This window comes from Vicugna pacos, chromosome 13, assembly GCF_048564905.1.
Source record: "Vicugna pacos chromosome 13, VicPac4, whole genome shotgun sequence".
Classification (NCBI taxonomy): Eukaryota; Metazoa; Chordata; class Mammalia; order Artiodactyla; family Camelidae; genus Vicugna; species Vicugna pacos.
This window is the reverse complement of record NC_132999.1, coordinates 24,544,618-24,688,796: the sequence shown is the minus strand read 5'-3', so window position 1 is coordinate 24,688,796 and position 144,179 is coordinate 24,544,618. Positions and strand designations below refer to the sequence as shown.

The following is a 144,179-nucleotide window of genomic DNA, read 5'->3' as shown; positions in this document are numbered from 1 at the left end:
CGCCCACCCATGGTCCATGCCCCAAACTCGATGCTCTCCAGCCCTCATCCCCACATTTTGCAGACTTTACCTCTCAAATCTGTCCCATCCTCTCCAACCCCACTGCCTCCTTCCTATTTCAGAAACTGTCATCTCTCCCCTACCCTACATTTACAACTTCCAACTGGTCTTTTTGCTTCCTGAGATGCTCCATGGGTCATCCCTGACACTGTAGGCAAGGGAATCATCCCAGGGTGCAAATCTGACCATGTCACTTCCTTACTTAAAACTTCTCAGTGGTTGCCCATTGCTGGGTCCAAACACCGTTGCTCGGCACTCTGGGCCTTAGTGATCTGGCCCCTGATCCCCGCCCTGACCTCACCTCCTCATACCTGACTCACACCCCTGCGCTCCAGCCATTCTCAACTATCCATGCAGATTCCGGAACCTCTCATTTCTCCCAGTTGTCAGTGATAGTCTCTGCCTGAAATGCTTTCTTTTCACATTGCCTCTAACTCATACTCATCCTTCAGGAGCAGCTCACATGTTGTCATAATCTAAAAGAAGTCCCTGACCCCAGGCTGGGTTGGATACCACTGATGCATGCTTCTACGGCTTCTTTCAGCAGAAAGCTCATGCCACTGCATTGTCTGCTTTCTTCTCAGTCTCCCCATCGAGACTAGGGACAACCCGAGGGCAAAGACTGGGCTTTGTCTTGTTTTTATTTTGTTTTTGTTTCTATATCCTCCATACCTAGAATGATGCCAGGCCATGTTTCTTGAATGAATGAGTGAATGAATGACATATGCAAAGAATCACATGCAAGCAGTCATGTATTATTTCTATGACTATCTATAAGGAAATACATAGAATTACAGAGGGCCACAAATTGAGAAGCCTTTCAGATTTTCATTTTATTTCAAAGGTGAGAGAAAAAGAGCACCAAAGAAGAGAAAAACCTTACTGAAGATCACACAGCTAGTATACAGCAAGTCTAGGGAAGAAAAGAGGCTTTTCAATGCCAAGTTTAGCACTGTTCCATAGTATGGTAAAATATTTACCTATATATATATATATATATAGGTATTACCTATATATATATATATATATATATATATATATATATATATATATATATCCAAAGATCTAGGCTATGGGGAAAGGGTGTCTGAAAAACTTCAAAATGTTAATAAGAGAAAATATTCAAGTAAAAAATTTACCACAAGTTTGTGTGTGTTGTAATACCCGGCATCACAACCTTTATGATTTTCTTTATCTAGGTTTCAAAAAAGAAAAGAAATCCACTTTCCACTTAGACGTGGGCTCCACTGGGCTTTCTCAGTCATGGGCTGCCTTTGGGGCACGTGTGTGTGCTAAAGAGAAGACGAAAACAAAGGAAGCAGATGCAGAAATCATATCTCCACTTCATCTGAAAATATGAATGCATTCAGGAATCTATTTAGAACACAAGATACTTATTTACGCTTGTGAAACACCCTGGAGACCACAAAATTCAAGAACTAAATTTGCACAACATTGGGCTCTCCCTTCCTCCCCATCTATTCGTTTATTCATTCAATAGTTATTGAGTACCGACTGTATGCCCGGCACCAGGATCACAGCAATGAACAGAGCAGGATCCCTGCCCTCACTGAGCCTCCAGTTCAGAGGCTGTGTTGTCTGCGGATTAAGAACCCGCCACAGCAGCCGGCCGGCCAGGAGACTCAGCTCTGCCACCAACTGGCTGTTGACTTTGGGCAAGTTGCTAGGCTTCAGTTTCTCACCTATTACATGGGGATATAATTAGACCCTGGCTCATAGTGTTATTGTAAGGACCAAATGAGGCATTTAAGTGAAGTGCTTATCACTATGTACGGCATGGGGTCAGCCTCAGTGAACAGTGGTTTCTATTACATTCTGTTTTTCACCCATATGCCCTCAGAGAAAGGTAGGATTTTAAGGCAGCAAGGAGTCTTGGGGAGGATGTAATCCCACCCTCTTATTTTACAGACAGGGAAATGGCATCTCAGAAGGCAAGCAGCGTGTTGCAGGTCATCCAGCATATTGGTGGTGTCAGAGCTTGAGCTGTACTCTGATCCAAGGCCAGCCCTGTGTGGATGACCCAAAAGACTCTGGCCCGGCACTGCTAGTCACACTGACCGGGGTTCAGGCTCTGAACTTAACCCTTCCCAGCTCTGTTGCCCTCAGAAATTTATTTAATTTCTTTGAACCTCCATTTTCCCATCTGGAGAATGGATATGACAACGCTGCTGATGATGTTAGTATTAATAATAGTAATAATTCTTCCCTCACAGAAGGGAGGTTTTCATGAGACATGTTGTGATAAAGGAGCAGTAACTATAAAGGATTACACTGTCCAGTACAGTAGCCACTAACTACAGGTAGCTATAAGCACTAAAAATGTGGCTAGTGTGCGTGCCATGGGAGCAACCTAAATGTCCATCAACAGTAATTGGATGAAGAAGATATGGTATATATACAGAATGAATACTATTCACTATAAAAAAGAATTGAAAATGTCATTTGCAGCAACGTGGATGGACTTAGAGATTATCATACTAAGTGAAGTAAGTCAGAAAGAGACAAATACCATATCATATCACTTATATGTGAAATCTGAAAATAATGACACAAATGAATTTATTTACAGAACAGAAACAGACTCACAGACATAGAAAACAAACTTCTGGTTACTGGGGGGAAAAGGTGGGTGGAGGAATAAATTGGGAGTTTGGGATTTGCAGATACTAACAACCATATATAAAATAGATAAACAACAAGGTCTTACTGTACATCACAGGAAATTATATTCAATGCCTTGTAATGCCTAAAGTGAAAAAGAGTATGAAAAGGAATATACATATATATATATATGTCTGAATCACTATGCTATACATCAGAAATTAACACAACATTGTAAACCAACTATACTTCAATTAAAAAAATGTGGCTAGTGTGACAGAGGAACTGAATCTTTAACTTTAATTACATTTAAATATAAAAACTAATATTCAATTCAGTTATCAGAAAACTTCAAAGTATTCACAATTTGGGTATGTGAATCTACTTTTTCAACTATTTTATGAAATCTTAATACAGAGCAAGTGGTTCAGATGAAAACTGAGCATCCAAATTGAAATGTAAAAGTATAAAATACATACAGGATTTTAAATATTTAGTATAAAAAATAAAGTATCTCAATAATTTTTATACTGGTTGCATATTTAAATGATAATCTTTTGAGTATATTGAGTTAACAGTTATTTTTAAAATAAATTTCATCTGTTTCTTTGTACTTTTTTGATGTGGCTATTAAGAAATTTTTAATATTGCAATTGTCTCACACGATGTGTCTATTGAACAGCATTAGTAAAGGGCCACACACGTGGGAAGAGTTATTTTCCTTCTTCTCCTTACCTTCTGGCTGTTCTTAAGAGTACTGGATGGGAAAGTGGACCATTTAAGATCCTTTGGTCACAGCCAGTAAAAATCAGCTCTGGTTATCTTAACCAAATAGAGAAAGAGATGAGAATACTCATAGGCTGTAAGGAAATGCTGAAGCAGCAAGCGGGAAAAGATGCAGGGCGGGACCAGGGGAGCAGGATGCAAAGGTTGTTCCCACCTCCTGGACACAGGTCTCTATTTTCAATCTGCAGGTCATAACACTCCAAATTCCAGGGAAAGAGAATCTAATTGCCTAAGTCTGACTCATTTGCCAGCCCCCTGGCTGTGGAGGGTAGGGAGACAGGAAGGCACTTTGATTGACAGACCCACTAAGATAGTGTCTAGTGGAGAAGAAGAAGGAGAATCAGGGTACCAGAGGAAAAAGACAATGGATCTTGTGCAAGCAATCGTCACAGATGTTACTTAGCACAGTGGCCTGGGTGCAAGTAAACCCTTAAGTGCTGTAATAAGGAGCGGGTGAGTCTCGGCTCCGACACTGAATCACTGTGGCTTTGGATGAGTAACTCTGTCTCTTTAAGCCTGCATTTCCTCAACTAGAAAACAGGAGAAGAGTGAAGATGCTGAATTCCCTCCTGCTGTGAAACTGTCACAATTGTTTCAACTCTTGATCTTGCTTTTCTTAGGGCCGGACCCCACCTGAAACTAGGTGGGCTCTGGACCATGTTGGAAAGGAAAGGCTCAATTCTGGCTGTGGCCCTTCCTCCCTCCTACTCCCACCCCCGACCACGGCACTGCAATTCTACTGCTCACCCTCTGCTACATCCTTGCTCTCTTACCCTTTCTCATAGCTTTGCTGCAAAATTAAAAAAAAAAAAAATCAAGAGCTGGCATGTTTAGAGAAAACCCTTTAGTCTAACTGATCAGGAATTACTAATTCAGCAAAACTAAAGTCTTGAGAATAGAACTTAATTCCCTGCATGATCTCTCCTATTAAAAGAAAAAGAAAAAATGATTTAGAGCTTTAGAAAAAGCCATCCTACTGTTACTGGAGAATAAGCTCTTGTCTTGCACAGGAAAGAATTCAAGAGTGAGACACAGTAAAGTGAAAGTCAGTTTAGTCAGAGAAATACACATTCCACAGACAGAATGTGGTCCTTCTTACTCAGAAGGGAGAGCCGGCCACAAGGTGTGGTGGTGGTTAGTTTTTATGGGTCAGGTAATTTCATATGCTAATGAGTGGGAGGATTATTCCAACTATGTTGGGGAAGGGGTGAGGATTTCCAGGAATTGGGTCCCCTTGTCCATTTTTTGCCCTTTTAAGGTCAGCCTGGGAACTGTCACGGTGCCTGTGGGTGTGCCTTGAGGCTCAAGGTCCAGAGGAAGTCAAATCTTCCACTATCTTGGTGTTAGTTGCTGCGTCATCCTTTTAATGGTTGTGCCCTGCCCCCTTCCCTCCTGTCTCACTCCCATCCCCAATTTCACTGTTACCAATAGCTTCTTCATCCCCTCGCCAAACTGCTGCTTTGAAAGAGAGCAGTGGTAAGAAGGACCCAGAAGAACCGGGTTTGAGTCTCAGTTATGTATGCATGCATTCATTCAGCGCAAAGTAGGGAGATGATTTAGACCTAGTCCTTGTCATCAGGTAGCTCACAGTCTCCTAGAGTCTACTACAGATCTACAAGTGAGCAAATAACCACACAGCAACACAACAGAGGCAAGCGCAAATCATTACAGGAGCCAGAGGAGGAACCAACTAACTCAACCTGGGAAAGTTCTTTGAGGGAGACGCTCATCCCAGGCAGAGGAAATGGCCAGTGCAAAGTGTGCGCATGTCAATAGTCTGGAGAGTGGAGATAAGTTTAGCGGAAGCAGGAGTTGCAAGAAGGGATGCTAAGTGATGAACTCCAAGTTAAGCCACTTCATCTTTCTATGATTCTGTTTCACCGCTCGTCCCCCAACCTCCCCACCTCTGGGGATTGTTGGGAAAATGAAATGTAATTCTCTATGAACATCTTTTGAAAACTGCAATGGACTCGAGTGAGTTCTCAAGAGCACCCTCATGGCCCTATGTAAATGACAAGGGCACGTCAGCCTTGCACAGAACATCCTTTGGCTGTATGGCAGCGTTCATTTGTCTTTGCTAGCTCTGCTTCCAGCCTTCTGCTGCAAATTCAGGGACCCCTGGATTTTGGCATCTCTTCCTTCCTTCCCATGAGCTCTTTGGGTTTGCAGTAAAATATATCTGGGGTCAAATTCTGGTCTGAAATCTACCAAGTATGAAACTGTGAGACTCTTCTAGCCCCACCTTAGTTTATTTCCTCATTTATAAAATAGAACTAGTATTGTCTATCACCAGAGTTGTAAGGATTCGATGAAATATTTCATAAGAAAGTTCTTGGTAAACCTTCTCATAAAATATGAGAAATGCCCAACTATTTCTAAGATCATCATTTTCACCACCATTATTTCCCTCTTCTCAATGAGAATCACTCATGATGAATAAGTCACACTTTCATCTCAATGCACAACACACTGTATTGGAAGTCAGGAAACCTGAATTCTATTCCCAGTTCTGCCCCTTTCCTTTAGATCTCTCCCCTAGCCCTTTCTGTGCTCCTTTCTATATGTCAGGAACTGTATTTTCTGGGCTCCTACTGGCTTTGAGGTGCTTTGTAGAAGACGGGAGGGTGGGGGAATGGGAAAAGCCAGAGCATTTCTTCTCTTGCTCTGTCTCAGGTGTACAGCTGCTGTGTATCCACCATAGCTCCAGATCTTGCTGCGTTCCAAGAGTTCCAAGTTTCCCAGAGCCCTAAGGTTCTAGCTCCTACCAGATGGGCTTGACTTCTGACCTCTGATAACTTTGCCTCCTCCTGCTGGCCCATTAGCCCTCAGGAAAGTAACAGCTGCCTGCTTTTAACAGTCTCTAGGTTGTCTCTCCATCCCAGTCATTTCTCCTATTCCTAGAGTGGTTTTACTGTTGGAACCCTGACTGATGACCTCGGTGAGTTGTTTCACTAGAAAAATGAGGCCAGTGGACAATTTTATCTCTAAGACATCTTCTGCTTTTAACATTCAAGGAATTTTTTGTTCAAGGCATTTCACAGTAACATCTCCCTCTCCTGCTAAGTTCTTTCTCCCTCAAGGCACAACCATCTCTCTGGCTCCATCAATTTGCTCCAAATCAGAATTAACATGCAACCTTACCACCAATACTTAAAGCCTGACTATATAAAACTGACATGCTCCCTACCCACGCCTGAATCATTAAGTAGAAGATTTAACCGTATCATTCTCTTTGATCTGTGTTGGCCCAGCTGATCTTTCTCTCATCCTTCCAGAAAAATATAGTAAGCACCTTGGGTAGGTGTGTTTGTAGAGTCTGTTGAAATCACATAGCCCAGAGCAAGGGCTCACAGAAAGTACTTGCTAAGAGTTTGGAGAATAATACTTGAATAAGTACACAGCACATCACAGGTCTGTTTGGGTCTAAACTTTTAGAGTGCCCTAACTTGAACTTTTTATGAAGCATTGTCAGACAAACTGAATTCAAATCCTGGTTCAATCATTTATTACGGTGTGAACTTGGGCGACTCTAATGTCTGTAAGATGTTGCCTACTCTATGTATTTGGGGGACAGGCACCTACCTCCCAGGGTTGTTGTAAGGACAGAAGGAGCTGAGGGTTGTTTTCATCCTCCTTCCCTGAACCCTGACCTCCTTGCAGATTATATCTGGCTTTACCATCGGCCTCTCTCCTGTTTCATGTCCAGATTTGGCCCCTCTCCTCTGCTGTGATTTGGAATGATAAACTCACTGCCCTAGCATACCAAACACCTTCCTAATGGTTCCCCAGTCCACACCCCATTTCTACTGATTTACCCTAATCCATGAAAGAAAACCAGAAGCCTCTCTTTCAAGGGCTACAAACTAAGACAGCAAGATGTTAATGCTGATTTTCAGACCACACAATACCCAGGCCATGTCTAACATACCCAGTCAAGCCAGCCACTCAGATTCCAAAGACGCTGACATTTCTCTCCACAATTTGCAAGCAAAGCAATAATGCTCTAATTATGTGTCTATTATCGTCATCATCATAATGCACCCACATGGACGGTGGCAGCAAGGCTGGGTTAATATATTCATTAGGAACAGGCACGAACAACATGACATTAATACCGCTAATAATACCTAATTGAGCTTAATTACAATGTGATGCCTAATATATTGTGATGAATTTATTCTCAAAGTATTTACATATTTGTAGTTAAGTAATTAGCATTCTGCCCATAAATAACTCCTCAAAAGTCCACTCCAGCTCTGAAGCCGAAGGGAGACTGAACACAACTGCCTACTTGGAACGGCCTGGCAAAGAAAGCTCTTAATGTGTGTGGAAATGTATATGTCACGTCTTCCTCAAAGGCAAAGGGAACTGGTCCCACTGGGAAGGCTTCTGTGGGAAGATGGCGGCAGAAGAGAGGTTTGCTCCTCTCAACTTCAAGAGTCTGACCGAGATTAAGAGCTTTCATGGTGGGGCTTTGCTGTGCTTGTCAGACCACACAGAGAGCTCTGTGATCTGTCCTGGGTGACAGACTTGAAGAGGGACATTCACAAACTGGGGGAGGGGAATCCAGGTGGAGAGAAAGCCCACAGGGGTACCGCTGGAAGTATTCTCAGTGTGTTTAACTTGCAGAGAAGAGTAACTGAGATATGAGGGCTGTCTTCTCGGACTTGAAGGGCTGTCATGGATGGCAGGAACAGACTCTGAAGTGGACAATAGCATAGATTTTCAAGTCAAGGAGCCATGTTTGAACCCCAGCCTGGCCACTTATTAGCCACATGACCTTGGGCCAAATACACACTGTCCCTCGGCCTCTGTTTCCTCTTTGGATTGTCTTAATTCTGTCTTCAAACCAGGAGATGATGCCTGAGCTCTACAATCCCAGAATCCTCAGCGTACCTGCCTCCTGGAACAAAGGTTCAACAGCCCAGGCACTGGAAGTCATTGCATGCCTGTTCACACTGCTTAAAATCTGGTGATGGGGGGAATATTATCGGATCTCTGTAGAACTCAGATTTCTCACCTATAAGGTGAAGATCAATATCACACCTAACAACGGATTGTCGTAAGAACTGAATGAATAAAATCATTCACGTAAGTTGATTAGGGCACTCGGCACACAGTGCACAATTCATGTTCGCTAGTGTTCTTATTATTACTATGGCTGCTGCTTTTGCTTGAGGTTTAGCTTCAGAGGAAAATAGCCACCCTAACTAGCTGGGGCAGAAATGGAAATTTATTACTGTGATTAAATATCAAAGAGGGTTACTGAGTGCTGAAGACAAGCTCAAGGTTGAATTTTTCAGGAATAAACTCCCAAAGCCGTGCCACAGCTTCCCCAAGAGCTGCTGCCTCTACCGTCTGGAAGCCATCAGCAACAAATCCGTCTTCACGGCCAGAGGGAGGAAGCCACTGTGATCGGGAAACTGCTGCGACTAAGGGGCCACGACGACTGCTGCCAGCCGCAGGGTCGCGCAGTGCCTACCGCGCTCTCCACCAGCTGCAACGCCACAGTCACCCTGCGTCTCGACACCCGTGAGGCTGGTCTATGGACAATGGAGCCTCTGCTAATGCAGCTGCAGAAGAAAAAAAAAAAATCCAGACTCTGCCATCAGAGTTTCCAACAGAAGCAGTAGAAGCAAGACCTCCCTCACGTCTAAATCTCACACAAGTCAGTCTGCTTGGTCTAGAGCCCCAGCTGCAGGGCAGTCTGGGAAAAGGGTCTTGAAAATGCTGCAGTGCAGAAAAGCACGCTAGAAGGCGGATGCTGAATCCTAATGCACCTTGTCTGTCACGCCACTCTGCACTGTTCCAAGGTGAATAGGCAACCTTTCAGGAAAACACACTGTCTACTATTAGCCAGGACCTCAGCTCCCAAGCGCTCCTCTCTGGTTGTCCATACAAAGCCTGAAAAAACCTCTTTTGCTCCTTCGGCTTAAGAACCAGTCAGGAATTGGGGAAATAAATTCCTGGGCCTTTTCCTTGACCATACGCCAATCTTAGACCTCTAGATGTTATCGCTTCCACAGCAGGAAGAACCTCTCCAAATCCAACCACAAAAGAGAGGGCGCTTCCCCCTAAAGCAGGGAGCTGGTCCCCTGAGCCAAACGTCAGATTGGCTCCTCTGCCACAAGGCTGACCCGCAAGGACAGCATCGCCAGAGCTCCTTATCTTTCAGTTTTCAGTTGAATTTTCCCAATGGGAAGTCTTGGCAGAAAACCCAAGGCAAGAGGAGAGAGAGGAGGCACTGGTTCCCCACTTCCTCCAGATATCGACACTGACGTTCTGGCAGTGTCTGCGTCGCTCTGCGGCTATAGCTCCTGCCAGGTAACTCCTGGGCTCCAGACACACCTTCTTCCCTTTCGCCTTAAGTCCTAAGGGAAGTAATGGCTCTCCGCTGCTGCTAGCCCCTGGGTACATTCACATCACCTGCTGCATCATTTATCCCTGCCCATAATTCTATTCAGTTCTATCATTAAATTCTCTTCAGTTAAACACGATTTTCTGCAGGCTCCTGACTAATACAGGCCACAAGGAAAGGCTTTCTAAGGCAGAGCATTTCCCCTTTTCTCAAAACTTAGTTTATTCATATTCCTTTTACTCCTCCCACTAAATCCCCCAACCCTTCCTAAAGAAGCTCTAACATGCTCTTGGGCCACATCAGAGGTCTTTTCCCCCTAGCAGAGAAGTGAAAGGTCAGGAGGGTGCCTTAGCTTCCCTTAGACGTTAGAGTGTGCAGGCACCATGTGGTTAGAGGAATAAGGTTGAGGCGGCACACATGGCAGCCGGTGCAGAGGGCTGGCACCCAGCCGGTGCCCAGCTGTGTGGTCAGGCCATTCAGGATGGCTGTTCTCTGGCTCTCTGTGCATCCCCTACTCAACCAGTCCCTGCTTCACTCACATAACTATCCAGTCCTCTTAACTAAAGGCTTAACTAGTCCCTAGTAACTGATGAGCCCACCTGACGTAAGTTCTCCCTATAAATAATAGCCTCATTCTCCCCCATGTAGGGAAGGTGGCCGCCACGTCCTGCCCACTGTCCGCCATAAGTGGTGGAGGGTCACCCCAGGACCTTCTGCTTAAGGTCGCCTGTCCAGTAAACCACTGATGCCTCTGTTGCTGCTCCGGGCTCTTTCCTCGGTCTCGAGGCTGAGCAGTGACAGGGCTTGCAGGTGTGCGGGGTGCAGCCCAGCACCAGCATGGGATGGTTCCCGGCCCTCTCTCATTCCTTCCCTTGTCCCCCAGTTCAGACACCAAACAGGCACAGGCAGGATGACATAACACTTAAACACTGAACTCTGTAACCAAGTGATCTGAGTCCAGATCCAAGCTCTGGAGTCTGTGATGTTGGGCAAACAATTTAGCCATTCTGTGCCTCAATTTCCCCATCTGAAAATAGTGGTGATAACAGTAATAACTATCTCTTAAGGTTGTTATGAGAATTGAGTGAATAAATGTTTATAAAGAATTTTGAATGGTGTTTGGCCATAATAAGTAAGCTCAATAAGTTGTTGTTTAATTTGAACACAGTATATGATAAGACAAAAGGCATTCTAAAGCCCACATTTTGGGGAAGGATGCTTATCAGGTTTTGATGCTCCATGCATAATTTTGTCTTTAATAGAAAAGTAGGATCTACTTAGTCCAGGAATTGATTAGAGAGCAATTCCTTAAAAAGGGGTTTTTTTAATCCAAAACTTTCAAAAGATGAGAAAAGGATGAGTTGAGAAAAAAGCAAACCCCCAGCTGGAGAAAGCACTGCACACCTGTGTATATAAGGAGACACAGTGGGCACCAGCATCAGTCTCCATGCCCATCTTAATAAGGAAGGGGTCAAGGATGGCCCGGACTTAAACCTCATTCTGCCATTTGGTAGCCATTGACCCTAGGCAAGTTACAGAACTACTTGGAGCACTCAGTTTCCCCATCTTTCAAAAATGTGGACAGTCCTCGTGGAAGGGCCCTATGTGTCTCCCCTTTGAGGAAAATAGATTCTTCTTACTTGGCACCAGCAGAATCCATAGACAGCAGCCCAACGACACGCTCCTTGGGCATCATTATTGAACAAATCCCTGGAAGCATTAATGAGCATGGCTGCTAACCCATCACAGTCCAACATCACGTAGGTCTCACCAGGCCCGTAGAAGGAAGTTAAAAGGAGGCTGCCTGTCCAAAGTGTAACAACCACCTATTATTAGCTTTCTTTGTGGAATAACCACCTATTATTAGGGTTCTTTGAGTTCTGTTGTGCCTGCACTCTGCCCAGCCTCCTCCCCACAGAGTGAGTTCCTCTAGAAGAACTGGGGAAAGGATGCTCTAAGGCAAACATGCAATCTCTACCACTGGATTTATTCCCTGAGTCACACTGCCTTTGTTTAAATAATCTAGAGAAAAATCTTGAGTGGTTGCTATTTTCTAGCTGGACCCTGATTGTTACAGGGAGCAAGACTGGAGACAAGGATGCTGGTTAGGAGCTGGGGCAACTGTCTTGAGATGAAAGGATGGGGGTTTCAAAACTAAGACAGTAGCAGTGGGGATGAGGAGAGAGACAGGGAATCAAGAAACATTTTAGAACTAGAACAACAGGACTCGGTGACCAGTCTAATATTCAACGTGGGGGAGAAAGGGGCAGTTATGGTAAATCCTAAACCTCTTGGCTTGAGGAGCACCGTGAAGACGATGGCGTCATTCAGGGAGGCAGAGTGTGAGTGGTGGACACAGGTTTGGCGGTGTCATTAGTAGGATGTCTAGTAGACAACGAAGCATATGGCTCTGTTATGACCACTTATTATTTCGTATCCCAGAGCCCCTTCCCGACGGGAACAGCAGCTCCTTCTGGATTCAGATATTGTTCTAAATAATCAACCCAAATGGAAGCTGGTATCTTTGTCTGAGATTCTGCTGACTAGAATAAGTTAGTTCCTGAAGAGGTATGTCTTTGAATCTGGGATAACCAATCTGGATTCTTTACCAGGATTTTCTAACCAGGGCAAAGGAGCCTCTTTCCTCCCTTTTTATAAAGATTGTGAGTTAGAGATAGCGGTGAGAGTTAGAGATAGCAGTGATCGAAGAGAGTGAAGCCAATCAAAGAGCATGGAGCCAACCTGAAAGGCAAAACACAACCAAGTTGGTCACGACCATCCTGTATGTGGTGGTGAGAGCAAAACCACGTGAAAAGCCTAGCCCCTGGCATGGCACCTCGTCATTATTCAGTAAGCTGTCTTTACTGAGGGTACCACCAGTGATCTTTGAATGGGCAGAGAAAGGACCACATGATTTCAACCCAGAGTGGGGAGGGCATTTGAAGGATGGGTTGGATTCCCCAACTGGGAGGGCTGGATTTTAGGAACTCTCTGGTTACAGGAGTGCCCTGGGACCACGGAGAGCCAGGAACAAGAGCTGCCTGGAGAGAGCCTGACAGGCACTGGCCCGACGGGGAAGCCTTCTTCTCCAGAGGAGGGTTTGCGGGAGAAGCCTGCCCACCACACAGCCGTGACCTTGCTGGGCCCTGTGACAAGCGCAGAGCCCACAATTATTAACCTTGCCACTTGTTCCTGTAGTTTATTGTGACAAGACAATGCAATAAGGAGGGAGGTAATCAAAAAGCAATTTTGTAGCAGTAAGCTTAAAGTGACAAACCTTGCTCTTCCTAAATAAATCACCATTATTCCCATATGGCTCAGGACTGACAACTTGGGTTTCCTTAGTAACTGAGAACTTAGCTGAACTTGTGGCCCAGTGTGAGTGAGAGCAGGCAGCACCCGGAGAGAACTAGGTGCCCCGACTTTCCCAGAGGCCCCCTCTTCCCTGCAGGTGAGTGTCCTAGCCATTAGCATTCCAGCCGTCTCATCCTCCGCATGCACTGTTCTCTGGGGATCTCTGAGGCCTATGACACGTAGTAATTTGTCATTTTTGCAGCATCATTAATTTGGTTTTTGAGAGCCATTTGTTTGGCTAGTGAGTGGGTCTGAGGACCCCACCATTCATGTTTCAGCATGGCTTTTGAGGTTTATAAGGTAATGCTTAGGAATTGAATTCTAAAAAATGACAAACAACGGTTTTTCCGTGAATCATAGTTCTAAAAAGGAAATCCAGGAGTTAATGCTGGGCATGGAAGGGAAGAAAAAGTCATGAAGACTGGGAAAGCAATGGCTCTTAGAAAGGGAAAGTTTTGTGGCAAAAATAATATATTCTACATTCTGCAAGTAGTATCTGGATTTACCAGGGGGTTGAAATATATCATTTGTGAGGGTTAAATATCTACACTGCCTTTTAAAACTAGCTCCTTTCTACCTTCTTCCTGTTCTGTTTTCCTCCCTTCTGTGTACACATTAATGAGCACCTACCTGGTCTAAACCATGGGCTCTATACACAGAGGCTGCACACTAGGGTGAAGGTTAGGGTTAGGGTTAGACCTGACAGCCTGGCTGGGGACACAGGGTGACAGTGACCATCCTGGGCCTGCAGGCTCTCGGGAAGAGCCACAGAGGGAGTGATATATGAGCCTGGCCCTGAAGGACAAGTGGGATTTGACGTGCAGGAGCATGAGCCAGTGGCCTGAGGCGTGATCTGGAGCTTAGTGGGGCTTGAGCATCAAGTCCTTAGAGGATCTGGTTGGGCGGGCTTGGGGCAGATGTGGAAGGGCCTGCAGTCACACTCAGAGTCCTGTGGTGCCCAGATGCCTCCGCTAGGCTGCCCCCTGCCTACCCTCCGGTTCCCCGGCTCTTCCTGCCTCAGGGCCTCTGCTAGAATGGGCTCTCCCACCCCACTCCTTGCTCCGTCAGCATCCTACTGCTCTTGCTTGAAACTTCTCTTCCTTGGGAATGACAGAGTCTCCCATGAACACTCCATCTAAAGTTTCTGCTAGTTTTCTTCGTGGCCTTTAACAACAACAAAAACCAACTTTACGCTTGTTTGTTCAGTTACTTGTATATCTGTCTTTTCTCCTAGATTCTTAAGTTCCTGGAAATCATAGGACACTTTTTTTCTTTTGGTTCATGACCGCACCCTCATTCCTAGCACAGCGCCTTTTCGCACATGGCCGATCCTTAGCTAGTGAGGGCTGGCTGAAGGAAGGAATGAGCGCGCGGATAAACGAATGAACGAGTTAAGACTCAGTTTGGAGGTCACTTCCTCCATCAGCCGTCCCTCCAAGTCTGGCCCATGTGTCCCTGTCCCATGTACACATCCTAGTGCCTGTGCTTACCTGATCGGAGCTCCCCCTGAGAACACAAAACTGAAAGCTTGTACTTGCCTGCTCTCACTGCCCCGACCGAGAGCTCCGTAAAGGCAGATCAGTCTCCTTCACTCAGTGCCCGGAAGAGAAGCTTGTTAAACTGACACTTTACCCCCTCTCCAATAACAGGAGCATTTTCCTGGGTGGCAGGAGGAGGTTGGACACTTTCTGGGAGCCCTAAATTGCCACCACTCTCCCCACCCCGTGGGAGGAGAGACTGGATGAAATGGGCTTCTCCTGGGGTTCCGTAGCTGGGGTTCCTCCTCTGTGGTTCCAGCCTCCTCCCTGCTGATGACATCAGGAAAACAGGGCTGGCCCCTCCCGCTGGCTGCCTGGCAGCATCCTGTCTGCCTCACAGATGCCTCTCTTTGCAAGCTGACTTACCCTGAGGCGATTGCCTGTGCGCCTGCGTGTGGATAATGAGGTTGTAGGCTTTGTGAGAACGCAGAGTTTGAGCAGCCAAGAGGGGCGTCTCACCCCTTACTCTCCATCCTCGCCTTCTTCATTCGCACCCAAGTGGCCAGCCAGACTGGAGGGCTTCTCTCAGGAATGTGCCTGATTGCACATTTGGCAGGCCCTTCACATGGGTGGTCTCAACTACTCCTCTTAACAAATAGCCTTATGAGTAAAAAGGGCAGAGCATAACGTGGGTCCATAGTGCGGGAAAGGGGCAGCTTGGATAGGTTGTGGTTTTAAAGAGGGTGGACGGGTACTCACTGAGAAGGTGACATTTGATAAGGGATTTCAAGGAAGGGAGGGTATTACCACATGAATACCTGGTGGAAGAATATTCCAGGTAGAAGCCAGGGTGCAAAAGCCCAAGGTGGGGGCTTCCTAGAGTGTTTGGACAGCCAGGAGGTGAGTGAGACTGGAGTGGAGTAAGTGTGGTCAGGAGCAGGAGGAGGTCAGAGGAAAAGCTGGGTGGACAGATCATGTCAGCCACCGAAGGACCTTGGCTTTGATTGAGTGAAAGGGGGTCCCTGGTGGGGTTCTGAGCAGAAGAGAGACATAATCTGACTTGCATTTTAAAGACCGCTCTTGTTGCTGGGTGAGAACAGACTGCAGGGGGGCAAGGAAAGGCAGAACTAGTGGGGAAGATGTTTGAATGACTCAAGCAAGGGCAGCAGGGATGATGGCTTGGACGAGGGTGACAGAAGTGGAGAAGGTGACAAGGAGCAGCATCCTGGATATGGAAGGAAGGTAGAGCCAACAAGCATTTCCTGAGGTATTGGAAGTGGGATATGAGAGAAAGATAAAAAAAAAAAGAAAAACACCAAACATGGATGATTCCATGATTTTGCAAGAGAACAAGAGAAAAAATGAAGATGCTGCGCACTGAGATGGAAGAAGCTGTGAATGGAACAGATTGAGAAGGAGGGAGAATTAAGCTCCATTTTCACCCTCCTACACTGTTGGTGGAAATGTAAATTGGTGCAGCCACTATGGGGAACAGTGTGGAGGTTCCCTGAAAAACTAAAAATAGAGTTACCATATGATCCAGCAGTCCCACTCCTGAGTATATATATGGAAAAGATGAAAACTCTAATCTGAAAAGATACATGCACCCAATGTTCACAGCAGCACTAATTTACAATAGGCAAGATATGGACACAACCTAAATGTCCATCGACAGATGACTGGATAAAGAAGATGTGGTATATATCTACAATGGAATATTACTCAGCCATTAAAATGAAGGAAATAAAGCCATTCACAGCAACATGAATGGACTTTGAGATTTTCATACAAAATGAAGTAAGCCAGACAGAGAAAGACAAGTGTCATATTACTTATATGTGGAATCTAAAAAAAAATGATACAAATAAACTTATTTACAAAACAGAAATAGACTCAAAGATATAGAAAACAAACTTATGGTTATAAAAGGGGAAAAGAAGGAGGGATAAATTAGGAGTTTGGGATTAGCAGATACACACTACTATATATAAAATAGATAAACAACAAGGCCCTACTGTATAGCACAGGGAGCTATATTCAGTATCTTGTAATAATATACAATGGAAAGATTCTAAAAAAGAATACATATGTATATCCAAGTCATTTTGTTATATCAACTGTTCTTTGATTTTAAAAGAGTATATGTATTATACACAAAAATAGATAAACAACAAGTTACAGCACAAGGAAGTATATTCAATATCTTGTAGTAACCTATAATGAAAAAGAATATGAAAATGAATATATGTATATGTGTGACTGAACTATTGTGCTGTACACCAGAAACTGACACAACATTGTAAACTGACTATACTTCAATAAAGAAAGAGTACATAGCACATAAACATCATTGGCTATATACCGTGAATTTTCAGTTTAGGAAAATGCTTATTGATTTTATGAGAAAACGCAAACAGCATGTTTTCATCTGTCTATGAAGAGAAAAACTAACTACAGTAAGAATGACACAAAATGAAAAAAAAAAAGATGACAATGTTGTGTCCCCAGCCCCTCCCCCACACTTCCTTTGAGGAGGAACATCGTCCCTTCAAGTCATGTGACTCTCAGGGACCTGTCAGTGCAGTGCCCGCATTCTGCTGAGCTGGCTGAGCACATGACCAAAACCCGGCCGATCACGGCGGTCCAGCTCCATGTCTTCTGTGGCAATAGTTCTAAGGGTGGGCACATGGTTCACGCAGGTTGGCTGGTGTCTTTCCCGACAGTTATGAGGACGTGGATGTGACGACATCAATGACCACCTTCCCTCCACATCTGCAGTAGCAGAAAAGGAAGCCAAGCAGAAACAAGCAGAATTTAGCGAGGAGGAGAGAGGAGCCTGGCTACGTGGAGGCTTCAGGCCCAAGTCTTGAGGCCTTCGTGGCCGGAGTCAGTCCGTCCTTTCACTCTTCACACCCTTTCCAGCTGCAAAAGCCATTCCCCAATTTTTGTTTCAACCAGTTTGAGTTGTTTTCCCACCATCTGCAAATGACAGACTTCCGCCTAATACATGGGAACCAATTACATATCTAGTAAAGTACAATTTGTTATGAAGCACCTGGAAGGAAAATGTAGGCTGTGTTGAGAACAAACAATTGGTGGGTCCAACACAATCTTTTTAAAATTTTTTATACAATTTTAACGGTTGCTTTCCATTTACAGTTATTACAAAATATTGGCTCTACTCCCTGTGTTACACAATACATCCTTGAACCTGTCTTACACCCAGTAGTTTATACCTCCTGCCCCCTCCGACCCTTAATACTGTCCCTTCCCCTCCTCTCCACTGGTAACCACTACTTTGTTCTATCTGTGAGTCTGTTTCTTTTCTGCTATACTCACTAGTTTGTCATAATTTTTAGATCCTGCCAACCCAGCCTCGAGGGTCAGACTGCTTCTCTAAGGAGTAGCATTTAGCTGTGGTCTAAAGGGTGAGAGGAATTAGCCAGATGAAGTAGGAGAGAAGGGGTTCTGGGCAGTGGAGCATCGGGCACAAAGGACCTTAGACAGCAGGAGACAGCTGGGGGCAATCAGGATACCAAAAGCAGGCTGGTGTAATGGCCCATTGGTCCCCACCCCTGTCTTCATGCCCCGGCATCTCTTCGGTTTCTCTGTGAGTTGCTGCTAAGAGCTCACCTTCAGAGGCCAGAGATACCTCACCTGTGAGGAGAGCCAGTATCTCAGGAAGTCTACATCTTCCTCAGTGGGCAGCGCTGATGTCTGACTGGTGTGGAAGAATCAAAACTACACAAACGCTAGTGAATGTAACAAAAAAGAAGCCAACCCACAGATGCAGAGGACTAGGCTAGAGAGACAGAAAACTGGAGGTATGGAGAACAAGCTAGTACGGGGAGGGGGAGTAAGAGGTACAAACTATTAGGTACAAAATAAGCTACAAGGATATATTGTAGAACACAGGGAATAGAGCCAATATTTTATAATAACTATAAATGGAGTATGACCTTTACAAATTGTGAATCACTATATGGTACACCTGAAACTTATATAATATTGTACAGCAACTACACTTAAATTGGAAAAAAAACTTTAAAAAATTTAAATTGAAGTATAAATTACACCTCACTCCAGAGATATAACCTACACTCAGCGCTTCCTGTGGGGTCAGGAACCGTCTGGAACTACACCTGAAACTGCACTTCCTTAGCTCCTTCCTGTTCCCTGTCTTGCTTCTCCTGCTTCCTCATGGATTCCTCCTGGGAACACTCGGAGAAGAAACCGCCTACATCTGACTCTTTGGCTCAGCACCCGCTGTGGGGAGAACCAGACTGAGACAGCCAAGTGTGGCTAAAGCAGGGTGAGGCGGAGTGGGCTGAGGGGTGGGGGGGCAGGAGGCGGGATTTAAAAGGGGAGGGGCCAGGGCATGAGACTTTCGGGTTCTGTACAGAATCCTGTTCTATATCCCCGGAGCAGAGGGTACCACTGAGGGATTTTGAACAGCAGAGTAACCCTTCCCCACTCCCCCACTCAGTGCTGTAGACCTCAAACTTTTCAACATTTCTCAGACGGCCCTTTCGTAGCCCATTTGTCAGCTTTGGCCCAGGTCTTCCCTCTGCCTGGAAAGCCCTCTGCTACCTTCTCTACTCGGTTAACTCTGCTGTGTCCCTCACTTCAAGTATTGCCTCCTCCAGGAAGCCTTCCCTGACCTCCATCAGTCACAGTCACTGCCCTGACCCAGGGCTGGACTGGATGCCTCTTTTCTGTGCTTCCCTCATCATCTTCTTACTTTTATCATTCAGCTCCCTTCAACATATGCACATGTACCGAGGGAACCTGATCAAACATTCCATTTCAGATGGGGCAAGTGATCAAAAAAGTTTAGTGACCTCAACCCTAGATCATCTTGAGCTGTCTGAGAGCTCAAACTGTCTGCCCTTTATTCCTTAAAATCTTACTCAGCACCTAGTAAAAACTAAACAAGTTGCCTACTTGCTTACTATGTGTCAGGCTACTGTCCCAAGCATTTCATATGCTTTTTTATTTATGACAATCCTGTGAGGAAGGTATGTGTTACCCCTGTTTTATAAATAAAACAAGTGAGGCACAGGGAGACTAAATAATTCACCCAAGATCGCACAGCTAGTAAAAGGGATTCACACTCAGGTGATATCGACTCCAGAACCTGGACTCTGAAACAATGTGCTGAGGCCAACACACAGCTCAGGCACTCAGAGAGCGGGTGTGATGGTCATTACTACTATCGTTACAAGATCCCTGCATTTCTAGACTCATTTTTGTCTCCTCCTTCCCTGCTGGACATCATTCTGGTCATGCCAATCCATTTTTCATCTCCTGTCTGTTTTTTCTCATTCTTCTTACCAGTCCTTGTTTTTGTTTTGTTTGGTTTGGTTATTTATATTTTTAATTGACCTACAGTAGGTTTGCAATGTTGTGTTAATTTCTGGTGTACAGTATAGTGAGTCAGATATAGATATAGATATAGATATATAGATATATAGATATATCCCTTTTCATATTCTTTTCCATTATAGGCTATTACAAGATACTGAATCCAGTTTCCTGTGCTGCACAGTCCTTGGAAGCTTCTGTGGCTCCGGCAAGATCTCACAATGGGACGATTCCTCGGATTAGATTCTCACTTATCTCTGTGTGGTACCATATGAGATCTTTGTCACCCAACAAGATTTTAGGGAGGACCAGATGCCTTGATGAAATTTCAGAACCACCCCCTAGAGGCCTGTCAACCACATTTAACAAATCCTCTCTGCAGCAGGAATGGGAGGAGAAGAGAATTTCCTGGGAAGAGTTCCAAGATGCTTTCATTTGAAATCTGAAGACCGTGAGACCCACACACAGACTGCTGCCCTGAAGTTTATGCGGGGGCGGGGGGGCTGTTCCCCGCCTTGTTTCCTGCTGCCTCATTCAGCATTCACTAGAAGCCTGCTGCGTGCAGGGCACCAGGCTGGATGCTGAGTTTACAGAGATGCCTGAGGCAAGGTCACAGGCCTCAAGGAGCTGAAAGCCTAGGTGGCAAGTCTGACCAGCCAGAAAACCATTTTAACACGCTGGGGCAAGCGCCTTGCTGAGAAGCAGTAGGAGCACAAGAGGAAGGACCCTTGACCTGCCATAGACTGGGAGTATCAGGGAAAACCTCCTGGAAGAGGCAAAAGATAGAAGGAACTTCAAAGATGGACTTGTGTTAGGATCTTGACATTATTCCTTATTAAGCTGCATGACTTTGGGAAAATTACTTAACCTCTGTGAGCCTGGATTCTCTTATTTGTATAATGGGGGTAAGTGTGTGTCCAGCATGGAATTAATGAGAGAATTAATGAGATAAGGATTTATCAGCCACATAGCTATCTGTTGAATTTTCACAAAAGGTCATGCACTGTACTTTGCATTTTTAGCCCATTTAACCCTCACATTAACTCGAAATTATCATTAACACCATTTTATAGATGAGAAAGTTGAGGTGCTGTCTTAGCTTGAACGAACAAACCAGATGCACATTGTGAGACAGGGATCTGACTGCAAATAGTTTATAGAGTGATGCAAAGAACACAGGGACCAGTGGGGAAAAGGAAGGCAACAAAGGTGCATTATGAAGCCAGCTGCTATAGTGGGTGAACAGAGCTTAATTCTGCAGGGAACTCTGGAAAATAGGACAAAAGACATGCATGAAAATTAACCCAGACAAAAGGCAAGGGAGCTGGGGCATTTATACCCCCATATCTGTCAGTCATCAGTCAAAGGCTGCCCCTGGAAGACTCTGGGCCTGTGATGCACATTGACAGATCGGGTTCTGGAGACCCAAGGATAGCTCTCCAACAAAGACGCAGACGCTGGCGATGGAAAGTTGGGCAGGAGTGAATGGGAATATGAAGGGGATGTGAAGGGATGGGCACCAAGAACTAACAATGTCTGCTGTAGGCCCCAGAGGTAAAGTCACTTGCCAAGGCCACATAGCTATTAAGTAACAGCACTGGGATTTGAACCCAGGCAACCTGGCTCCAGAGCCCTTTCTATTAACTCCAAACTAAACCACCCCTCCTACACTGTAGCTCTTATAGTGGTTGTCATTGCCATCATGATTATCATTCTCTGGTTCTGCCTTTAGAAATTAAACCCAAGGGCAAGTAGTCAAGTCATTCATTTTACCATGTGTTGTCTTGAAAAGATCAAGTTTGGGAATTGGGGTGCCTTAGTGCAAGCCCTAACTCTGCGCTGCAGATCATGTCCCCTCTCCAGCCTGAATCTGCTCATTTATAAAAGGAGGTGTCACGTTGGATGCTCTCTAAGGAAGTTTCCTCTCTGACAGTCTTTGCTTCTTTTGTGTGGCTCTTCCACCAAAGTGCGGGGTGCTCTCCTGGGCAGCCCAGGTCAGTGGGTGTCTCTGGCTTGACTGTCTCCGCCCCGTCAGACAGCAAGCTCCTGATTAACCAGGACTGACAGTAATTTATGTACTTACAAAATCCTCCTCATTGGGAACAAGAGAAAATTAAATTGCTCACTGGAGTCGGTAACAGATGGTTGGCTCCATCTTCTTCTGACTGGGACCCCCCCAGAGAGAGTAATTGAGGGCATCCTGTCATATGAAAGGGACTGAGGGGGTGAGGGAGGCTGAAGGATGGCCAGGACTCCTCTCTTTGGCACATAAGTCACTCTGATGTCTCCCCATTTCTCAGTGAAGGAGAAAATCAAATACAACCCAGAAGGAACTAAAGCAGTTTGTAAATAGGGCACGCTAGGGTGCCTCCAGCTTTTTCATTCCACGTTGTTTATTTTGTTTTGATGTGTGTGTGTGTGTGTGTGCGCGCATGTGTGTAAACCCCCAAAGCCAAGTTGGAGGTTTCCCAAGCATCTGGCCCGGGAAAGTCAATGTGGCCAGTCCCAAGGGAACCGCTGGATGGATCTGGAGGCTGACTGGGCCCTGCTCATTCATGCCAATGCTGGCCCCCTTCCCAAGACTCCAAAATGCAAGATTTAACCAAGAGCTGACACAAGATTCCTTATTATTACTCAACTGAGGACAAGAAGAGGGAGAGGGTGACATCTACGGCAGGTGATGGTTTACATCCGGCAACCTGCTGACCACATTCACACACACATACAGCCCCACTGTACCCCCTGAAGCTTCCGTCGCCCTTCCTTCGGCATCCCTTCAGGCCCCTGAGCAAGTGCTCATCAGAACAGAAGGGTCCTGCTTTGATGCCAAACTCTAAAGAGGCTTTTTTGAGAGGATGTCAAAGAAGCACAATAGTGTCACATAGACCTAAGTTCTCATCCTTACTCTGCCACGGACAAGCTTTGTGTCCTTGGGTAAGTCACTTAGCATCTCTAACCTCACTCTTTTGATCTCTAAAATGGGAATGAGGACATCTTATTTTGAGGATTACAGGAAACAGCACAGGTAAAGCAGACAACAGAGGGCCTGGCACACTATAGTTAATACATCTTTGTTCAAAGAATCACAGAAGCTCAAGCTAAAAACAAAAACAAAAAACCTTGGAAGTCACTCTACTAGATTTATCAGCCACTGGTTATGGAACCACAAGGTAGAATTTAAATGCACCAGCCCCTTCCTCTTCCTGCCCCTCCTTGTAACAATGGTGTCTCAGTTCTCCATCACCTGTCCTCGCCGCCGACACACACACACGTGCTTCTCCATTACCCCATGTGGGAGAAGATCATTTAAGGACTTACTTTTCCAATCCATAACCTAGTTTGTGTTCAGTGATGCCAACTGCCCATAGTACAGGCGCCTTCCTGTAATAACTTTTCTCAGACAGTAAATGTAACAAGAGTGTTAAAGGTTTTAACACACACACAAAAATCAACTTTAATTCTACTGTCCGAATATCAAATCCTTATTCTATTAGCAAACAAGCTTTCCTATCATGTCCAAGGCTTTTCTTCACTTAAAAATTCAGTAAGCCCTGGATTGGACCATAGAATAGACAAGTAACATTAGTGGAAAAACTGATAAAATCTGAAAAAAAAAAGTGTAGAGTTTAGTTAATAGTAATGCACCCATAGTTTTGACAAATGTGCCACATGTTGAAATCAGGGAAAACTGGGTGAAGGGTATGTGGGAATTCCCTGTACTGTCTTTGCAAGCTTTCTCTGAGCTAAAGTTATTCCAAAACAGAGTTCATTTTTTTTAAGGCAAAGGTTTAGAATAGGAGATGTTGTGTGTAATGCTGTGTAAATAATTGAGCAAACATGTTTGCTCTTCTGAAAAAAAACGTAATAACGAACACATTTCATCGTTTAAACACAGTAAGCATAGTTATCAGCTTGTGTTGCTAAATAACAGTTCATCTCAAAATATCTCATTTCTATTTTCTTCTGACTCGGCCACCACTTACTAGTTGTGAAACGTGATTTCACCTCTCCTGCCTCTGTTTCCACACCTGTAAAATCGGGGTTATAATCATTTCCAGATGTTATTGTGCAGATGGAATGGGATCATGCAGCGCCTGGCAGATATGAAGAGCTGATTAATGTTACTATCACTCCCCCATATTGGTCCTTCATCCACCTCCAGCATCGAAGACCCGTGTGATGCGGAAAAAACCATTAAGTATCGCTGGACTTTGGTTCCTCATTTGTTACGCAAACTATCTTCTGTGACAGCATTGGCACCACTGGCATGAGCTGTCAAATGACGCTAGAGGTAGAGTAAAGCAGGAGAAATAAAAATAGCCAACCACAGAGCTTCTTGCCTGCCAGACTGTTGTAAGGGTCTTGCATGTATTACTCATTGAATCCTCACATCACTCCCTATGACATAGTGAGTCTCCTTGTAAAGACAAGGAAACTAGGCTCAGAGAAGTTAAGTAAGTACCCAGGGTCATTCCTGGTTGAGTTGGGCTTGAACCAGGTGGTCTGGCTTCAGATTTGGTCCTCTTAGCCCCGCTGCGCAAGGACAGTTGTGAGCCCTTGGCACTCCAACTCTCACAGCAGCTGGGGGGTGAGTGTGCCAGCCAGCAAAAGGGACCTGGGAGAGGCACCACCAGCACCCACTGCAAGGAAGATGGAGCACTGCACACTCATTCTTGCATGGTTCTGCCCTGAAGTGATGCATATCACTTCCAATCTCATTCCATTGGTCCAAACAAAGTCATAACCGAACATCAAAAGTTATAAGCCCAGAAGAAGGAAAACTACAAATACTGGTGAGTAGCACAAATGTCTGGTGAGCATTATTAAAATAAAAGGGTTTTCTTCAAAGGCTACAAGCACTTGGTTTATCTTGAAATGGAAGTTGATTTAATAAAGATTATTACTTTATTATTATATAATAAAATATATCAATAGTTTGTGTTGTTATGATTTTTGTTAACAGTTTAACAAATCATCTTCCTCAAATATTTACAAGCTCCATCACTTACTAATTATGTGACCTTCTAACATGACTTAACTATTCCAGGCTGCCTGTGACTGAGAATTTCCAAAAACACGGGACTCCTAGTGCTAAAACTAAAACAACCCCAGGCAAACCAAGACAGTTGTTCACCCTACCTTTGACAAAGCCCTCAACCGCTCTAAGCCCAGTGTTTACATTCATAACATGGAGGATAATAATCAAATCTCCTTGTGGGGATTAAACGTATATGTCAACACAGTACAATTCTTTTTGCATGGTAAATTCATCACATTCTCATGATATCATCATCGTTGTTGTTGTTGCTGTTATTATTATTATTATTATTATTATTATTATTATTATTATTATTATTATTATTATTATTATTAAATTCCCAATGACTTATTTCCACTCTATGATGAAGACCTTGAAACCCTGGCAAGTGATGAGAATCACCCAAGGTGCACAGGTCCATGTGCAAATTGTTCTTTGGGCTGCAAAGACCTGGCACTGCCCTCAGCCCCGCCCCGTGCAATGCTATTGGGCTTAGGCCCTCTCGGGCCTGGAGAAAGTGTTCCCTGCAGCCCCCGGAAGGCGCCCCCTCCTGGTTTACACCGCCCATGGTGAGCTTGCGCATGTGCTTCTGTTCTTGCACCTGTGGAAAGTGCCGCTTGCTATTGGACTTAGACACCCGGATGTGTGGCTAGTGATGCTCTCAGAAAAACCTGCCCTGGAGGAATGGGGACTTTCCTCCAGAGGAGTGTGCGGAGGAATGAATTGCAGTTCCCCTGAAGGAACAGTAATCCCTTATCCTTTGGATGCCCCTTATACCTGGCAAAGGTTACATAGCAATTACCCCACTTTCCCTTCCCAACAGCCTGTGAGACGGGAGAAAAGCCATCACCTCCTTCATTCCTCAGATGGGGAAAGTCAGGTCCAGGGAAGTGAAGCAGGTCCAGAAGACAGCTCTCCACCCTACCAGAGTTCTCCCTGCCATAGTAAGGTCCTCAGAGGGCGTCTCAGAAGGCACATTCTGCTAAGTGACCAACCATCCTGAGACTGTCCCAATTTTAGCTGTAAAGTCACGCATCACAGGACACTCCCAGTCCCGGGCAAGGCAGGATGCTTGGTCTATGGCTTCCCTGATTGCTTCCCAAACCACCTCCCCTATCCTGTTGTATACATTTATGTGTATCCTATGCTTCTCTTTCGTGGCACTCATCACGGCTGTAATTAAGCAGTCACTTGTGAAATTTGTTCTGTAATTTTGTCTTGTCCACTAGACTAAAGCTTTAGGCCGGCAATGGTCAAATCTGCATCCCTTGCTCCTGGCCTATTACATTATGCAGAGGAGTCTCTCAATAGATCATCCCCAAGTAAATGAATGATTACGTGAATGAATGAATGAATGAATGAATGAATGAACGAATGAATTGCTCAGTAAATGTTTATTATGAGAATACCTAGGAACCACCTTTGCTCAGATTGGCATTTCCCAAAATGTCTTCCTTCCAGGAGTTGTTAATATTAGTTACAAAAAAAAAGTGTTTCCATGGTGAAATAAGCCCCAGACCTCCGGGTTAAACAAAGTCAGTCAGGTTTCTTTGCTTTACAGGGACTCTGTGTTTACAGAGTCAAGCATATACTATGTTTTGCAAACAGTTTAGCCATGAACTCTTTTTTAGAAAAAAGCATTTGGGGGAACTTCCGCTCTGACAAACTCTTTTGAGAAATGTCGGACTGGGTGACTAAACATGTGTCCTGGCTGCCAACGCCACCTCCAGCCTCCTCTGAGGCCACAGTTATCACTGCTGTTATTGGTGCCGTTTTGTTGTTCTTGTTAATGGATAAGAGAAAGCTGAGGATGAGCTCTGCCGCCCCCACAACAGGCTCTGACTCTCCAAACTCCCATGCCTTCACCTTCCAAGGCAAACAAATGCTTCCTAAAAATAAATCACCATGACATGCTGGCTTGTTTCCCTGAAATATTCCTGAGGGACCACAAGCTATTCTAGCTGTTGTTTCAAAAGCCGCCATGTCTCCCAGCAGTCACAGGCCCCATGATCGTTACTGGATGGTGAGAGGCAGCTCTTTGGGCGTCCCATCAGATTGCAGTTGGTCACAAAACTTCCTTCATTTCACTAGTGAAGAGCTGAGTGCGCGGTGGTGAGGTAGCTAGAGTCCTATAAGGCTCGGCAACCTCCCTGGTCATTATTTACAAGTAATGACTGATCAGTCGCCTAGAGCCTGCAGAAGAAAAATCAAAGAAGGGGTCTGCTTAGCTGTCATGAACGCTAAAAGAACAGTAGTGAGAGGGGCTTGGGAGGCATAAATAGCACCTGCTCCTGAGGGGACGAAATAATGGTGCATTTCAAAGTAAATTTAAACCTGTTTTGAAATAGATCAGCCAATGACGGGGTACAAAGTCATTTGTCAAGATAAAAAGTAAGAAGAGAGTTGATCAACTTTTCAGTCTCAGAAAGGGCATGAGGGTAGACTTTCCTGCTATGCCAGCTCTTTTCTACATACGTTCATGTACTAACTCATTCTTTTATTCAACAGATATTTATTAAGGGTCGATTATATGTTGGGCACTGTGCTAGTAGCCACAGGAGACTTAATGGTCAGCAAAAGCAACACCGCCTCTGCCTTCACAGAATCTATAGGTCAACGAGGGAGAGTGTAAATAATCAGGTAGGCAAACTGTGACAAGTGCGATCAAAGAAAAGAAGGAAAGCTATATGGTGCTAGTGACTGAAGTATGACAGGATGATATGACCTAGTATAAGCAATCAGGGGACGCCTCCTTGAGGAGGTGACATTTGGGCTGAGCAGGAAGTCTCTCACTTGAACTTCGTAAGATGAGCATTCTAATGCCACACAGCAGGATGTTTTTGGCTGTGAGCAGCAGCAAGTTTAACTAAAAATGACTTAAGAGAAAGGAGATTTATCTTGAACAAAAAGAAGACTGGAGGAAGCCCAGTTTCTGGGTTGCTCAATTAAGTGGCTTAACAACGTCATCCAGAAGGAGATTTTTTTCCATCTTTCCACCCAGCTGTCTTCCTTGTAGTGTGGGCTTGTCCTTTTGGTCCGCACCGTGCAGCCTCATGCAATGGCTCCAGGAATCACATGCGGGACAGCATTCCGAGGCAGAATTATGAGTGTTTCCTCCCCTGAGGCTTGTTTCCAGTGAGGAAATCCTTCCCTAAGTCCCCAAGCTGACATCCGCCTCATGCCTCATTGCCCAGAATTTCATCCCATGCCCTTTCCTAAACGGATCACTGGCAAGAAGAAAGGAATTATCACCATAATCAGCTTAGATCAAGACTTCAACTCCCCCCCTCCCAAGAAGTGTATGATTGCTTAATATCTAAACAAAGACAGGGTTTTATTAGCAAGGAAGAAGACAGGAGTCTCGCCCACAATCAATTTTCCATTTAGAAAATTGGTATCAGTTAAACAACTTGTCTCATACAACTTTAGATTAAAGCATGGATGAATCTGACCCCAAATTCATGCTTTCTTCTCCATCTAAGCATGCAATAAGGAGTGGACCAGATCCAAGGAGGTTTCATGAGGTGCTCCAAGTTCTAGGGGTGGTCCTGCTACTGAGTCTGCAGATGAAGGAGCCCCAGTTGTGGGAGGAGACAAGAGGCTGAAAGCAGAGGGGACCCAACACATTTTCAAGGGAGAAACCTGGAGCCAGGGAACATGAGCAGAAGAAGCAACTGTAACTAGAGATCCCATTAGGGTCTCAGAAATGAGGCAGTAATCACAGCTACTAGAACTGAAGCGCTAGCAGCCGAGCTCAGTGACTGAGTAAAACCCCTGTGAACGTCCCCTGTGTCAGCGCTGGATTGCACAGCCACCTCAGCTGTGAGGACAGACGGGCCAGAGGAGGGTGGGGCAGGGCAGATCACAAAAACAGTTCAAAGGTGAGCCATCCACGCTTGTAGAGAAAGAAAGGGGATCCATTAAAATAAGAGGGAGGAATGGTCAGGGAGGTAGAAAAGCAAGGGAAATAGTGTAGAAGGCAGAACAAGACTTGCATAGGAAAAGAAGTGTCAAACCAAGGTCTGGCGTGGAGTATGAGTGGATTACACTTGGATGCATCCGTGCATGTGCGAGTGTATACACGACTGATTGGACAAATGAGCAACTACAGGGAAATGCAGGTGCAGGCACTATACATATAAGGAGATGAACAGGGGGAGCCTGAGCTCCCAGGGTTTGGGATCCAGGAGATAAGGGGTGGGTGGGAGGAGTTTATCGAAGATGACTGAGAAATCTCAGGACTTGACACCTCTTGGATCTGAACATCAGCAGGAGTCAGGTTACCCCCTAACACATACATGTTTTCCAGATGCAGCTGTAAAGGCGGGCTCTGTTGCTTCTCTGCTCTCTACAGATGACATGTGAGCCCTCTGACAGACCAGACAGGCTCCTTGGAGCAAAGAGTACATTTTTGCAATTGACAGAATATGAAGCAGATGGAACCCACCAGGATGGGTATGAACAGGAAAGAAGAGATCACCAAATACCGATTTTCCAAACTCAAGGATTATCTGGGAGGAGTCCTTACGTTCTACTCTGTGATTATTTTCAGTCACATCCCTGTCCTGAAATCCTAGGAATGCCAAGGTCAAAAACAAGAGACATCACTTCTTCAGACAGGCCCCTTCTGATTTCCCAATCCCATGCTTTATATCCATGTTGTACTTTTAAAGTGGAGTGCCTGCTTACCACCCAAATTTACACATCTCCAAGAGACAATTTCCTGAAGCCAGGCCGCCTTCTTAAGGATCCCTTCATTTAAGGCAGTTGATCGCTCCCACAGTATCACAGCACTCATTCCACTATATTTATATTTATTTGATAATTAATCTCCTTTCTCTCTAGCCCAGGATTATTCTGAGATGGGAAGAACTAAATCTACTTCATGTCTGTATCTGCAGTGACTAACATAATACCTGATGAATACAAAGTTCTCAGGGCAGGTATATTGATTAAAACATACATGATTTCTGAGCCAATAAGTAATAAAAAATAAAAGAAATAACAAATGAAGGATAAATGAATGAGTGAATGGGAGTGAGTGAAAGAATTAGTGGAAAAAAAGTGAATGAGCGTTTTCTGGTTTTAGTCAAGTTGGAGTCAAGACACCCTCCACTGTCTTATCCCTGCTGAAAGCAAATAAAAACGCTGGAAAGAAAGCATGGGGGCAGCTCTCTGAGGACTCTGAAAAGCAAATGGTAGCAAAAGAAACAGAACTTCAAGTGACATCAAACTAGTGGTGAGTTTCCTATTGATTTTTTTTCTCCAATATTTCCCATCCTGGACTCAAAGGTAGGCTGGAGTCTAGACATAGAAGAAGCTCCTTCTAATTATGGTTCAATGTGTGGTTTCTCACTCCAGGAGATGAAGCATAATTCCTCTCCCACTGAGAGTGGGCTGGAGTTAGTGACTCACTTGCAAAACACAGAGTATGGAAATGAAAAAATAGTAACTTGACAGTGGAGAAATTTAGCAGACAGTACTGTAACCAAGTGATCAAGGTTAACATCCATAGTGACAAGTCATGTGGACGTCAGGTATCCCAATATAATACAATGAGAAGGACACTCTACCTGTGCAACTCTGGTCTACTAGAAGAAAACATCAGAGAAACCCCAAATGAGAGATATTTTACAAAATACCTGAGCAGTACTGATCAAAATTGTTAAAGTCATAAAAAACAAGAAAAGCCCAACAAACTGTTACAAACTGAGGAACTCAAGAAGACATGACAGCTGAATGTACTGTGGAATCCTGAACTGGATCCCAGAACAGAAAAAAAGATTAGTGGAGAAACTGTGGAATCCAAATAAAGTCTGCAATTTAGCTAATAGTATTTACCAACGTTAATCTCTTGGTTTTGACAAATGGACCATGGAAATGTAAGATGTCAACATTAGAGGAAGCTGAGTGAAGGGTATATGAGAAACTTTGAATATCTAAAATTATTCCAAAATAAAAAGTAATGTTTTAAAAAGTAAAGGGATGAAAAAAGACGTATCATACAAATGCTATCATAAGAAAGCTAGAAGGGCTAGATTAATATCAAATAAGAAAAATGACCAGAGACAGAGGCAGTTAATGATAAAAGGGGCCACAATAAACAAAGGACAAGCTAAAGGCTGGAATAAAGTATCTGTACATCACACGTCCAACAAAGGACCTGTATTCAGAATGTATAAAGACGTCTCAAATCTCAACAGGAAGGAAACCGAATTTTTAAAAAATGAACAAAAGATTGAATCAGAGTGGTAGCTTTCAACACCAAGAGTCAACCCTATGGTAGACTATGGACTTTGAGTGATTTTTATGTCAATGTAGGTTCATCCTTGGCAAAAAATGTACCATTCTGGTGAGTGATGTTGATCATACAGGAGGCTATACATGTGCGGGCGAAGGGATTATATAAAAAATCTCTAAACTTTCCTCTCAATTTTATTGTAAACCTAAAATTGCTCTAAAAATATAAAATCCTTAAAATGTATTTGTGTGTGTATATATACATATACACTCCATATGGGAAATGAAGCCAAGTGAGGTCTCTTTTATTAGGGCATAAATCTCATTCATGAAGGCACTGCCCTGATGACCTACCTCAGCTCCCAAAATCCTTACCTACCACTAACATCACATTGGCTATTAGGATTTCCACATACGAATTTTGCAGGGAGTAGGGGGGAAGGAAACAAACATTCAGAACACAGTAAATGGCTAAAATTTGGTTTTTAAATGAATGACAAAACCAAGTGTTGGTAAGGATATGGAGCAACTAGAACTGTCATTCATTGCTGCTGGAAATGCAAAATGGCGCAGCCGTTCCACAAAACAGCCTGAAGTTTCTTACACAGTTAAACCTGTACTTACCACATGACCCAGCAGTCACCCCGCCCCCACCCCAGGTACTTACCGTGGAGAAATAGAGACATCTTCACACAAAGCCCCGGACGTAAATGTTATAGCAGCTCTATCGGATGTTACCAAAAATAGGAAACCATGTGGCTCGGGTAAACAAACTGTGGTACAATCCAGACAATGAGATGCCATTCAGTAACAACAGATAGCAACGGGGCGGATGTCAAAGGCGTTATGCCAAGTAAAAGAACAGGTCTCAAAAGGTTCCATACTGTACATTCCATTTACGTGACAGCTGGAAAGCAGAGAACAGTCAGTGGTGGCCAGGGGTCAGAGGTGGGAGGAAGGTGTGAGCACCCTGGGGCAGGAGGGTGTTCTGTGTTCTGATTGTGACAGTGATGACACAAATCTGTGTATGTATTAAAACTCCTGGGACTGTAGACCCAGAAAAGATCAGTCAATTTGGCTGTATATAACTTCATAATAATAACCATAATAATAATAATAATAGTGAATGAGTGTATTCATATTCCCATGTCTTTGCTCACACTGTCCCCACCAGGAAGAGATTTTCTTCCCTTCTCTCAGCCTGTATGAACCTATGGCAATCTCCACTAATTAACCTGGAATCCCACCTCTCAAGATGCCGCTCCTTTTGCATCTCGGCTGTCCCTTGTAGCCTGAGGCAGGCTGCCAAGACCTCGGGAAGACCTGATACGGTAAGCCACTCTGCAGTCAGCCTCACTAGCATGCTGGTGGGAGTCCGGCCTCGTCCCCTCAGGGCACCCTCCAGAGCTGCTGTACGTCCGTGTAGCCGCTAGACCTGGCTTCTGTCTCCATCAAGGCTCTTGACCTGATGGAAGAGAAACCCACTGGAGCTAGCCTGGGGGAAAGACCTTTACCGTAGGGCTTCTCCGAGGCCTTGCAGAACCTGCGGGAGAGGACCAGGCAGAGCCAGTCCCCAGGGGGACTGAGACATGGCCGCTCTCTCTCAGGGCCCGCGGCGCTCTGCTTCTCCCCGTGGGTCTGCTCCATCCTCTGGACTCTCCCTGCTCGATTCCACTTATGTACCGGCTTGTAAGTAGCTCCCCAGTTCCTCCAGCTCCTGGTCCACATAAACTTCCCGCTCCAGGGCCTCCCACACACTGGAAGCAGTCTCTTCAGCTTCCAGTTCCAAACTCAGGGGAGAGAAATTAATGGGCTCAGCCCAACCTCTTCAGTCTGCTGCACAATTCTAGGCTTGGGTTGTGTGTCCACCTCTGACGCAGTGAGCGACTGGCTGAAGTACAGGACCAAGTGCCCCGCTAGCTGCTCCTCCCAGGAGTGTGGCAAGGGCAGGCACTTCAGAAAGGGCTGCTCAGATGAATTCGCTGGGAGGTCAGACTCTATAGACACACAAGTCCCCCTCCCACACAAAGTTAGCGCCACACACCCAGCTGGGGGCAACTGCAGTGTGTGGGTAGCAAACGAAGCCTCAGTATGAAGATACTTGTCCAGCTGCTTGCCTGGTGATTGGAAATTCCTTGCAGACAAGCCAGAGTAAGAGGACTCAGAGACACTGAGGTCAGGAGTTGTGCGGATGCAGAAGGCCTGGAGCAGTCACTGACCTGGACTCTAAGTTCACCTTGAGCAGACTCAACACGGAACAGCCCTGCTGACAGATGCAGGGGCCGGCTGGGGGAGGGTGCGGGAGGCGTAGCTGTGACAGGCAGGCAGATGCCAGGGCGCTGGAGGATGAGAGGAGGGGGAACGGACGTCCTAGGGGCACACCACCTTGCTTTCTGAGTGCCAGCCTCTTCCTCCCCTCTACCTGGAAACCCTCCCTCCTCACCCAAGACTTGATGGAGAGGTGACCACTTGGTCACCTCTGTTACAGAACTTCCCAGACTTCCTCAGCATCGCCTGCTCCCAGACACAATCCCCCAGACCCAGCTTGTGACAGTACGGGGCTGCCCTCCTTTCTGAGGAGAGGAAAGATTTCATCACGTGCTCTTCCTACCTTTAAATATTGATTTATTCTGTGAAACTCAATTCTTCTCCTCCCCTCCCACCTCAGAAGCCCAGCTGACCGGCCCGGCCTTGGTGTCTCCTGCCACACCTCCACCATGACTTGTAGCATCCTGAATTGTGTTTGTAGCCTGTCTTCTCCCTCGGGGTTCACGAGCTCCTCAAAGATAATGCACCTTTTCCCTCTGTTTCCTCACCAACTTGCACAATTCTAAGCCGAGTCTGCATCTGGGTTCCTGCAGAAGCGATGCTGCGATACGGATGTGAGGGCAAGTAGTTCATTTGGGACGGGATTCCAGGAAACACCTGCGGGGATGTGGAAGTAAGAGAGGGAAGGAAGGGGAGGCAGCCAATGAAAGTGCCCATTAAAACTCAGCCACCGCTGGGGACGACTGGAGCTTAGTCCCACTGGGAAAACTCTAGGTGGGCAGCATATGTATCTCAGAGTCAACCCACCAGGGGGTCAGGGAGCTGGTCCTGATACACCAACACCTGTCAGTCATTGGGCCGGGGCTGCTTCTAGGGGAACCTAATTTTCTGGGGTGACAGCCCACCACTAGGACAGGCAGAACAGGCTTTGGCAGTCAGAGAAAGCCAGAGACATGCAGGCCGGTGGAACTTGGTACAACTGAAAATAAAGTCGCAAGGAAGTGAGGACGTGGATGAGGCAGCACAGCTAAACAAACAGCTCCTGCACTCCACCCAATCAGGTTCTCACAGAGGAGTCTGGGGTTATCTCTGTATCACTGCAGAGCGAGATACCAAAGAAGGAATGAATGCTATTATATGTAATTCTCCACATTTAAGTCTTGCCAGGGGGTCACAGGCTGGTTACTTGAGTGTTCTATTCCCTCCTAACCATCCTTACTCAAAAATGAAACAAACAAAAAAGTCGCAAATGTATCCCTTAATTTGACATATGTCATCCCACAGACAGATGTGTCAGAAACTGTGTTTGAGCATCTGTGGGTGAGTGTCTCCTTCCTCCCCATCTCCATGCCCCCAGCATCCCTCCTGGAGCTCTAAAGTCAATCAAAGCAGAGAAAATATCCCCCGAAGGATGGCCCCCCTTCCATCAGAGGTGCACTGACCCTGGAGTCTGACAGGCTCGGGCAGGACCCTGTTTCTACCTCTACTCACTGCATGACTTTGCTTAAACAACTCTTCTGTGCCTTATTTTTGTCATCTATTAAATGGGCATATCTACCTCGCTTACTTTTGAGAGGATGAAATGACAGGTTTGGAAAACAAACACTGTTCAATACTTTATTTCTCAGTTTTCTTTCCTTCCCCTAGTACAAGGTAACTTGCAAGAGGTCAAATAGGGGAGAATAACTGATTTAAAACAAAGATTGGGTTCTTTGGGATCCCCAGTAAGCAGATGACGGTACTGAGCACAGAGAGGTTAAGAAAAATATCCAAGGTCACACAGCTAATAAAGGGCTCAGCTGGGATTACAGCCCAGTCAGTGTGGCCCCAGAGTCTATATGCTCATAATCATGATGTTTTCCTGGTTTATCTGAGAATAAATACTAGAAGCAGGAAGACGATAGGCTACTGAAAGCATCCAGAAGCACGATAATGATGGATGGTCCAGAGCAGAGCAGGCATGGGCGGGAGGGGAATGGAGGAATGGATAGGAGAGACATGGCAATGGAGGAGTTAATGAGGTCTAGGAAAAGGAGAAGGAAGGAGGAATCAGTGAGTATTTGTATTTTGCAAGCCTGGGGCTATTTTTTGGCACGTGTAACCTAGAGCCAGAGAGCCAGATTTGGGGAAAGGGGATGACACAAATGATCTTAAAAATATCCAGTGAGCCACCAAACACTCATTAAGCTTTTGCTAAACATGAAAATCTTAAATGTGATTCAGAAGCACTTGAGAAGCTTAGTTTTTTTAACTCCCAGTGCTTAGACCTCACCAAAGACAAGTAAGTCAGTATCTCTGGGGCTGAGGTTGTAAGCGTTGGTATTTTTTAATACCAGGTGGTTCTAATATGCAGCCAGGGCTGAGACCACTGGAATTCATGATCTCATTTAATCCTCACAGCACCCCTACGAGGTTCTCTTATTATTGTCTCAGAGATGCTAAGTAGCTTCTAAGAAAGAGCAGGGCCAGGATTCAAACTTTAGCTTATTTAACTGCAGAGTCCACACTTTTAACCACTATGCAAGTTTAGAGGCTTAAATAGGTCTTAAAGATCGCCATGTCCAGTACCATTTCAGAGAGTAGAAAATTGAAGTCCCGAGAGGGAAAGTGAGTTGCCAGAGGTGACCCACACCAGTCGTGTCAGGGTCTAGACCCATGCCTGGATCTCCAGACCCCCAGCCCAGAACTCACTGCTCCCAGCCATGCCGCTTTCTGTTTTAGACTGGAATATTGGTGCAGAGAAGCAGCAGCAAGGAAAATCACCTGAGGGCTGGGTCAGAGTGTCAAAGGATGCTCCCTCCCTCTCAAGTCTGGGAAGACAGACCCCATATCACAGGGACATGGTGAGAAAGGGAGCCCCAGCAGGCTGCCCTCACCCTGCCACCTCCCCACATCTACATAATAGCTCCTGCTCAGTGACAGCCCAAACCCTTATTAAGCAGCCTGTGCCATCTCATCTCCTGCCCTCGCTGAACTTACACCACTCGTGTTGTAGGGATTAGGGGAAAAAAATCCCTCCACCCCAAGGCAGAGCAATAACAACACGGATCCTGACTGGGAAGGCAGTTCGTTGTGTTGGCTTGAAAAATAACGAAGGTGACATTTAGGGGGCTGCTCTGGCCTCCCTGTCACCGAGCCTCATCATTAATTTAACCATCTCTGTTACAGACAAACTTTCTAGTCAGCCTTGGAGGGACAAGGAGGGGGCTTCCTGTCCTCTGTGGCCCATTAGAGATGTAGGGGGCTTCTCTCCCTTTTCCCCCAGTCACCTGAAATCCACTCTCTGTCCCATTCCTGGCACAAATGACATTTCTGCAGGAGAGCATAATTGGCTGCTGTGGACAAGGGGAGAAAAGGCAATAAAATGCACGAGCAGGAGGGGTCTGCTAAACATCACTGCTCTGCCCAGCTGATAGATGCTACTTACCAAATGCCCACAACGGGCCACTCATTCGTGTATACATTCTTCCATTCAACAGCTAATCACAGGTGCCTCTTTGGTGTCAGGAACTGTGCTGAGTGCTGAATATACACTGGTGAGCCAAACAGGCACAGCCCCTTCCTTCCTGGGGCTTCCGCTCTAGCTCTATGCTATCCAATATGGTGGCCACTAGCCACAAGTGGCTACTTAAATTCAAATTGATTTAAATTAAGTGCAATAAAAAAAAATTCAGGCCTCCTTTGCACTAGCCACATTTCAGGTGCTCAATAGCCACATGTGGCTAGCGGCTACCACGCTGGATAGAGAGGAAACATTTCCATCTTCACTGGAAGTTCAGTTGAACAGCACTGGTCTAGTGGGACAAGCAGACACTTTGTGTATATCCCTTCATATATCTGTCATAGAACCTTTGAGATGCGTGCTGTTTCCCCTGCTTTAGAGAGGAGGGAACAGCGACCACCTGGTCAGTTGTGGAACCATGATTTGAAGCCAGGTTTCCCCACTCCAAAACCTACACCTGAAAGGAAATGGGGTCAAAGCCATGGGTAGGATGGCAGAGTGGTTCAGAGCCTACAGCTTGCAGTATGACCTATTAAAGTTTAATTACCAGTTTGCACCAGGTTTTCTTTTAACCTCTCTGAGCCTCAGTTTATTCATCATGTGGGGATAATCGTAGGGTCACTTTACATTCTCAGAGAGATGAGTTCTGAGATAATGCGTATGTTCACATCCCTGGAATGGGACAGATGCTCAATATATGGTAGTTGTTGTTAGTTTGGATGAGAAAGCTGAGCTCTAAGTAGTAGAAGCTACAATTGTGATTTAGAACCAGAAATAAAAGAGAAACTCAGAAATCATTTGTCTTGGAAAACTCAAGAAGGGAAAAATTAAAATCATTCTGGCAGATGAGCCCAGGATTTTGAGTGTTATATCATTTGTCTACTGCTGTGTAACAAATTATCCAAACACCTAATGCCTTAAAACAACGAATATGCGTTATCTCATAGTTTCTGAGGGTCACAGATCTGGAAGCAGTTCAGACGAGTGGCTCCAGCTCAGGGTCCCTTACAAGGTTGCAGTCACATTGTTGGTTGGGGCTGCATTATCTGAAGGCTTCACTGGGGCAAGAGAATCAGCTTGCAAGAGGATTTAGTCACAAGGCTGTTGGCTGGGGGCCTGGGTTTCTCTCTGGCTGCTGTTGGGTCATCTCGATCTTCATCACATGAACCTCCACACAAGTTCCTCTGAGTGTTCTTAAGACATGGAAGCTGGCTTTCCCAAGAGAAAATGACCCAAGGGGGAGACAAAGTGACAGAGAGAATCCATAGTCTTTTTACAATCTAATCTCAATAATAATACACCACCAGTTTTGCCATATTCTATTTATTAGAAGCAAGTCACTAAATCCAGCCCACATTGGGCTGAGAGAGGAATTAAGCTGCACATCTTCTACGGAGGAGCATCAAAGAATTTGTGGACATATGCTAAAACTACCACAAGCGTGAACGGGGATGAGTGCCCAAGTCTCCCTTTGAGCAGAGTGCATGGATGGATCAACAAAAGCCAAAGACAGAAAGTCTAGTCACATAAACACCACTTTACCATCCAGGAGCTTGCATCAGATCTAGGAGGACAGATGAAGAAACTGGCACCACTGGGACATACCAGTGACACATATGCAAATGTGTGGGGCCAGGAAGGAAGGGCACATCACCTGTATTGTATCAGGATATTAACTTACTGTGCATGAAGTTCTTCCTCCTAACTGGGGCTTTGTGTCTGGGGGGAGGAGCACCAGAAACATTTACTCAGAAACACTGCCAAAATTGCATAGTCTTATTTCTGGTCTGAACATCTTCTCTGAATCCATCTCCCTTCCTTTACTTGGCCTCAGGTTGAACGGTGGAGAAGAGGATGGAAGGAATTAGTATTTAATGAACAATTATGCCATTTTATTTATTTCTCACAACTGTGTTATCAGATAGGTGCCAAAGACAGATGATTAAAAATGGTGTCCTCCCGTTCGTGTGTGTGGCTGTCCGTAGTCCTGAATCTCACTGTTCTCTGAGGGGTCTCCAAAATGAGGCTGACCTACCCAGACATTATGCTTAATGATTCATGGGAGCTGTGGGGGAAAACATTTTAGCCCTCAATTTATATATTTAAACTCAAAATAAGTAAAATCTTAAGGTTTACTAAGATGTAATAAACAGATGGGCCCTGATAGTCTTACTAGGTCTATTTGTCACCAACTCTCTGTGAGGGATCCTGAGGAAAGTGTAAGTGTCCCACAGTACAGAAGGGCTACCCATAGAGTCCTCATTCAATTTTCGGTTTTCGACATTTCATGGTTCATTGTAGTTGACATGTGCACAGTTAGGTGGCCTTACAGATTGTAGTATCTGAAAGACTCGAGTTGGGTCAAGATGGTGAAAATCTTCTACACCAAATAGAGCTTCACTAGTTATCCCAGAGCTGAGTGCTTAAAGAGTTGTCTCGAATAAAGATGAGATAGGAAATTGTTTTTCAAAAAGACAGAGGTTCGCAGTTCACTGATGTTTTCCGGGATGAAACCAGCTGTTGGCAGTCCCTTAACAGCTAAGACAATGATTAAATTCAACATCTGATATAAACTGAACTTTGGACTAAACTTTCAAATAACTATTTCAGAAAGTGTTAAAACAAGGTTTTCAAAACCATGATATTTTAGTGTGAGCAAGTATTTCTGTCTCATTAATAAATTATTTCAAAATTTTTATCTCATGCTCTTAAAAAATCCCCATCTTAAAAATCCCCAGTTGTGTATGTCTTACACATAAAATATTAGTGCATATGTAACTATACAATTTGTAAATAAAGAAATTTGCATACATTGGTACTGGATGCTCAAAATTTCCAATGCCAGTAGAGGCTCATTGGAAAAATGATGGGCCTAAAGCCCAGCTGTTTCTCTTACTGTGGTTGAGATTTGTGCTCATTCTCTGGAAATATTTCCAAGTGAGGGAAAGGCAGGATGCGGGAGAAAGGTGAGAGCAAAGACGGAGACACACAAGAGATGGAGGCTTTGGAGAGTCAGAGCTACTATTGCCAAGGAGAAAGCAAGATTTGTTCTGCAGTTGATTTCATACAAGCACAGTAACCAAGGACAAAACCACGACTGACCCCAGCTAAACTACTAAAGAGCTATAAAAGGAAAAAAAAAATTCAAAAGGTGTACATCAAGGGATACAGATGCAGGCAAGCATCGAGATGAACAATGGTCATCCTGTGGGTGCCCCAGCAGAGCACCCATGAAGGGAATGCACTTTCTCTGCAGCTGAGTTATTCCAAAGGGCTCCTAGTTTTTCTCCGCTTTTGTTTTCTATCTTGATGAGAAATGTGCTGGTTTCCACCGTGTCTTGGGACAAATAGAACTCTGACATATAGTTCACAATTTACATAACTGATTTCATTTACTTCTGCCGGCTGTACCGTGTTTCTGACAATTACAAATACTTCTTCCCTCATTCTGTAGTGTGGGCATCCACAATCACCCTGCTGTGTCCTTGATGCTGCAGTGATGGGTGCTAATTTTTTCCATCCAGTACTGCAAGGAGGCAAACTGAGGCTCGGGTGGATGTGTGACTTGTTCAAGGGCGTTTAGGGTAAGTGGCAGATTTGGACTCAGGTCAGTCAGAGGAAGTACCTTTACTAAATTCTTTTCCACATCTCAGTGTCTTCAGCCTGGATCCTCTCAATCCCAAGGCATCTCTGTCTGGAGCACTGTTTTAGAGGTTCAGGGTACCCCGAGCTATTCTCAAAACTTCAAAAAGTCTCACAAAATGGCATAAGACAGGCTACTTCTTAATAAATAGAGAGTTTTTATTGGGTAAAATCTGTCAAGTGTAGACTTGACATATGGAAATCATATCTATAGTCATTGGTGGTCAGAATATGGGGAAGTCATTATTTTAGATTTTCACCCAAAAGATAAACACCCTGAGTCAAGCCCTTCTAACTTCATATAGAATCTGATGAAGCCAGATGGGTTGTTCAGTGAGTGACCTCAGGCTGTTAATAAGACCTGATTGTGTTCAGTTTTCTCAACTGTAAAATAGGGGTGGAGACAGACCTACCTCTAAGTGTTATTGTGGGGACTTTTTTTTTTTTTCTACATTTTAAAATGCTTTTATTCCGAATATTTATTCACAGGTCAAGCCTCATTTTTCATTTCACTAATGCATTCAGATCGCACCTGTTTCCCTCTCCCTTAGGTGCTTTACATATCCAAATGAACAAATACCAATTCACTCCAGGTTCCTTCGCTATCTCTTAACTCTCGGCCTCTGACATTCCCTTTCCTCCCTCCTACCTGCTCTGAATCCTGCTCTCTTGGACCTTCTCAATCCCCCATCCACGGTCCCATGCTTACCACCCTTAGCCTCACCCACCTGTCCCCCTTTGTTTGCCCTGAGAGATGCCAGGCTGGAAGTAGTTCTTTGATTTAAAATCCAAGCATAAGAAAAGCTTTACCAATTCAGTCTCAGCATCTGGTTCTAGAGAGAAGGTAGTAAAGTTTGTTATTTCCAAGTGTGATTTTTGTCCCAAGATTCTTTATACTTTGTCACTGAACCAGACTCAACTGATCAGCCTGAATGTGGGGACTTTTAAAAGTCAAAACATGCAAAGTACTTAAAACAGCGCCTGACACGAAGTGGGAAGTCAGTGACAGCTATTGTTGCTGTTTTTGCCTCAGCTTCCTCATCAGTAAAATGGGTGAGTTCACATACTACCTCCCCCATAGGCTTACGGTGAGACTCAAATGAAATGGTACAAAAGTGCTTTACAAGCTACAGTGTGCTCTGAAGATGAGAAAGTATGCTGTACTCTTCACTCTCCTGACTCACACATGAAACAAGTCTAAGAACAGCACATTCCAGCCGGGAAATTAAAAGCTTTGTTCCTTTGGAGACAGAGTATGTCCCTGTACAGATCAATGTTGCTGAAGTGAGAAGAGAGAGATTTAATTACCTCCAGCCTTAGCGCCTTCCCTGCTGAGAGCAGAGAGCTCCTGGTGGGAGGGGGTGGCTGAGTGTGGAGGTGACAGGCTGTCCTGTGTGCACCCGGGGGATCCCAGACCCCTAGCTCTGGCTCTGTTCCCGGGGCCAGACAGCTTGACACAGGCAGAGCTAACCCCAAGAAGAAGGTGTGAACCTTCGAAAAGGCCATGAGCTGTGATGGAATCCCCCCGGGGAGGCGGCTGAGGCTGCTTTCCTCGCCCTTGCATACGAGTGTGTGTCGCCGTGGAAGGGCACACAGCACTGAGTTTGCATATACTGGCACGCACGTACTGAGGGGCATGCGCACCACACACTTGGTCTCAAATGCATGAGGTCCCATGCACACTGTGTGTGTGTGCACCTGTCTACCTGGGTACCCCTTGCACATGAAACCTGAGCAGGTTTGCACACGGGCCCTGTGTCTGCCCCTCTGGGTATAAAGGCATGTTGGAGCCTCTGCTTGCAGCCGGGGGGAAATGGATCCGTGTGGCCACGTGGACCCATCTGTGTACGTCCCTGACTTCACAGGCACATATCAGTCTGTACGTGCTCTTGCCGCGTGTCTCAGCAGCGCCTGGGAATCCAAGGCAGGGCAGGCTGCGGGGCTGCCGCCCACAGGAATCCGTGGGGCTGGGGCTGGGGGACTCTGGGTGAAGCCATCGGAGCCAGGAGAGGGCAGGACGGTGCGGCTGGGAGAAGCTGAGCTCGCGGCTGGAGGGGCTAAGGAGAGCGTGCTGAAGGAGAGGAAATGTGCAGGCTGGGCTGAGGGGAGGGAAGACCAGGGCAGAACACGGGCAGAAGTGCGAGGCAGAGCATTTGGCGGACAAGTCACTGGCCCTGGGCAGGCACAGGCAGGACAGCTTCTTATGTTTTACCAGAGATGTGTCCTTAAAGCGCCACACCAGCTGCCCCGCGTGTACACACCGTGTCAGTCTGAGTACTGTCACGCATCCACGGGGTCTGTACTCACACAGGGGGTTGGCATATGATGTGACTGCGTCTCAAGCATGTTGGCTTTTACTCAGACAGCATTTAGACACTACCAACTGTATACATGAGGTGTTTAGGAGGAACCAGAATGAAGTGGGATCATGTCCCTTGAACATGAGGTTCTAAGTGGAGGAATCAAACGTGCAATGCAGAGAAAAATTATAAGCAATGTAAAGAAAGTGAGTAGGAATTCTATTTTCTAGATTTGTGTTCAAGTCTGAACTCTGTCTTTTACTAGCTCTGTGGTCTTGGGCGAGTTGTTTAACCTCTCTGAGTTTCACTTCCCTCATCTATCAGGTGAGATAATAACACCAGAGTCACTAGGTTATTGTGAGGATTAGCGGAAGTAAGATAAACGCAGTCACCTGGTAAACTATAAAGTACAAAGCAAATGTGGTGGATCAGGGCTTGGTCAGGCAGGCTTCTTGGAGGAGGAGAAGGCAACCCATCAGGTGATGGGCCCAGGAGAGGATGTGGGGGATCCGGAACTCCACGTGAGTCAGCTTTTGTCCTCACACCCTAGCAAGATCCAAACACCTCGAACCCTTGAATGTCAGGGCAGCAGAGGGCCTTAGAGAAACATGGATCCAACCTGCCACATTATAGAGGCAGAAACAGACTCAGAAGGGCTCACTCAAGACTTTCCAGAAGTTTCTGGAAGAAGGAGCTCACAGTGTGAGGCACTGTAGTGTGCTTTTGCACACATTCTAAGCCCTGCTGATTGGCAGAACTGCTGTTAGCGGACAGCACCTTTTTCGAAGAAAAGGACCCTCCTCTAGGTAGGTGCAGCCCCACAGTGCCCAGCGTGGTGAGCGGTTGGCAACTGGAGTGAATGCAGATGAGAACACAGTGCCTTCTCCAGGCAGACACATCACTCATCTACACAGCGTGGCATCCAGAGCATGGGTGAGCCTGCACCCACACTCCTCTCGGGAGGGTGCCCTGTGTGACTGTGCAGAGTGGCCTTGGGCCTGAGGCTTGCTAGGATAGCAACGAGCCAGCATGCCAAGCAACCAGCCAGCACGCCAGGCTCTGAAGGCGCAGCAGTGAGCAGGACACCGTCCCCACCCCTCAGGAACGCTCAGTCTAGTAGAGGGAAGGGCAACAATGACAAAATTGCAAGCAATCATCGTGGACGGTTCCAAGGGAGAAGGAGCTGGCAGGACCAGAGGAGGACGGCAAATCAAGCCTCAGGGTGGGGAGAGCCTTCCCAGAAGGGCGGGCAGAGGGAGGCCCAATGTATCTGGCACAGCGGTGGTGGTCACAGTGTTTTACATTTGGATGCAGCCCTGTCAAAGTGATGCATTGAAATAGCCTCCGATCAAAATGGTTCCATTAAAATCACAATGGAGAACATTTACTGAGCACTTGCCATGTGTTTCAATTCATTTAATCCTACAACAATCTGATGATACAGTGTTAGTATCCACATTTTCAGATGAGAAAACTGGGGGGCCAAGTAGCTTGACTAACGTACCCAGCTGGTTAGTGTCCAAGCTGGGGGGACTGCTCCAAGCTGTCCCTTCATCACCTCTGGTCAGACGGGTTTCCCTCACTGGAACTCGGCCACGGGAGAAGCAGGGCTTTGGGGATGAACAAACCTAGGGCAGTGTGGTGGCTACGAGAATGTGCCTTTCGGGTGTCCAACTTCCGGGAGTGTAACTGACCAGTGGTTCCCACCAACCAATCTCTGAAGCCCAGCGTCACCTTTGTACCACACTGGTGGCAGAACCCAGCAGGGACACGCAGGCAGGGCCACTTCGGGGAGACTCAGGTTTTCTCTCAGAGTGACTTGGGCTCAGGGACTTCCAGACAGCTTTGCCCAACTTAGGACTGTCTAAGACACTTCCCGCCCACCTCCCGGCCTCCCCTCTCCCCCTCACTCAGGGTCACACCAGCTCCACACCCTACAGCTCCTCCAACTCTCCTGGCTTTCCCCTCATTTTCTCTCATGTTGCAGATCTCCTCATGTTTAATCCTGGCTCAGTTTCCAGTTTCTGCTTCCTCTGAGGACCTGGACTGACAGACTGGGTGAGTGTGAGGGGAAGCAGTGCTGGTGCCCAGCTGAAGTCCCTGAAGCCCTGGGTTCTGAATGTGGAAGGGAGAGGAAAGGGAGGGTGCCCAAGAGGTTGTCGCTTGAAGCCCCGTCACTTTACTCTCCCTTCTTCAGGTCTTGGAGAGGCTGTTCTTTCTTGAAGGCACAATCTCCCTCCCCTGCCACACACCCTCCTCTCTTCCCTTCACCTGGAGATCCATTCCCCCAGGAAGCCCTGACACCTTGACACTGGGTGATGTGCCACTGCCCTCTGACCTCCACCTATCACGAAACTCATCCCACAGCACTGGCACCTGTTCGTGCCTCTGAGCCTCTAAGCTGGATGGGGAGCTCCTAGACAGGGGGTTTGAATCTGTGCTGTTTATCACTGTATTCTGGTGCCTGGCGCAGCAGTGCCCGGAACGTAGGTGTGATGATGAGTAAATGACTGAACACATTAACTGATGGATCAGTAACCTCATAGCAGACAAACACATCACTTGCCTTGTGTAAAATACGCACTCCACCTAGAGGGAGAGCCCCGCAGTAGGCCACCGGGACGAGAAAGACGTGTGCGACCCTGGCTCTGCTGATTAGCAGCTGGGTGGCTCCGGAAGTTCTCAACTTTGCTGAGCCTCACTCTTCTTATCTGTAAAAAGGGATCGTAATGCCCAACTCTCCAAGTTGTGAAGATTGAAAATAAAGCACATGAAGCCTTTAACAAAGTGGCTGGCACGGGAGTAGGAACTCAAATGTCAGACCCTCCGACCTGGCCCCCGAGGGCCCCCTCTGCTGACCCATCGCCCACATGCAGCGGTGCTCACAGGCAGAAGCTCTGCCTTCCTGGCTTTTGAAAAAGTTACCTGGCTTTCGAAAGAAGATGCTCTGCCCTCTGCCCTACCTGCCTTCTCCCTTCCCAGTCCCTAGTTCTTCCATCTCCTGATTATTAAAAACATAATAAACACATACTGTTCCTCTGCTACTGTGAAAACCACTGGGGATTCAGAAGTAAGCATATGAGAGTCTTCCTTTTTAGAGCTCATGGTCCAGGGAGGGTCAGGGAGAGAAAGAGAGTAGAAACCGGCATAAAAATAAGGAATCGGTACCAGTGCAGGAAAAGCCACAGTAGACTAAGATGCAACTGCTGGCATGGGACAACGTAGATCTAAGATTTTCCAAAGCAGAGCCAATTTCCAATCATTTTAATGTTTTCAAAAGAGGCAATTTGTTGGGGGTGATTTAATATGTATTAATTTTTTATCATGAAATCTTTCAGGCATATAAAAAGCGTAAATACAAGGAGCAACCGTGTACCAACCACCCCACATAAAACAGAAAACCCGATCATGTTTTCTTTCTTTCTCTCCCCAGTGGCAACCTCACTCCTGAAGTTGGTGCTTCTCGCTCCCCAGTGTGTTTTTATACTTTTATTACATATGTACATACCTACAAATGATGCACTGCTTTGTCTTGCCTGCTTTAAAACTTCATATAAATGTTACATCCTGTATGTATCACTCTGTAACTTGTTTTGCTCAATATTGTATTTTTGAAACATATCCATGTTGAGACCTGTATGTCTAGCTCAGTCATTTTCACTGCTCTATAGCGTTCCACTGTATGACAGTATCACAGTATTGCTCTGTTTTCCTGGTGATAGACATTTGAGTTGGGAAAAGAGAATCACAATGTCTGTCTACTAGAATTTTCCAAGAAGCAGACACCAAGATGAGATGTGCAAAAGATGTACTGGAGAAACATATGTGAATGATGAGAGTGGAGGAGCAGGAATGGGCAGGGAGTCTTCAGGCCCTGAGGCAGGTCTGACACATATGACAGGAGAGTGGGAAGGAAGGAGGCCTTAGCATGGTTCTAAGAAAGTCTCATCTAGGCCAGCAGGGAGTCCTCAAGCAAAGGCTCTCCATTACAGGTGCCTCCTGTGAGGCAGGAATGGCCCGGCCCAGCGCTAGCACCCCTGCCGTGCTCAGGCACTGGCTGGGAGCAGTCCAGGTGAAACATCACTGTGCATCTGAAGGTGTGACAGCTAGAGCATCAGTCAGTCATGCTCCTTACAGAAGATTCTCTCAAAGGAGGTGCTGAGTGGGTCCACACCCTCTGTGGCTGCCACACTGTGCGTGAGCAGAGAGGAGGCAGATTCCTACTCATTCATCCATTCACTATCTTATGAAAAAAAAAAAGTGAGATATTTGAGAAGGTCATCACAGAGCAGTATCATTAAAGCTAGTTCTACATCCCAATGTTCACAGCAGCACTATTTACAACAGCCAAGACATGGCTGCAACCTTAATGTCCATTGATAGATGATTAGATAAAGATGAGGTGTATGTATATGTGTATTATATATATATACACAATGGAATACTATTCAGCCATAAAAAGAATGAAATATGACATTTGCAGCAACATGGATGGACCTAGAGATTATTATACGATGTAAAGTCAGACAGAGAATGACAAACATCATACTTACATGTGCAATGTAAAAAATGATACAAATGAACTTATTTACAAAACAGAAACAGACTCAGACACAGAAAACAAACTATGGTTATCAAAGGGGAAAGGCTTGAGGGGAGAGATAAATTAGGAGATACAAACTACTATATATAAAACAGATAAACAACAAGGCCCTACTGTATAGCACAGGGAGCTATATTCAATATCTTCTAAGAGCCTATAATGGGAAAGAATACTTATGTATGTATAACTGAATCACCGTGTTGCACACCAGCAACTAACACAACATCGTAAATCAACCACACGTCAATAAAAAAAGAGTAAAAACAACAACAACAAAAGCTGGGTCCCACAGGACTGTTTCAGACGTCACTCCTGGGGCCAGAAGTCTCAAGAAGCCACTTCCATGTTTGTCTCGGAGCCTGCATGGAGCTCTGCTGCCAGGGATCTGCAGTCAAGGTCCCAAGAGGCTCCATGGTAAGGTTTAGGAGCCATACAGACTTGGATTTCATTCTCATCTCTGCCACTTGGTCATTTGTACTAGGCATTTCCCTGCTCTAGGTCTCAAAAATGAGGATAACCAGATCTATCTCGTGGAGTTGTTGAGGAATTAAAGAGATGATGTAAATAGAGTGTCTGGCACACATCGTATGTGCTTTAAAAAAACATGAGTTCCTTCCCCTGTCCTTCTAGGCCAATGTTTGGGGTACAGAAACCTATTCCTGGATGCAATAATTTTTCTCAAACTGAAAAATGTTAAAAACTTCAAGCCCTAGCTCTGCAAACTCCAGCTATCTATAGCAACTGGGGTGAATCGAAATGATCTCCACTGAACCTTCTTATTCACACCCATCACTCTTTCTAAAGCAGCGTTTGTGATTAATCTCACTCCAGGGCTAAATCGGTCCCAAGCGCTTCCAAGGCACTTGATAAAGAAGCTCTCTGATTTATAGCAAACACCATTATTGAGCGGTGGCAGAGAGAGGTCATTGGGGGATTTGTCTTGCTGGAAACTCTGTCCATTGGAGCCATTTCTTCTATTTTCATGGATAAGAGCTCAGTTTATTTCAGAATAGATAAATGGGGTCCTTTTTTTATTCCCTTGGTGGGGTAAGAAGGACAGAGAAGTTGGACAGTTTTTAAAAATAAAGAATAATACTTAACATGTTAAATTTGGGAAGCTGACACAGACATCAGGGTTCAGCAGAAGGCTAGACACATAGTAGGTCCTCAGTAAGCGTTTGTGGATGTATACAATAATCTCATTTAATCCTCTCGGTGCCCCTGTGAAGTGTACCAAGTCCCTTTTTCCCCTTCCACAAAGGAAAGGAGGACGTTGAGGTTCACAGGTAAGAAATGGCAGAGCTAAGGCCTTGATGTAGACTCAGATGTGACCTTGACCAGTCACCATGTCATTGCCCTTGGTGGTCAAGGAGCAGAGCCATCACACCCATTCCTTCAGCACAGATGCCTGAGACACTGTCGCAGAGTGAAAACTTGGTTAGCCAAGGCTGCAACTTCATTTTACCTCATCTTTAGATCTTCCTGGTTCTGTACCAAAACTCATTCACAGAACATTTGCCTCTCACTTGTAGTCCCTCTTCCTCACTTCTGCCTACTCAGAGCCAGACTCTCCTCTCCAACAAACCTTACGGATGGTAGCCTTGTCTTTGCTTGAACATTTCCAGGAACTGAGCGCTCCCTCCGCAGAGGAGCTGACAGTTGAGAGCTCTCCTTATTTGGTTGGGCCAGCATGGAGCCCTTGGAACCTAATTCCCTGGACCTTAGACTTGGCCCCAGGCAGAATAGCAGCAGTGAAAAGCTTAAGCTCAGGAAGACCTGGCTTGAAGCGTGACCTTTCTACTTACTAGCTAGGTGACACTGGGAAAGTTAACTAATTTGCAAAACAAAACCAATAATGTTTTATCACTAGGAATTCTTTCAGGTGCAAGTAAGAGAATACTCAATTAACAGCGGCTTAAACAAAAAAGACATCTCACTTCATACAAAGTTTCAAGGGAGGCAGTGCCAGCACTGTTGGAGTTCTGGGCTGGTATCTGCATGATCCTCTCGGCCTTCCCTCAAGTTCATTAAAAGGCCGTGGCAGCAACAAGCGTCACATCTTAAAACAACACTTGCAAAGCAGGGATAGAAGACATAGGAGTTTTTTCAAAATACAAAATGAAAAAAAAACTCCCAAACAACAACACCCACCCTTTCCTGTGGCCTCTCTCTTATCAGGAAATATTTTCCACCCCTGGAAAATATTAGACTTTTCTCCATTTCTCATTGGCCAGATCAGGTCACATGCCTGCTCCTAGACCAATCACTGGCTTAGAGGCATAGCCATGGTCATGATTAACTTAGATGATCCTGATGTATTCCCTGGGGCAGGGCACACTGCCACCTAAATGAAATGAAGCTTTGCTGGAAGGGAGGAGGAAGAATGGTTGTTGGCTGGACAGCGATATTATGCTTGAGAGTAAAATGGGATGATATACACAAAGTGCTTAGGAGAGTTTCTGACATGCTTTACTTCTGAAGTGCTAACTATGAATATTGCCTACAGTTATTATAACATAAATAAAAGTACCCAGGTTCTCTCTAACCATCTCTTCCTCCACTTAGAAAGTCAGTTCACTCTTCACTATGTTCTACCTTGATGATCATGCTCCTTGACAGACAGGATAAAAGCATCACAGGTAGGGCTGCCTGGCTGCGTAACTCTAGCAGGTGTTATTCACACTGCAGTTCTGCATTGATGGCGCCCTCTGGAGGTGTGCAGTATATAAAACTTCTGTGACCATCAGCCTCAGTCCTATTAGGAGTAAAACAGTTCTTTCTGTGTCATTGGTCTTCACCACACCATCTTCTCCCAGAAGCGGTCCCCTCCTGTTCTTGGTATAGCAGATCCTAACAAAACTTTAGTTTTAATTTTTGTTTCATTTTGTTTTTATCATTATTACTTTTCCTAAGTCTCACTTAGAAATTTAGCCTGGATCAGCATCTTCTCAACATCTTGAGTGAAAACAGGGAGAGGCAGTTCCTTTAAGGGAGAGAGTCAGTGATCAGCTGTGGTCATTGAACTTGACCCTGGGACTCTATCTGTCCTTCATATGTCAGTTGGGCTGGAGGTGATGTGTGAAATAGTTCAGAGAGAGACCCCACCAGCAGAGGGCAGAGAAACCAGGGCAGGCATTGCCTGAATATTACTTAATGTTATCTTGTATAGAAACCTAAAGACCTAGTTGAAAAACCCTTCTTACATTTGTCTCTTGACATTCTCTGCCTTACAAAAGAATCTCTTAAGTAATATGTGGCCTGGCAAGAAGTGAATCTCCTCTCAGATTTTGGCCCCAAACTTTCCTCTATAAATCATCTTTGGAAGGAAGTGTTCTATAAGCCATAAGGTTGAAAGGGAAAGAGAAACAGCAAGCAGCGATCAGTTACCATGTGTATAAATAAACCCACCGCCTTCTCGTGGCTGCTCTGTGAAGCAGGTACTACCGAATATTTGGTAGGAGTGAAATTAGTCCTGAGAAAGTGAAGGAATCTGCCTAAGGTTTGTCTGATCCAAAAGACATTTTTCCACATCACACTGGACTTTTGTGCATTAGAAACCAGCCAGCCAAACAGCCAACTTACCTACTTCTAATGCCTCCGGATGGTGTTAAATCTGGGCCCACAAGCTTGGAGGATGGGGTAGTCCGAACGGTGAGGTCTGGGTCAAGTCCCTCAAGACCTCTAGGCTCTGATTTCTGCATTCATATATAAAGTGAGACAATCACCCCCACCCCCACCCTCACAGAATCGTTGCAGGAACCAAACCAGCTCCTTTATTACAGTTCTGGTTACTGGCCTTATTGTCAATGACTGGATCTTGCTGAGCCCTACTGATTGCTTTCCAGAACAATCCAACCTGAACATCCCCGGCAGAGTAAGGTGGAGCACTTTGGAGCAGGCTTCCTCAAAACTGGTTCATCTTTCCAGCCCGCGTTTCCTTCGCATTTTGACTCCCGGCAGATTTTTCTGTGTTCTGAACAAGGCCGCTGAGTATTACTCTGCAATCTGTTCTGGCCGTTAAATACACTTCTCCTGCTCCTGGACGGACGGCCATGTATGTGTAGAAGCCACTTTATGCCTAGACTGTGATTTCCAAGTCAAAGCCCCCATGGCATGTGTGGCTATTAGGGTCACTCCAGATCCAGGGCCTCTGAATCACAGATAATAGGTTCAAACTCCAAGGCTGCTCTGGGGACTGATTATGGGGTCTGAAAAAAGAATGACTAGCAGTTGTATTTGGGCATCTTATGGCTACTCTGGGCATCAGAGGATCACTTTCCGTGTCATCATCATTAGAAGAGGTGGCACTAGGAAGGGACAATAAGCAACGCGTGCCCAGTACTGCAGTTCCCAAAGCCCATTTACATCTGGGCGTTGACTCATTACTTTCTCAAAACAACCCAGAGAGGTAAGGATTATGAGAACTATGTGCTGTGTAACTATGGGCCAGTTACCACCTCTCAGTGTTGTCATCTGTTAAGTGGGGTTGTTTTGGGGGTTCGATACTAATACCAGTACTCCTAACAATGATGTTTGATAGCTAACGTCCCAGTCTGGGTCCCCCAAAAAGCAGGCCCAAAGATAGGCAGCAGGGTCATGTAAGTAGGCAAAGGTCGTTGATCTCAGGAAGCTCACGTAAGGAAGCGGACAAACAGAGAGGGGAGAGTAAAGCCAGTACTACATGCATTAAGGAGTGGGTCAAAGCTGTGGGCAACTGGGGCTCCGTCCCACAGGGGACCCTCCGACAGACTGGAACACAACCTAGAACCACCCCAAGAGGATGAGACATTCATCCACTGACTGACGCCCCACCAGTTGTGGGGTACCCCAGGGAGTTACCCCACACCCCCAGCTCTGGGTTGCCCCTGCTAGTGGCCGAGGGAAACCCTGTAGTGTCAGAGAAATCCCTCAGGAGAGAAGGAAGCAGGCAGGTGAGGAGAGCAGGGGACACTCTCCACTGCTACTCAGGGGGGCTGAGGGCACAGGGTGTGGCCTCAGCAGTGACGCTGACACGCACTCCTGACGCTTCTTTTTTATTTTTAATTGAAGTATAGTCAGTTACAATGTGTCAATTTCTTGTGTACAGAATAATGTCCCAGTCACGCATATATATACATATATTCATTTTCATATTCTTTTTCATTAAAGGTTATTACGAGGTATTGAGTAGAGAAGAAATTTGTTTTTATCTATTTAGAAAAAGAAAAAGAAAAAAGAGGACACTAATGAACTCATCTACAAAACAGAAACAGACTCGCAGACATAGTAAACAATTTTATGGTTACTGGGGAAAGGGGATGGGAGAGGATAAATTTGGGAGTTTGAGATTGATGCTTACTTCCTACTGCAGGGAAACGGCCCGGCACTGGACACACCTTTGGTCCTCAGGCCAACCCCCAGGAAGAAAACGGAGCCTTACAGAGTGAAGTCACTCGCCCGGACCAAGCCAGCTCAGATCCAGGTTTGTGTGGCTGCACGCTGAGCTACGAAGGGCAAACTTTAAGGCAAACGTAAAAAGAAAACTAGCCTGTTTCACAGAAAGGTGGAGACTCCCACTGGGAGGAATCTGCCAAGAAAGACTTAAAAAATAATGCTGGGGTTACTATTCTTTATGCTGATTTACGAAACATGACTTGAGCAGAGCTTTGGATTGAGGGTGGAAAAGAAGACTGTAACCGAGTCCCTGCCCTCGAACCCCTGCCCTCTGTGCGGTGGCAAAGCTCTTCCTGGCTCCACAATATACAGTGAGGACGTGCTGAGGCCTGGAGAGGCAGGGGGACCTGTCCCATCACACAGCTGGGGAGGAGGCAGGATCTGAACCTGCATCTCTAGCCCTTGAATCCTGTGTTTCCTAAACTAGTTCCCTTAAGAGGACGAGTTAGCTCACTGTGATTCGCTCAGACCTACGCTGGTGACCCCAATGACCTTGAGTAGCCACAGAGTCCAAGAAGTCTAACATTTCTGATGGAGAGAAATCCTATGAAGGAAAATGAAGCTGAGCGCAGGATGACTGAGTGATTAGAAGGTGTGTAACTGGTGAGATTTTTCTATACCCTGCCATGGAGTGCTTGCATTAGAACCAAGACTTACACAGCTCTGGGGACTGGGAGGCGGTGATGTAGACACACCCCTGGGTGCATGGGTGAGACTTTCCCTTCTTTATATTATAAATAAAGCTCACCCCAAAGCTGTTTCAAGCATTCAAATAACCCTGATCACTTGCTTGTTTGGATTCATGTATACATCCCTCCATTCACTTGTTCATTCAACCCTTTGACTTGAATTCATTGAGCACTTGCTACACGCCAGACTGTGTTCCTGAGGGCTGCTGGGCCTTTGTCGTGAACACTTTTCAGTTAGCTGGTTGGCTCACGGCAAGAGATGAGTGTTGAGAGGTGAGATCATGGGAAGTTTCAGGGACTACAGAGCAGGAGAAAAGCCCCGGGTGCCAGGACGAAGGAAGGCCCCTGAATCAATGCTGCCCGTGTTGCCCTGACAACTGCTCTCATTTTCTGTGTGAGAGAGACAGCATGCGAAAGGCAGTGAGAGTGTGATTCTCACAAACCCAGTTAAATTGCTGGACCATCTGTGTGACCTTGGCCAAGTTCCACAGTCCTGGGGGCCTGCCTTCCCTTATCGCTAAGTGGGGAGAGTATCCCATGCCTTGAGAGCTGCTGCCAGGATTAAAAGGAGAAAAAAGGCTGTGGCCTCAGGAGGGCTCAGCAAACATCAGTTCCCGTTCTCCCAAGTCCACTATCTGGAGAATGGGCAGGGCTGGCCATTCCAGGAAAGGTTGACCTTATTTCTCAAGATTTAAGCATCAGAATGTAGAAATGGATGGAAATCAGGGACACTGTCCAGACCGGAGTCACAATAGGATTAATAGAATAACTAGGTTAAATACACACATATACATATAAATCAGACTGAAACAAAACATGCTACCGATAAGCTTCCCTTTTTCTCACATTTAGGTGAGAAGAGATCACCATCAGTTCTGGGTTGTATCAGATCAGGCAAATGGCCATCCTTTGGGAGATGACCACTCCTAACGCATAATCTTACCACCCAGACTCAGACACTGCTAGAACATGAAGATCAGCCTGGGTGGAGCATTTTGGATGTTGTACAAAGCAGATACATGTTACTGTACTTAAAACCCACAATAACCCTGGGAAGGAGGCAGGGCAAATGTCACTATCCCACTTTCCCAAAGGAAAATTAAGACTAGTCATGTTACCCTTGATTTTTTTTTTCAAGGTATTCTAACATCAGAGGGGAATGGTTGTGGAAAAAGTTAAATTCAACTTATTTGTTTTTCTGCAAAAATAATACTTACTTTATAAACTATATTTTAAAATATAGAACAGAATCCTTAAGTAGACCATCCATCATCCCTAATCTACAAAAACATGATTATACTTTGACATACTGGTCAAAGTTAATACGTGTTAATTTTACTTTCCTTTATGAGAGAGAAAAGCAAATCTGACTGTAAACCCCTGCTGCCCAGGAAGAGGTCCCAGGCACCTTGTGGCCTGTGAAGATGGTATTGACATCTGCCAGCTATGCTTCATTATTTCAGAGAACTTAACTAAAAAGTTTATCTTTTCTCTCATATAATGAGGCCACTCAGACTAATTAAAATCACAAATCTTTCTTTTGGCTGGAATTTGATAACACCGGAGATCACACGATGATCAGAAGTGCTGGATGGTCTTTGATGACATCATAGAAATTCTGAGACCTGGAGACAGGACCACACTGTGACTTACGCCCCACGCCCAACCATCTCAGCTCAACAGCCAGTGCAGCAAGAGACCCTGTCTACATGTGTCTAGACACTCCAGCCCTTCAATTCAGAGAGAACTTGGTGATAGAAAAGTCCATGCAGACAGAGCCAGGTTATGTAAAAGGAGTTCTTGGAGATTAAAAGGCTGGAGCCGCTAGCCTTTGAGGCCTATGGGTTTTCTGACAGAAATTAGGGGGCAAGGTGTAAAGCTGGGGGACACTGATAGGGTTTTCCTTCCATAATAAAATGAGAGCTATTTCTTAATACAGATTCAGGAACTCTCTAGGTCTCAGTAAAAACATAAGACAACTACCAGGAATTTTTATCTTTCATGTATATGAATATATTTAAAACAGCTATTTTTCCATCTGCCATAGAGCATTAAAATGAGTGTTTTTAAGTAAGGGAAGAGAGGGTATTGGCCTGCCATTCACAAGTGAGGGGTGAAAGGAAAGGAGGCTTTTTCACTCCCACTTCCTCTATGAGATTTGCTAACTGGAGTGGTAAATGGATGAAAAGCAGACTCTGGAGTCAGAAGATGAGGGTTTGAGTCTCAGCTCAGTCGCTGAGCAATGCTGGGCACACAGTTGCTTAATATCCTTGAGCTTCAGTTTCCAGATAAAAAACAGAGGTAACACCTCCCTCTCCAAAGGATGTGGTATTGCTGAAAGAGCAGAGGGTTACAAATCAGTGGATCCTGTCCTTCCAATCCTACTTCAGCCACTTGCCTGAAGTGCGTACTCGGATAACTTGCCTAACTCCTCCAAGCTTTACTTCTCTCCCCTGTGAGTAAATACCACTTGCTCTTCCAATTTCAGAGGATGGTTTTGAGGATCTGAGATAATTCAAGTGGGGGGGGATCTTATAAATGGTAAAGCAAATACACCAATGCAAATCCACTGTCATATCAATGTAAAATTTATGCTGCACTGTTTTTGGCTCGGATTGGTATCGTTTCAGACCAGTCTTCAAGGAATCATCTTGTTTCTTTGCCTGCTCAGAGAGGACAAAGGTCAGGTCTTTATTCATTACTTAACTGATCCGGTGGTCGCACGTGGCCCTCTGGGCAACGCTGACTGCCGGTCTTCAGTCCAGTCAGTCAGGATAATCCCATCCCCCGCCATGGCGACTGCTTCGGTGGTGCTCTTCAGCACTTGGTGCTGAAAGCTTTGTTCAAATAGTAGCAAGATGTGTCAGTCTCCCCTAGGAGCTGCCTGCTGCCATCCTGATGTCATCAGGGGAGAGTGAAGCCAGAGCTGAGAAAAGTCGCAGAGAGAAGCATGGCTCTGATGATACCGTGATCCTCTGGACTCAGCTGTGTCCATAGCTAGCGTACGTTCTGGGCTTTTCTGTCAGGTGAAGCAATACATCTTTTGGATTGAGTTTGAGTTGGTTTTTCTGTTCTCGCAAGTAAAATAATCTTAAGAAATATACCATGTAACCTTGAGCAAGTTTCATTAACCCTCTAAACTTCAGTCTCCTGATCTGTAATGGGGAATAATATAATACCTATCACATATAGAAATGCAGTGAGGTTCAACAGTGCTCGAAAAATGCTTAGCACAGTGCTTAGTACGAAATAAGAATTCAATAAATTGTGGCTATTTTTATTATGTTTGGAGCTCTAGACATTGTACTAAATACTTTCAGTACATCATTTCCCTTAATCATCATGTCAACCTGTAAGGTAGGATTTATTATGCCTATTTTATAAATGAAGAAGTGAGGGTTAGAGACTTTAAATGACTTGCCCAGGGTCCCATGGTTTCCAAGAGGCAGCGGTTTCACCAAGTATAATTGTTTCTTCTTTTTTTTTTTTTTCTAATCCTTGGACCAGATGATGTTGAGTGTACCTTAACAATAAAACTCTAATGTGCCAAAAATGATTAGGTATCAGGGACATAACAGTAAATATACATGTTTTCTCTGAGCTGAGTTTTAGAGGATATAGTCCTACAGGTATCTGGATTACAAGAGATGAGACTGAATTTGTGCCTCGGATTTACTAGCATTCATGCTCCTTAGAACTCAGCTAACCAGCCAGCAACATCTAAATCCTACGGGCATCTCAAAAGCATTGACAGTAAGTTACATAACGGAATGCAGAACAGACAGAGGTCCTTTCCATGTACAACTTAAAGTATATGTACATATATTACATTCCAACCGCTATTTAATTTCTCCTAAAACCCTGTGCTGAAATGGAACATTTCTTTTGTCTTTATTGATTTCACGGGTTTAAAAAATCCTCTTCAAATGCACTATAAAGATATCATCTCTATGCATTCTCTGCTCTTTCTGACATGATGTCAACCTGTATGTTTTCTAGGAAGTCTGAACCATACAATTAGATGTGATCACGGGATGGATGAAGGAAAAAGACCAGGGCCTCCACGACACAGTTTTCGTAGGAAATCTACAGGGAAATCCAACGGTGTGTTTTACTGGTTACCTCTAGGTGACACTCTCCAAACGTCCTTACATGTTTTGGAGTGCCTGTGACAGAACTCCAGTCACTGGAGCGGAGAGAACGACTATGTGGAGAACAGTTAATCTCAACCTCTGCCTTCCAAGTGTCGTCCGGTGCGCCGATCAACAAATTCCTTACAAGCAGTCTATGGTGAGCCTCAAAAAACGTAAGTAGACTCTTAACTTGTCTTCTTAACAACTAGGTAAATATTTTGTCTAAGAAAATATAACTGTGTCAGGACACATCCCAAAGGAGAAGTCGCAGGCGTTCACAGGCAGGGTGAGAGGTCTTATCTCCCATCCCGCCTACCTCACTCCAGGTTTTTCAAGGGAAGTTTGACAGAACGGTCTGAGAAGAGGATCTGGAAAACCGTCCTGTAGATAATATAAATGATCACTGATTTTATACTAACAAGATTTTTAACTGTATCCCAGTCGTACATGAGGAAGCTAACCAACAACTGAGAATAGAGTCTGTTCCTTTTCTCTTCACAGCTTAGTTTACAGATACCTGAGGGTGTGGAAGTGGACAGATTTATAGTCAGACAGACCTAGCTTTGCTCTTCCTAGGTGAGAGACATTGAGTCTATCATTTAACCTCTCCAAGCCTGTTTCTCAACATAAAATGAAAACAAAGGCAGACCTCGTTTTATTGTGCTTCAGTTTATTGCACTTTGCAAATATCCGGTTTTGTTTTGTTTGTTTGTTTTACAAATTAAAGGTATGTGGCGATCCTTTGTCAAGCAAGTCTACTGGTGCCATTTTCCCAACAGCATTCTTTTTCTTTTTTTTTCAACTGAAATATAGTCAGTTACAATGTGCCAACTTCTGGTGTACAGCACAATGTGCCAGTCATGCATATACATACATATATTCGTTTTCATATTCTTTTTCACTAAAGGTTGTTACAAGATGTTGAATATAGTTCCCTGTGCTGTACAGAAGAAACTTGTTTTTTAAAATTATTTTTATATATAGTGCCAATATATTTGAGTACCAATCACAAACTCCCAAATCTATCCCTTCTGACCCCCTTTCCCCCAGTAACCATAAGATTATTTACTATGTCTGCGAGTCTGTTTCTGTTCTGCAGATGAGTTCATTACAGTTCTTTTTTCTTTTTCTGAATATTCCACATATGAGTGACATCATATAGTACTTTTCTTTCTCTTTCTGGCTTACATCACTTAGAGTGACAATCTCCAGGTCCATCCATGTTGCTGCAAATGGTATTATTTTATTCTTTTTTATGGCTGAGTAGTATTCTATTGTATAAATATACCAACTTCTTTATCCAGTCAACTGTCAATGGACATTTAGTTTGCTTCCATGTCTTGGCTATTGTATATAGTGCCGCTATGAACATTGGGATGCATGTATCATTTCGAATTACAGTTCCCTCCAGATATATACCTAGGAGTGGGGTTGCTGGATCATGTGGTAAGTCTATTTTTAGTTTTTTGAGGAATCTCCATACTGTTTTCCATAATGGCTGCACCAAACTACATTCACACCAGCAGTGTAGGAGGGTTCCCTTTTCTCCACACCCTCCCCAGCATATCATTTGTGAACTTTTGAATGATGGCCATTCTGACTGGTGTGAAGCTGACACCTCATTGTAGTTTTGATTTGCATTTCTCTGATAATTAGTGATACCAAGCATTTTTTTCATGTGCCTATTGGCCCTTTGTATGTCTTCACTGGAGAACTGCTTGTTTAGGTCTTCTGCTAATATCATTGATGAACATAGATGCAAAAACCCTCATTTCTGGATTGGGTTGTTTTTTTCTTACTAAGTTGTACGAACTGTTTATATAGTCTGGAAATTAAACCTCTGTCAGTGGCATCAGTTGCAAATATTTTCTCTCATTCTGTAGGTTTTCATCTTGTTTTGCTTATGGTTTTCTTTGCTGTACAAAAGCTTGTAAGTTTAATTAGGTCCCATTTGTTTATTTTTGCTTTTATTTTTATTGCCTGGGTAGACTGCCCTAGGAGAACATTGCTAAGATTTATGTCAGATAATGTTTTACCTATGTTTTCTTCTAGAAGATTTATCACGTCTTGTCTTATGTTTAAGTCTTTAAGCCATTTTGAGTTTATTTTTGTGTATGGAGTGAGGGAGTGTTCTAACCTCACTGATTTACATCTGATTTACATGTTGCTGTCCAGTTTTCCCAATACCACTGGGTGAAAAGACTGTCTTTTCTCCATTGAATACTTTTGCTTCCTTTGTTGAAGATTAATTACCGTAGGTCTGTGGGTTTATTTCTGGGCTCTCTATTCTGTTCCATTGATCCATATGTCTGTTTTTATGCCAGTATCATGCTGTTTTGTTTACTGTAGCTCTGTAGTATTGTCTGAGGTCTGGGAGGGTTATTCCTCCATTCTTTTTCTTCACTATTGCTTTGGCAATTCTGGGTCTTTTGTGATTCCACATAAATTTTAGGATTATTTGTTCTAGTTCTGTGGAAATTGCTATGGGTAATTTGATAAGGATCACATTAAATCTGTAGATTGCCTTGGGGAGTATGGCCATTTTAACAATATTGATTCTTACAATCCAAGAACATAGGATATCTTTTTATTTCTTTAAGTCATCTTTAAGTTCTTTAATCAATGTTTTGTAGTTCTCCATGTATGAGTCTTTCATCACCTTGGTCAGATTTATTCCTAAGTATTTCATTGTTTTGGATGTGATTTTAAAATGGATTGTTTCTTTACTTTCTTCTCCTACTATTTCATTGTTAGTGTAAAGAAATGCAACTGATTTCTGTATGTTAATCTTGTATCCTGCTACCTTGCTGAATTCTTTTATCAGTGCTAGTAGTTTTTGTATGGAGCTTTTAGGGTTTTCTATATATAGTATCATGTCATCCTCATATAGTGACAATTCCACCTCTTCTCTTCCAATTTGGATCCCTTTTCTTTCTTTTTCTTGCCTGATTGCTGTGGCTATGTTGAATAGAAGTAGTCAGAGTGGACATCCTTGTCTTGTCCCAGATTTTAGTGGGAAGGCTTTCAGTTTTTCACTGTTGAGCACTATGCTGGCTGTAGGTTTGTCATATATAGCTTTTATTATGTTGAGATATGGTCCCTCTATATCCACTTTGTTAAGAGTTTTTATCATAAATGGCTGTTGAATTTTACCATATGTTTTTTCTCCATCTATTGAGATGATCATGTGATTTTTGTCCTTCTGTTAATGTAGTGTATCATATTGATTGATTTGCATATGTTGAACCATCCTTGTATCCCTGGGATGAATCCAGCTTAATCATGGTGTATGACCTTTTTTACGTGCTGTTGGATTCTGTTTGCTAGAATTTTCTTGAGGATTTTTGCATCTATGTTCATCAATGATACTGGCCTGTAATTTACTTTTCTGGTAGTGTCTTTGGTTTTGGTATCAGGGTGATGGTGGCTTCATGGAATGAGTTTGGGAGTACTCCCTCCTTTTCAGTCTTTTGGAAGAATTTGAGGACCAATATGAGTTCATTATGTTTGGTAGAATTTCCCAGTAAAGCCACCTGGTCCTGGACTTCTGTTTGTAGGGACATTTTTTATTGCTGATTCTATTTCATTTCTAGTGATCAGTCTATTCAAGTGGTCTATTTCTTCTTGATTCAGTCTTGGTGGTCTGTATGTTTCCAGAAACTTGCCCATGTCTTCTAGGTTGTCCAGTTTGTTCCCAAATAGTTGTTCATAGTATTCTCTTACGTTTCTTTGTATTTCTGTGGTATTGGTTGTAACTTCTCCATTTTTCTTTCTTATTTTATGTGTTGTCTCTCTTTTCTTCTTGGTGAGCCTGGCCAGAGGTTTGTAAATTTTGTTTGCTCTTTCAAAAACACAGCTCTTGGTTTGATTGATTTTTTTCTATTATTTTTTAATCTCCATTTTATTTATTTCCTCTCTGACCTTTATTATTCCTTCCTTCTGCTGACTTGAGGTTTTGTTTGCTCTTCTTTTTTTTAAATTCTGTTAGGTGATAGGTTAGATTGTTTACTTGAGATTGTTCTTGTTTTTTAAGGAAGGCCTGTATCACTATGAAGTTCCCTCTTAGCACTGGCTTTGGCTGCATCCCATAGAATTTGTGTGATTGTGTTTTCACTGTCATGTATCTCAAAATACTTTTTAATGTATTCTTTGATTTCATCATTGACCCATTGATTTTTTTTTTTTTTTGTAGCGTGTTGTTTACTCTCCATGCTATCATTTTTTTGTTGTTTTTCTGTTGTTGATTTCTAGTTTCATGGCGTTGTGGTCAGAAAAGATGCCTGAAGTAATTTCTATTCTCTTAAATTCCAACAGCATTATTTTTTCAATTAAGGCACATATATTGCTTTTTAGACATAATGTGAGACTGCACATTTAATAGACTGCAGTATAAAGATAACTTTCATATGCACTGGGAAACCAAGAATTCATGACTCACTTTATCACAGTGGTCTGTAAGCAAACTTGCAATATCTCTGAGATGTGTCTGTAAAAAAACCTACTTCACAGGGTTGTGGAATCAATGGGCACAGCTCACAGTAGGAACTCAATAAATGGTGGTTTCTGTGAGAAACTATTTATTTGATGTCATGTGTTTCAAGAAAAATGTCCCTCTTAGGAATATAACTTCAACATCACTAGACTTCATCAGTTTGGGAGTACAAATAATATATAAATAATAATGCAATTTTGAAACCTATTTCCACACTTAGATAATACAGTAATTCGGCAGCATCACTAGGGATGTCACCTGTGCCTCCCTCATCATCACCCAGCCCTTTGTCGATGTCTGCTGCCCAGGGAGACCAACTTGGGGGCAGTGTCTTGCCCCTGCCTCTGCGGGTGATACCTCAGTGAGAACAGGGTGGCTGCCTTCTCTGAGAACCCCAGAGGTATTCAAACTGTAATGCAATCAAGGAGCTAAAATGGCATGATTTCCTGTTAAGACTTCATGCACCAGAAGCACCTATGTCTGCAAGGACATGACCCTCTCTCCTCACTTCGTTTCTTACTTTGCCACTTGGACCACAAACAACACTACCTGTGCCTCCCTATGAAAAAAGCTTCTTCAGCTTCTTCTTAATCCCTCATCATCCATACGTGAGGACCAGGAAACTTTCTATCCCAAGATCTCCTAGTCCACATAATCCCACCCTAAGGCAAACCAATTTCTGCATATTTCAGACTGGTAGTTTCCCAGTTCATCATAACTATTCAGATTCTAAAACCCAGTTTAGGCTCAGCTGGAATGCTCAACAATAACAACTACTGCACATTCTGACTTTTCATTCACTAGAGGTCTGCCTTCCAAATCAAAAGTATAAGACAGAGTAAAATGTGTTATATAAATTTATTCTGTGACATTTTCCTCATTGAAGTTATTTTAAAATACATTAAAATACATCAATATTTCATGAAAAATAAATATCTAGTATAAGAGTTTAGATAATACCTGTAATATACATGATTTGAACTTGAGTATCCTTTTTTCACTTCAAACATCATTTTTAAAAAAGTAACATAAAAATAATAAGGATTGTTGCATTCTTCATATATCCTATGTCTCATAAATTTTAATTCAACTGCCAGTTCTTTTCTCAACTATATATGTTAATGGTATTTGATTCTGGTTTTGAATGGGAAGAGTATCCATTTTCTGTTTAACAGTGATATTCACATCTTCTTTCTCTGCTTCTTCAAGAAAATGCTTCATGCTGAGTTTGAATAGTAATCGAGGGTCTGGTCCAGAAAGTGGTGGGCAATTACAGGCCTCTCTAATTTTGAGAGCCTATAAAGAAAGAATACAATACAAAGTATATACACACATATAACTTTATTAAGGTTATCCCAGTAATTCCTAATATGCTCTATGCAAAACAATGAAATATAAGAATATATTCTGTATTTTTGGAATAAAAGTTATCTTACAACATATGAAAAGAGAATTTCATATAAATTCAAGGTAAATAGTTACATTTTCATGATTTATTCATATAAGAAAATATTTGCAAAAAACCCCAACTGTATCTGCAGTTGTCCACTGTCCTGCTGGAGATAAACAGGACCTCTTAGAGGTATCTCTATAATTTGTCAAACCTGAGCCAACACTGAGAACAGCATTCAGATTAGAGAAGATCTGAAGACTCAGAGAGATTTTTTTCAAGAAAAAGAAAACAACTGAAAATAGATGGGAACGCACTGAAGGAAGATATCCATAACTGGAACAGTCTGGGATAGAATGGATGTAATAACCGAGGAAAGCAAGCAAATCAAAACCATGGCAAGTTTTAATGCCAGGAAAAGTGAAATGCTGCAGGGAAAATAAAAGGAATCACAGTACACTACTGCGACTAGTGACCAATGTTTTAAAAATTGAATCTTTACCTAACCAAAATTACAACTTAATCATAACTGGAAGGGGGAGGGCTGGATATACGTGTGTGCATGCACAGGGTGTGACGCTGACAAGGGAGAGCATAATTCATCCTCCACGGGGAAAAATAAATAGATAATGCCTAGAACTCAAAAGTTAGGAAGTAGCAATATAAGTGTGCTACATAGACATAGTGGGAAATAACAAAAGAATCATGTAAGAGAGCTGGAAATCATTACCCTTGAAACTGAGGGCAGGGTAGGGACTTTCAGACATAAAAACTAAAATAGCAATTTTTAAAGGAAAAAAAGTCTTAATACCTAAAAGGTTTTAAAAGAAAGATGTTTAGGGCTAAAAAAGCTAGCTTGGTTTTTTACTATTTCTAATGTTTTGATAGTGAGGCATGTTAAGGGAAGTAAGCAGAGAAGGGGACAGTCGGAGTTTGGAGAAGTAGTAAAATTTTAGATATACAAGGTACACAAGGTCTCACTGATAAAACAAGGGCTTTGTCGAGGCAGGGGGGAGACCTTAAGGACAAGGACACAAGGGAAGAAGTCACGTGGGTACCGAGAAGAGAATTCCGAGCAGCAGCAGTGAGTGCCAGAACCTGCGACGGGAGTGTGGCTGGAGTGTTTCAGACGGTGAGGAAGCCAGTACAGCTGCAGCACAATGGGGTAGGAGGCAGGAGCAGGTTACGTGGGATCTCACAGGTCTCAGTAAGGATTCTGGGTTTTACTCTGAGTGGGCCTGCCCCTGATGTTTGCGTGGTCCATGCCAAGAATGCAAACAGAGGCTCAGATACCATATGTTTAAACATCTAAAACAACTACAGGAAAAATGCTCTGTTCCGCTTTGAGGAACAGACATTCAAAATGGCCCTAATGGCCAGGGACAAAAATTAGAATTCTTGAATTTTGGAGTGCATAAAGTTACAGGGAGCCGACCCCAGCTGCTGCCACTGGCCTGCTGTCCACTCCCTCCTCCTCCCAGCCCTGGCTTACCTGGCCCTGTGAGGGGCCTTGCGTACAGCCGTCCAAGGGAAGAGGTCCACAAAGCCCCTGCAAGCAGGCTCAAAAGTGTTTGGATGAGGAATTCCAGTATCCCAAATACCAGAGTGCCATGTGGTGGGTCACAGGTTCTTAGGGAATATTCCCTCAGGCCCCACAGGACAGGGGGGCATACAACCAGAGGCAAACCAGAAAAGTCTTTTAAATGGCTGAGGCCAGGGCAGGAGCTTGGGTCTAGAAGACTTCTGACTCTGAATGAGGCTATGAGTTACCCAAATAAACTAAAGAGGAAAAAGCATGAAAGTGAAATTCTTCGGTGACAGAGGCCTTGTCTGAACTCTCTTTATATAACAAAATACAAGAGTAAAATGTATCTTACATCTATTAAGTTTAAGTAAATGTTCATCAAAGTAAACTGAACAGAAAAAGCAAGAAAATGTTTCCCAACTACAGCACTGACGTAAACAGAAAGTCAGACCCTCAGCTGAACGGTGACCTACTGTACAAACCAGGATATCTTTGCGAGAGAAAGGAAATGCTATAAAAGAAGATTTACACTGAGACACCAGGCACAGACTGAGACTGTCCTGGCCAAACTGGGACACAGAGTCGACTCTTGCTTTAACTCCTTTACAACTACATTGTTCTTTTCCACGTGAGAAGCCACTTCATGGCTGCTACAACACACGTCGAAGGCCTTCACTGGTTTCAGTAAAGGGGCCCAGTGGGGAGTTCAGCAGGTAACAGCTGGCACAGCTGAGTTTGGCAGTGAGAGATGCAAAGCAGCAAACAAACCGAAGAGGAGTGCTGCCTCCTACAATCTTTCCTATTCAGTAAAAGCTCTTCTCTTTCCCTTAAGTTATCTTACCAGTATTTTTACATTCAACAAATATTTAGAACACCAAACTGAGTAAGGTGCTAGGTATACACCGATCAGAACAGTCATGGTCCCTGCCCTCATGCAGCTTATTTTTGCATTTCCCCATTACTGGGCATTTAAATTGTTTTCATGGTTTTGCTTTGTTTGGCTTTTATAAATTACCCTGCTACAAAAATGTTTGCTTAAAAAGAAAAGGTTATTTTAAAATCTCCATTTGAGTTTACTTGAAGGATATCCCCAAAATAGAATGATCTGAACAAAGAGTAAGAACAGAGTATAATTTTTGTTATATAGGACCAGACTGTTTTCCACCAGAAAGTCTTTACCAACTTATCATGTTATCAGCATACAGGCATACCTGAGTTATTCATAATCAGTATGACGTAAGATTTGATTATTTTTCTGTCTAGATAACCACATCATTTTAAGACTCAGAATCCTTAGAAATCATCAGCTAAATTTTACAGTTGAGGAAATGGAGCCCTAGAGAGGTTAAGATACTGGCAGGGAACGAAAAACTGCTTGGTGCTTGTTTATTAATTTATTTACTTGTAATTGCCCAAACCTGGAAGCAACCACAATGTCCTTTAGTAGGTTAACGGATAAATAATCTGTGTTACAACCAGACAATGGAATATTATTCAGCAGTAAGAAGAAGTAAGTTATCAAGGCTTAGAAGGACATAGAGGAATCTTAAATGCATGTTTTTAAGTTAAAAAAAAATCTGAAAAGGCCACATAGCCTATGATTCCAGTTACATACATGACACTCTGGAAAAAGGCAAAACTATAAAGACACTAAAAAGATTCATGGTTGTCAGGGGTTAGGGGGAAGAGAGGGATAAACAGGCAGAGCATAGAGTATTTTTAGGGCAACGAAACTACTCTATGTGGCACTATAATGATAAAGACATGTCATTATACACTATACATACCCACAGAGTGTACAACACTGGAAGTGAACCCTAATGTAAACTATGGACTTCGGGATGTAATGATAGGTCAATGAAGATTCATCTGTTGTAACAAATGCACCGCTCTGGTGTAGGATTTTGATAGTGGGGGGAGGCTGTATCTATATGAAAGCAAGAAGTATATGGGAAATTTCTGTACGTTGCACTCAATTTAGCTGTGAACCTATAACTGCTCTTAAAAATAAAGTCTATTTTCTAAAAAACTGGCATGGAAGTAAAAAGGCTAGGAAAAAAGGGATAAGAACACACTTTTGTTTTTTTTGTTTTTTTAATGCTTTTGCATTACATGTGTTTATACTAATTTTTTTTGCACCACACTGTATGTGTCTTGAGTAAATCTTTTACTGAACAAAATGTACTTTGGAGGTATCTGAGCTATGTTTCCTTAATTGTTAGAAAAACTACATATTCTTTGTAAAAGTTTTCTATTGCTATTTCTTCATGTATGAACTGTTTTTCTCCTCTACCTATCACACAGAATCCTGTTACAGACCATACATATTTCCATCAATCTTCACCTATTTTGCATAGTAAGATTTTATCACATATGGTGGTAAAATATTCTTTTTTTCACTTTCCTTTCCACATTTATTTTTATTACATTTCAGGGTGTCAACATCTTTTACTTTTATAAATTCAAATCTATCTTATTAAATATGCCTTCATCTCTTTAAAAGTAAACATTTTCCCACTGTACAGCTAGAATATGTCTTTCCATCTCCTTTATTTTGTTTTCTGTGTTTAACATCATGCACTGCACATAATAGGTACTTAATAAATGCATGCTGAACTCTAAACAAACATTTATAGAATGCAAGCTATGAATAAATCATTATGATAAATGTCATAGGAAAAACACTTAAGAGTTTACAGTCTATGAGAAAGCAGGAATGTACTCTAACAACAGGGATATATAGCTCTAAGAATCCCAAGGAAGATCTGGAGTTAAATATGGAATTAGCTACCTAAAGATTCCAACCAGGAGTGCAAAGAACTAACACTTACTGTCCATTTTCTATGTGGTTTACACTGTGCCTGGTATTTTAATGTTCTCTAAATGGGTGTTATTATGAACCATTTTTCATATCTTGGGCTCAGTGTGAAATACTTACCATTAAAGTGTCTTATAAGGGAGGGAGGGAAGAAGAGAGGGAAAAAGGCAAGAGGGAAGGGCAGGATCTTACCCACACAAACATACAACTATATACATAAAACATTCAGGAGACATTGTTATCCCGATGTTATAGATGAAGAAGGCTGAGGGTTAGATTAGATAACTTCCTCAAAGTTAGGTGGGTATGTCAGAATTTTAAACACAAAACTCCTTAGACCACTGCTATTTTTTCACTATTTCCTATAAGCACCCTCTTCCCACTACTAATTTGCTACATGCTACATTTCCATGAGAGAATGTAACTGCTATTCAATTGCACTGACCAACTTTTCTATTTTTAACCTAATATTTTATTATTTGTCTTTCCTATTATTATCCATCATGCAGTAATTTAACAAATATTCACTAAACATCTCAGAAACTGTCCCAGGCGCTAGGGAGACCGCACTGAACAGGGGCCTTCCATTCTAGGAGAGGAGATAGATAATAAACAAGTAAACAAGGTAGTTTTAGCTAAGTACAATAAAAAATTAAACAATAAACTGTGTTACAGAAGGACTACACGGAAGAAAGGCTATTTGAAATTGGGGGACAGGAAAAGCCTCCCCAGCGACATGACATTTGTGCAAAGCGCTGAGGGAAGAACATTCCAGACAGAGAAGTCAGCAAGCACAGGAGCTGTAAGTAGGAAACAAACTCCACATCAAATCGCGGGGATTGAGAGAAACCTGTGGAGGGCGACGAGTGAAGAAGCTGGAGAAGCAGGCAGTGGCCAAATCACATGATTTAAAGACCCAGTAAGGAGTTTGGATTTTTATTCAAAGTTAAATGAGAAGCCAATGTAAGGGTTTAAGAAGGGAAATGACATTAAAAAGAGCATTCTGACTACTGTACTGAAAATAGGCTGTTAGGGACTGAGGTGAAGAGTGGAACAAGAAAATCAGAATAGGAGATGACTGTCGTTAACCTAGGGGAGAGAAGATGGTGACTTTCACAAGGGTAGTGGAACGCTGACGGAGAAGGGAACGCATCTTATGGGGAGTCATTCTTACTCCTCACGTGTTTTTAAGTTTTCTCCTTAGACCTTGGCATCTTGTAAGGGCCTGTCTTTGCAATGAAGATTGAACACTTGATAAAGTTAACTATCCAGTGATCTTCACATCAGGCTCTCATGCATGATTCTTCTAAAAACCCATCTTGAGAAATGCTACCTAAATCAAAAAATGTGATACAGAAACCAAAGTCAAAGAAATGAAGGCATGAATGAATGTACTGGTCCTTACCACTGTCACATTCAGCTTGGATTTCCTTGTGTCTTTTCAATATTCTTCTATTTTTAGACATTTTTTAAAAGCTCTGGATGTTTTAATTTGGTTGTGCTATGCGCCTCTATCTCCAGCATCAATGAGTCTTTGCTCTGAGGCATCCATTTTGCTCCTTACAGCCTCCAATGAAAATTTTCTGGCTTCTCTGCTGTACTCACAAGTTTAGCAATTTTCTGAAATGGATGTATCTTACATTTGCAAAGTCATTCTTTCCTCCTCTGTCACTTTCAGTGTCGTTAAAGCAGCCTCATCATGTCAGCTTCAGGTGCTGCTGCCTCTGCAGTTCTCGTCACCTGGGCTGTCCTCCCCAATGGAGCAAAACTTTAAAATTAGACCTGAGATTTGAGATTTGGTTTTGTTTTTTTGATTTTTCTACTCGATGAAGCTCATCTTGCTGGGGGGAAATGGGCATTTCAGAGGATTTGTTGTTGTTGTTATTGTTGGATTTAGTTTAAATGAAGGTCCTTGTAGTGTCGTTAGTTAAAGACACTCAGACACTATATATAGTCTTTTCAATAGTTACCTATGATCATTTTTCCTTTCAACTCATATGCACTCATCATTCTGATTTTTTGAAAATCTCTTACCCACCTTGTAAATCTACTCTTGAGAAGGATAAAAATGTGGCTGCAGTATCTTTTATTCCATTAGAGTTGACTTGGCTGGTCTGAGTTCCTTCTTCATTGTTCTATATAGATTCCTCTTGAAGACACATTCCAGTTAGCCTTCTGAGACAGAGGAGGATGACATTTCCTCAATCAAAAACACTTCTCAGGTAGCTGAAGTACCGGATCTTTTGCACAGTGCTAAATCATCACTCCACAATCACTTGCACGAGGGGAAAAACTGCGTTTCCAAAGGAGGGGTTAGGCCACCACCATCCAAACCCCCTGACTGAATGTGGAATCACTGAATGTGGAGCAGCCAGATTAAGAGCAACCTGCTGTGAAGCAATATGAAGCATAGTTGTACCACCTATAAAATATTCTTACCAAAATGTAACTTCCATTTATAGGTATACAGAGAAACAAGTTGGTCAACACCACAAAGGAGCAATCAGTTACATCTAGAATGTGAGCGTAGATTTATTCAACACATCAATGACACATTTAAAAACAAACAAAACAAAGGGGAGGGGCACTGCTCTAAAGTCTGAGACATAAGGGACAGAGCAACCAAATGCAATGTGTGGATCCTGACAGATCATGATTTGAACCAATTGTAAAATTCTATTTTGAGACAGAGAAATTAGAATATGCACAAGATAATTAATTTTATTACGGAATTACTTAATTTTCTTAGCTATGATAATGGTATGATTATGGAAGAAGATGATACTACTTTCTAAAATGCATGTTGAACTAATTAGGAGGGAAAGCCCTCAATGTCTAGGATTTGCACTAAAATACTTCCGGGGAAAGAAATAAGAGAAGGGGCAGATGAAGCAAGTGTATAAGAAGGTTGCTGCTACTGAATACGAGTGAGTAAAAAAGGGGGGGTTCATTACATTATTCAAATTAGTCTCTATCTTCACGTGTTTTTAAAATTTCATAATAAAAAGTAACACTAAAAAAAGTCCTTAAAAAAACTTTTTCCTCTCTATCCACCCTTCTCCTGTCATTTTTGCATTTCTGTAACTTCATTCTTGATTTTACAACGGTATCTTTAGTTCTAAATGGCTCATGAGACGTTTAAATGTTTCTCCTGAAAAATGAAACCAGTCCCTTTACACCCTCTCAATTTCCAACTCTCTCCCTTAATTTCTGGAGGCAAAAGACCTAGAATTTTAGCATCAATAACCTCAGTGTAAAAACTCACTAGAAACAAATTTAACAAAAATTAATGAGACTTGCATGTTACCACTTTAAGAGACAGAAAATACAACAAAGGTAATGCCTATGTGGCTACTTAAAAATAACAAAGCAAAAATTCTGTGTATTTATTAGTCTGACAGGATGATTTGATTTAGTATCTACTTGAAAAGCTAATTGAAGACAAAAGGAAATAAAAACAGAAAACTGTGAAAGAATCTGAAATGGACTTAAAGATCATTTGGTGTCCTATCAAGTGCATCCCTGGGTATTATCTCTGCCTTTCATGGCCTTAGAGCTATTTTACCACCGTGTAAGCTGCAGAAAACTTAAAACAATACAAATGACACTCGTGGAAAAGGAAAAGAACTATGTCTGGTGGAATGCAATCGACTATTGCCTTATGAACGTGTCAGTTCTGCACCTATTTGTGAAGTCATTTGAGCTAGTTGTAACATATTACTGGCTCCTTCATGAATAAGTTAAATAAAATCTCAGATACAGTTCATTTTATAAGTTATGATTTAACCTTTAAAAATATTTTCCTCTAACTCATTTCATTTCCTTTCATAAACTGCAATGGAAATTAAAGTCTAATTTTTGAAGTTGTCTAAGAGAATTAAGTAAAAATAACTAAAAATTTTAAGTAAGTAAATATAAAAAATTAAAGTTAAGGCCACCTTGACACAGGTCAATTGTCCTCTTGAATGATAAAATAATATGGAAAAGTTTTCAAATAAAATTTTATAATCAACCACTCCTAACACAGGAGAATGCTGGATTAAGAAATGGCTGTATTTATTCCCCCAAACAACTGATATATTTATAAAACAACTACTGGTACACATGAGGATTCTTCTAGGTATTACACATCAAGTAAAACAGCAATTACTTATTCATAAAAATACTATAGTAAAATTTAAAAAGGAAAAAAGAAAAAAGCAGGGAAAAAAATAATGCCAAAGAAGACTCATGATTAAATTAAAAGTTTCCTTTGAAAACAGAAACCAAGACATTTCAAGGGAAAAAAGTCACCTCCGTTTTTTAAACGTGTTTTTCTAAAAATACCATTACTTTTCTGCCCTTCCCCCTAAAAAGCAATTTTTCCCTAATAGCCCATTCATTCCAGCCTCAAGTAGATACACATTACATGTACCATAATATTTTTTTTAAAGTTTTAGACAATGTTACTGTCAGGCTTCCTGGCTTTATATGATTCAGAGGCCAATTCAATTACAGTAGCTGCTATGATATTTGCCTTTTCCTCAACACTCTTCATGTCAGACAAAATGAAATTCTGCAAGGTGAACAGTGTGTGTTTGTGTACACTGGCCAACAACGACATTTCACTTCAATGTTAAACACTCTCATATTTTCTACTCATGAGATGTATATTAATGATTTATGCATTTACTCTGTCCAATTATAAATGCATAAGAATGATTTACACATGAGTTAAAACGCTCAGCTTCCTGAAAGCTTAAAGAATTCAAAATAAAATGAGATTAAAAAGAATGCATTTACAGTCTGCCACTGAGTGATACTCATACCTAAAAATTAAATGCAGTAAATTTGAAACTCAAGATTTAAAAAACAATTTACAAATAAAGCTGATATGGAAGGTTCTAAGAACATCAAAAAATAAATCCTATTCAAAATTATGATCACAATAACATAACCCCAGACAACTAGTAAGTCCAAATTAAATGTTTTTCCTACATATTCTATTATTCTCTAACCACCCCTCCCCACCAAGGAAAGAATGGCAGAGAGTTGGTAAGAGAAGAAAAAATAAAAAATTCAGTATAAATGCTTTCGGTTGTAAAATAAATCTTTCAAGTAAACTTCTACCCTGGGTTATCATAAAACTTCTCTTATTCACATCTATTTATATTGTATGACAATACTTACAGAAAGGAAAGTAAATAGGGTAAATCTCTTTCAAACACAGTGTATGGCATATACAATTTAAAATCTGAAAATTATAATTTCAAAACTGTCATACTATTAAACATCAACAGGTTGGTTTAACATCTGCTCTTCAATTTTTCACCCAAGTTGTTATGGTAACCGAATATGTGGAATATGTTTCCTAAATTTAACTGATTATCTCAAGTAAATAAAATTATAACATATTATTAACTACAAATATTATTATTATTACAACCCTATATTTATCCTTTTTAAATGCTAGTGGATCAGAGGATTACATTTAACTAGGCATTTACACATACTTTTATCTCAGAATTCATATTTAAAAAAAAAGGGTATTTTTTTCTAATTTGGGGGTGTTTTCTTGATTTAAAAACAAAACAAGAAAAGGAACTAGTCTATTTTCTGAACAGTATACTATACTAAAAATACTATAAAATCAGGACTGTACTGCTTTGTAGGAGCTGTAGATCACATTCTTTTCAAACATAATTCAAATCCTGTTATTCCTCTAGTCCTCTGCTCAAAGCCCTCCACTGGTGTTCCATATCTGAGCTAAAGCCAAAGTCCTTTTTTTGTGCGGATACAAGGCCTGCACCCCCCACCTTCCCTTGCTCACCTCATCCAGCTCCACTGGCTCCTCTGCTGGCCCTCAGATACGCAGGCTCACTCCTGCCTCGGGAACTTGTGCTGACTACTCCTTCTGCCTGCAAGGCTCTTCCTCCTAGGCAGCTACACGGCTCACTCACTCATTTCAAGTCTTCATTCAGATACTATCTTTTCAGTGAAATCTTCTCTAACCAAGCCCATTTCAAACAGCTATTCCAGCACTATGACCATTTCTACTCACACATTACCTATCTGCTACAGAATGAACTGTGTCCTCCCCAAATTCCTATCTTGAATGAAGCTCTAATTCCCAATGTGATAGGTATTCGGAGATGGGGCCTTTGGGAGGTGATTCGGTTTAGATGAGGTCATGAGGGTAGGGGACTCACAATGGAATAGTGCCCTTATAAGAAGAAGAAGAGACGCCAATGCAATCACTCTCTGCACCCCGTGGGATGCAGAAGGAAGGCAGCTGTCTGCAAGCCACGAAGAGAGATCTCACCAGAAACTGAACTGGCTGAAACCTTGTTAGGACTGAAGGACTTCTAGCCTTCAGAACTGAGAGAAAATGAATTTCTGTTGCTTAAGCTGGAAACTGATCTTACACTTCCAGTCTTCAGATCTGCAAAGAAATGAATTTCTGCTGCTTAAGCTACCCAGTCTATGGCATTTGTTATGGCAGTCCAAGCTAATACACTATTTCTCCACCTTTACTTTCCTCCCTAACACTTACTACCAATATACAACATATCGGTGTTTTATTCTATACACTACAAATTTACTCTATTCACTGTCTGTTACCCTTTACTGCAGATTCACAGGGCAGGGTTCATTTGTCTATTTTGTTCACAGTATCTACTAATCTACAATCTGGCACATATCAGGTAATCAATAAGTATTTGTTAAATGCATAAAGTACAGATTTAAAATATCTTACATGTCGATATGCTATGGTAAGGAATATATTTCTGAGATGATATTCAAGAAAAACAGTAAGAAATAAAAATATACAACCTTTAGTAAGTTAAATTTTTTAAAAATCAAAATTACCAAGATTTGTATTCACACAGAACCCAAGAATCTTGCTTTCCTGGTTTTCTTGATCTCTCCTCCTATGAAGCTGGTCTACCACGGGCTCTGTCTTCCTCCTACCAATTAAATGTGGAATCCACCTACTACTGTTGACTGTCCAGGATTGCGTTCTCTGCTTACTTCCTAAGTGAACTCACCTATTCTCACTGCTTCAACTATCACCTTTTTGGGTGACTGAAATCTTTACCTCTGGCCTAGACACCTCTGTACTCTGGTGCTATGTTCTCAACTACCTTTGAGACATACATCACTTCAGGCACATTCAGGAATGTCAGAGGACAGGAGCTTCAGGTAGAATATAACACCACCCACTGCCTCTAGGTAGAATATAACACTGCCCTCTACTTAAGTAGCAAAAAAACCACAGGAATAAAATCTAACCAAAAAAACAGTCTTTAGTAGCATACAGAATTCTCTGCATTCCCTGAGGAATCGCTTTCTTTCATTACAGAAATTAGACCTATGATGGTAGGGAATTTCAAGGTCTGAATTATGGCTATGTATTCTAATTAACAGTATACTCTTGCACTCAGTTTCACTTCAACCACTGAATTATTCCCAATATCGTAGTAGAGTTTTATTACTTTCAAATTGAATTTAATCACTTGGGGGGAAAATACAAGAAATTATAGAAGGTTTTCAAATTAAGTTTCTGAAGTAGGATAGTTTATTTTTAGAAGAAAAATATCTCTCAATTTTTTCTTCATCACTGGCTCCCAAATAACTTATCTGTTTCTTGAGCCATTTTTCTTCATACTCACTAATCAATTCATTATTATTTTAAGGACTTCTCTAAAGAACATTTTTTTACTTCTCTAAAGATCCATAGTTGTCTGATGAAATGAAAACTCAGAATTTAGGACAGGCGCCAGATAAAATTCTTTATCTAGTTTAAGTAAACCATGTATTTTTAGAATTTCATTCAGCAAAAATAAAAAGAAAGGAAATTCTAAGACAAAACCATGTGGTTATCACGGCTTTAGAGGCAGGTTAAGCCTCCCAGGGCAGTATGAGGTCCTGGGGCTTGGGTAGCACTAAGAAAACTCTTAGAGTCAGTGCTCTTCAATATAAAATGGTTACTAAGGAACCATGTTATCCTGGTCCTGTGTTGCCTTTTAAGATGAATGATTACTACACATTATGTGTCAAAGAAATTTCACTGCTGTTTCTTTCTCACAAATTTTTTCTTTATATTAAGAGTACAAATGAAATATATCTAGGATAGGTCTCAAGAACCCATGTCTGGCTGTCCCCAATTCTCAAAAAAGGCACAAAGTATGCCCAAAATATCAATAAATCCTGTCACCATTCCTTTCAAAACATATCCAAAATCTGACCACTTCTCTCCCTCTCTTCTGCCTCCATAATCTCGTTCCAGAATTATTGCAAGAGCCTCTTAAACAGTCTTCCTGATTCCGCCCTTGCCCGACTACAGTCCACCCTCCACACAGGAGTCCCAGTGACCACTACAAAACACATGAGTCAGACCAAGTTACTCCTCTGCTCAAAACCTTCTCGTGGCTTCCCACATCACTTGAAATAAAAGTCAAGCCCTTAAAACGGTTTAGAAGACCTTTCACAGTCTGGACCCTTTCACCTCAACCATCCTGCCCTCCCTTACTCCACTCAGCCCCAACATTTCCTTGTGGTTCCTTGAACACACCAGGCATATACGCTCACTTCAGGTCCTGTACACTTGCTGCTTTCTCAGCCTAAAAGACTCTCCCTCCACATATCCACAGGACTTGCTCCCCTGCTGCTTTCCAGATCCTATGAAGGGAGACATTCCCTGACAAATGAACACACACTAGTACACCTCCACTGCCCAGCCCTCTCATCTACCTCTAACCTGTTTTATTTCTCCCCAACATGCTCATCAATGCTTCACATAATGTATGTATGTTTATTATTTGCATTAGCTAACTAGAATGTTAGCTCCAAGAAAACAGACTCTTTTGTTCCTTGCTTATTCTCTGGCAATAGAACAAAGAATGGCAGATTAGCAATGAATATTAATAAATACTCTTCACATGAATAAATTAATTAATCTTGTGGTAGTTTCTTATTCCAAACTAGATGCAAGCTATTCTTCCTTCAAAAGGCATACTACTATATTTCTACTTTTCTTATGATAAATCACATTCCTTGTATTAAGAATCATTTTGTACTTATTTAGCATCCTGAAAATATCAAGGCCATGTATCACTGCTTTTGGCTCCCATGTATCTAACATCCTTTTTTTTTTTTATAATAGGTACTCAGTGTGTGTTCATCTGAATTCGGAGTCATACTTAGAGATACTTGTACAATACACCTATGTCTGTTGTGCTATCCTTTAGCAAACAGCCCAAAACAAATTCTTTTTTTTTTTTAACATTAAGATTTTTTTTTTTTTTTTGGCGGGACGATAATTAGATTTCTTTCTTATTTTTAGAAAAGGTACTGGGGATTGAACCCAGGACCTTGCACATGGTAAGCCTTTGCTCTACCACTTGAACTCTCCCCTCAAAACCAATTCTTAAACTGCTAAAGAACATTCTGCCTTTATAATCAACCAGCAAACTAAATGCAAGTGAGACAGAAGAGGGCATGTAGCCTGGCTTAGAGATGTCTGACATTCAATTTGTACCTATGTGGAAACCACAGAAAATATTTTGAATGATGCTAAAGCAAAAGATTTTTAGAAGATAGTGATTACTACTTGGAAGAAAGCTATTTCACCTTGATCCATTAATAAATTCTACCAAAAAAAAAAAAAAAAGCCACACAGCACACAGTTTAAGAAATAACCAGAAAGCAAAATAATATGAAGGGGCTTTTTTCCCTAAAAAAAAAACAAAAAAACTCCAGCATCACTTCTAGAATACCCAATTGACTCAACATTTTTACACAACTCATTAACTGGTATTTTTAATGAAAAGCTTAAATAACTAAAAAAAAAAAAAGATTAAATTATGAACAATATGTTGAAAAATATGCCTTGAGGTTAAGTCTTTCACCAAATCACTCAAAATTAGAAAGTTCAATACGAAAGAGGTTAAACCTTCATCATTAAGAAAAGTCAACTATGGACACCAATTTATTCTCCAAGACTAGCAGGATTTTACTTTTCAATCAAATCCTTTGAAAAGTGACAGCAATCAAAATAGCTGACAGGCTAGAACTCTCTTTTTCTAAGTACAAGAAGTAAGAGCATTAAAAATAAGTAATACAGTAAAAATAATGTCTTGCCCTATGCAATCTCAGCTCACCTGAGGTATGAGTCTATCCAAAGACTCGGCTCGATTTCCATGAGAAGGATGTGTAGATAACCATTCTGGCAACTTGGGATGACCATGGATGCTGTCTGCAAATTCCATCTGCTGCCAAAACACTGAACTGGCTCTGACGTCCACACAAGCCTAAATCCCCAATTAACAAAGCACAAAATAAGCTTAGTTATGAGGACAACTTTTTGAATAATTTACCTTTATGTCATTACATGTTTTAAAGACATTTTTAATCATCATTTTAATATAAGTAGAATATGCTCATTGCTTTTTAAAAAAAAAAACCTCAAACAATACGGTATAATCGAACACAAAAAGAGCCTCCTCCCTTGCCCCTCCTACACAACATTTACAGTAATATCACTCCCAAAGAAATCCCACTCCCACTATTTTCAGTATGTTAGATATTAAGAACATGTATCAAGAGCAAAAATCTTCCACAGAAATTAAAATTATTTATGTTTTCATAAAAAGATTTTAAAATCTAACCTGTTATTAAACTGTACTAAAGAAATTTTATTCTTAATCTATACCACTAGAATAATTAGAAGGCTTCAAATAAATATAATGAAAAGAGTTATATTTTTAACATGCACATCAATTTGTCTACTTTTCCTTAATGTATTTGCCGAGGAACACATTTAAGTCACTCAAAATACCTTATAAAAGTGTTATTCTCTTTAAAAAAAATAGGGTACACAGGCATTGTGTGTATGTGTGTATGATTCCATCATATACTCATACACATATATTTAGCTATGCACAGAACATTTCTGGAAGGCTATTTAAGAAACTGTTCATAGTTGCTGCCCTAAAAGTATAACCGAGGTATTTGATGGTGGAGGAGGAGCAGGACTTTTACTTCTGAACTATATTAAAGTATATTAATTTCATAAAATTTATTTCTAAATCCTACCTTAAGTGACTTAATAAATATTACTATAAGGCTGTTCAATTTTTTCACATTTCTTAACTTACTTTTTCTATAAAAAGCAACTGAGGGAAAAGTGATTATATTTTATTTCCCAACTAGTTCTATTTTTGATTAGAACAATAAAGAAAAAAAATTACACTGTATCAACTAGAATGTGTTATCAAAAGCCTTAATGTGCTATGAGCCTTAAAACAGTGCAACTGTGACACACAACAAGGCAAAGAAAGAACATCATATGCCAACTTAGCCAGTCAACATCCATACCACATCATTTGTAAAAAAACACCACTGAAACCATTTTCAAATACAGGGAACATGAAAAAAAATTAAACAATTTGAAATTCAAGTAAATTTTAGACAATGTTTAAAGCAATACAATTCTTTTTAACTATGGTAAAATACACATAACAAATTTTACCATCTTCACTATTTTTAAGCCTACAGCTCAGTAGTATTGTGTGCATTCACACTGTTGTGTAGCCATAACCACCATCTATCCCCATAACTCTTTTCATCTAGTAAAACTGAAACTCTATACCTATTGAACAATAATTCTCTATTTTAATTCCCCCCACCCTAGGCCCTGGCAACCACCATTGTAATTTCTGTCTTTATGACTCTGACTACTTTAAGTACCTCAAATAAATAGAATCACACAGTATTTGTCTTTTAGCAACTAGCTTGCGTCACTTAGCATAAGGTCCTCAAGGTTCATCCGTGTTAATAGCACAGCACAGAATTTCTTTTTTAAGGCTGAATGATATTTCAGTATATTTAGATACCACATTTTGCTTATCCATTCATCAGTCAATAGACACTTGGGTTGCTTCCACATTAACTACTGTGAATAATGCTGCCATGAACATGGGTATACAAACATCTTCTCAGCTTTCAGTTCTTTGGGGAATATATTCACAAGAGGAGTTGCTGGATCATAAGGTAATTTTTATTTTTTAACTTTTTGAGAAACCACCATACCATTTCTACAGTGGTTGCACCATTTCCATCAACAATGTACAAGAGTTTCAATTTCTCCACATCCTCGCCAATACTTGTTATTTTATGTTATTTTGATAGTAGCCATCCCAGTGGCTGTGAGGTGGTATCTCACTGTAGTTTTTTTTTTCCTTTTGATATAATTTTTTTACATTTTTTATTGATTCATAATCATTTTACAGTGTTGTGTCAAATTCCAGTGTTCAGCACAATTTTTCAGTCATTCATGGACATATACACACTCACTGTCACATTTTTTTCTCTGTGATTTATCATAACATTTTGTGTATATTTCCCTGTGCTATACAGTGTAATCTTGTTTATCTATTCTACAATTTTGAAATCCCAGTCTATCCCTTCCCACCCTCTACCCACCCCTCCACATCCTCGCCAATACTTGTTATTTTATGTTATTTTGATAGTAGCCATCCCAGTGGCTGTGAGGTGGTATCTCACTGTAGTTTTGATTTGCATTCCCCTAGTGATTAGTGATGTTAGACATCTTTTCATGTGCTTATTTCATATTTCTTCTTTGAAGAAATGCCTAGTCAAGTCCTTTGATCATTTTTGAATTAAGTTTTTTGTTGTTGTTGTTGAGTTTGAGAAGTTCTCTATATCAGATATACGATTTGCAAGTATTTCCTTCCATTCCATGAGCTGTCTCTTTTTACTCTGTGGATGGTGTCTTTTGATGCAAAAATATTTTTCTTAATTTTCATGAAGTTCAATTTGCCTATTTTTTTCTTTTGTTAACTCTGCCTTTGGAATCATAGCAAAGAAATCATCAAGTCCAATGTTGTGAAGTTTTTCTCCTATGTTTTTTCCTTAAAATGTTATTGTTTTAGGTCTTATACTTTGGTCTTTGATAAATTCTTGTATATGGCATTATATAAGGGTCCAATTTCACTCTTTTGTATATGGATATCCTGTTTTCCTAGCATTATTTCTTGAATAGACTGTCCTTTACCCATTTCCCATCCTTGACAAAAAATCATTTGACCATATGTGTGAAGATTTATTTCTGGGCTATCTACTCTATTCTATTGGTCTATGTGTCTTTTATGATAGCACCACAACATTTTGATTACTATAAATTTGTAGTAAGTTTTGAAATCAGAAAGTAAATCCCCTAGTTTTGTTTTTTCAAGATTGTTTTGGCTATTCAGGTTCTTTAAGACTGCATATGAATTTTAGGATGAGTTCTATTTCTGCAAAAAAAAATGTTTTTGGAATTTTGATAGATGTTACACTGAATCTGCAGATTGGTCTGGGTATTGATATTTTAACAATATTAAGTTTTCCAATCCATGAACACAGGGTATTTTTTCATTCATTTATGTCTTCTTTAATTTGTTTTTGCAAATGTTTTATAGTTTTCATTGTACAAGTCTTTCACCTCCTCGGTTAATTCCCAAGTCTTTTATTCTTTGATGCTACTATTAATGGAATTATTTTTGTAATTTCCTTTTCAGATAGTTCACTGTTTACATATAGAAATATAATGGATTTGTGTGCACTGACTTTATATCCTGTTACTTTGCTAAATTCATTTATTAGTTTAAACAGATTTTTTTTTTGGTAGAGTCTTTAGGGTTTTCTATATATATGATCTTATCATCTGCAAACAAAGATAATTTTACTTCTTCCTTTCCAATTTGGATGCCTTTTACTTCTTTTCCCTACTCTGGCTAGAAACTTTCAGTACCATGTTGAATAGAAGTTAAAGTGGGCATCCTTGCCTTGTTCCTAATCTTAAAGGAAAAGCTTTCAGTCTTTGCTGCTGTGGGTTTTTCATATATGGTTTTTATTGTGTTGACGTAGTTTCCTTCTACCTCTATTCTGTTGAGTGTTTCTTATCATCAAAAAGTGTTGAATTTTGTCAAATGCTTTTTCGTTCTTTTCTTTTTAATTGAAGTATCATCAGTTACAATGTGTCAGTTTCTGGTGTAAGCACAATATCCCAGTCACACACATACATACATATATTTGTCTTCATATTCTTTTTCATTAAAGGTTATTACAATATATTGAGCATAGTTCCCTGTGCTACACAGCAGACACTTTTTTTAAGATCTATTTTTATATATAGTGGCTAATTTTTCTGTATCAATTAAGATAATAATATGGCTTTTCCCCTTCATTTTGTTGACATGGTGTATGACTTTGATCAATTTTTGTATGTTGAACCATTCTTGCTTTCCAGGGATAAATCCCACTCGGTTATGGTGTATAGTTTTTTTTTAACATGCTGCTGAATTCAATTTGCTAGTATTTTCTTGAGAATTTGTACATCAATGTTCATAAGGGATACTAGTCAGTAGCTTTCTTTTCTTGTAGTTTCTTTGTCTGGCTTTCGTATCAGAGTTATACTGGTTTCACAGAATGAGTTAGGAAGTGTTCCTTCCTCTTTATTGTTTCAGGAAAATTTGAGAAGGGCTGGTATTAATTTTTCTTTAAACACGTGGCAGAATGCCCTTGAGAAGAATGTGCATGCTTTTGTTTGGGGGCAGAGTGTTCTGTATGTCTGTTAGAGCTAGCTGGTATACTGTATTGTTTAACTCCTCTGTTTCCTTATTCATTTTCTGTTTGTTCTATCCATTATTATAAGTGGGGTATTGAAGTGTCTATTATAGTAGAATTTTCTATTTCTTCCTTCAATTCTGACAGCTTTTGCTTCATGTATTTTGATAGCCTGTCAAGAGATGCATAAATCTTTATCTCATTATACCTCCGTGCTATATGAAACTATTATTATTATATAAAGTCCTTCTTTGTCCCTTGTAATCTTTTTTGACCTAAAGCCTACTGTATCTGATATTACTATAGCCACCCCTACTCTCTTTTGGTTACTATTTTCATGGAATATCTTTCTCTGTCCTTTTACTTTCAACCTGTATGTGTCTTTGGATCTCAAATTAGTTTCTTACAGACAGCATATAATTGGGTCATGTGTTTTTATCCATTCTGGCAATCTCTGTCGTTTGATTGAAGGGTTTAATCCACTTAAAATCAGAGTGATTACTGATAGGAGGTATTTACTTTTCTCACTGTGCTCATTTGTTTTCTGTATGTCCTATAACTTGTCTCTCATTTCCTGCATTACTGTCTTCTTTTGTGTTTGATTTTTTGTAGTGAAATGTTTAAATGCCTTTCTCATTTCCTTTTACAGCATATTCTGTAACTATTTTCTTTGTAGTTACCATGAGGATTACATTTAACAACCTGAAGTTATAGCACTCCAATTTGAATTTATATCAGCTTATCTCCAATAACATACAACAACTTTGTTCCTTTCCAGTTGTTGTTAACAAAATTATATCTTTATACATTCCAAGACTACAAACATAAACTAATAATTCTTTTAAATGCACTAGTCTCCTAAATTACATACAAAACAAGACTTGGAGTTACAAAGCAAGGTTACGGTAATACCAGCTTTTATACTAATAGCTGTTTTTTTCCTTCAAATGTCTGTCTCTTAAATCACGCAGAAAACAAACAAAAAAGTACAGTTACAAAAATACTTTTATACCTGCCCATGTTTTTAACCTTGAAGATCTTTATTTCTCCATACAGCTTTGAGTAACTGTCTAGTACACATTCACCTCCCCTTGCAGGACTCCTCTGCGCATTTCTTGTAGGGCAGGTCTAGCGGTCATGAACTCCCCCAAACTTTTGTTTAACTGGCAGTTGTCTTCATTTCTCCCTCATTTTTGAAGAACAGTTTTGCAGGATATAGGATTCTTGGTTGACAGGGTGGTGTTGGTGTTGTTGTTGTTGCTGCTGCTTTCCTTTTAGCACTCTGAACATATCGAGCACTGTCCTCTGGTTTCCAAAGTTTCTGGTGAGAAGTCTGCTGAAAATCTTATTAAGTGTTCCTTGAATGTGATGAATCGCTTCTGTCTTGCTGTTTTCAAGATCTGCTCTTTGTCTGTGCCTTTTAAAAGTTTGATTATATGTATCTCAATGCAGCTCTCCCTGGTTCACCTTACTTAGAATTCAGTGAACTTCCTGGATGTTTATATTTATGTCTTTCTTCATATTGGGGAAGTTTTCAGCCATTATTTCTTCTAATATTCTCTGTCCCTTTTCCTCTCTCTTACCCTTCTGGGATTCTCACAATGTGTATGTTGTCTTCTTGATGGTTCCCACAGGTCACTTAGGCTCTGTTTACTTCTCTTCAATCTTTTTTCTTTCTGTTCCTCAGCCTTAATAATTTCCATAGTCCTATTTTTAAAGTTCACTGATTCTTTCTTCTGCCTGCTCAAATCTGCCTTTGACTCATCTAGTGAATTTGACATTTTCATTACTGTGTTTTTCAGCTCCAGAATTTCTTGCTGGCTTCTTTTTTAGGTTTTCCAACTCTATATGGGTATTTCCATTTCGCTCACAGTCACTTTCTCGACTTTTTCCACAGCTTCCTTTAGTTCTCTGAGTATCTTTAAGACAATAGTTTTAAACTCTCTGTCCAATATATCTGCCATTAGGTTTTCTTAAGGGACAGTTCACATGAATTTATTTTTTTCCTTTGAATGGGCCATACTTTCCTGTTTCTTTGTATGCCTTGTGCTTTTTATTTAACACTGGACATTTGAATCTAATGATGTGGTGACTCTGGAAATCAGATTTGACTCCTTCCTTAGGGCTCGCTTTTTATTATTATCATTATTATTATTATTATTAATATTAATAATAATATTATTATTATTGTAGGCTCTCTCTGTGCTGAGGATCCACCTGAAGTGTAAATTTAACATCTTCTCAAGTTTTTTCTGAGCATGTATGGTCACTTTCTAAATTTATCCATGTATGTATTTGTTTTTAAATGTCCTAGTCTTTAATATCTGGCCACCAAAAGAAAAAACAAAAAAATGAAGGAGGGACGGGACTGGACATTTAAATCCCCTGAAAGTCACTTCAGCCAGATGGGCAGGGACTTGCAAAATGTGGGGAGGTACAACAACAATGGCTGCCCACCTCGCTGCATCTGTGATCAAAAGCAGCATTCAGTGATCAGAGCAAAGATCCCTGGTATTTGGAGGACAGGGTTCTTTTTGCTCAGTTTCTCCCTAGGGAGGGAAAGAGTTAGACCACACATCCAATGTTCTAACTTCTCCAGGGCTGCCTGAGAATTGGCTTCTGTTTCATCTGTCTCAGAGCACTGACAAAACCCAGCATACGCTAGATGCCTGGGAACCAGTAAAATCCAAGACGACAGCATGACCCAGCACATAAGCAGTCACAACAGCCCCTCCTCCCAGCTCAACACAGAGTAAGTAGGCAAAAAAATTCCCAGATTCCAGCTTCTCCTCCCTGGGGAGGGAGGTGAACCATACATCTCATGTTTCAACATTTCTGGGAGCTGCCCGAGGGACTGGCTACTGTTATACTGTCCCAGATAGTCAACAGGCTCTGACATACTTCAGATGCCTGGGGACCTCCAAGACCAAAGACAGGGGTTTGGACTAGCCTGAATATTTGAGAGGTTCCCCAAAACCTCTGGCTGAGCTGATTGGTAAGGATCTTCTCCAGTATGAGGCCAGTCCATGAAGACTGGAAGAGGTGGTTGTTTTTCCTAATGTGAAGCTACTAATATAAAAAGTTAAAAAAAAAAAAAAAGGAAGAAACAAGGAAAAACATGGCAAATGAACAAGTTACATCTCCAGAAACCAATCCTAATGAAACAGATATACGATTTACCTGACAGAGAATTCAAACTAACCATCATAAAGTGGCTCACCCAGGTCAAGAAAACTGCACAAATTGCAACCAAGAGATAGAAAGTATTAAAGAGTACCAAACAGAAATCTTGGAGCTGAAGGATACAATAAACAAACTGAAAAATTCATTACAGGGGTTCAAAATCAGACTAGATTAAGAAAGGATCAGTGGACTCAAAGACAAGTCAATGGAAATTATCCAGTCAGAGGAGCAAAGAGAAAAAAAATTATGAAAGAATGCAGAAAGCTTAAGGAATTTATGGGATATAATTCTGCAACAGAACAATATATACATTATAGGAGTCCCAGAAGGAGGGGAGAGAGAGAAAAATGGGGCAGAAAGCTTATTCAAAGAAACAATAGCTGAAAACTTCCCATTTCTGGGGGAAAAACAGACATCCAGATTCAGGAAGCCCAACACATTCCAAAAAGAAGATGAACTCCAAGAAATCAACACCTAGACACATTATAATCAAACTGTCATAAGTCAAAGACAAAGAAATAATTTTGAAACCACCAAGAGAAAGTGAATCAATATATAAAAGGGCACCCTATATGTAAAAGGACTGTCAGTGGTTTTGTTCAGCAGACATCTTGCAAGCCAGAAGGGAGTGGGATGATATAGTTAAAGGGCTGAAAGAAAAAAAAAAAGGCCAACTAAGAATACTATAGCAAAACGATCCTTCAAAAATGAAGTACAAAGATTTTTCCAGACAATCAAAAACTGAAGTTCATCACCACTAAACTTGTCTTACAAGAAACACTAAAGAGTTCTTCAAGTTGAAGTGAAAGGACTATAAACAGGAAAATGAAAGCACTGAAAGTATGTAAGTCACTGGCAAAGGTAAATATATAGACAAATACAAAATACTATAATGTTGCAATAGTATCACTTTATATCTAGCATAAAATATCACTTCAAATCTAGTATAAAAATCAGTAGGATTAAACATAATGATAACTATAAGAATATGTTGATGGATATACAATTTAAGATATGTAAACTGTAACAATAATATAAAGTGTGTAGGGGGAGAAAAATTATAAGTGTTGAGTTTTTACATGCATTTGAAGTTGTTATCAACTAGAAGATGTCTTATGTAAGCCCTACAGTGACCACAAATACCTTAGAGAAGATATACAAAAGAAAAAGAGAGAGGAATCAAAGTACATCAATAAAAAGTATCAATGAAACAGGAAGACAGCAATAGAGGAAAAGGACAAAAGTACTTCAAGACAGAAAACAATTCACAAAATAGCAACAGTAAGTCTTTCTCTGTCAATAATTACTTTAAATGTAAATGCATTAAAGTCCTCACTCAAAACATAAAGAATGTCTGAAAGAATGTACAAACAAGATCCAAATATATGCTATCTATAAGAGAGTCACTTCAGATTTAAGGACCCAGATAGGCTGAAAGTGAAGCACTAGAAAAAAAAATTCCATGAAAATGGTAACCAAAAGAGAGGGAGGGTGGTTATATTTATTTCAGACAAGATAGGGTTTAAGACAAAAACTATCACAAGAGACAAAAAAGAGCATTATATAGTGATAAAAGGATCAATAAACCAGGAAGCTATAACAATTTAAAATATATACACATGCAACATAAGAGCACTTAAATATATAAAGCAAATACTGATAGAACTGAAGGTAGAAACAGTAATACAATAGTGTAGGAGACTGTAAGACTATACTTTCAATAATGGATAGAACATGCAGAGAGAAAATCAATATGGAAACAGTGAGTTGAACAACATGACAGACCAAAATGATCCAACAGACAGATGCAAAATATTCCACCCAACATCAGAATACACATTTGTCTCAAGAACACGTGGAACATTCTCCAGGACAGAACATGTTAAGTCACAAAACAAGTATCTTTTCCAGCCACAATGAAATAAAACTAGAAATCAATAAATGGAAGGAAACTAAATATTCACAAATGTGTGCAAATTAAATAACACATTCTTGAACAACCAATGGGTAAAAGAAGAAATCGAAAGGTAAATTAGAAAATATCTTGAGACTAACAAAAACAAAAATACTACATACCAAATCCTACAGGATCCCACAAAAGGACTATTAAAAGGGAAGTTTATAGTAATAAACATCTACATTAAAAAAGAGTATCTCAAATAAGTAACATAATTTTACACCTCAAGGAACTATAAACAGAACTAAGCCCAAAGTTAGCAGCAGTTAGAATATAATAAAGATTATAGTAGAAATAAACAATAGAGAAAAGAAAAGCAAGAGAAAAAAACCCAATGAATTCATCCAAGAGCTGATTTTTTTTAAGATAAGCAAACTGAAAAACCATTTGCTAGACTAAGAAAAAAAGAAAGTCAAATAAAATCAGAAACTAAAGAGAAGACATTAAAATTGAAGCCACAGAAATAAAAATGATCCTGAGATCATTGTGAATAGTTACATGCCAATAAATTGGATAAATCAGATATGGATAAATTCTAGAAATATACAGCCTACAGAGACCAAATCATGAAGAAATAGAATATCTGAACGGACCCAAAACTAGTAAGGAGATTGAATCAGTTAAAAAAAAACCAACATCTCCCAACAAAGAAAAGCTCAGGACCAGATGGTTCCATTGATGAATTCTACCAAACATTTAAAGAAGAATTAAAATGAGTCCTTCTCAAATTCATCCAAAAAACTGACGAGGGTATACTTCTAAACTAATTTTACAAAGTCAGCATTACCCTGATATCAAAGCCAGACAAAAAACACTTTAAGAAAACTACAGATCAATATTCATGATGGACACACATGCAAAACCCCTCAACAGAATACAAGCAAACCAAATTCAATAGCCCATTAAAAGAATAATATGCATCATGATCAAGTGGGATTTATCTCTGGGATGCAAGGGCTGTTCAACATACAAAAATCAGTTAATATGATATACTGCATTAACAGAATGAAAGATTAAAAATAACATGATCATCTCACTAGGAAAAAAACCAACAAACTAGGATTTAATTCAACACACTTTAATGAAGGAAAAAAACCCAACAAACTAGGAACAGAAAGAAATTATTTAATCATGATAAAAGCTATATATGAAAAAAAAAAACATTGAACATCATATTCAACAGTGAAAAATGAAAACTTTTCCACTAAGATCAGAACAAGACAAAGATGCCTACTCTGGACATACCTATTTAACACAGTACTGAAGTCCAAGCCAGAGCAATTATGGGGGGGAAAAAAGAAAAGAAAAAAGGACATACAAATCAGAAAGGAGGAAGAAAAATTACCTCTGCAGATGACAAGATCTTACATGTGGAAAACCCTAAAGGTGCTATAAAACTTTCAGAATGAAATGAATTCACTAATGTTGCAGGAGACAAGAATCACTTGTTTCTATATACTAACAACAAACTATCCAAACAGGAAATTTAAAAATAATCACGTTTATGATAGCATCAAAAACAATAAAATACTTAGGAGTAAACTTGATAAAGGAAGTCAAAGAATTATACAATAAAAAGTATAAAACACTGATCAAAGAAATTAAAGATACAAATAAATGGAAAGACATCCCATGTTCATGGATTGGAAGCTTAACATTACTAAAACCCCTATAGTACCCAAAGGAATCTACAGATTCAATATAATCCCTATCAAAATTCTAATGGCAATTTTTACAGAAATAGAAAAAACAATCTTAAAATTCATGCAGAACCACAATAGTCCCCAAATAGCCAAAACAAGCTTGAGAAAAAGAACAGAGGTAGAGGCAACACACTTCCTGATTTCAAAATACATTATAAAAACTACAGCAATCAGAATGGTATTGGCACAACTGAACAGAATAGAGAATATAAAATAAATTCAGGCAAATCTAGTCAGATGATCTTCAACCAGGGTACCAAAAATAAGAATATATAAATGGGTAAATGATAATTTCTTCAACAAATGGTATTGGGAAAACTAGATATTCACATACAAGAATGAAATTGGACCCTTACCTTACACCATAGACAAAAATCAACTCAAAATAAATTAAAACCTTAAACATAAGACTTGAAACCATGAAACTCCTAGAAGAAAATATAAAGGAAAAGTTTCAAGACACTGGTCTTAGCAATGATTTCCTGGATGTGACACCAAAATAACAGGCAACAAAAGCAAAAACAGAAGTGTGGAACTACCGCAAACTAAAAAGCTTCTGCACAATAAAGAAAATAATTAACAAATTAAAAGACAGTCTACAGAATGAGAGAAAATATTTAAAATCCACATATTTGATAAGGGATTAATACTTTTAAAAATTAGGAAATCCTACAGCAAAAAGTCAACAGCAAAAAACACACAAATAGCCTAATTTTAAAATAAAGATTTAGCCTATCACAAGCATAACTCACTAGCCTCATTAAAAATATGGGAAAGTAAGGAATCTGTGTTTATCAGGTGTCTAGAAGTACATAAAGAAAGGATGGGACACTTTCTAGACAACACTTCTTTTTTAAAATAGAACTAGTAATGGCCATAGCTGTCCAAGGGAAACATAAGAAAATATGTTTCAGTGAAATACACTGGTCCTGGAACACTCTGAGACATTATGCTGGGGTAATGGGAAGAGCACAGGTTTCAGAACCAGAAAGACTGGGTTCAAAATACCAGTCATTTATTTTATTTAATTAATGATCACTTATATGACACCATGTGCCAGGTATTAACTCACTCTATTAACTCAATTAATTACCGTAACAGCCTCATGAGGTAAGTTACTATTATTGCACTCATTTTACAGATCAGATAAAGAAATGAGGGCCCACCAAAGTCAAGTAATTTGCTAAGGTAATATAGCCAGTAAGTGACAGAGCTACAATTTGAACCCAAGGAGACTGATACCAGAGTTTGTAACCTTGGGCCAATTATTTAGTCTCCAGGAGTCTCAGATCTATCTGTAAAAAAACGAAAATAAAGGAGTGGATCATTGGGATTAAATGTGGTAACTCTCGCAAAGTAGCCAGCCTGGAATCTAGGACACAGTAGACACTATTTTTACTCTTCCTTTCCCCTGGTGAGCAAGCAGAGGCCTATGATTATTGCAGGATGTCAATTTGGTCATAAGTGATAATGTCATGAATTTACAATTAAAAAAGAAACCTGCTTAATTCAGCCTATAGTATTAATATGCATAAATGTGCATTAACAGATATATAATTGACAAAGAATTTACTACTATTCAATTAAAAACTCAGTGGGATATGATATTCACAAAAGTATAATAGTGTAAGAGCTGTTCTTATAATTTTAACATTTCCCAATGTCAAAACAATGCTAGAGATAGGTCTAGACCTAGTATACTCTACCTGTAGCCAAAATTTTCATTAGAAGTACAAAGATGAAAAGTTTCTCTGAATTTTGCTCTTTCTATTCACTTACACTCTCCAACCAAAGTCCTGCCAGCCATCACCCTCTCCAAGAGGCAAATTCTGACATTAGCAGTTCTGAATCTTTCCTCAGAATGCCATTAACACCCTACACTTGTCCCAGTCATTCTGACATTCTCTCTTGTATTCCATGTAGACATGTGGTAGATAAAAGAGCCATCTGAGATAATACTGCAAAGGACTGTGGCAGAAGGGTAACTGGACTCCCTGAGGTAGGTGAGTACACTAAGGCTATTTTAAAATGAGATCTAAAAGAACCAAAACAGATGCAAAAATGGTCATCTTAGGGGTAATATTACAGAAGGCCAAAGTTGTTCCTAGCAGGTTAAAGTATTATAGAAAGTCCCTCTTCAGATAAGAACATACCTTTATTGGGGGGGGGGAGCTTACAATCTGTGAGCCCTTGACAAGTTAGTTGCTTTCTCTACCTCTCAAGCTTTATCTGTACAATGAGGATAATAATCATACCTACACTTCACAGGGTTGCTATGAAGGTTAAAAGAGCATATTTAAAACACTCAGAACACACGCAGCCCATAAAGAAATGTTAACTATTGTTGTTATCATTTTTGTCCAAATCATCCTCACTGTTATCAGCACTACTGTTACCACCGTCGCCATCATCTACCAGGAAACTGGTTTACTGCCGTCTCTCACTTTCACAGGTTCATTTTCCCAACACTGCTGACGGCATCGGTTGTTAAAGCTCTTTACTTTATAACCCACTTCTTGTCTAAACATTTATCCAGTCAATAATTTTTCCTCTATCCTCAAGTTTTATCATAAGACTTAGCACTAGTACTGAAATCACAGTAACTAAAAAGTTACATGAATAAATGAATACATAAAGCTCATCTCATTTCTCTAGGTGAACAATTAGGTTCAAAAATGAGATGTAAAGCATAATACATGCATTGTGTAAGTTTACTTCCTAACACACCTAGTAAATCAGATGTTCTCATTTATTACTTTTTCTTTCTTAAATGAATCACTAAACAAAGAACCTCAGATATTAACCCAAACAGGACACAAAGTCAGTTTGCTATAATGAAGGCTCGGATGAGTCCTGAATTCTAGCCCTGGTTCTTGCTACTAACTAGGTATATGTTATTGGAGAAACCATTGTATCTATCTGGATCCGAATTTCCTGATCTGTAAGAGGAAAAGGTAGATTAGATTATCTCCAATTTTCCTTCCTGCACCAAAAGTTTGTGATTCTATAACCTACTATTTTATAGAAAGTTTAGAATTTTCAATTTTCTCTTATTTCTGCAGTTTTGAAAGTAGATTTCGCTTATTACCTCTTTCCCTCACTAGATGGTGCTATCTGCACATTCATTCAGGCTACCGGAAGAAACCACCCAGCAGTGTCTCTCAAGGGGGGCACTGACAAGCTTCTGGGCCTGGACAGCTCCTCCCTCTGGAGGGCTCTCTAGGTCACTACGGGATATTTAACATCCCTGCCACCACCAGTAATGCCCACCTCTCCAGTCACTGTGACAATCAAAAACTGTCATATACAGCGCCCTACTAAGAGGCTGTCCCTCAGCGTAGAACCACTTAAAGAAAATCAGCTTTTTCATATTATAAAAAACAGATGCTCAAAAATAATGCATGATTTAGCTGTCTGTGAAGTCAAATAAACAAAAGTCATTCCTGTAAATGACTGTAAAGTGCCAAATTCTCCTTATAGTAACAAATGAATACACACACAACAAAATCAAACATTTCACAGGACATCTTTTTGTCAGCTGACAACTGGACAGCTAGTTGTTATTCAGCGCTTAAGTCACACCTCAGTCCTACCAGCTTTTATATCTGTCATTCTGATTATTTACATAATGATAAATACAAACGAAAAATTAAAACAACTATAAGAATGTAAATATACAAAATAAGCGCACTCACAGCCCACCGCAGAGCAGACGTAGAGTGCTCCAGAGAAGGCAAACTCTATTTTGAGTAACTTGGTTTTAATAAATCTTCCATATTCTGTTTAGCCCTTGGCCTTAAAAGCTCATAAATCCAATGGGACAGCATGCGAGCAACAGATCTGTCTCTCAGGAACAGCCCCCATTAACCAAGCTCACAAGACTGACATAAAATCGGAACGCCAACGTACTAGTTTACAGCAGCAAGTGTAACTACCCAAACTACAAGGGTACAGGGCACTTGTGTCCTCAAGTCAGTATGTTCTCTCCCTCAGGGGCATGGTACAGAGGACGCCAAGCTTAATCAAAAGGCTGCCTAATAAGGACAAAATTAGGAGTAAGAGAGTTCTGTTATGTGATCTGAATACTAAATGGTAAGAAGTTAAGGGAGTCTGATGCATCAGTGTCCGAAAAGAGGACGCAAGCCACAAATAAGAATCAAGTGGATATCCAAATTAACCTCTGAAACAGGTACCATCATTATTCCCATTTTTCAGAGTAGAAAACAGACCTGAAGAGGTTAACTGATTGGCCTACAGTCATGCTGAGGAGACCAGAGCTCAAACCACAAAAAATCCTTAAATCCTTAAAATTGCTAATGAGAAGTCTCTACCTACCTTCCAGTTTTATCACTTGACATCAGTGCTCTTGAAATCTATCTGCATTTCAGCCATACAGAATTTTCAACTCCTGGACTAGGCCATCATTTCTCTTGCCTTTGAACATCGCTGCCGCCATGCCAAAAACACCGCCGTCAGCATCTTCACCAGGCTAATTACCACTTGTGTAAGTACTGTGATCCCTACTTTCCAGTAAATGGTAGGCACACACTAAATACATGTTGAACTAATAAATGAAAATCAACACAACAGATCAGAGAAAAGCTATGTACATCAATTTAAAGAGAGCAACACTTGGGCCTCAAAGATTGGTCTCCTAACTGCTTGTATTAACCAATATGAAAAATAATTTGTCAATCAGAAGTAGGGGGCTAGTCAGTCCAGAAATGGAAGAATTTGGTGGCAGATGCTGGCCCATGTCCATCTAAGTCTTACCTTGATAAAGTGAGCATCATAGCTCACTGGACCTAACTCTTATTTGCAGCAGGGTAGAGGATAAAATCAGGCAAGGATGATTGAGTCAATGAAAACTATAGTGAGGTTGGTGCATAAGTCCATGTAAAAGATGCTGATAATAAAAATGAAAACATGAGATACACTTTATGGACAGAACTACCAGGACTTGGTGAAAGATTATGTGTAAATGATAAAGAAGAGGGAAGTATTAAGGAAGACTCCAGATTTTCTCCAAAAGCAACTGAACAGAAGGTGGTATAATTTTGGAAAAAGGGGGACTAGAAGAGAAATAGGTGTAAGGAGAAATCAAAGATTTAACATTGAATATATTAGGTTTGAGATACTTGTGAAACAGAAAGAGTAACAGGCCAACATTTGAATACAAATGATTAGAAGATTCATGCTCTTAGGACTTTAACTGTGTGACTCTATGATATAGGCCCCATTACTGTTTCTTTCACACTGATGAGGAAACCTGAAGTACAGAAAGGACAAACTTGCCCAAGGTCACAGAGCTAGTACTCTCTCGGGCAGAGCAGATTCTCAGCCTTAGGCAGTCTGGTTTTAGAGCTATCTTGTTATCAGTACACTGTAGTGCTTCTTTGGCAGCTGATTAACAACACCCCAACACACACACACACACACACACACACACACACACACTATGGGGACTCCAGAAAGGTTCAGTACTTGGTTTCACAGACCTTGTGAAAAGTTTCTTAGTGCCTTCTTATAAAATAGAGACAGAAAATCATGAAGCACAAATTTGGAAATGTGCACTCCCGTCCATGAGAGTGACTAGGACAGGGCCTGTCCTCCCAACATGAACAACCACAAAACTGAGCAGAAATATGAGGCGCATGTCTTCAGGTACTAGACAGCAGGCAGGATAAGCCTGTGATCCCAGAGAGAAGAGAAACATGTGAGTGATCCCCAGAGTTGCCCCTGCCTTCTGCCCGGGGGCAGTCTCCTGACCACAACACAGGGAGGTGGAACCCAAGCAGAGCATAGTGAGCTTGGCTGAGCCAACTTGTTAGAAGACAGAAGTTTAAGGCTGTGAGAGTGGCTGGAATTGGTGGGGCAAGGTATCAGAAAGCAGCTTGCCCCAGAAATGGGTGCAGAGTTTACTCAGCGATTCTGCAAATTGCATTTTGTCAAAATTTAAAATGCTTACTCTGCAAAAATATCCCTGTTAAGAAAAAGAAAAGATGAGCCACAGATGAAGAAAAACTATTTTCAAATTACATACCTAACAAATGACTATATACAGAATATGTAAAGAACACTCTGAAGTCAATAGTAAGAAAACAATCAGACTAAATCTTTCATAATAAGAAATCAATAATGTCTAAACATAATGAATCAATAAAATACAAAATAAATGCATTATGTAGAAATACAGAGGTAAATATGAGCTAAAAGACATTAACGTGATTTTCACCTCTGGGGTATAAGGCTGAGGGCAGTGAGGACTGTTATTTTCTATTATGAGTTTATAACACTAAATGACTTTCTATGTTATAATTAAATGTGGAGCTACACTCACAAAGAGACACATTTTTTTAAAGGGGAGTACAGTTAATAGTATCAAATGCTACCAAGGGAAAGAACAAGATAAAGGTGGCAAAGTAAGCATGGGATATGACAACATATAGGCAGACAAGCTGACCTTGAGAAATATAATTGTGGTAGAGGGGTCGCAAACTGGACTCCCTGTTGGATCCCATTGGCCTTTTATTTATCTTTGGGTAAATACCACATTGTCATTGCAGCTATGTAATAAGTCTTGATATGTGATAGTCTCTGTCTTTCAATGTTGTTCTGCAAGATTGACTTGACTATTCTTGGTCCTTTGCTTTTTCATATCTGTTTCAGAATCAGCTTGTAAAATTACCCATCTATACAAACATGCTTGGGATTTGATTGGAATTGTGTACACTGAATATAGATCAATCTGGTGTCAGCTGACTAATGTCAATAGCACAGAGTCTTACAATCCATGGACGGTATGTTTGTCCATTTATTTAGATGTTCTTTAATTTCTTTCAGTGATGTTTCAAAATTTTTTTGTGTATAGAACTTACACATTTTTTTTAGATTTATTGCTAAGTGTTTGACTTTTTTTGGTGCTATTATAAAAGGTGTCATTGAAAAAATAAATTTGCTTATGTATAGAAATAGTTTGTTTCTATAACTGACTTTATGCCCAGCAACCTTACTAAATTCACTTAACTCTAATAGTGCGTAGATTCTTTTAGGTTTAACATATGCACAGTTGTCTGTGAATAATGACAGATTTGTTGCTTCCTTTCCAATCTATATACTATTTTTTTTTTCTGGAATGGCCGGAAACAGACTGACACATAGCCTCCCACATTTATGATGAAGAGACACTGAAGTGTAGTGGAGAAAAGACAACTTTTCAATAAACAGTGCTGAGTCTATTACATATCCACATGGGAAAAAAATTTTCTTGCCCACTTTCTTACATTTTAGTATGAAATTTTCTTTACATGTTCTTATTTTAACAAAATAAAACTTCTTGGAAATAAAACAGGAATATTTATTGAAATAAGTAAAGATTTCTTAACCAGAACACGGAATGCACTTACCTAAAGGGAAAATTTCATAGACTGTATAGTACATTAAAATTAGTTAATTCTTGATAGAGCCCATCTATGGCCCATTATCTGGGAACCTCTTAATCTATACAGTCTGATAATTCACTTAATCCTGCTTATGTAATATTCAAATAGCACTGCTTTTGTGAATAAGTAATATCTTGATTTATGAAATTAAATACATAAATAACTCCATAATCCATAACTCATAATGAGAAATTCACATAACAGTAATTTTCAATAGTTAGGACTTTTAATAACTACTGAAAACTCAACAAAGAATCAAATACAATTTGAATTTAACATGTGAAGTGGCATTGTTTTCACTCATTTTTAAAAATGCAGTTTTACTTCTAATGTTAAATCCTACTAATAATACTCAGTTATCACAGGTGATTAAAAATAGCAGCCAGGCATGAAGCGCCCTATTAAGTCGACATTAACAAAGCCAGCCTAAACCAGGGCAGAGGCCTGGAGGTGCTTCTGGGAAGTGCTTCTTTCTGGGAACAGCAGAAAGAAGCCATCGGCTGCAACAAAAATAATCTGAAAGATATAGAGTAATAAGCCTCTTCTACCGTTTATTTAAATGGTAAAACTTCAGTTTGCTCAGCCATGATTATAGCTACTATAGGATAAATCTTTCTCCAAGTGGGGAAAAATAGCTACACATCAACTTACTTACTCAAAAAGCCTCTTTAGATCAGCAAAACAAGTGGAAGTAGTAAAGCAAAGATAGCAATAGCTTCCACACGGCACAGACTTGAAAAGGCATTAATGAAAACTTGTTTACAGTCCAGCTCTCATTCACTGCCCATGCCAAACCTCACTAAGATGACTCACATTTATCTTTCACTATGTGAAGGACACTATATATTCTCAACTACTAAATATTTTACCTTTGCAGCAAGCTGTAGTCCAATTTTGTCAGCTTCGGCCTCCAGTGTTCTACTGTACGGTCTATCAAACATAAACTAAGAAGAAATAAGAAAGAAAAGTTCCATTAATGCTATTTATGTCATAACAAAAGGATTAACAAAACGAGATTTTTTAAATTAATTTCATGGAGAATTTAGGATACAGTTTTTATGCTCTCCATGATTAACATTTAAAGAAAACCATGGTATAAAACAAAGTGCAGCCTTTATTTCCTCCATCAGAGATTAATATTTTAAAAATATGGAGAATAAAGGAAAAAAAAACATGCTTACAACCTTCTGGAGAGTCCACAAGCATACAGAGTATTTGTATTCTTCCAATTATAATCTCCACTCACTACGTAAAGGATTCCCTAAGAAAGCTTACTGATGTAGGCTTTTAATACGGCCAAGGAACATTCTGATCTAACAGTTTTAAAAGAAAATTGAAAAAATATAGCTATGTAATAGCCAGTGACACTAGTAGAGGATTTATTTCAGTTAAAAAATTAACCATATAGCAGAATGTTCTTTTTTGATATACTATCTTAATTTCCTCTTTGTTTTTTCTAAATATTGATTAGTTAGGAAAACGAACTTTTCTTCCCACTTCAATAAAAAAAATACAAATAGATATTGTAACTTTAATTTTCCTAATTACTTGTATTTATGTGAATGCTTTCCAGTTAAATTCTAATTTTCATTAAGTACTAAAACTTTGTAGAAAATGGATCAATAGGCAGGACTTTTGAGAAAACAACTATTAATTGGGGAAGCAATTTTTCAGAAGTAGTTACATGTCAGTGATGGCTAGAAATAGTATAACCAACCTAATCCACAGCATATGACCATTAGATATGACTTACTTTCTTCTCAATCATGTCTGTTTTAGGTTGCTGAACTATATTACATAGTGTCTTCACTCTCCATGAGCAGTCTGCAGGTGTCCCAACAAATCTACTGGTAGTGTAACTGATTTAAAACTTTGGTTTTAAAAGAAGAGAAACTTAAGTTCAAGCCCAAATGCTGACACTTATTAACTATTAGCTCTGGGCTAATTTTATCATTAGCATCATATGTAAAATGGAGCAGTAACAGTACCAAACTCCTAGAGTTGCAGAGAGGATAAAATGAGCAAATAATAATAATAGTAAGTCCTATTTTTTGAGTCCTTACTTTGTAACAGACACTGTGCTAAATGCTTTAAATCAGTGGCTCTCAACTGGATGCAATGTCCCTCGGGGACATTTACAAATGTCTGGAGATATTTCTGATTGTCACAACTAGGGTTGAGAGGAAGGAAGGAGTGCTACTGGCATCCAGTGGGTAGAGGCCAGATGTGTAGAGGTATCTAAATGCTCAGAGGCTACTAAACATTCTGCAATGCAGAGGACAATTCTCCACAACAAAGAATTATCTAGTCCAACATGTCAACCGTGTTTATATTGAGAAATCCTGCTTTAAATGTATCATTAAATCCACAATAATGCTTTGAGTTAGCCACTATTATTATCCAAATTTACAGATAAAGAAACAGAAGCAGAGACCTATAGTAAGTAATCTGCTGAAGTTTTATAGAATTTAGGTCTAATAGAGATAAAATTCAAACACAGATCCTTCTGATCAGAGCCTATATGTTTAAAACCCGTATGAAATTAATCTATAGTATTTATCCAAGTGCCTAATATATAGTAAGTGCTCAATAAATGTTAGCTGTTAAAATTATTACTAATAGCTCTCAAAATCTCACCTGATGACACACTATGAGGACTGCTACATTATACCCAAATCTTTCAGATTACAAAAATAATTCCCCAATGGTTAAGTGAGGGCTCCTACTTCTTCTTTCCTCTCTTCCCTTATCTGACCAAAAAAAAAGTTAGCAATTCTTCATCCTTAATAACTTCACTATCAGCATTCCCCTCTGCTCTCCAATCACAATGAGAAAGGCTTCTAGAGAGAGAAATATGTCCGTGTCACCAAAATTATTTGGAGGGGGCCTTGATTTAGGGAAAAAGAGTTCAAATAGAAGTAATCCTTACTTTAAGTTTAATTATTAAAGAATTATACTCAAGTAGCAGGATCATCAAGTATTTCAAAGGAGAAACAGCTTCAAGTTATGACCTAATCTGATTCCATTACAGAAAAAGCTATCTACTGATAAATGAGGGGGAAAAAAAACATTACCTTCTTTGACATCCCAGCACATCAATGATAAAAATAAAATTCAAACTATGAGATTCCATAACCTAAGCAATAATCATTTTTTCTTTTTTCCTTTAAGAACCTTTACTTCAATATAAATGAAACCAAATGATACAGTAACACTGAATAAAAGACTTCGTTATTCAACTGCAGAGGCAATTTGTCTCAAAGAATTCTACACATTAGATTCAAACAGCACCCAGATGGCACTCTGATGGGTGCTCCACAAATCACTGAATAAACAAATAACAGATTGTTCCTAATCAAACCTCCCAGGACAAGAGGAAATATCTCACAAAAGATGTGAAATAAAATAATTAATCATAGTTAACAAAGCAATTATCAAGACTGCAAGACCCACCTACTTCACTAGTATGCTGTTCTGAACAAAATGGAGGACTCAACAAATTTTATCAGATGACTATCATCACACATAAGTACTAAAAACAAAAGTTAACAAACACCTATTAATATTGTCCTTTCAATATTGCCCAGGCAATATTAGTTTAACCGGGAGTGAGGAGGTGAGGGTGGTCAAGCAGCTTCTGTCAACCCTGTGCCCACGGAAGTTTACAGATTTTACGAGTTCCTCATCGATATACAAATATTTGAAAGAAGGGAGAGTCATCCCATGAGTACATCACTGTCACTACGACAGACAAAAGTGGAAAGTATGAAGATAAAGGAACAGAAGGAAAGAAAGGGTTTGTGACTGCATTTTCTCTCTGTAAGAAAAATAACTATGCCAAAAAAAAAAAAGTTAGCCAAAATTTGCTAAGCCTTTCTAACCCATCTATCTCCATCATTTGAGAGATGCAGTATTTTCTAATTTGAATGCTAATTATTAAGAATATCCTCTAAAAATGAGAAAACATCAAACACTAAAAGTTAGGACCCCTATTTCATGATATGATTCATGCAAGATGTGAAAACATACCTAGCATTTTCTGCTTTATGGTAATACTAAAATATCCTCACCACAGGCCATTGCAAATTGAAGTTATTGTCTCAGACTTACCTCCTGCAATTTAGACTGTATCCACTGGCCCAAAAGTGCCAAACTATCTCGAGGACAAATGGCCCAGATCATTGTGAGAAAAATCAGACCTAGGAAATCCAATAAATGAACCAAGCTAGCCTTTTCTACCTGAGAAAAATCAAAACAATGAAAATAACACTTAATAAATTCAGACAGTACATGCTTACATTTTCTAGTTTCATCTTGTGTAATCACATTAAAAACTACATGTGTTTAACTGAACTTCACCAAGTAAGATTGCAAGTTCTCTTCTTCTGTGTGCTTTATCCTGTCCCAGTCTGTTTTTCCTATCTTTTGCTTACATACTTATGTATTTATTCATTCATTCATTCATTCAGTCATTCAACTAATATCTACTTGAACCACTACCATCACTCAGATACACTGACAGGTTCATTAACCTACAGTTTCTTATATTAACAAGTATAAAATTTTGTAAAATAGGTACAGTTGTTCCCTAGTTTATAAATAAACTATAAGAGAGGTTAAAAGAGTTGCCCAAATTCACACAGCTATTAGGAAAAGAACAAACCCAGCACTTACAGTTTCTAATACAATCACTAAATCTTTTTTAAAAATCAAATAAATGTGTTTATTATGGCTATACTTTTGGACAGAGACCAAATACTACCTAACAAATAAATCAGTTAAAACAAGGAACAACTCAGAAAAATACTGGAAATTAATTTTAAATAGAAGTCTTTTGGATTTCATGAACTAATATATGAAGATTTATGCAAGTCTGCAACTTTATCAGCCTGGTATTTCCCATCAGGAAATTTAGTTATATGAATTTTTGTGTATACTCATAGCATTAACCAAAAAAGTTTTCTTAAAATAGTTGTTTTGAGTAGTAATATCTAAATATAAGTTTAATGAACTGGATTATTCATTGTTCTCCACTAAAGTTGATTTAATAAATGGTATTGTAATGCTGATACTGATAACCACAGGAATCATTGCTTGAATGTATGAAACATGGCTGACAAACTAAAAATAATCACCTAGAATACTTGTTAGTATCATCTGCCCTCACAAAGCATTCTTCACTTCTTTATAACAACTGTGAGCCATGAAAAACAATTATGGAATTATTTTAGCACTAAAGAGTAGAACTTCAAATGATGAAGTCATTATAGAAGAGAAAATCCTTGCAATTAATTATTAAAGTATGTAACTGTTGTTATATAATCTTAGAAAACTAAAAAAAAAAAAGTTTAAATCTGTATTTGTGGAATAACGAAAACAACACAAAAGGCTAGATCAAATAAAAATGGAGACTCCTAAAAGAGATAATACCTAAGATCTCTAACAAAAAAAAATTAATAACTATTTCCTATTTTTAAGGCTGCTGTTTCCTTTTTATGTCTCATTTAATTACTGTTCTTGCACTGAAGGATGACAACATTATGCTGAATAAGGCATTGCTCTAGGTGCCAGAAAAATTAATGTACTGAAATGAACACCTTTTAAATGCTAAAAATAGCCAAAATTGATTGATTTTGCAGTTATGATGCCATTTCTAGAAAGACAATGTATTTCAGCTGCTTAGATTTATTTTTGTATATATCTGTTTAAGGGAAAAAAATTTTTTAATGTTCCTATAACTCAGAAGAAATAAAGGAAATAATTACTCCAGAAGAGCATGACTTAGGCCCACTGCATCTTATTAATTCTCTAAGGAACAGACAGAATTTGAGACGACTTTTAGAGCATTAATAACATTCTTATTTCCACTTGAAGTTAATATTACTTGCATTTCTGATACAGCATTTCACATACAGCATTTCACAATCCTTTCACTATTTACCATAGTGTTTTCAATTAGAAAATATCTCACTCTCTAATCATGTGGACAAATGAGCTATGCATATTTTTTAATGAATAAAAATTAAAATGAGTAAATAAATATATAATTTTTCTACATTCATACCAAGCCAAACAGATGTGTATTCACAAGAGCAAGTCGACCTGATTTCTATGATCTGTAAGAAGAGTTAACCAGTTAACTGTGGTAAAAGGAAGCAGTACTGGACTTGCAAACAGAAGACTTTGGTTATAGTTCCAATTCTGCCAGTCTATCACTTTAGTCATGTTACCTAGGGTCTTTTTAAATATTAGAGTCCTCGTATATAATGTAAGGGATATTAAATACCTACCCCATGAGGATGGTGTTAAAATTACAAATGAGAAGGTATGTATTAAAAAGCTCAGTAAACTGTAAAATGGCAAGGTATCATTAGTATTACTCTGCATTAATTATGTATGGCATATCATTCTAGACATTTTCAAAGATGCTCTAAGCTATCCTCTGAGAATGAATAAAAAGGCAAGAAAACTGATTTACTGCTTAAATAGTAATATCACTTTCCTACAGTTAATTTTCTGACTAGATTATAAGTATGTTAATAATTATGGAAAGTTTAAAATCTAATTTGAAGTACTTAGAGGTAGAGAATAATTACTTTTTAGCAAAAGAGACAGGTGATAAAAACAGCATTTAAGAGAAACACTAATTATTCAGTATTAAATACTAAAGACCACAAAAATTCTCAAAATTAGCCAATCACAATTTTTCAGGTAACAGAATAAGTCAATTACTAGAAAACTAAAATTCCATCATTTAAAAAAAAAAAAAAGAACTGAAAAGAATCATTTCCCTGAAACATTTAACTTGCTAGCTTCAAAGGAGTGTTTCAACAACAGAACCTTCATTGTAGGTACTTACAGCATGCCCAAGTACTGCATGTGCAATTTCATGGCCCAGAAGGAAGGAAAGCTGATGAATATCAGTCACACTATTTAAAAGCCCAGTGAAGATAAACACTTGTCCATTCTGCACCATAAAGAAAATAATGTAAGCAACTAGAACACCATAGAAAACAAGAACGTTAAATTTAACAAATAAAAATTAGGCTGGATAACACTTGCTTACTGGAAGCACAAAGGCATTTATATCTGGGGTATCAACCACATGAATAATCCAATTGATCTCAGAGATCCCTGGAATATCTTTATTGCATTCAATTAAATGATGAACCACCTCTTTAACAGTCACATATCGGGCGTCTTTCTCAGGAAGCATATCATTTTTAAATTCTTCCATCCACTGAAAGATTAAAAAGAAAAGTAGTCTTTAAGAGAGCGTAAGCTCTACAAAATGTTTCTACTGCTTTAAGGAAAGTTACATGGCTATTTATTGTTGAACATTTTAATTTTTAATTATGTAAAAATATGCATATATTAAGCACTCAAAATTTTCATATTTGAATTATTCATGCAAAGGCAATCTGGTTTCTCACAAATGGAATAAATTCTAATAACTAAGATTTTTCATATAAATTGGTTGAAGTAAAAATTTCATTTATCTTTTCCATTAGCCTATAAACAAATAAAATGCTTAAATATTATTTCTACTTTTCCAAATATTTTAGAAAACAAAACATCGTCTAGAGAACATAAAGATATTGTATAAGAAAATAAAATACAGAAGAAAATTACTTTCATAACATACTGAATAGAAAAACACCCTATACTTAATAATAAAGTTAAACACCTACCAAAAAAAGGACAATATCTTATTAATTTTAAAGTGTTTTACCCACATAGACTGAAAGGAAATTGCCGAAATTTTAGAACAGAATGGCATATCATTTTCTCTATACTATGCTGACTTAGACTACCTACCATATGAAGACACTTTTTCTGAAGCTATATTCATGAAGGACTCTTTCAAGTGTACTTAGAAAATTAAGGATAGTCTAAAAACATTAAATTTCTGGAAAACCTATAATTTCTTACACATATGAATCAAGTCTGTAACCTTCTTCCTTGAGATGCATTAAAAATAGATGATTTTATAGAGTATGAATTTAAAAGTCTTCATATCAATTAGCATTTTTTAAAAGTACAAGTCACCAGTGTAAACTGTGTAAAACAAAACCACTGAAGTACATACAACAAAGCTTTATGTAACTACAGTACTTTATGATAATCCTGTGAGAACACGTATTTGAATTTTCATATCAAGCAGCTGTTACACTTGCAGGACAAAAATAAGAAAAAAAAGAATACACCTATGTACATGTATATAATTTTTTACAGCGTCTTAGTGATATAAATAGTAGAAGACGCACTAACTTAACACTAGGCCTTTCTCAATCTTAACACTTTCCTCAAACATGCCTCTGACTAGACTATTCTAAAACACATCTCAAATCTCTGTAATAAACTCTGTATAGAAGAGATTGGTCTTGTCTTTATTAAGAACAATCAATTAAGAACACTGTTACTTTTTTGTAGTAACTTTCCATTGACCAACTCAGAAGCTCAATTGAAATAAAAATAGATAACGATCCGACCATGCCAAAACTGTCAAGTGAGCCTATAAGATTTCAATTCAACAAACATTAATTGAGCATATACAGGTATACCTAGGATGTACTGTGGGCTCCTGTCCAGACCACCACAATAAAGTGAGTATCTCAATAAAGTGAGTCACATGAATTTTTTGGTTTCCCAGTGCATATAAAAGCTACGTTTACACTATATTGCAGATAGTATGTGCAATAGCACTATGTCTAAAAAAATTATGTATATACCTTAAAGAATACTTTAATTTAGCTAAAAAATGCTAACCATCATCTGAGCCTTGAGCAAGTCATAATCTTTTTTAAAACAATAAAAGATCACAGATCATAGATCACTGTAACAAATATAATAATAACGAAAAAGTTTGAAATATTGCAAGAATTACCGAAATGTGACTCAGATATGAAGTAAGCAAATGCTGTTGGAAAAATGGCGCTGGTAAGACTTGCTCGACGCAGGGTTGCCACAAACCTCCAATTTTTCAAAAATGCAGTATCTGCAAAGTGTAATAACGTGAAGCACAATAAAATGAGGTCTGTCTATACTGTGTATGTGCTAAGCACAAGGGGTAGAAGATGATCTGTCCTCAAGGCACTCACTACTGGTATGAAATGGTTAACTACCTGAGTTATTATATTTTCCAAGGAGTTAATTCCAACTTTATTTTGCATTCAGAAAATACAGTAAGTTGCGAAAATTGATGTTTAAGGGGAAAAAAGATCTTCTTCTACTTTATTTTCAAGGTGCAAAAATTCAGATTACAGATCTATTTATCCAAAAAATATATATAAAGCACTACTTTGTACAGTACTTAAGATAAAATGATAGATAAAACAGACAGGGTCTCTGTCCCCATGGAGCTAGTCTAGCAAGGGAGACAGATCAGCAAATAATTATGCAAATAATTATTAGGTTACCCTCATGATAAGCGTTTTAGAAGAAAACTACAGTATGCAAAGAGAAAATAAAAGGAGGAGACCTAACCCCAATACAGCCAAGCACTAAGCACAACGACAAATGACTGATTCAAAATGCAGTCTCTGTGAAGGACACCCGCTAGAACCTAACGCAGCCACCCTGCCTAACCCAGTCAGGATAATCCAGGAAGGCTTTCCTAAGAACGTGACGTTCAAGGTGACATGTGATGAGCAGGAGTTAGCTGGGTGAACGGGAGGAAAAGCAATGCAGACAGCAGGAATACTAAGTATGAAAGGTCTGAGGCCTTTTGGAAAAAAATGCTAATTTCCTATCAAAGATTAAAATAAAGTAGCACATCTTTCATATTTAAGAAACTTCCCTGCTTCGAGTACTTTATCAAGCAATCTAATTGAAAACAATTCTTACTACTTACTGCTTCATATTCCAGTTCTGATAAAAGTCTGAAATGTTCTTTCCCCAATAATAGTAGCTTGCGCCTTCCTGTGACTGGACTCACTTCCAGGTGAGTAAAATAAAACACTACAAAGAGCAATCCAGAACTACTCAAACCAAGGAATAACTTCCATTTATTCTTCCTTATACTTTCTTTAAATAGTTCCTTCTTGTTAGGAGGAAGTGCCTGCCACCATTTCCTTATGCCCCTAAAGCAAAAAGAAAAATTCAAAGTTCTGGTAATAGAATTAGTACATATCATTGAATCAACATAACACTTATGCTAAATTTTTGTCAAACACTTGAATTTTTATATTTCTCTGTATAGATGATTTTTTCAGTTTATAAAATTCTTAGCTAAATGATGAAAAAGTAATCAGTTATACAGAGCTATAGCTAAAAAACTATAGTTAAAAATTCTAATGTTCGGCTAAATTTTCTTCTGCAGTTATTTTAAAGGTAAGTGCTAAGTGAGAAGCTGTTTTACTACAACTACCACTAGTTAACATGTATTGACTGTTTAGCACATTCACAGTACTATTCCCATTGCTATACAAATGTCATCTTATTTAATCTTCACAGTAACCCTGCTACGGAAGAGAAAATTGATATAGAGAAGTTAAACCATTTGTCCAAAGTCAGAAAGGTAACAAGAGGAAAGCCAGGCAAGAAAGGCAATGTGACAGCAGGGATCAATTGCCCAAGTAAACATCCGAGGGGGCCATGGTTCAGTAAAGCTGTACCTTTAACCACCATTCCCCCTACTGCTCATCAGACATCAAGCATTTGGCACTATCTGCCAGTATGTCAGCAAGGTACAAGGGGAAATCTCAGTATTGGTTTTAGAAACAAATATTGCTCAGTCGCAGAAACTCCATGAACCCCTCAAGAACATGACAAAGGAGAGCTAATATGAAGAGCATAAGCACTGTAAATACAGAAATGAGATTTTATAGATAACATCAAGGCGATCCAGTTCCACCAGGCAACAATGTACTCTCTGTTGCTTATCAGGGTTCAGAGACATTTTTGACAAGCAATGTTTCCAACACTGGGACAAAAACTGTTCCAAGTTGAGTTCACCTATGAAATTACAACCAAAATTTAAAATATATACATCATTCAAAATGTATTTTATGCAACAACTTCTTTAAGTTACCTTAGTTTTGTTAAGTGACACACCTAAAATGCCTTTAAAGTGTTTTAACCTAAAAAAGACTTAGATCAAACTATGAAGTATACTTATTTTCAATTTAAAACTTTATATGACATTAGTATTTATTTAAAATGTATGAAAGCATATCCTAAAAGAAAATGTTAGGTGATTTACAGTAGTAACAACAACAAGACAGTTAAATAATTACAAGGAATGAAAAAGAGCTATTGGCCCAAGAACCTGAGCTGAGTTGTGACAAAGATTCTCTCCTCCAGCAAACTCTACTCAGACCTGCCTGATCTCTCTTTCAAGTAGGCCTTGACTTTTGGACTCCTGTATTCATCTCAGCATTGTCCAATAGCAAGAATCCTGCTAAGTCAATTCAGCCAGAATCCCCGCTCCTCCAGATCTAATTACTCTTGATATCTAATCAGCTCCTTATTATTCATCACCACCCAGGGGATGTCTGCTCACCCTTGCTGCCTTCAGCAAGAGCCCTGGTAGATCAGTTAAGCTAGAATCTTGCCCTGACTCCTGATGTCTTCTGTCTGTAATTTTCCATCCACCAGCCCCCATCCTGCCCACTCACCCATGCTGTATTCAGAAGTTACGCTGATTCTATATAGAGGTCTTCCTTCTCCTACTGCAATGGTCCTGAATAAAATCTGCTTTTGCTGCTTTAATTATTGTCTAGCTTTGGCTTAGCAATCATTATTTAAATTGAAAGCTAAATCAGCTGTATATTTTCTGGGCGTTAATGCCTCATCACAAAGAACACAATAAATTACAGAGTACAAGTCCTCGATTTTTGATAAAAAGAAAACTGGGTTGGTTAGTACGGAAGTAAGGCTAGAAGGCACTTCATAGTTGCCAAACGAAAGAAAGCTTTATAAGGAGATAATGCTTAAATTTACCGTTCTTCAATTTTCATGAAGCAAATAAGAGAAAACAGGGTTAATTACGAGGGGGAGGTTCAAATTAAATATAAAGTACTATTTAGCTATCAAAACATTAATTATTATAAAGGACCACAAAGAGAAAATAAGGATTTGTTGGAAAAAGAATAGAAAAACAAATACTAATTAAGAGCTGACTTGGCTAGGAATGAGCCCTTTCTCAAATAAGCGAAGTTCTTCAGTTTCATGATCCATTGCCTCAAACTCCATGAACTAAAAAGTAATGTTTGTAAGTACTGTTCTTACATATGAGCGAGCTATAACAAACATTTCTTATTCTCGTAATCATAAATACAAGCTCTTTTAAATAGTGTCTACACAAAATATATAAGAAAAAATTTTAAAGACCACATTTCTATAATATGCAGTAAATGATTTCAAGATTATTAAGTCATACATAACAAAACTAGGCAGAACCAACTGTTTAGAAACTTAATTCTGAGCTAAATCTGGAAGGGAAATCAAACAAGTTTTCTTTCAAAGGGTAGTTCTGCAGATACTTTTTAACAGAAAAGTTTGTTTTTTAAAAAGCATTTTACCTGCCCACAATGATTGCAAGTAGTTTCTGCACTGGTTTAAGAATCATCAGCAAGAGAGGAACTGGAGCAGCTTGAAACCGTGGAGAAGTATGGAAACTCCTGACGTCTCTTATGGGCAAACAGTTTAGAGGACAAGATACTGAAAGAGGAGAAACTCCTGGAATTTCTTTCCTCAGATGCTGTCTAGAAAAAGAGTTATTCCAGGCAGTACATTTTTGGGAAACCATCCTAATTTCCTTAATGCTGGCGCTCAAGAAGCATCCTGTTCTTTTGCTATTAAAAGTCCTAAAGAAATGATAGTTTTCAGGAAGAAAAGTCAGTCTATCACCCTGATTTAGTCCCAGGTCTTGAGACTTATTTACTGTACGGTTAATTTTCACTTGAGGATAGTCCAGTGAAGTTACAGCTAGTGTGTGACATTTTCTCCAGTTGGTCAGTAAACTGAAGCGGAAGAAAACACAGTTTCTAGCAGCAGACTGCAGTCCATGGATGAAGCTCATCTCTGTTTTGCTTGATTATCTGGAACACAAAATATAAACTATAAATATCCCAAGAAAACACTTATTAACCAAACTGAGAATACAACACTTATGAAAAAGGCGTTCTTTTCTTTACTCATCTCTGACTAAATTACCTTGGGTTTCTACTCACCACCCCTGCATCAATGCCTCTTAGCAATAAAAATCAAACAGATATTATGTCTTTATTTATTTTTTTTTTACTCAAGAACCTGTACTTTCAAAACTTGGATTATTTTCCTTCCCTCTTTTCATTTTTCACCTTTATTTTGGGAAGTCTATTTCTATTTTAACAGATAAATTTGGGAAATAAGAAATGGATTAAACAAAAACAGCACTAAGTTTCAGCAAGTAACAGTAACTGGGGGAAAGAGTATTTAAGGGAATAGTAAAATCTAACATAAAATGTATTTTTAAAATACAAATTTTTTCCTTTCAAACATAATACTGGCACTTCTGATTCACATCAAGACAGAGTAAGAGGGACCAGTGACTTATCCTCTCATTAAAAAACTGAATATGAAGACCTAAACAAACATTTTTCTAAAGACATACAGATGAAAAGAAGCTCAAGAAAAGAAGCTCAAAATCGCTAATTACTAGAGAAATGCAAATCAAAACCACAATGAGGTATCACCCTACACTGGTCAGAATAGCTATCATCAAGAAGTCTACAAATAATAAATGCTAGAGAGTGTGGAGAAAAGGGAACCCTACTACACTATCTGTGACAATATAAATTGGTGCAGCCACTACGGGAAACAGTATGGAGGATCTCTTAAAAACTAAAAATATAGCTACTATATGATCCATCAATCCTATTCCTAGGCAAATACCCAAAAAAGATGAAAACTCTAATTCAAAAAGATACATGCACCCCAATGTTCACAGGAGCACTATTTACAATAGCCAATGGAAACAACCCAAGTCCCTATCAACAGACAATGAGCTTAAGAAGATGTGGTATACATATACAACAGAATACTACTCAGCCATAAAAAAGAATGAAAATATTGCCATTTGCAGCAAGATGGATGGACTTTAAAGACAAATATTATATCACATATACCTAGAATTTAAAAAAAAATACAAATGAGTCTATATACAAAACAACAGATTCACAGACATAGAAAACAAACTTATCGTTACCAAAGGGGAAGAGGGGGAGGATAATTAAAAGTATGGATTAACAGATACAAACTACTATACATAAAATAGATAAGCAACAAGGATTTACTGTATAGTGCAAGGAATTATATTCAATATCTTGTAATAATGGAAAATTATCTGAAAAAATATATATATAACTGATTCACTTTGCTATAAACCTGAAACTAACACAACATTGTAAATCAACTATACTTCAATAAAAGAAAAAAAAGAGTAAGTAAAACAATGGTTCCAACATACTGGACATCAGACAATGAAGAACAGTCATTCCTGAGAGATGGAAAACAAATAAGGTGAGCCCTATGATTGCCCCAGCTTATTCCTTAGAGAAAGTTTCCAGGCCCTATGTAGAGAGGGGAAACCTAGCACAGCCCAATGGTCCCCCTACATTAAAGGGATGAAGCTAGGAATTCAAGTAGGCCACGGTGGCTGGAGCTCACAGAGCAGAGTACAAGAGAAAACAGAGCTGCACAGAGAAGTAACTCCAGATTGCTGCAGAAAATCCACCTTGTGTATTCAGCTAAGTCCTGATCAGGGCATACATGTGAGAATACTCCCCAAAGCTGGGAAAGACCAGCTGACATTAGAGGAACAATATACAGGACTCACACAGGGCAGAGCACAGTGCCTGCTCCCATGCTCCAAAGTAGAAAATCTTTTAATTGAAAGGCATTGGGTAGAGTACTCAGAAGGGTTTTTTGCCTCAATATGAGAGAAACATTAGTCCTAGACTAAAAGCTGCTCTGGTCCTACCTAACAGAGATTAAACACAACACCCCAAAAGATCAAACTGTTTCTAAGTAGCCTCATTCTAGAAGAAAATGTTCAAGAATATTTATAAGAATACAAAAATACCCAACACTTAACAAGGAACAATTTATAAATAAAAATTATCAGGCATGCTATGTGACCTGTGATTATGAGGAATATCAATCAATAGCAACTAACTCCTAGATAACACAAATTGCAGTATTAGTAGCCTTAGTTATTATATCTATATCGCATATGTTTAAGAAGCTATAAGAAAGTCTGAGCATGTTACACAGAGGCATGGAATATATTCTTTTTCAAAGACCTACACTGAACTTCTAGATTAGAAAACTACAATGTCTTAGATGAAAATTACACTGGATGAGACTAACACTAGGTTAGACATTATAGAAATAAAGACGTATGAACATGACATATCAATAGAAACTATCCAAAATGAAATGCACAGAAAACAGGCTTTTAAAAATGCATAGAGCATCAATGAGGTGTGGGATAACTCAAGTAACCAAATACACATGTAAATGGAGTCCCCCAAAAGGGGGAGGGATAATAGACAGAAAAAAAAAAACTTGAAAAAATCATGCCCCAAATTTTCCAAATTTGATAAAAACTGTAAAACCACAAATGCAAGAAGTTCAACAAGCCACACACACAGGAAACACAAAGGAAACTACTCCAAGATATATCATACAAATTTCTTAAAACCAGTGAAAGAAAAAAATCTTAACTTTGACATCTTAGATTAAATGGATACATTCCTTTTAAAACATAAGCTACCAGAGCTCACTCATGAAAAAAATAAATAACCTGAAGAGCCCTATACCCAAGTTTTAAAAACTGAATTTATACTTAAAAACCTTCCCACATAGAAAGCTCCAGGACCAAAGGCTTCACTTGGGAATTCTATCAAACATTTAAAGATAAATTAATAATTCTATATAAACTCTTTCAGGAAATTAAAAATGAATAGCTTTCAACTCATTCCATAAAACCAGCATTACCCTGACACCAAACACAGAAAAAAAATTTTTTTAAGAAGACTATAGAGTAATATCTCTCATGAACACAGATACAAAAATTCTTAACAATATTTTAGAAAATCAACAATATATTAAGAAGACAATAACATCATGACCAAGTGAGATTCGTCCCAGGAATGCAAGGTTGAATAAAAATTCACAAATCAGTGTAATTCACCCTACTAACTGAAAAAAGAAACACCTGATCATCTCAAAAGACACAGTAAAGACATCTGATAAAATCCAACATCTAACCCTGATAAAAACTCAGTAAACTAGGACATCTATAGAAACCTAGCGCCAACAGCATTTTTATTGGTGAAAGACTATACTTAACTCCTAAGATTAGGCAAGGATGTACGCTCTCCCCACTTCTATTCAACACTGTACTGGAGATCCTAGTCAGTGCAATAGAATTAAATACACACATACATACATAACTAAATAAATGACATCTAGACAAGAATAAGTAAGTAAAATGGTCTTCATTTGTAGATAACATGATTGTGTATCCAGAAAATCCAAAGAAATCTACCCAAAAAAAGCTATTAGAACGAGTTTAAGGTGGCAGGATACAAGAGTTAACACACAAAAACAATTTTATTTCTATATACTAGCAAGCAAGAGCAGACAGACTCACACAAAGGGAAAACATACACAGGAAAAAACACCCCTCTCCCACCGAAACCATACTCCATGATTCCAGCTCTAAAATATAAACTGTAGAAAATGCAAACTGATTTATAGTTACAGAGAAATTCGAGGATGGAGGGGTAAAGAGGGGCAAGTGAGGCATTACAAAGTTTTGGGGGCAGTTAAAATGTTCACTATTCCGACTGCGGCATTGGTTCACAGGTATACACATAATCAAAACATACACAGTTTAAATGTGTACAATTTATTGTATACCAACTATACAGCAAATAAGCTGGTTTTTTTTAAGTTAGTAAAAAGAGACAAATGCAACGGGTGAACTTTGATTAGATCCTAGTTTGAAAGAAAAAAAAACTAGTTTAGAAGACAACTGGGACTATTGGGGTAATCTGAGTATGAATTTGCTTTTAGGTTACTTTAGGTAAGTATCACTTATTTTCTTATGATAATGATGTGGTTATGTAGGTGAATATTTTATACCTGAAATATTAGCTGAATTCTCTTCTTCATAATAAATAAAACTTTCAAATATTGTAATAAAAGTATATGCACATATACACACAGGACATAAAGACAATACAGTAAAATGCTAACAATCTTTATAGCTAAGTGGTAGTTATGTATGTGCTCATTAAATTTTTTTTCAGTTTTTTTAATGTTCAAAACCTTCATAACAAAAGTCGGGGGAGAAATACATAAATCTAACTCAACCTAGGCTAATACAATATTATCTGGAAAGATGCTTCAGAACATCAGTTTTCATATAAATAGTATTACCTACATATCAAACTGTTAGAAAAGTACTCCAATTTTTTACATACTTCATACATTCTGCCTTTCCATTACTAACGTATAATGCGAATAAAGGGTACGCTAAATAAACATTAACTCCTAGTTAACCATTTTTTTAATTACTACCAATTTTAAATCAGTAGAGTCCAAGCTGATATACAACAGTTTGTTAACAAGATACTTTCTAGTTTTCTTTTTCCTTTTTGAATCTAGCTGATAAGCGGTAAAATATCTGAAGCCTGGAAAGTATTTTAAAATTAGTATTTGAGTAGCTATTAAGATTCTTCACTGGCTAGGTGGCATGTGAGTTCCATGCCAAATTCAATCCCTCACCTCAGGTTATAATCTTGTTGAGGAGAAAAAAGTACTTCAGTAAGACTATTAGGAGACAGTAAAATACAGTTCTTTGTTAAGTGCTATGTACCGTACAAATTTTTTTTTAAAAAAGGGTATCTATCAGGCAGTAGGATAGTTGAGGAAGGCAACTTTTACTTTTTATGCCATTTGGATAGATGCAGAAAAAAATACTTCTTTAAGATTTATTTCAAACAGGAAAGTGTACCTAAAATAATACAGAAAATCTACTAGAAGTCGAAACTGCAAAAAAAAGACAGAAGCACACTTTCTTTCCATTACTGTAGTAAACAAGGTTCAGACACTTAACCAACTACACTCCCTTTTTGTAAGTGCATTCTACAGCCTCAATTTAGGGGGCAGGACTAAATTGCCATGTTTGTCCCTACTGATACACAGATTCCGCTCAGTTTTTGACCTCTGAATAATGTTATTCATCCATTCATTAAATATTTCATAAGTGCCTACTACACACCATACCACACACCCTTCTGGATGCTAGGGATACCACAGAAAACAAAACAGACAAAAATCTCTACCCAACCGGCATGAATAGCAATGCTAGCGCATGCTAGTATATACAAATATAAATAAAACTGAAGGAATATACACAAATGTATTCACAGTGATTATTTTGGGTAGCAGGATGATGGTTGTAAGGGATTTGGTATTTCCACCTTATATATTTCTGTGCTGCTTAATTTTTTACAGGATGTATTATTACTTTATAAGCCCCCAAACCAATAAAGGCAAATATTTTTGTAATTTCCATTGGTTTCCATGGGCTTCAACAAACTGCTTCATATTGTAGACCAGACCTCTCATAAAACCACCTCTATTTCTCCAGGCACCTTCCCCACTCCTCCTTCACCCACTCCTAAGCTCCAGACCCACTGATTTACTTAGAGCTCTCAGAAAAGCTCTCACGTCTATGTCTATGCACATTTATTTACACTGCTTAGCTCTTGCTCACATTTCAAGCAAACTTCTCATCGTTCACGACTTCTGTGAAATTTTTTAAAGTATTCTACTGACAGAAGGTGTCAAAAGCAAAAGCCTCAAACACTATACACGTACAAGTAAAAACACTATCATTGTATCACTGACAATCAAATGTCACCTAGAACAGAAACGGTGCCTGATATATTGTAATCCCTGGTTTATCCTTAAGAGTAAAGAATGGGAGAGGAAATCTATTTATACATCTTCAAAGAGCAAATCACTAGACTACACAGAGCAGAAGAAAGAAATCAGGGCAGGCACAGCCTCTTCAAAGAACTGTAGCAGGTCAACAAACATAGCTGGCAGACTTCTAGGATTACCAAATTAATGATGTGAGAAAATTAAACAATTTGGATTGTTAGCCTCTAAGAACATTTCAGATCCTTAATTCTTGAAGTACCATCTCAGAATGAGCAAGTACAGCACTCACTGGCACTCAGCTGAAGCCTGGAAGACAGTTTTAACAACTCTGCTGAAAACCACTATTTCTTCTCTAGTTTCTATGGAAACAGCTGTCAGATTGGCAAAAATAGTACACGTACTTTAAAGTAATTATTCCCACAAAGTACACACATGATGGAAGGCTTAAAAAAAATAATAAATTGGAAGGCAACAGACTTGGATCTTAAGCTTCCAAATGTCAGACTGTACCCCTTAACCATGGCTGAGAATGATGGAAATGAGCCTAAATCCTTTGAGTGAGGGTTACATGGCACTGGTCGGAGTCACTACAGTTGATCAATCCCTGGATTCCCAATGGGGTATTTTCATCTCCCTGGACTAAAATTTCTCATTGAGGACTGCAGGGCACAATACAACTGTTGCTCCATTTTACATAGACAAGTGACATTATTTATATAGCATAAAAAACGCTTTTTGTAGACAACTTCATGAAGAAATTAAATTCCCTACAACAGTTTAGACAAGGAATTTTCTACTTTTCATTGTAGGCGGTAGGTAGGAAAACTTCTATTTTCTCTACTTTAAGAGTGAGGAGGCAAAAGAGGGGGCTTGAGTCGCAAGATGTCTTAAGCAGCTGCAAGCGGTTTTGCACAGGTGAAGGTATCACTGTGAGACGCACGATTCTGCGTTAACAAGAAACAATTTTTAAAAGGGGGCCGCTAAGGAGAAGGAAAGGCTGGGAGGAGGCGGAGGCTATCTAACCAGGAAACGCAGCAACCTGTCAATTTGCAACTCCCGCGCAGCCAGGGCAGCATCCCGGGGTCCCTGCACTTCACGCAAAGAGGGGACAAGGAGGGAGAAAGAGGCCTTACTCCCACGTCCCCCTTTCCCACTTGCCCGGCTCCCCGACTCCCGCCAGACGCCGGGTTGCCTCTCCCTCACCACCCCACCCCCGCCGGGTCCCCACGAGCCCCAGCTCCTCGCCCCAGCGCCCCTCGAAGCTCTCCCCACCCAACTCCAGTACTCTGGCCCCCACCCTGGGCCCAGCCCAACTCCTAAAGGCAGGGCAAAGGCGTCCCCACAAAGACAGACCCTAGCAGTGGCGAAAGCGAAGACTCCTCCGACCCGACCTTTGCGCACGCGCACACCCCGCCAGAGAAGCCCCGCCTCCTCACTTCCTGCCCTTGGTGCTGACCTGGGCGCCTTCTGCTCCGCCCACACCGGTCAGTCAATACACCCGCCCAGAGTCGTTCTCCCTGCGGGCCCGGGAGCAGAAGTGGCTGTGGCGCTCTAGCGCCCTCGCCTGGTCGGAGGAGGGACGTGGCTGTGGGCTGGGCTGCTTGCCTGGAAACATCTTCGCTTAACTCATGTCTTTGAACCCGACTTGGGTCCTCTAAAGAGTGATCCAGGCAAGGCTGAGCCCGCTGTCGACTCTCAGGCAGTGCTGGCGAAAAGGAAAGAGACTTAAGGGCTGCCAAAAGACTAAGGTTTCTTGGTTCTGAAGTTGCACTGATAGAAGTAGTCTTTGAAGTGTGAAAACTCTGCTTTCACATGGCTTCTGGAGTGGCACATTTGAAGGAAGATGAAGTATAACCTGAAGCACCTGGAAGTTAGTTAAAAATAGCTGGCTGCAGCAATGTGTATAGTACACTTCATTCATTCCACCAAAAAAATATTTATTGAGCACCAAGTGTATCCTAAATGCCAGGGATACAGCGGAGAACATTTAAGAATTGGCTGTTGTTCATGTAACATTTCCCCTGCCTGACATTTGTCTTTCAACTTTAATTCATGTCTGCATATATACATAATTTTTTAAATTTTAATATAGACAGATCTATCCATCTTTTTCATCGCGGTTTTTGCCTTTGAGGTCATGTTTACAGTCTGTCTCAAGCCCAAGATTACATGTTTACCAATATTTTCTTCTAGTATTTAATGACTGTCCTTTCTTAAATCTTTAGTCTACTAAGAATTTATTTCAGCGGAAAGTAAGACAGAAAAATATAACTTATTTTCTGAATAATTAGGCCAATGGAGCTTTTATAAAAGACACATGCATATGCCCTTCCCATGGTAGGGATCACCAGGGTAACTGCTGGTCCAACAATTTATTGAATAGCCCATCCTTTCCTGTCTCAGTCACTTTTGTTATACACTAAATTCTCCTAGATACCCACATCTGTTTTTGGACTTTCTTTTGTTCATTTGTCTGTTCTGGCACTGGTATATGATTCTGATTATATATTCTAAGTTTACAACATAGATTTTATTTTCAAATATTTTCTGACTCTCCTTACACATTTGACCTTTAAGATGAACTTTAGAACTTTTTTCAAGTCCTCCCCACCAAAAATGCATTGGGATTTTGATTTTGTTATTGCTATTGTTTTTAAACTTTGATTAATTTTGAGGAAATGTGTATCTTTGCAATACTGACTCTATCAATTCAGGAAACTGACATGTGTCTCCATTTATCCCAGTCTTTTTTTATGTCCCTCCATAAAGTTTTACAGTTTTCTTTTATGGGTCAAAGCAGTATATATTTTAAAGGAATTATAAACTTTGATTTGTCATCATAGAATTATAGAATCTCAGAGCTGAAAGGGACTTAAGAATCATCTCATCATCCCACCCAAGCTGTTGCTGAGTTTTCCTCACAAACAACCAAAGATGTGGAGTGTATTTTGGTGGGGTTTTTTTTGACATAATGACATTAACTTACATGTGTTTTCTGTGACTTCCAGTTTAGTACTTGAACAACAAGTCTTGGAGAAATTTCTGTATCAATGTATAGTGGTCAATTTAATCTATTTTAATCACTACATGGTGTTCTATGGAAATGGTATTGCATCATTTAATTTATTATTCCCCTGTTATGGACATTGAAATGATTTCTATTGTTTTGCTCTTACAAATGGCTTACAACCTTGAACCCTAACTAAAATCAAAGTCCCCAGAATTCCAGAGCACACACTAGCCTGCAAAATCTCCCTTCTCAAAATCACTACCCACCACGTGGCACAATGCCTGTTCAAAGAAAGGCTTTTCTTTTGCTTTCCACAGTATCTTCCAGTTCTATTCAAGAAACATTTATTGAATATGCATTGTATAATTAACACTGGAATTTTGTGGGATTTTTTGGGTTTTTTTTTCTTTTATTGAAGTATAAGTTGGTTTACAATGTTGTGTTAATTTCTGGTGTACAGCATAGTGTTTCAGCTCTACATATATATTCCTTTTCATATTTTTTATTATAGGTTATTATAAGATATTGAATATAGTTCCTTGTGCTATATGGTAGAATCTTGTTGTTTGTCTATTTTGTATATCTTGAACTCCCAATTTATCCCTCCCTGGTAACCATAAGTTTGTTTTCTATGTCTATGAGTCTGTATCTGTTTTGTAAGTAAGTTCAGTTGTGTCATATTTTTAGATTTCACATATAAATGATATCATATGGTATTTTTCTTTCTCTTTCTGGCTTACTTCACTTAGAATGATGATCTCCAGTTCCATCCATATTGCTGTATATGGCATTATTTTCTTCTTTTTTATGGTTGAGTAATATTCCTGTGTGTTTGTGTGTGTGTGTGTGTGTGTGTGTGTGTGTACACCATAACTTCTTTATCCAATCACCTATCTATGGACATTTAGTTTGCTTCCGTGTCTTGCTTACTGCAAATCATCACTGAAATTCTGTAATATCCTAATTTCAACACAAAAAACAAGTTCATTAATTCAAAAAATGCTTATAGAGTGCACATATGTGCCAGGCACTCTGTAGGTCTGAGGGCTCCAGGGAAAATTAACAATCTCTAGCTATTCTTCTGGACTCCAACAATTCCCAAAATAAAATAGGGGTCATTACAACGTGATACCCATTTATTTCTAAGCCCGAGATAATTCTTTACCCATTAGCTCAAGAGACCAGGCAGTAGATTCTCAAATAATTTGGAAAATGCCTTAAATTTGTTGTGACATGTCCATGCTTAGGTTCCCATGTTCTTACACATGCTATTCTTTCTTTGTGGTATATTGTCTAAACTGCGATTCCCTCTGAAGGATATCCTGAGACAAGGAATCAAATGCAAGTAATTTATCTGGGTGGTGATCCCAGGATACACCAGTTGAGGAGCAGAGAAGTGAGAAAGGGAAGGGAAGGAAGCCAATAAATGACACATTAACAAACTAGTTACAGATGGGGTCAAATGGAGTGAAGTCTCCCTGATGAGTATAGAGAGACTATGTAACACTCAAGAGTTTTCCCAACTGAAGGATGAAGTTGCTTGGCTATTTATCTACCAACTCCAGCTAGTACTTTGTTGGGAGCTGTCCTGGAGGTGATTAATAATTCTCAGCACTTCTAGCCTCTTGCATGTGTTCCTGGGAGTCCAGAAGCCTCAAACAAAGAGATTCAGATGCTGGTTGTTGTAAGTAGAACCAGCATGTGCAGAAATACAGGTTAGGCACCAACAAGGGAGATATATGAGTGGGCACCACTGGTACCTGCTACAAATGCCTTTTCTACTGTCACCTGGCTAATTTATTCTTCAAAACGCAGGGCAGAAATCACCCACTTGGGCAAGTCCTGAATGCATTTTCAGGTCTGGTGAGTTGCCCCACTTTCCTGTGCACCAGCAGCACTGTGTGCTTGTGTCTTTCCTACTACAAGATTGTAAGTGGTGGCCCTGAGCCCCAAGTTGGCTCCTGACTTCAAATCTCAGGATGAAACCATTAACACACTCCCATAGGAGGGAGCCCCTTGGCTTGTAGATGCATAACTCCAGCCTCTGCCTCTGTCTTCATGTCTCCATCTTCTCAGTTTCTCTGTCCTCTCTTCTTATAAGGACACCAGTCATTGGATTTAGGGCCCACCCTAAGTCAGGATGATCTCCTCTCAAGATCCTTAGCTTAGTTAACATCTACAAAGACTATTTCCAGTGGAAATAGGAAGGAGAAAAAAATTCTTCTGTGTGGATGTTAAATTAGTAGAATATGAGACTGGAGCTGCTATGGGCCATCTTACCCAGGATGAGGAGGAAATTGTTCTAAAAATTGAAGCCAAGCCATGAGCAGGATAAATACATAAACAGAGACATGGAAACTTGACATTATTTGAGCCCTTGGATCCAGCCATGCCTGAAGCTAACACTTCCCCTTCACTTCTCAGTTACATGAGTCAAAGAATTTCTTTTGCTTAACTAGTTTGAGTTGAGTTGCTAACACTGGCAACTGAAATAGTTCGTACTAATACAATCGAGTATTGCACATCTGCTTCCTCCTGGATCGATCCATTTCCACTTCCTCTTCTTGTACCTGACAGGGTCCTGTTTATCCTCAGGTCTCAGTTCAGACATAACTTTCTCAAATAGACTTTCCCTAAACTGATGCCTACCTCCACCCCAGATTCCATCAGTTCTACCTGATGGATGGTCTCATAGCCCTGATACCCTTATCGTAGCACTTATCCCACATGACGGTAATTAGCTGCTTAATTTATTCCCATCCCAGCACCACCACTGCAATGAAATATAAGATCTTTGAGGACAAAAAAAAATTTCTGTTTATTGCTATGTTCAAGTTCCTAGCATAGTGATTAAAATTTGTAGGTGACTAATGTCTACTCCTTCACAGCTTTGACTTTACATTTGTTTTTCAAAAATATGGTGAAATAGTCTATGACCAAGTGTAAGTCATGGCTACTGTGTGTAAGTGTGTGTGTGTGTGTGTGGCTACTAGACATTGTAATATGTCCTGATTGATTTTTAGTATAGAAGCTAGTAATTGCTTTTACTTAGGGATTTCTTAATAAAGTTATAATAATAATTTTTGAAAACTCCCAGGCTGATCAAAGGGAATAATTTGAAGAGGATAATTATACTCACGGAGGATGAAGATTATTGCTTTTCTGGTATTTAGCAGTCTGATTAGACTAAAGAAAGAAAGAACTCAGTTTGCCAGTTCTTCAAGCATTTTCTGAAGATCTGGATTTAAGTCTAAATAATGCATCACCTTGAACTCTCCTTGTTTTAAATAACTTTGGGGTTTTTTTGATTATTGAAGCAAATTCTAATTGTCATAGAAAATTTGGAAAATACATAAAAGTATAGTTGGAGAAAATAGAAAGCCCCGGACCCCCATCAGTGAATCTTTGCATCTTATTTCTGTGTATCAGTAACCAGATGTCAGGTCAGATCCTGGCTCTTGCCACCAGGGACACTCCTGGCCTTACCTCCTCAGCGTTCCTCCTATAAGATTCCTGATTTCACTTCTCATAGGTGTCCCCTTTTTATTCCACAGAAACAAAGAGATACCTTTTCCCTGACTTCCACACTTGCAAAGCTGACTTATGCTGAAAATTTAGGGCTAAAGACAAAGAGAAAATTTACATCACAGTTCTATATTCTTCATTCATTCATTCAGCAGGCCCAGACTTTAAAAGAAATGAAATATTAGAGTTTTCTTTTCTTAGTCAAATCCCTCACTAGGGGTCTGGATGGAGCTGTGTAGTAGTCCCCTCAAAATTCATGCCCACCTGGATCCTGTAAATGTGACTTTATTTAGAAATAAAGTCTTCACAGATGTAATCAAGTTAAGATGAGGTCATACTATATGAAAGTGGTCCTAATCCAATGACTGGTGTCTTATAAGAAGAGGGGAATTTGGATACCGGCACACACAGAGGGAGGTCAGCCATTGAAAGAGGCAGAGATTGGAATTGTGCTGCCGCAGGCCAAGAAATGCCAAGGAATGCCTGCAAGCACCAGAAGCTGGAGGATGAGGATACAGGAAGGAAGCTTCCCAAGGGCCTTCAGAGAGCTCATGGCCGTGCTGACACCTTGATTTTAGACTTCTAGTCTCTAGACCTGTGAGAAATTATTTTCTGTTATTTTAAGCCACTATATTTGTTGTGTGTAGTTACGGTGGCCCCAGGAAACTAATCCAGGGTTCTCCCCACCCCCACCCCACCCCCACCCCACCCCGCCGAGTAATCCTGTATTTGCCCCACCTCATACTCCAGCTTCCACCCAACTCCAAAAAATTTCCCCTGAGTCCTTTATGCAAAGCAATTTAATCCCCCAAGCAAGGGGCTTCCCTTTCTATATCCAAAGTCTTATCCTTTGCTTCACCAAATAAGAGGTGGCCATGGAGGGGGTTCCCTTCTTTCTCCCTCAGCAGAATGTCCAAAGAAGACTGAGTCGGGTAATGACCGATTTCTACACTGATAAAAATGATACCATTCCATTTGAAGATCAAAAACAGAAAGAAGGGGGAAAAAAAGAAGAAGAAAACAAAAGCAGTTATGGCCAGTGTGGATTTAAACCTGTAAATTTTGCACTTAAATTGACAAATGTATTCCCAGTTTTCTCTTTTAAAACAGAGTGGGATCATTATGTCATTTTGTTCCCCTCACTCCACCTTCACTTAACAGGATATTGTGAGCATTTTCCTGTATCAGAAAGTCTTCAAAGATTATACCATAATTTATACAGATCCACAACCCCCTCTCCACAAATTCAAACTGCTCCGAACACTGAAAACTGTTTTGAGAGTCTGGTGCCAACTCATGGGATGGAAAAGCTGACCTGAAGGGGCCTACAGCTATTTATGGTTTATTTATACCAATTAGTGTGGCTATTAGTAAGTCTCATGACAGAAGTCTGGACGTGTTCATGATGTTGCTACAGACCCTACTGACAGTGCGGAATAAGATCGGCACCAAATCGTTCTTCTAAAATCTGAAAATTCTGGATCCTGAAATGCCCTGGGTCTCAGGGAGTTGCGGACATGTAGAATCACCCCCTTCTTGTTGGATATTTAGGCTGTTTTCACCTTTCTGCTGTTCTAAAATTGCTGCAGGGACTGTGTCTTGTCTGTGAACCTCTGTTTGCATCACAGTTCATTTCCTTAAAATAAATTCCTTGGCATGGAATTGGGAAGTCAAAGAAAAGGAACACTTCTAAGGATCTCGGTGCATACTGCCAACTCGTTTCCCAGAAAGGTGTACCAGTTAGCACTTCCGTCACCAGCACCGAGTCATACCAGTTTTACTACTTTCACAGAGGAAATGTTTTATCCCTTTTTGCTTCGAACACATTTGATTACTGGTGATGTTAGATATATTTTTAAAAGATGTTTATTATCATTTCTAGTTCCTTTTCCAAAATTGTCTATTCATGACTGTTGTCTGTTTTCTACTGAAGACTAGCCATCTCATAAGGTCATTCTGTGTAAATGCTACACCAAGGCCAAGGGGGTGAGGTGGCCACAATCAAGTCTGACTCCAATCATTTCCCTGTGCACCTTCAGCTGAGGAGGGGCACACTTTTCTCCTTATAAAGGTACCCATCTACCCGTGTACTTGGCAAGCCTGCATCACAAGGCTGGGTCCAACTAGATGGGGTGCCTTTTTCTAATTTATCTGCTCAGAGGGGGGTACCCTTTCTAATTTGCACAAAGGTACCTAGCTGAAGCTGTGATTAGATAATTGTTTTTCTAATCCATTTGTCTCAGTTCTCTATATAGTAAAGCTATTAACTTTTTGCATATTATATTGTGCTGCCTGTTTTCCTTGCTTATTGTTTTGTATTAGTTCCACTCATAAATTATTTAAATGTGTTCCACATTGCTTTGCTTTAAAAAAAAAACCCCTTCATGGAGTTCTAGGTAGCTTTCTTTTTCTTTCTTTTGCTTCTGAATATTATTCTGAGTGGTGAACTTGACCTCCTTGGGTAGTTAAGCCCAGATGTCAAAGGGATATATTTGGCCCTGTTTAAACCCCCAGGCCAGAGCTAGCCCTTTGGGGAGATATCTGCACCCACCTCATCTGTCCAACCATTTAATCAGCATTAATTACTGAGCACCTGCTATGGTCCATGCACTGTGTGGAGGTGACTAAAGAGAAACAGTCGTCCCTCTTTGGAGCTTACACTGGACACCGTGTATTCAGGTTGAAGATACCAATTAACAAGAGCTAACATTTACGAGGGCTCCCTGTGTGCCAGGCACTAGCCTAAGAAGAACTCACATAGTTACTTCTCTAACCAACCCTATGACGAGATGGGCATATTAGAGTTTCCTTTTTACAAGTGAGGAAACTGAGGCATGAGGAGGGTGAATAACTTGATCCAAGGTCACATGCTGACCAGTAGCTTTGCCGGAAACTGCACCCAGACAATCTCGGCCCCCCACGTTCCCTCAACACTCTCACAGACTAGTCTCTTGAGCCGTCTACTCCCACTCTCTCCTTTTCCCCCGATGGTGGTCCCCAAAGAGCAGGGGGCCAGTGGACAGTAACCATAAGTGGCAGACACTCAGGTCTCTCTTTATCTGGGCCTTTGTTCCCCACAACGCTCCCCTCCCTAGCCTGTTCCCCACGAATTGTGACTCGGCCTCGTCTTCTGGTGCCAGAGTGGGCTTGTCCTTTTGGCTCCATCCCTGGTTTTGACCCTTCTTGGTTGCTTTGGCAGCTCGTCCTCCTCTCTCTTGCCCTGAAGTGCTGGAGTCTTTGAGGCCTGGAGCTAGTTCTCTCGCCTTTATAGGCACTTATCTTTCCGAGGCATGTACATCCCTGTTAATGGCTTTTAAATCCTACCAAATACTGGTGCCTCCAAAATTCCCATCTCCAGCCCGCAATACCCCAGACATCTATGTCCAACTCCTGGCTGGACTCAGCATGTCCCAAAGCATACTCATCATTTCACTCCCACCAAACACGTTCTCATTCCTGTGTTCTCTGTCACAGGTACTGGTACCACCAACCAGCCATAAAAGCCAGAAACCAGGGGACCCATTCTTGGCACCTCCCTCTTCCTCACCACCCCCACAGAGAAAACGGCCCCAAGTCCTGTTGATTTGATAACCTAGGTGTCTCTCGTATACACTCCTCTCCATCACCGTCACTACCCTCTACACCTGCTCTCAGTCTAACTACCTTTATCTCTCACCTGAGATTCTCCATCTGGTCTTCCGTTTCCTTGCTTTTTTTCAGTCTATTCTCCCTACTCCAGCCAGAGTGATCTTTTAAAAACACAATTAGATTTTGTCACCCTTTGTGTAAAAGTCCATATATACATGTTTGATGATTTTACTATACTTTTTTTTTAAAAAAATTGAAGTATGGTCAGTTACAATGTGTCAGTTTCTGGTGTACAACATAATGTTTCTAAGTGAAGTAAGCCAGAAAGAGAAAGAAAAATACCATATGATATCACTCAAAGGTGGAATCTAAACAAAAAGAAAGAAAAAAGAAGACACTAATGATTTTACTATACTCTTGAATGGTGTCAGGGCAAAGTTGTGTCAGCAGGTAGAAGGGAGCCCTTTTTTTTTCACACAAAGGTACCCACCAGCCCATTTGCCAAGCCCTGCACTATATAGTTAACTCCAACTAGATAGGATGCCTTTTTTCTGTGTGTCTGCACAGAGGGCATGCCCTTTGATAGTTCACACAAAGGTCAGAATATTAGCTTGAAAGGCCTTCCATAGTCTGTCCTCAGCCCAATTCTCCAGCCGCACGAAACACCCCCTTCTCCTTGCTGTCATATTCCAGCCATGCTGGCCTAATGCCAGATCCTCAGATAAACCACTCTCTGTGCTTCAGGATCCTTGCATATGCTGTTCTCTTCTACTAAAATGCTTCTCTTCCTGCATAAATAACATCTACTCATACCTTGAATCTCAGATCAAGCATCAATTGCTTAAAAAATTAACTCCCCCCAATGCCTAGGTCAGAACTTCCACATACGCTCCTTGTCCTCAGAACACTTTCCTCATTTTTCAATTGTGCCCTTACTTTTATGATTATGTACTTAATGACTGTCTCTGCTTCTGGCCTTTCACTGCCACAAAGACGGGGATTCTACCAGTCAGATCCCTGGTTATAAGCAACAGAAACTGATTCCAGCTAAACTTAAGCATATGAGGAATTTGTTGGAGGATCTGGGGTAAATTCACAGAATCAGTGTGAAGGCTGGAGAACCAGACTCAGGAAATGATCAGGAAGTTATGTTGGCTGTGCTGAAGGAACGTGGCCCAGGCTGAGTGATGGGACAGTCTGATCAGGATGGCCCACTGGTGTTGGTGCCACTGGACAGTTGACACCCATGGAGCAGTTGTGCTGTTGGCGAAGCTGACACTGCTGTGACTAATTTATCAATTGTCCTGATGTATGGCTTCATGTCCTCTAGATCAGCATCCCAAGCAGGAGAGTTCAATTGGCTGAACCAGGTTACATGACCATGTTCCATCAGCCAGGAGCAGGACCAGCCAACCTCTCGCCAAGACTCCTATCATAGGTGTGTTTACTCATTGAGAAGGCTGTTGGGATGCCAGATAGGCAAGAAAATAGACAGACAGACAGACACACACACACACCGCCCCCCCTAGAGAAACCATGTCTATTCTACAAATCATATATTCCCCAAACTAGTACAATATCTGGCATAAAATAAGACAAAAAGTATTTGAAGGAGTGAGTGAATGATAAACCCTCAGCATCCCTAAGGACACAGGTTGTCCCATTTGGGCCAGTTTCAGGGTAACCACCCACAGTTACTCACTTCAACTGTAGCCAGTACTGATCAAACCAGCCTCTTGGTCATACTTACCTTGGTCCCATTGAGATGAGATTAGAAGACAAGAATGCTATGAACCAGAGTGAGTGGATACTATTAGATCCATTTTACAATGTAAATGTGAGGCCCAGGGAGGTAAACTACCAGAGTCAAGGTCACACAGCAAAAAAGAGCCAGTCAAGACATAAAGCTTCATCTGCTGATGTAATTGAATCGATACCTTCTGTCTCAAGCTGTGTTTTGATAGCATGTGATAATGTGCCTCCCATCAAAATATTTGGGTGCAAGGACATTTCCTCCAACAGCACCAGCTAACAGGGGACTTGAGAGTAGTGGGACCACCAAAGAGGCTGAGCCACATCCATTATGGAGAACATAAGGCTTCTAAAGGGTTAAACTGATCTGGTCAAGGGACTCTTGTCCCTGCCCTTCCAAGGAGACATGATGCGATGTATTGGTAGGCTGAGCGGTCTGCTGTCACACCACTGGTTAATGTGTTCGGATTGTCACTCTGGGACATTTTTCTTTCCCTTCTTACCCTTCTGGGTCTGGCCTCCTTGTACAGCATGGACCTGAGAATTTCTGCTGAAACTGAGGCTACACGGCTTGCTGTGAAGTCAGGAGACACAGCTCTCCCGTGTTCAGTGCAATTCCTGAACAGTGAATGAACCTAAGTTCCCTACTCATCCCCACCCTCCCATCAACTCCTTCCTAGAGCTCATCATAAAAAGCAACAACGAAACCTCTGATGGTATTTAGCAATGACAGAGAATGGTTCCAGGAGGGAAATTACAACTGGAAGACGTCCACCAGGATTCACTACTGATTGGAGAAGAGATCTGTCAAGTTCCCAAGTGGTCCTTTGAGGGGTTCCACCAAGGTCCCTGAGAATAAGCCTCCCAACTTGCATCATCACCATTTGGCATGGAACACGGTTCTTCACCCAGCAACATTGTATAGTGATAAAAGCACAGACTGAGGAGGGTAGCCTGGATTTAAATTCAAGCTGTCTTCCTTACCAGCTGTGCGATTTCTGGCAAGTCATTTATTAATGCCTTGGTTTCCTCATCAGGTAAAATGGGAACAGCAGAAGAACACAATCTGTGTTCATGGGGTAGTTGTGAAATCGATGAGACAGTCAGGGTGAAGCTTGTAGGACAGTGTTTGGTGCATCATATGTGTTCAGTAAATGGCAGCCATTGGTATCAGTTCAGTTCAACACACATTTCCTGAGTGCTTCTGGGTGCCAGGCACCCTGCATGACCCTGTGTGAGATACAGAAATAATTCTCCTAAGAGTCCATTTTCCTATTTGGAAAGGCGTTGTTCAAAAAGGGATCGAGGAGAGAGTGATGGGGGAAAGAGCTCTTTAGTGACTAAATAAAAAATGCCCTCTGGCCTGCAATTTTAGAGGCAGTACAGTATCACAGTTAGGAGCATGGATTTGGGGGGGCCATTCTCTGTGGGTGGACAGAATAATGCCCTCCCCTGTCAAGGTGCCCAGAACTTAATCCCCAGAATTCGTGAATATGTTATATTACATGGCAAAAGGGATTTTGTAGATATGATTAAGTTTAGAGAACTTGAGAGAGGATAATCTTATCCTGGATTATGTGGTTAGACTCAGCCTAATTCTGTGAGTCCTCACAAGTGGGAACTTCTCCCAGCTGTGGCCAGAAAGGGATGGGACAATGAATGGAGAGAAATACAGTGTGAGGTCACCTTTATAAACAGGCAGCTTCAAAGGTTGCTCTCATTCCTCTAATAGCAGACACGGAGGAACAGAGATGTCCCCTTAAGGAAGTGCTGTTTGCATGGCATTGGAAAGAGTTCAGCCTGTTTCCCCTGGGTGTTGGAGACCTCGCTATGTCATTCTAACAAGAGTGATAATTTATTAAATACATACTCAGTCTTTTCATATCTTATGTCTAATCTTTAAAACCAAGCATATTAAGACTCTATTTTACAAATAAGAAAATAGGGGTCTGAAGTGCCAGGTAACTTCAAAGCCCACACATTTTACACTTAACCAAAGTGATTTAAGTGATATTAAAAAGCTAAGGAACAGCCACACAATTTAAGAACAGAAATGACTGAGTGAAAATAAACAACCAGGAAGACAAGGGAACAGACACTAGACAAGACAGTGGTCAGGGTACTGGAGGTGACTGTAGAGTAGGGTCGCTCTCCTACTATCTGCCAGACAGGTAAATCCATTCTCCTCTCTGGGCCACAGTTTCTTCATCTGTAAAATGGAGTCTTCGACTAAATGATCTTCTTTCCAGCTTTGACATCCTGTGATCCTATTTGAAAAAATAGTGAAGCCAAAGCTATGTTCGCAGGGAGAAATTACGTGATTCAAAGAATTGCTTCAATTAAGGAAATAACAAGAGTGGAGAAAGCCCTGGGGACCAAAACAAGGAAATCAGATCAGCCTCCCACAGGGCTCAGAAGACAAGCTGTGACTCGCTGGGTGAGTCACATCTGCTCCTCACATTCCTTCCAAGGGCAGCCTCAGGCCTGCGCTCAAAACAGCAAATGTTAAGTTTGGGGCAGGGTGGAGGAGGGGATCTGGAGATGGAGGCTAAACCCCTGGAGATAGCCGGTCCTGGATAGTGCTGTGATCGGCAGAGGCGAACTGAGTTACAGAACAGAGTATGACGGGCTCTTCCTTGGAAGAAGTAAGAAAGGTGTCTCAACCTGCTTGGTGCATGGGGCAACCACCTGGCCTAGGAAGCCAAAAACAAAGGCTCTCAACTCTGGCTTTGCCACATGCAGGATGTGTGATCATGAGTTAGCCTATTTGGACCTCTGTTTTCTGACGTGTGAAATGGATGTAATCCCCAGGAAAGAAGAAAATTTAAGATCATTCTAGGCATTTGTATCAATTGCCTCATCTAAGTTTTGCCATTGAGAGAAACGTCAGCAGATGAGGAAACTGGGGGGAGTGAGGTGACTTAGACCCACAGTAGAGCACGATTTGAACTCACGCTGGTCAACACTTGGGTCATTACCAATAAGACGATACCTCAGTATGGTAAGAGTGAACGTGCTTTTTGAACTATTGAGTGCAATAAAGGACAAGGGCTCCTTATCCAGAATGCAGAGATTATCCAGAAGCCACATTCTTATGGAGGAATGGGCTTTTTCAGGGCTTTTTCCTTTGTTCAACCACCCACTCAATCCTTAATCAGTTTATTTTCTGGGTAGTCAAGTGAGAGTTTTTTTGAAGTGACTCTTGAAACAATGACAGTGTGATGTACGGAAAATACTGGATTAGGATTCAAGAGACTTTCTAGTTTCAGCTGTGCCACAGAAACATTACTCTGGAGAAGTCACTCACCCTTTCATCCATAAAGATGAGAGGTAGGTTAGAGGTGACTCCCAAGGTCCCTCTAGCTGAGGCACTTCATTGAGAGAAGGGACCAGAAATGGGAAGTATGCGGGGTGCCTGAAAGTGGTCTCACTCTCACTGCTGAGGTTCCCTTTCTAACCTCAGGCACTTCAGCCATCCTTCCCATTGCAGGGAAGCCAGCCCACATCAGCCTTCTCCCCTGGTTAAGCCTCATTTTAGCCTGAAAAGACTTCTGGAGTCTGATGGACATTCCTTACACACAGCGTGCCTACACACAGAGATCTCTGGTGATCGTAAAGTATCACTCCACCAGCACACACCAACCACAGTCCCAAGCTACCAAGGCAGTGGCTGATGCTCTCTGGCCCCAGTTCTTCCTGGTGCTTCAGTCTTGAGCGGTAGTCAGAGACGACAGAGTAGAAGTGGGAAGAGGATCACGACAGATTCCAGGGGAAGAAGCTGAAGTCCTAGATCTAGCTGTTTGCTGTGGGCTATACCAACCACTCACTCCTGTGTCCATGCCCATTGTTGTAGCAATTTCCCAGCAACTCCAGCAACTTGTTTACCTGGAGGTTACCCCACAGTGACCTTCTAACACCTTGCTTCACATAATTGAATGTGAAAGCACATTACTAGTAAAATATTAGGAAAACAGCCTGTGTAGGCAAGCGTGCGCATGCGCACCCCCCCCCCCCCATACACACACAGCCAGAGCACAGAGCTACAGACCGGCTGCAACTAGATGGGGAAGTTTTAACTCAGAGCTGCAAAACTTTGGGATTACGTCATTTGCCAAGGGCTAAATGGGAAGGGCACTAGGTACTTCCCAGTAGGGAAGGGATTCAAAGGAGATGCAGCTCCAGAAACAAAGGTAGAATTTTCTTATTTAGAGATAACCTGCGGCTGGTTTCCCAACAATAGCAGCTAGTTCTAGCCTCTCCCCTCAGACCCGCCCTCCTGCAGTAGAGGGAGGTTTCCAAATATTCTCATTTAGAAAGATGTGTGTTTACACCTGCCAGTTAAGGGATCTCAAGACACACAAGAGTGGCAACAGGAAATGCCTGATCCTGCTAAAAAGTATGAGTCATCGGAAATTAGACAGAGGAGCCCAAAGTGATATTAAATCTGAAGCAAATTTTCCCAAACTCCATCTTCTGGTTTGTGCCTTTTTCATTTTATTAAATTGGTGTTTTTTTAAAAAAAAATCACAACCGTATTATCAAAGACAACGTATGTACAAACATTTTACAAAAGAAACATTACTAATATCCGCTGTAATAAGGGCAAGCTGAAGAAAAGACGCTGAGTTTCTGGGCCAGAGTCTGTCCTCAAAGACATCTGAAATGTGTTCAGGCAGCTGGAATAGGCTTCTTTCCCGGTGGCAAGCATAAGTGGTCGGTAATACAAACGATGGTAAATGAGGCTACTACACGGGCCCAATTAGCGAACTCATCAGGAAGGCCACATTCAAGTGGAGCTAATCAAATAACTTAAACCCAAGACAGTAAAAGCGCCGTTTCCCATCCTAATGCATTTAAGCCTTCAGCATCATTGTGTCACTTTCAAACGATGCTGGATTGTCATGTAGTCACTTGATTCTTAACACATAACCCTATGCCAAAGTTCCCTTAAACTCTTCGAGTCAGGTGTTTGGTTGGACCAAAAGGGAATTTTAGAAATGCTTCCTTTAAGACAGAAGTCAGAAAGGGAGGTGATCCTGAGAACGGGATCTATTACATTTGGTGGCGGTGGAGGGAGACAGAAATATGGGAGGAGAAATGTCTCCTTGGGGCCAAGAATCAAGAAGCGTGACTCACTTGGACCCGGACCACGCCGAAATCCGATACCCCAGCCCACCCCCGCGCCGCCGGTACCTACAAGCTCGGTTGCTTTCTCATCTCCCCCAGTTCCTTGATCTCCACCTTCTTGTACTTCCCCGACCTCCTCCGGTTGGTGATCACCAGGACGGCCACCCCGGCGACGAGGGCCACCACCACCACCACGATGACGGCGATGAGGCCTCCGGTGAGGCGCTTCATGGAGAACTGGGGCGGCTTCTCGTCCAGGTAGTAGATGAGCGTTCGCTCCACCAGCAGGGGCTCTCCGCGAACGCGCACGTCGAGGCCGCCTTGGCCGGGGAACAGCGACTCGCCCTTGACGTCCCTCTCGAAGTAGTAGGCGGCGTCGGCGATGTCCACATCGCCGGGGGCCTTCTGCGACGCGTTCTGCCGCAGCTCGATCTGGATGGTGGGGTGCTCGTAGTGCACGGCCGCTAGGAACCTGGGGGACAGCCGGTAGCGCTCCCGGAAGAGCCGCCGCAGCTCGGCGTCCAGGTCCGAGTGGTTGAAGGCGCGGGTGGCCGGGCGGTGGCGCAGGTCGATGAGGATGTGGTAGGTGCGCACCAGCTCGTCGCAGCGCAGGCTCAGGTCGCCCTTGTCGGTGCGGCGCACGCCCACCGAGTTCACGCACCAGCACACAGACGTCTGGTTGCACTGGCGCGCCTTGAAGCGGCCCTGGTGGTCACAGTCGGGGTCGTACAGGCCGTCGTTGTCCAAGAGCGCGTACTCGCTCGGCCGCACCAGCGCGCGGCCGCTCTTGGGGGCGCTCATGCGGGCCTTGAGCAGGAGGCACTTGGACGTCAGCGTGGAGCAGTCGACCTCCAGGCCCGAGCCGAGCGCGCGGCACAGGCAGCGGCCGCCCGGGCCGCTCCAGTCGCACACGGTCATCTTGTTGGTGGGGCATGTGCAGTTATTCTGCGCGGCCGCGTGGCCCATCACCGCCCCCAGCAGCAGGAGCAGCGGCAGCAGCGACGGCGACGGCAGCGCGAGGCCGGGGCCCCGGGCCATGGTGGGCCGGAGGAGCGCGGACCGGGCGCGGGCTGGCGAGGGCCGGAGGACTCTGCTGGGCTCGGGCTCCGCCGTCTAGGATGGTCTCCTGGCGTCTGCCGCCTGCCGCTCCCTCCTGCTTTTATACTCCGCCGGACCTGCCCGGCTGGTTCGGCCGCCGACTCACCCGCTGGTATTTGGTTGACACATCCCGCCCCCTGTCCCGGTCCCCATCCCTGTCCCACGGAAGGCCCAGCCCGCCCTGCGCCACCCGCGATAGGATCAGGGGAGCGGAGTCTGCCCTGTCTATTCCGGACCGAAAGCCCCGGAAAGGAAAACCGATACTCACCTGTGGGCGGTGGGGACACGCCCCCGGCCCGCCCGGCCCCACCTGCAGAGGGACCCGCCCATGGCGCGTCCTCCAGCTGAGGACCTTGGGCGTCCCGGCTGCTCTCTGGGGCTGGAATTCTCAGAAACTGTATTGAGAAGTAAGGCGTGGGACTGTGACGCTTTTGTCCACTCCCCCTTTGTTTTTCTCTCTTCGTTTCCCAGCCTCCGTCCCTGCTTTAAGTTCGCTTCTTTCCGCAATTCTAATAGCACACGTTGATATCGTTTACAGCTCACCAACATTATCTCATCCTCACGTCGTGTTCTGACAGGTATGGACTCTCTATAGGACCCATTTTATAGGTGATGCTGTTGAGGCTTAGAAACTTAAAAGTCGCCCAGCCATCAATGTCTTCAGATTCCTTTGGGTTTCTTTGGGATTCTCCCTGGCTGTTCTGAGATCTTAAATAAATGCTATGGAAACCGAGTGGTGCAGAATCTGAAGAAAGATTAGGGAGCAATTCTGTTACTCGCCTTACCATGGGTAAAACCCAGGTGTCTTGGAAGCCAGTGTATTAGTTTTGTTGAACACTTTTTTTTTGCTCCTTCACACATGCAAACCCATAATTTTTATGCATGTACTCAGTATAGAGAGATGGAAAAGAACAAATTCTTTAAAAAAAAAAAAGGCAAGACTATAAGGAATTCTTTGTACAGTTTGATTCCAAAAGAGCAAATCATTGTTTTTCTTTCTCTGTGTCCCATACAAGTAGCTGAACCACTGCAAATAATGAAAAGATGCAGCCTGTGGAAAACTGCTTCTCTGCCTCTGTGTGGCTACTTCAGTGGGATGAAGGGATTGCCATCTCTCTTTTGAATCATTGAGAAAGTCCATGGTTTCAAAGCTGTGGTAAAAATTAACAGTAATTAGCAAACTATAATTATTCCTGGCTCTTCCGTCAAAGCGCGTTTTATATGTTCAGCATTTAAAGAACACCAGCAGTGGTGCAAGGGTGTTGTTTAACACATGAAAGCCAGCCAGGCCTCTACCCCATTAATTTTCAAGCCATTCCTGAGGTGGGTAGGTGGATGTAAATGATTCTGCCTAGAGCCGGCAGAGAAAGCAGAGAGAGTAGGGGGCAGATTTCTTACCCAAGCACCAGGCGTTGTGGGAATACTCCTCTGCTCTCTACCCTCACTGTCTGCCCAGGTTTTTGAACTAGGAACCTAATCAGTTGTTCCCTCTCCAACACCCAGTCTACCTTGGATGAGAGAAGGCTTTCAAAATCACAAATCTGTGCCCATCTCCTCTCTGCTGAGAACCTTTCAAGCACAGAGTGGAAGATACCCCTTGGCTTTTAGGATAAAACTCATATCACTTAAGTTATCTGTCTCACAAGGTCTTGTATGATCTTGGGCATACTTCTTAAGTTATGCTATTTAACTCCTCTGTGCCTTAGTTTCCTTATATGTAAAATGGGATAATAAAAGCACCTACCTAACAAGATAGGTGTGAGAATTAATGTAGATAAACCACTTAGAACAGTATCTGTTCTAGCAGTATCTCCACTTAATAAGTGTAGAGAGGTGTTAGCTGTTGTCTTGGTCACCACCACTGTCATCAGCTCTATCTTGCTTCGTCTTGCCTCTGCAGTTTTCACCATGTTTTCAAACCTTTGTAAAGTCATCTACTTGGACTCTCCCCTTCTTTACTTATTTAGAATATAATTTTGTGTTTTTCTGCTCAGCTCATGGGCCACCTCCAGGAAGCCTCCTCTGATTGGTTCTCCCTATTGCACTCAGGGAAGTGCCCTTTCTCTGTGCTTTCCTAATTTCTGTAACATACCGGAATAACAGCATCAATTTTTCTGAGCTTCTGTCCTCCCCTCTAGAATGGAGATAATGGCAATTCTCTATTCCATAAGTCGTTCTGAGAATCAAATCTAAATAGATGAGATGGTCGATGCCAAAACTTTATAAACTGTAAGACACTGTAAAAATAGTAGGTTGCCTTTTTAGCTTTGAAATAGCTTTGCTGTCTTTTCACTCTTCCAGCTACTGACTAGGTAGCCACAATCCTCTATAACTGAGAGCCACCTGCTTGATATTCCAGTGGGTCCCAGGCTGGCAAAAGGAAAGCTGACAGGGAAGGTGTCTCAGGGCTAAGGGATGTATACAGTGGTGTCCACTTAGCTCAGACAGCTCTAGTGCCTGGGCCTTGCTTGTGCCGGTGCTCTGAGATCTCCAAACCTCAGGCTTTTCCAGCCACATATAGTTTTGGGAGGAAAGGAATGAAAGGATCCTGTCCTCGGTATCTTCTACAGAAGATGGGAAAGAAGCAAAGATGACCCCTCCCCCACACACACATTTTCTTTCTTTCTTTTTTTTTAATCTAATTTAATTATATTTTCAGTGAAAGTACTGGAGATTGAACACAGGACCTCTTGCATGCTAAGCACATGCTCTACCACTAAGCTATACTGCCCCCCCTTTCTTAAATTCAGTGGTTCTGGTAGACTTTCCCCAACAGTCACACACAAACACCAAGATGGGTTTATTAAGAGCAGCCCCAGCTCTGATTCTCCCTTCTTCGTCTGTTTCCTACCTAGGTCTGTAAATATCCCATATTAGCTTTATCTCTGGGTTTTTTTTTTTTTTTCATTTTAAATTTTAACAAAAGCATTCCATGAACTCAGGCTTCTCACATGTATATCAAGGGCAGGAACCACTGCTGAGCACTGTCCAGGCACCAGCATATAGTAGACGTTCGGTCATGTTTACTGGGCTAATTAACACTGAGTTGTGCCCAGAATGTTGCAGTATTCATACATTCTCCTAGGAGTGTTCATGTTGACCATTTTGATACTTCTATTCTAGTCTGATTCTCATCACCTACCTCAGCCACAAAACCTCTCTCCCGACCATAATCCACCTTCCAAACACCCAGTTTCGAGGAAGATGGGATAGTGAATGTTCTGTTTGCTTCTATGCATGATCCCAGACTGTTATCCGCTGTCGGGAGAAAGGAGGCAGTCTGATGAGGGTAAGAGCAGACAGGGATTCTGGAGGCGAGCAGGGTAGTGTGGTTGAAAGAAAATGAGCTTCGAATCTAGTAAGCCTTTGCCTTGGATTCGGGTTTTACATCTCTTATGCCTGTGTGTTACTTCACCTCCCTGAGTTTCAGTTTCCTTAATTATGAAATGAGGGTGATAATGCCTGTTTTCCCCCAACATCTGTGAAAAGGATGATTTCCCACCTTGTTATGAAGAACATGCTTTTCCCTCCGTTGAACTTCATACTTCATTTATCTTTTCTTCTAATCCTTTCTTTTTAATTGAATTATAGTTGATTTGCCAGGTTTTGTTAGTTTTTGGTATATAGCATATTGATTCAGATGTATATATATTATTCTTCATATCATTATCATTTTAGGTTATTAAAAGATATTGAATATAATTATCTGTGCTGTAGATATAGTAGGGGCTTGTTTATCAGTTTTAGATATAGTAGTGTTTATCTGCAAATCTCGAACTCCTAGTTTATCCCTCCCTTCCCACATCCCCCTAGGTACCATAACTTTGTTTTCTATGTCTGTGAATCTGTTTCTGCTTTGTAAATAAATTTATTTGTGCCATTTTTAAGACTCCACATATAAGTGACACCATAGTTTTCCCCCTCTGTCTGACTTACTTCACTTAGTAAGATAATTTCTAGGTCCCATCTATGTTGCTACTGATGTCATTGTTTTATTCTTTTTTAAGGCTGAGTGGTATTCCACTGTATCTGTCTCTGTATTTTTTTTTTATTATTGACATACTTCATCTATTCTTGAGCTTTATTTTCTAAACTGGTGTTTATTATCTGATTTTCCTTGTTATCAGACCAATACCAACACATCCATTTTTATATTTAAGGATGTGATTCACAAAAACAAAACACAAAAATAAAAGTGCATTTGATTAATAAAAATAAAATACTTGCCATCCATAATTATCTTAATGATTCAAGATAAAGAATATGAAATATCCAACAGGGTGTTTGGCATATTCTAAGTGGAATTAATCTTAGCTATCCTTATCAGCCGTCTCAGGGGTGTAAGGATGCTTTGAGATCATAAAATCACAAAGCTGGTGATTGTGGGGATTGCTGGAGATGAGGTCCAAGGAGCTGGGTGCTAGGAGGGGAGCTGCCCAGGACCACTTATCATCCCCGCCCTCCCCGGATACAGGGATATGGAGACAATCTAGAGGCAGACAGTGCTTCAGCACCTCTGCTCCCATTTTCTGTTGGAATACCTACAACACCCTTGCGGGTAGGCAGAGAAGATAGCATTATCCCTATTTGAGTGATGTGGAAACAGAGGCCTGGACAGGGGAAGAGAGGGACTTGTTCACGGTCACATGCTTATAAGTGGAGAGGTCAGGCCTAGAATCCAGGTCTCCTGACTGCTGACATCCCTATAAATTAACAAAGCTGGGAGAGGATTGAAGGGGTGAAGAGGTTAGGGTCTCATCTCATGTTTCTTGGGTTGTCTTTTATTATTTTTCTTTTCCTTAATTGTAGGAATATTTTGTAGAAAGTTCTGTTTCTGTGATGAGCACAAAATAGCTAATTGTGTTCAGTGTAGCAGTGCGTTCATACCTGCAAACCCTAGGACTCATGCCGTTAACCACCGGTTCCTCCCACACCGGAGTAGAAGTGGTCCCTGGTAGCTCTACTTTGCTAGAAAAATTAAATGTGAATTCTGGGCAGCCAGGCTATGGGCAGTTTCTTCCCCTTGGTTTCCCTTTTCGTAGAAAAGGGGTAATGGTTACCTCTTAGAGATATTATGGGGATTCAGCCAGGGAAGGTCTGGGAAGCTTCCTGGTGCCATGCTGGGAAGCGCCCTCACCCTTCTTTCTGGGCTGACCGCTGTCAGCTTCAGGTTCCATAAGGAGCAGCCACTGAAATGGTAGATAGTGCCTGAAGGCTGGTCAATGTTTCCTTTCTTCCTTAGAGGAAGGTTGGATCCCTGGAGGAAGCAAGTGATCCTTCAACCAGAATGCAGAAAATGCAGAAAGAGATCGGCTGTGATGATCATTAGCTCAAGATAGAGGATGGAAGCCCCAAGAAACAAACCATAGAAAGAATAAGAGGTCAGCCCAGGGCCTGGGGACAAAGCTGCAGAGGCTCAAAACAGACAAGAAGTGCACGACTTCATCTTCCATGTTTCATTTCTTTAAAAATGGGACTCAGGGGGAGGTTATAGCTCAGTGGTAGAGCATGTGCTTAGCATGCACAGAGTCCTGGGTTCAATCCCCAGTACCTCCATCAAAAATAAATGAACTTAATTATATGCCCCCCCCAAAAAAAGTTTTTAAAAAGTAAAAAAAAAAACTAGTTAAAAAAAAAAGCGACTCAAGTATTACAAACTAATAGAATTCAAAAGAGCCAGGCAATGGAAACACTGTCTATATTTTCCTATTTCCTATTATGAAAATGTTTATAATAAAAAATTTTAAATCAAGTTAACCCCTCAAATTAAGTTTTGGAGGAAGTATTTGGGTTAAAGTTTCTGTTTTTGCTTCTGTCTTTTTTTCTATTTCCATAGTTTCCCTTATTAATGTGAACCTGCATTTATTGATCACCAGTGTTGTGCCAGGTACTTTATAAATAAACTCCGTATAATTCCCACAACAACTCTAGACAGTAAGTACTCTTGTCCTCAGTCACTTAATCTGGAAGCTGAGGCTTAAGGTCACTCAGCAAGGAATCAGCAGAGGAGGGACTTGAACCCAGGCTTGGTGACACGACCATCTCTCCTTTTCTCCATGACACAGTTTGGTCTCTTGCTGAAGAGCCTTGAATGAGTGAGAGTCGTCTGAAGACGCTGGGATGGCAAACGGGTTGCGTTTTGGGTTCCAGCTGCCTGGGGAATAGAATGTCTGATCTTTTCACTTTTCTGGATAGACAACATATTTCTCTGTTTGCTCATTTGGGTGGGACTTCGCTTTATAGAAGAGGTTGGCTGTGACGTCTATGGGTCTGCTATGTTTTTGTAGTTCATCAGTCTGTGTTCTCGCTTGAAAAGCGGTTTTGTTTCATTGTCTCCCATCCGTGTTCTTCTCTTCATGATCGTCTTGTCGTGATCTCCTTGCCACGAATTGCAAACCATAAGTGGCTGCCCTCTCATTCTGGTCTCTTCCTTTAGGGCTAATCTGTTTCTTTACCCAGGGATTTATAATCAGGGAAAAGTCAATAAAACACCCAGTAACTTTGTAGTTCATCTCACTAGCTCTTGGGCCCCATTTCCGGGGAGATTTGGCAACAAATGAGGACAGACTGGGAAGTCTTGTCACCACATTCTTGAGGCAGCCATGTTTCTCCAACCCCATGTTTATGAGTCACGGTGCCGCCTTTCTCAGAACTGGCCAGGGGTTGTGTGGTACCCTGTGTGGGGTGGGAAAGGGTGGGCTGTTTCTTAGCACTTCCAGCTGATCCAGAGGTGAGGGCAGGTGGTGAGAGGTCTCAAATGTGCTACTGCCACCCCCAAACTAACCTGCTTCTCTGGGCAGGCCTGGTCCAAGTGGTGCTCCTTAGAATTATTAAAAAAAAAAAAATCGCAGAGATCATTTATGCCAGTCTGCCACACAATGAGAGGAATCCCTTCTCCAAATCCTGAACAGGTGCTTAAGCATTTCCTGGGTTGATGAAATATCTCCTTCCAGCAACTCATTCCAGTCCAGAGCAGCTTTATAAGAAAATTCATCATAATATTTGGGAAAATTTTATGCTCCTGTAATTTTCACAAACTGATCTGAATTTCCATTCTCAGAAAAATAAAGAGTAAGTGATTTTCACCTTCTACTCAGTGGTTCCTTTAGTATCTATTTGAAGCCAACTCTCCTGTTCCCCAGTTCTCCTCCTCTCTCCTTCTGTCTCTTTCCTTGCCTTTGTCTAATAGGACACCCTATTCCCTCATCCTTCCTCCTGTGCCAAGCTCATACCCTGGGCTGTGGCGTTGTTTCCACCAGAGGCCCAGTTCAGCAAACTGTGTTGTGTAACTGGGAAGTCTTGGGAGATGCCAGCAGAGGATCCCAGGGAAGCTGTGGGGGAGGGTTTTCTCCTGTAGTCTCACCTCTCTACTCCTTTGCCTAGAAGGTAGGTGTAATCCAAACTGTCCCTTACTTGGCTACTAATTTCCTCTTTTCTAGAAATACTTATAATATTTGCAATTTATGGAGAGCCAATGATGGCCAGCTTCTCAACATGGGTTATCTGTATCCTTGCAACATCTAGTGAGGTAGTTTCTCTCAAGGAAACTCAGGCAAAAGGGCACTTGCCCAAAAATACATAGACAGTGAATGGCAGAGCTGGACTTCACACTCATCTTGTCTCTTTCTGTTACACCATGCTACTGTAGACCAGGTGAATTTCACGGACCCGAAGGTTTTCAACTCCACTGCACTTAGTGTACAAGTTCAAACTACATCCCAACCTTTCTTCTGCAGTTACCAGTTGAATCAAAGCATCAGAATCATCTCTTAACTGAATCTGTGTAATGCTATGGCTTCGATTCTTTGCCAACAACTTACAGTTTTGCTCTCTGACATCTTGGTTGAACTCACCCTTTTAGGGAGACAGACAAGGCACTATCAATACTGTGCAGATGAAGAAAGTCCAGCCTAGTGCAGGCTTGTCTAAAGCTAGGGAGCGGGACAGAACCCGCAGGTCTTCCCAGCAGTAGGCGCTTTTCTTAGCTCTCATGCTGCCCTTTCTACAGGTGCAGGTACCTAGCCCTCTCCTCTGTTGTTTGCACATCTGCTCTTCGCTGCCCCTGTGCCTATTCATCTTTTGAAAAAAAAATTTTAATTGAAATATAGTTGACATAGAATATGTTAGTTTCAGGTGTACTTCATAATGATTTGGTATTTGCATACATTATGAAAGGATCACCACCATAAGCCTAGTAATCATCTGCTCCCATACAAAGTTATTACTGACCATATTTCTTATGCTGTATATTACAGCCCCATGACTATTACATAACTAAAGGTTTGTACCTCTTAATCCCATTTACCTATTTCATCCACCTGTTCTCCTCCTTCACTTTCTGGCAACCACTTGTTTGTTCTCTGATTCTATGAATCTATTTTCATTTGTGTGTGTGTGTTTAGATTTCACATATAAGTGAGATTATGGGGTATTTGTCTTTATTTGGGTGACTTATTTCACTGCATCGAACACTCTATAGGTCCATCCATGTTATTGCAAGTGGCAAGATTTCATTCTTTTTTACAGCTGAGTAGTATTCCATTGTGATACACATATATGGCTGAGTAGTATATATATATATATATGCACATACTGTGTCTTCTTTATCCATTTGTCTGTTGATGGACACTTGGGTTGCTTCTATATCTTGGCTATTATAAACAATGTTGCAATGAACATTGGAGTACATATCTTTTCAAATTAGTGTTTTTGCTTTCTTTGGTTAAATACCCAGAAGTGAAATTGCTGGATCATATGGTAGTTCTATTTTTAATTTTTTGAGGTAACTCCATGTAATTTTCCATAGTGGCTGCACAAATTTAAAATCCCACCAAGAGTACGCAGGAGTGCTCTTCACATCCTTGCCAACACTTGTCATCTTTTTGATGATATCCATTCTGACAGAGGTGAAGTGATGTCTTATTGTGGTTTTGATTTGAATTCCCCTGACGACTAGTGATGTTGAGCATCTCTTCATGTGCCTGATGGCCATCTATGTGTCTTCTCTGGAAGAACGTCTATTCAGGTCCTCCGCCCTTTTTGTTTTTTACATTTTTTTATTGAGTAATAGTCATTTTACAATGTTGTGTCAAATCTCTGCCTCTTTTTTAATTAGATTTTTTGTTTGTTTCTTTTTTTGATGTTGAGTTTCTTTGCGTATTTTGGGTATATTAACCCCTTATCAGATATATAATTTGCAAATATCTTCTCCCAGTCGCCGGATATGCTGAGGGCTTTGTGCTCCATTCTTACTCTCAGTGGTTGTGAGACACTAGACTCACACTGGGGATGGAAGTCGAGGCGAGGAGGAGTGGGAGAGAGGAAAAGTTCAGAAGTCTAGGGAGAATATGCAGGCGGGAGAGAGGGGACTTCATTGTTCTTTAATGTGGGGATGTATGGATCCAAGACAAAAGGCCAGAAAGCCCTCGTTGTTCCTCTGGCCTAAGTAGGATGCAAGAAATTGGACTCATTTCTTTGGATTCATGTGGGCTCTGTCAGCTAAACTTCAGCTATAACCTTTCAAACCATGACTGATGGGAAAATGAGGACTGGTCTCAATGGCTTCTCCAAGAACGTGGAGGCTGCTGATCAGAAGGCAACCAGGAGCCAACAGAACCAACCCCCTCAGCACCCTGCACCTCCTTTCCCCACCCATGTGACCAATTTCTTGTACATCCATTCACCAACCATTCAGCCAGTCAGCCAGTCATCATGAATTCATTCCAAATCCTTCCTGAGTGCCTGCCGGGTGCCAGCCCTGTACCAGGCTGAGAGGATAAAAGGCAGAAAGCACCTAAGCCCTGACTCTCAGGAGCTCACAGCCCCCATAGTAACGGCTGCCTAGTTGGGGCTCAGTACAAATTTGTTGAATAAATACCATAGAGATATAAGAATAATTACAATGAAGGGTTATAAAGTACAGTTCCTGTCCTCCCTTCTAACATGGATTAATCACCTTGAGTTGCAGAATACATCAGTAGAAAAACCTCACTTGCTCTTAAGTTTGTGTGTTTTTCTCATTTTTGTCAAAAATGAGTACCTGGTGCTTTAGGGGTGAGGAGAAAAACGTCACGCACTAGATAACATCTGCATAAAAAAGGCAAATAAAACACATAACATTTGAGCAGAAAAGACAACCCAAAGA

At 40.9% G+C, this 144,179-nt stretch overlaps 2 protein-coding genes across 7 annotated transcripts; both read right to left on the bottom strand.

The window, feature by feature from the left end:
• Window positions 1-63,201: 63,201 nt before the first annotated feature.
• Window positions 63,202-117,350, bottom strand: OMA1 (OMA1 zinc metallopeptidase). Of its 6 annotated transcripts, XM_072974339.1 has the most exons (10): window positions 117,289-117,350; window positions 109,515-110,033; window positions 106,844-107,072; window positions 104,057-104,230; window positions 103,850-103,957; window positions 101,101-101,229; window positions 97,860-97,934; window positions 78,238-78,387; window positions 76,667-76,756; window positions 63,550-63,658 (listed from the first exon to the last, which is right to left on the bottom strand). In XM_072974339.1, the coding sequence occupies exons 2-9, from the start codon at window positions 110,012-110,014 to the stop codon at window positions 76,694-76,696; spliced, it is 1,428 nt and encodes a 475-aa protein (XP_072830440.1). In that variant the 5' UTR covers window positions 110,015-110,033; window positions 117,289-117,350; the 3' UTR covers window positions 63,550-63,658; window positions 76,667-76,693. The 6 variants fall into 6 exon arrangements, with proteins under 6 accessions (XP_006200602.2, XP_072830439.1, XP_072830440.1 ...); XM_006200540.3 differs by lacking the exon at window positions 76,667-76,756 and having other exon boundaries at window positions 63,202-63,658; XM_072974338.1 differs by lacking the exons at window positions 76,667-76,756; window positions 117,289-117,350 and adding an exon at window positions 116,975-117,016 and having other exon boundaries at window positions 63,202-63,658.
• A 14,931-nt stretch (window positions 117,351-132,281) lies between these two features.
• TACSTD2 (tumor associated calcium signal transducer 2) lies at window positions 132,282-134,229 on the bottom strand. Its single transcript, XM_006200585.4, has one exon. The coding sequence runs from the start codon at window positions 133,973-133,975 to the stop codon at window positions 133,004-133,006; it is 972 nt and encodes a 323-aa protein (XP_006200647.3). The 5' UTR covers window positions 133,976-134,229; the 3' UTR covers window positions 132,282-133,003.
• Between the last annotated feature and the right edge of the window lie 9,950 nt (window positions 134,230-144,179).

Bases quoted from the DNA above. Each gene is read 5' to 3' on its own strand.
- OMA1 (XM_006200540.3), bottom strand. From the start codon at position 110,014: ATGAGCTTCATCCATGGACTGCAGTCTGCTGCTAGAAACTGTGTTTTC. The intron at 97,935-101,100 runs GTAAGTCTGAGA...ATTTCTTCTTAG, and splicing joins TACAGTCTAAATTGCAGGAG to TTTATGTTTGATAGACCGTA. The intron at 78,388-97,859 runs GTAAAATATTTA...TTGGGGATTTAG, and splicing joins GACTACAGCTTGCTGCAAAG to GCTTGTGTGGACGTCAGAGC.
- TACSTD2 (XM_006200585.4), bottom strand. From the start codon at position 133,975: ATGGCCCGGGGCCCCGGCCTCGCGCTGCCGTCGCCGTCGCTGCTGCCG.